Source organism: Argopecten irradians, chromosome 5 (genome assembly GCF_041381155.1).
Source record: "Argopecten irradians isolate NY chromosome 5, Ai_NY, whole genome shotgun sequence".
Lineage (NCBI taxonomy): Eukaryota > Metazoa > Mollusca > Bivalvia > Pectinida > Pectinidae > Argopecten > Argopecten irradians.
The window spans coordinates 3,863,958-4,002,575 of record NC_091138.1 but is presented as its reverse complement, the minus strand read 5'-3'; the positions used below and the strand labels follow the sequence as shown (position 1 = coordinate 4,002,575).

General features: G+C 38.8%; 2 protein-coding genes across 7 annotated transcripts; one reads left to right on the top strand and one right to left on the bottom strand.

Moving 5' to 3' along the window:
* Positions 1-23,574: 23,574 nt before the first annotated feature.
* On the top strand, positions 23,575-119,210 carry LOC138322678 (pro-neuregulin-2, membrane-bound isoform-like). Of its 6 annotated transcripts, XM_069266703.1 has the most exons (14): positions 23,575-24,128; positions 68,794-68,956; positions 69,270-69,379; positions 78,710-78,766; positions 88,821-88,929; positions 97,984-98,066; positions 104,312-104,414; positions 104,708-104,888; positions 112,396-116,527; positions 117,040-117,288; positions 117,326-117,428; positions 117,480-118,043; positions 118,296-118,352; positions 118,400-119,210. In XM_069266703.1, exons 1-9 carry the CDS (start codon positions 23,690-23,692, stop codon positions 113,308-113,310), a joined length of 2,160 nt encoding a protein of 719 aa, XP_069122804.1. In that variant the 5' UTR covers positions 23,575-23,689; the 3' UTR covers positions 113,311-116,527; positions 117,040-117,288; positions 117,326-117,428; positions 117,480-118,043; positions 118,296-118,352; positions 118,400-119,210. The 6 variants fall into 6 exon arrangements, with proteins under 6 accessions (XP_069122804.1, XP_069122806.1, XP_069122805.1 ...); XM_069266705.1 differs by lacking the exon at positions 97,984-98,066 and adding an exon at positions 99,321-99,388 and having other exon boundaries at positions 118,296-119,210; XM_069266704.1 differs by having other exon boundaries at positions 117,532-118,043; positions 118,296-119,210.
* Positions 116,251-118,987, bottom strand: LOC138324206 (mucin-2-like). Its single transcript, XM_069269287.1, has 3 exons — positions 118,951-118,987; positions 118,098-118,689; positions 116,251-118,012 (listed from the first exon to the last, which is right to left on the bottom strand). The coding sequence occupies exons 1-3, from the start codon at positions 118,985-118,987 to the stop codon at positions 116,251-116,253; spliced, it is 2,391 nt and encodes a 796-aa protein (XP_069125388.1).
* Positions 119,211-138,618: the final 19,408 nt, after the last annotated feature.

Below are 138,618 nucleotides of genomic sequence, written 5' to 3'. Positions count from 1 at the left end.
GGACATCGTAGATAAACGACAGTAGAGGCAGAGATATTGTAGATAAACAACAGTAGGGGCAGGGATATTGTAGATAAACAACAGTAGGGGCAGGGACATCGTAGATAAACAACAGTAAGGGCAGGGATATTGTAGATAAACAACAGTAGGGGCAGGGATATTGTAGATAAACAACAGTAGGGGCAGGGACATCGTAGATAAATAACAGTAGGGAGAAGGGATATTGTAGATAAACAGCAGTAGGGGCAGGGACATTGTAGATAAACAACAGTAGGGACAGGGACATTGTAGATAAACAACACCATGGACAGGGACAATGTAGATAAACAATAGTAGGGACAGGGACATTGAAGATAAACAACAGTAGGGGCAGGGATATTGTAGATAAACAACAGTAGGGGCAAGGACATTGTAGATAAACAACAGTAGGGACAGGGACATTGAAGATAAACAACAGTAGGGGCAGGGATATTGTAGATAAACAACAATAGGGACAGGGATATTGTAGATAAATAACACCATGGACAGTGACAATGTAGATAAACAACAGTAGGGACAGGGATATTGTAGATAAACAACAGTAGGGATAGGGATATTGTAGATAAACAACAGTAGGGGCAGGGACATTGTAGATAAACAACAGTAGGGGCAGGGACATTGTAGATAAACAACAGTAGGGGCAGGGACATTGCAGATAAACCACAGTAGGGACAGGGACATTAAAGATAAACAACAGTAGGGCAGGGACATTAAAGATAAACAACAGTAGGGACAGGGACATTGTAGATAAACAACAGTAGGGACAGGGATATTGAAGATAAACAACAGTAGGGGCAGGGATATTGAAGATAAACAACAGTAGGGACAGGGATATTGAAGATAAACAACAGTAGGGGCAGGGATATTGTAGATAAACAGCAGTAGGGGCAGGGACATTGTAGATAAACAACAGTAGGGGCAGGGACATTGTAGATAAACAACAGTAGGGGCAGGGACATTGTAGATAAACAACAGTAGGGGCAGGGACATTGCAGATAAACCACAGTAGGGACAGGGACATTAAAGATAAACAACAGTAGGGACAGGGACATTAAAGATAAACAACAGTAGGGACAGGGACATTGTAGATAAACAACAGTAGGGACAGGGATATTGAAGATAAACAACAGTAGGGGCAGGGATATTGAAGATAAACAACAGTAGGGACAGGGATATTGAAGATAAACAACAGTAGGGGCAGGGATATTGTAGATAAACAGCAGTAGGGGCAGGGACATTGTAGATAAACAACAGTAGGGACAGGGACATTGAAGATACTACAGTGTGGACAGGTCGAGTAATAATGTACCAACAGAGCTTCACCTGACACGAACACATGTTGAGTAGAGAGTACACCTGAGTCATGTTATTTTGACTAAATATCTAATTTTCATTACTAAAAAGTTCAGTGATGTATAGGGTTAAAACATAACTGCACACTATGGAAACAGAGCCTTACAAGAGAATGTCCATTATAGGTCCTTATTACAGAAATATAAGGGAACGCCTTGTATTCAATTCTTTGGAAGATAACAAGTCTAACATTGCGCAGTATCGAACACTGAAATGTTGTCCAGAAAACTTAATTTAATGTGACAATTAGTTACCTGGAGTTTACTTATTGATGTTTCACTGACGGAGTGAAACGAAGGGAAGTAACTCTGATAGATAAGAATGCCTAACTGTACAGAAATGACACATTGGAGCTCTATCCCTGGACTTTACCCTCATACATGACCGACCCCCGGACTTGACCCTCGGACTCGATCCTCGGACTCGACCCTCGGACCCTACCCATGGTCCCCGACACCGGACTGCATCCACGTCTCCCATATAACATCTCAATGTTACAGACCTATTTTTGTGAACAGGTACCACAAAAGCTTGTTACTTATTTGTTTACATTTAAATACAGATTATTTGTCGCCAGACAAAACTATTCTTATCAAATGAAACAATAACGGTAACCAATAAATCTGTGACAGTCATTTCCTAAACAGTATGGTTTTACAACAATTTGTTTATTTTTTAAATGTCTCTTTATTTTGTTTAAAGAAGGGCGTCTTGTGTTATATTCCATTATATTTATAAAACTTTGAAGTTTGTGGTTAGTTGTGCGCATGTTTTCCGGTTCATATTTGGAGTTTTTGTGGTTGAATATGGCGTCGGAAATTCAGCTGATTACCAGTGATAAGAGTTGTCATTCCTGAAATCATTGTTCACACCAGTGTTTCAAAGGTGTCATTTATCTAAAAGTGAACAATGGAATACACCTCTCTGTCTAAATGTCATTAATATTTCAGTCACTTTTAAAGTTCTTTTGAATAATCAAAAAACGGACAAATTCTTTAGATAACTTTAAAACTTATACGGTCCGCGCATTTAACAGATAAAATCAACCACAAACTACAACAGGCACACTTCTCAGCCAATTGTCCCCGCCCACAGTCCACCGTAAAAGTCATCGCTTACAAACTGTCCTAGTTATTGAACCCCGGATAAATACTGACGTAATTTTGACCAAACGTACAATGAACGCTTACGTAAATGTTGTGCATTTCGTGTATCTGTGGAAGTGATGCTTATAAGTGCTTTTCCGGCACCCTTCCTATAGTGTCCGGTCTTCTAGGTAAGACTGAAAATTTCGTGACTGATGGCCGGCTAAATACTAATATATCGGTGGTGTAGGACGTTCTGTAAACTATAGACTGGTGCTAACTTCTGTCCTCTACAAATGACTCCAGATTCAAGTGGTATTGCGTTATTTCGCAACTTTAAACTATTATAAATAAGATTCCCAAAACTTGTATCAATGTAGCCAAATTCTAGAATATAGCATATTCAACACGTGTAAACTCCCGTGGCATGTTCACTCTGCATCTAGGATGGCCTATAACTTGATCGGTCTCGCAACATTCCCCAAACATGGCCAAACTTTCTAAATGTCTTACAATTTAAAAACAGGACTACATTACCGGGGTTGGAAATGTCGCATCTTTGGTCAAAAAATTCTTATTTTTCAATCACGCTTTTAAACAGACATTGTTTGGGAAAAAATCGTTGCCATAGAAGTTACTACAACATCAGGAAGGACAAGGCCGATTGAGACAAGGTCAAGGTCAGAGAATAGTTTCGGTTAAGATTCTCGACAGTTGTGCGAGATCGGGTTAAGTTAATACCGAAGTTAGCGGTGTAAACCTGGTATGGATTGTCATAAAAAAGATAAAAGGAATAAAGCCAATTATCAAAGAAAGGTCATCATCGACGTCATTAAGGTCACCTACGCTGTAACTAACGGAATCATACCAAACTCTGGGGCATGGAAAGTAGTCACATCCTGTGGCTGTATCTATAAAAATGTCAATAAAACAACAAAAATCATTTGAAATTCAAAACACAGACTTACAAAGAATTCTAATTTATAACCCTAAAATACCAGAAACTGTTCCATAAAACCTGGGATCACAGGGACGTGGCACGAAAATTTTTAACCAATAGTATACATTTATATATTATAGTATCAAGGGTATGAACTCGGCGGTCGAGAAAAACGGACCTATTTTTTAAAAACCGTGATTATTTTAATAAATGGGTTCTATACAACACTGACGGATATCTTACCTTAAAGAGAAATAATTTATCTTTCCATTGAGTGCTTGATGAACAAAATTGGCCAAGTACTGACGAAGTTATGGCTTGATGAATCGCGAAATTTACGAAAAATATGCTAGGTAGACATTTCCCTGTCCGGTCGAAATGTCGTCTCGGCTCTAATGGGTACCTCATAAACCAAGCCAAAATCACAAAATCTACGCTTGTGGTGGTAAACAGTACCCATAACTGTGTTCATCCACAAATCTCCTTTGGAGGTGTCATGACCCGTACTTTGTAGAAACTCCATTTAAACATCGTATAGCTCACTTACTTTAACCGTCACCGCCATGTTCATTTTTCTTTCGAAACGCTTCTCGACTTTACATATCGTGACTACATTATGCAAATTATGTTATGTTGTGCTTGTCGCTAAACTCGAGAAGCGTTCCGAGAGAAAAAACGGACATGGCGGTGACGGTTGAAGTAAGTGAGCTACACGATGTTTAAATGGAGTTTCTACAAAGTAAGGGTCATGACACCTCCAAAGGAGATTGTGGATGAACACAGTTATGGGTACTGTTTACCACCACAAGCGTAGATTTTGTGATTTTGGCTTGGTTTATGAGGTACCCATTAGAGCCGAGACGACATTTCGACCGGACAGGGAAATGTCTACCTAGCATATTTTTCGTAAATTTCGCGATTCATCAAGCCATAACTTCGTCAGTACTTGGCCAATTTTGTTTATCAAGCACTCAATGGAAAGATAAATTATTTCTCTTTAAGGTAAGATATCCGTCAGTGTTGTATAGAACCCATTTATTAAAATAATCACGGTTTTAAAAAAATAGGTCCGTTTTTCTCGACCGCCGAGTTCATACCCTTGATACTATAATATATATATGTATACTATTGGTTAAAAATTTTCGTGCCACGTCCCTGTGCCTGGGATGGGCACAAATATAATCCCTATGTACGATGGGTTTCAAACCAATTGTTTAGTATAACCTTGTTGGTAAAATCTCGAATTTAACATCAATACACATATTTCACGTACAATTGGTGTAGTTACAGGACTAAAATCACGGAGTACATTAAAATTTTATAATATGGGCTATATTTCCTGTATTTATAACAAACACGGTTTATCTCAAACGGGTGTCGCCGACATCGCCCGATTTACAATTTTACAGCTCTCAGTGAGATCATATAACACAGTTATAATGTAACATTGACCGTTAGATAATAAGTTTCTTCTTAACGACAACATGACTCCGCCTATTAAATCCATTTTGGTGTATTATGATATTCCATCATCCATGTCACCTGTGCTCTTTACACCTACACCCCACTGACTAAACATGGCAGTGACTCGACTGATTGTAGAGGGCGGGACTAGCTGACTAACAGGTATGGGTATTCAGTTTCCTATTTATTGAAATATAACACGTCAATACAACTACTTTATAAAGAAATTGTTTTACATTTAAAATGAGAACTATTTTTTCTCCATTCAACATGGCTGGAAAATGATGTAGCTATTGAAATGTTGTAGCAAAACTTTCTTTCTGTTTGTTTATTTGTTTGATTAATTAACGTCCTATTAACAGGGTCATGTAAGGACGGCAGCCCATTTATGTGGTGTGATGCATGTATGAAGTTCGGGTGTGTGTTTTGGGAGACTGTGGTATATACGTGTTGTGTCTTCTTATATAGTGGAGCTGTTGTCCTAATTATAGTGCTATATCACTGACGCATACCGCCGAAACATCAAGTAGCACACCTCACCCGGTCACATTATATTAACAACGGGCGAACCAGTCGTCTTACTCCCTATATCTATGCTGAGCGCTAAGTAGGAGCAGAAACTACTACTTTTATAGAATTTGGTGTGTCTCGGCCAGGGGACAGAACCCAGAGCCGTCCTCACAGGGGCGAGCGCCTATCCGAAGGCCAAAGGTGAGGTGGTGTCAAGGGAGACGTTAGGAAGAACAAAGTAAGGTAGGAAGAAAGAAAAGATAATATCCTAAATTATGTCGCCTTTTACGATCATGCAATAGGGGCAACAGGTATAAATCGATATGCTTCATTGATAGAGCACTATAAAAAGGACACCAGTTCCACTTTACAAGCAGACAGAACACGGATATACTGCAGTCTCCCAAAACACGCACTTAGATAGACTGAGTATAAGCATGTGCTAGTTTAGACGGGCTGATTATAAGCATGTGCTAGTTTAGACAGTGCAATCATAAGCATGTGCTAGTTTAGACAGTGCAATTATAAGCATGTGCTAGTTTAGACGGCCTGATTATAAGTCCCTAAAGGTAGGGATCGTAAAAGGCAACTAAATTTAGGGTCTTATCTTTTCTTTCTTACTTTCTCTTCTTAACGTTTCCCTTGAAACCACCTCACTTTTGGCGTTTGGTTGAGCGCTCGCCCCTGTGAGGAAAGCTCTGCGTTCTAGTTTCTGCTCCGGCTTATCACTCAGCATATAGTGAATGGGATGACTGGTTCTCTCGTTGTCAGTATAATGTGACCGGGTGGGGTGTGTTACTTGGTGTCTTCGGTGGCATGCTTCAGTGTCACTATAGCACTATTAAAGGAACAAAAGATTCACTATACAAGAAGACACAACACGAATATAGCGCAGTTTCCCAAAACACACACCACGCACTTCAGTAGGCCGTCCTTATACATGCTGACACTGGCTGTGAATAGGACGTTAATTTAATCAAACGTGCTTCTTTTAAGCGGTTGGTTATAAGCATAAGCTAATTTAGACAATCTGATGATGAGCATGTGCTAGTTTAGACGGACTGATTATAAGCATGTGCTAGTTTAGACGGACTGATTATAAGCATGTGCTAGTTTAGACGGACTGATTATAAGCATGTGCTATTTTAGACAGTCTGATTATAAGCATGTGCTAGTTTAGACAGTGCAATTATAAGCATGTGCTAGTTTAGAAAGTGCAATTATAAGCATGTGCTAGTTTAGACAGTGCAATTATTAGCATGTGCTAGTTTAGACAGTCTGATGGTGAGCATGTGCTAGTTTAGACGTCCCGATTATAAGCAAGTGCTAATTTAGTCTGATGATGAGCATGTTCTAGTTTAGACTGTTTAATTATAAACATTAGTTAAGACAGTGAGTGTATGTAAGAACAATGCGTTTGTTGTCAGTGTTAAGATGCGTTAGATGTAGTTTACACAGTTGTGTCTTTCTCAGTTCGGTTATTCCGTACAACTGTATTTTAATGTTTAATTACTGGGGGATTAAATTTACTTTCAAATTATAAAATCAAAAATATTTTGCAACCATTTTGGTTATTATACGTGTTCCGTGTCAGACATGTAATTTCTCGATTGATCCCGGTTAGTTTGAGTTGTTAAAACTAGGCTATATATACTATAAATCACGGTATAACATAACTACATCAGATAGCTGTTCTCTAACCCGACCCAGCTTGGTCCTCTAAACACTGTCGTATTCACGGGGTTGGAAATCTTTTGATGAAAATTATTGTGCCAAATATTTGTATATCGAATTTTGCAGACGGGCATCATTTTAAATAAGTTACTTATTTTTTAACATCTGATAATTAGAAGTAGTTTAAGTAAATGAAGAAGAGTGTTAAGTTTCCAAGGCCGGCAGTAATGAGCAGAACAGAGCTGATTTAAGTTTATGTTTCGGGGAGCCTGAGTTCCCTGATCACCATTGATAACAATAAAGATGGCGGATCTTGACACCTGTTCCATGCTTTTTAGTCTAACTCTTCATTTAGTTTGGTTCCTGGTCTGTAGCCCAGCTCGTGCTGTTGTTCCATACATTTGCTCTTTGATTAAGCTACCTCATCCCAAATAAAGTTATCATGTTTCCGTTTTGCATACACATGCAAATTAAATCATATTTCTTATCTATGTCAGTACCGCCTTTAAAAATAAAATTCAAAGTATCTTTAGAAATATGAAATAATATTTAAAAACCAATAAATACAATTTGAACAGTTGAACTTAGCTTTATTTTTGTCAGACGAATTTAAGGGGCATACATATACATTATATAACAAAGGAAGACGGTATATAGATTTACAAACACACTGTAACTTTCATTTTTGTTGCTGATAACCTGAACACGTCAAATCTGCCAAATGATTTAGTAAACTTCAACAGGTTCTTTTTTCAAAATTCTTAGATTTTTCATTTCGAATTCACAGACTTTCCTTAGGAAACTGTTTTCCGATAGCTACAAAATAAACACAAGTATTGATACCATCTAATGACCCACAGCTTTGGCGCTGTATTCGTATTGGTCCGTCAGCAGAAGATCATAAGGACTGATTGGTTGTACGTGTGAAATGCTTCATCAGCCAATCAAATTACAGTTTCAGCTAGAAAGTGTCACCGTCCAAATGACGATTACGTGTCGGTTTGATTGGCTGTTATCGATGTGATGACACTTGGTACAGTTATGTAGGATGATCTTAAAGATGCTCCATCGCTGACAAAAGGTATTTTCTCACTATCAAAAACAGGAGCAGACGATTAAGTATTTTTCTTAAGTTACAAAAGTTACTTACTTTACACCGTTACCACCACTGAAAAGTTTGAGCTTTTAATTTGACTCCAAGTTAAAAATCTGAAAAATAATTAATTGCATCCCGAAAAAAATCCATGGCACTATATCCTATATGGAATGAAGTACTGATTGCGCATGCACAAAAGGCGAAATAAATAATTTTATATTATTTTTTGTGTTAATTAGACATATGCATACACAATTAAACACCAATTATTGTTCAAATGATGAATATCATTTATGCTCTGTCGGCGGTGGAGCATCTTTAATAAAAATAATCGACTTTTTGAAATTATCATTTTTTGAGAAAAGTTGTTTTTACACTGATGGAATTTACGGTGGCTGACTTGTGCCATTTCGTCTTTTCGTCTTTTCGCCCCGAAAAGACGAGAATTAAGAAACCTTAAATTTCGTCTTTTCGTCTTTTCATGACCCGTACTTTGTAGAAACTCCATTTAAACATCGTGTAGCTCACTAACTTTAACCGTCACCGCCATATTAATTTTTCTCTCGGAAGGCTTCTCGACTTTACATATCGTGACTACATTATGCAAATTATGAAATGTTGCGCTTGTGTGTAAACTCGAGAAGCGTTCCGAAGAACAAATGAACATGGCGGTGACGGTTAAAGTAAGTGAGCTACACGATGTTTAAATGGAGTTTCTACAAAGCACGGGTCATGACACCTCCAAAGGAGATTGTGGATGAACACAGTTACGGGTACTGTTTACCACCACAAGCGTAGATTTTGTGATTTTGGCTTGGTTCTTGAGGTGCCCATTAGAGCCGAGACGACATTTCGACCGGACAGGGAAATGTCTACCTAGCATATTTTTCGTAAATTTCTCGATTCATCAAGCCATAACTTCGTCAATACTTGGCCAATTTTGTTCATCAAGCACTCAATGGAAAGATAAATAATTTTTCTTTAAGGTAAGATATCCGTCAATGTTGTAAAGAACCCATTTATTGAAATAATCACGGTTTAAAAAAATAGGTCCGTTTTTCTCGACCGCCGAGTTCATACCCTTGATACTATAATATATTTATATAGCCTATGTATACTGTTAGTTAAAAACAAATCGTGCCAGGTCCCTGTGTTCCGGTCCGGTGTGGGTGGAAGTCATTTTGAAATCCGGTTTTATCTTATTATTGACTTAATTGTTCAATATGGAAGCATATAAGTAGTTTATGATAACAATCAATTTATTCAATTGATAGCATTACAAGGTTCTTCATCAATAGGCTAACTAAGATTAGAAGTTTTAAACAGAAGTCAACATGTATGTTTACAGCAGTTACGTAGATTTCTCACATGAGGCATGTGCCACATACCACTTACAGATTCATCATTCCGCAAATCGTGATTGATACATTTTTTCAGATTAATTAATATCTTATTTTTTGTGTTCTAATCGTCCTAATTAGCAATTACGCTTATCAAAACATTGCCGTGTATATGTTAGGCACATAATGAACTTAAGATGCTAAACATAGCATTTACAGGAGTTGCCTCCCCTACACAACTTGAGAAAAAAGTTGTCGGCGGGTAATATTTGAAAGCGTTTGAACCACGGATCAATTTGTTAACATAATAATTAATGAAAGACAATTCTTGAAGACTTTGAGTTAAAGGGAAGGACTTGTACCAAGAAATTGCTCAAATACAATTAATTATAACAGTCAATGTACTGTGTGTTATTTGTAAAGACATTTTGACTACATACATGACATGGTCTTTATCATAATTGTACATTAGAAATTACATAATAATCTCCGTCGTATATGAAAGATATTACAGAGTATATCTGTAGTTTGTAATTTTTCGGGGCGAAAAGACGAAAAGACGAAAATACGAAAAGACGAAATTTAAGGTTTGTTAATTTTCGGGGCGAAAAGACAAAAAGACGAAATTGAAGGTTTGTTACTTTTCGTCTTTTCGGGGCGAAAAGACGAGATTTTTGAAGGCGAAAAGACGAAAATTAAAGGCGCTAATAATATATTATTTTAGTTGTAGACTATCGCTATTTATCAGCTTCCTATACCTGTTAACTATGCTCTGTTTTTGAAGACACTGCGCAAGTTTGTAGCTACAATGCATTTTTACGCTATTTTCCGTCTTCGAAAATCAGAATTATTGCAAGAAAATGCAATGATCAAAATTACCGTCATGCAGAAATATCACTAATGACAGCAAACTCGGCACGTGTTTTGGACCAGTATAATTAGACCGTCGATGAGCAACAAGCACAGCCAGGCACATTGGTAATACTGCGAGGAATACATCATACTTATCACAAAGAATTGCCAATTATGTGAGATTTAGTTTAGATGTAGTCTCAGCTAGAGCATACATCAAAACGTCAAAACGGAAGAATTATTTCAAATTTATGACTTGCTTTGCGTGTTAAATCCTTTGTTATTTATACCACTAACTTTTGAAATCGTGTTACAATGAAAAAAATCTCGGATTGTGTTTTGAAATAAATACACCTTAAGTGCCACATAACAGACATAGCCCTAAGAAAAGACTTTCACTGACGTCACGCCCGCTGACACGAAAGAACAACGAAGATTAAGTAGTGAGCGGCGAAGCGTTGCCTGTAAATCGAGCAGCCCTTGGTGTATTTAATAAAATTGGTCTTGCCGATTGGTCGATCATAAAAAAGCGATAACGACCAATTGTTATGACGCAATCAACGCTGCGCTTGAGCTTAATGAACCGTGACAAATGCGCAGTGTAATTAATGATCGGTATTTACTGTTTGGCCATGCGGGGGTGTCCACGGTCAGATGACCTAACAAATAAACAAAACGACGGTAACCTTAAGAACATCATACCATATTAAAGTTTTAGCGACTAGCCGTTTTAACAATCCGCATGGTTGAGATTATGTAAGTTGCTTTAACGATATCTCGTTTTACAGGTTGGTTTTTAGAAATAGTTCACTCGCGATTTGAAGATTTACAATATATTCCTAAAGTTACGTTTACACTTCAGCGTTAGTTTTACACAAACTTATGATATGGTGGTCATTGATTTAACATAAAAAAACCCAATTGTACCGCGTTACACTAGACATTCGACAATGTCTGTGATTCCATCCAATAAAATAGAGAATTTTATTAAGAAAGAAAACAGAAAATGACTCTTATCATTGACATTCTATCACATACTGACAAGTTGGTAGGAGAGACGTGTGACTTGGCCTCTGTAGGTGGTACATGACTTACCGGACAGTTACTGTCTGGTATTTCCCAACAGTTTTTCAGCAAGTCTTGGTCTACTGATAACTTCGGTATAACCGGAAGTAGACTAACTTCATATGCCAGAATCGTGGTTAATTGGGAGCCACGTGCTTTCTTTATTCTGATTCGTGGGGAACAACTTACATCGATTTAGATATAATTTTATAAAAGAAATGTGAAAGTAATTTTAAAGCAGTGCGATATTTAAAAAAATATATGGAATGACCAGAAATTCGAATATATTACTATTTGAACATCTAGCTCAATTGTCATAAAAGATGATTAACTTATAATTAATCACATGATTAGAGAAATTTTCATTTCTCATTTGCTGAAAAAAATCAGTTACTATATCTTTTCGTAATTAGCAAATAGGTAAATAATTGAGTTCTTAAAGATTTTGGTAAGTTAGCATCACAAGCAATTATTTTATTTGATAATTAACATTAAACTGTTGTTAGCTTAATCACTCTTTGAACAACTGGACCCTGGATAATTCACTAAAACACACAGATAGCGGGTTAAAAACAGCTCCTACGAGTACTTAATCAAGGAAAAGTGGTTGTTCTGATTAAAAAAAAATACAAAAATAAATGTGACGTAGAAATGCCGATAAAAATACACAGAAGTAACTGAAAAGCCGGCTACTCGCCGGTCTATGATTAGCATGTCCGCCCGGCGTTAATTGGCGAAACAAGTAGCAACGAAGTCACTCTAATAATGTATATTTCTTAGTGTTTCCGAATAACGGCATCGGGTCACATCATATTTTCGGAATTATATTTATCCTAAATATAACCTAATTACAGTTAAAACACAGCTTTTACACTATTTTGACTCCACATATTATGTATAACAAGCATTTGTTAACAGTCGTTCCTATTAGGATATCTCCTCTGGTTTATTTCGGGAGAAGACCACAAGATAGCGATCAATTTAGAATATATATCATGTAGGCACTGTTTACAAAAACCTATATACACATTGTCTGAGTCGTGACGTAAGAAAGCTGGCATCAACTTATTAATGTTAAGAAATATTGATTTCCTATATAAAGGTAATTCATTCTTGGATTTCTAACTGAGATTTTGATCCGGCCACCACGCAAAGCACTTCCGCGGTGTCAATGTCAATACCCGGGTAACACCACAAGTTTTCACCTTCTTACTATGAAATGTCGTGATTGAGTTAAATTGTGAAGATTAAACATAAAATGATTGTCTCTCACATTGTGTGGCTATGTATTTTTTTTTTTTTTTTTACACATTTGGAACCATGGGTTTTGAAGGAAAGTCATTAAACGTGTCCAGGGCGTTAGATGGCGCAGTGTTTGGAGCAATCGCAACATCTCGAAGATAAATGTCGGGAATTTCTGAGAGATATCACGATTGCGATTGGGGGTTCGAGATGTGAATGAAAGACATATAGAAGTTTGACCTACGTTTATAAATGACACTGTCTTTTGCGATTGGAGGAGAGGCTCGACCTGGCGTTAGACGGCGCTGTGTTTGGTTATTGAAGGTGAGGCTTGACCTGACGTTAGACGGCGCTGTGTTTGGTTATTGAAGGTGAGGCTTGACCTGACGTTAGATGGCGCTGTGTTTGGTTATTGAAGGTGAGGCTTGACCTGACGTTAGATGGCGCTGTGTTTGGTTATTGAAGGTGAGGCTTGACCTGACGTTAGATGGCGCTGTGTTTGGTTATTGAAGGTGAGGCTTGACCTGACGTTAGATGGCGCTGTGTTTGGTTATTGAAGGTGAGGCTTGACCTGACGTTAGACGGCGCTGTGTTTGGTTATTGAAGGTGAGGCTTGACCTGACGTTAGATGGCGCTGTGTTTGGTTATTGAAGGTGAGGCTTGACCTGACGTTAGATGGCGCTGTGTTTGGTTATCGAAGGTGAGGTTTGACCTGACGTTAGATGGCGCTGTGTTTGGTTATTGAAGGTGAGGCTTGACCTGACGTTAGACGGCGCTGTGTTTGGTTATTGAAGGTGAGGCTTGACCTGACGTTAGACGGCGCTGTGTTTGGTTATTGAAGGTGAGGCTTGACCTGACGTTAGACGGCGCTGTGTTTGGTTATTGAAGGTGAGGCTTGACCTGACGTTAGATGGCGCTGTGTTTGGTTATTGAAGGTGAGGCTTGACCTGACGTTAGATGGCGTTGTGTTTGGTTATTAAAGGTGAGGCTTGACCTGACGTTAGATGGCGCTAGGTTGGGTGATTGAAGGTGAGGCTTGACCTGACGTTAGATGGCGCTGTGTTTGGTTATTGAAGGTGAGGCTTGACCTGACGTTAGATGGCGCTGTGTTTGGTTATTGAAGGTGAGGCTTGACCTGACGTTAGATGGCGCTGTGTTTGGTTATTGAAGGTGAGGCTTGACCTGACGTTAGATGGCGCTGTGTTTGGTTATTGAAGGTGATGCTTGACCTGACGTTAGATGGCGCTGTGTTTGGTTATTGAAGATGAGGCTTGACCTGACGTTAGATGGCGTTGTGTTTGGTTATTAAAGATGAGGCTTGACCTGACGTTAGATGGCGCTGTGTTTGGTTATTAAAGATGAGGCTTGACCTGACGTTAGATGGCGCTGTGTTTGGTTATTGAAGGTGAGGCTTGACCTGACGTTAGATGGCGCTGTGTTTGGTTATTGAAGATGAGGCTTGACCTGACGTTAGATGGCGCTGTGTTTGGTTATTAAAGATGAGGCTTGACCTGACGTTAGATGGCGCTGTGTTTGGTTATTAAGATGAGGCTTGACCTGACGTTAGATGGCGTGTTTTGGTTATAGGTGCGTAGAGGCGTGTGTTTGGTTATTGAAGTGAGGCTTGACCTGACGTTAGACGGCGCTGTGTTTGGTTATTAAGTGAGGCTTGACCTGACGTTAGACGGCGCTGTGTTTGGTTATTGAAGTGAGGCTTGACCGACTTAGGCTGTTAGATGGGGTGTTTGTTTGGTTATTGAAGATGAGGCTGACCTGACGTTAGATGCGCTGTGTTTGGGTTTAAGTGAGGTTGACCTGACGTTAGATGGCGCTAGGTTGGGTGATTAACGGTGAAGGTTGACCTGACGTTAGATGGCGTGTTGTAAGTGAGGGACGTTAGATGGCGCTGTGTTTGGTTATTAAAGATGAGGCTTGACCTGACGTTAGATGGCGCTGTGTTTGGTTATTGAAGATGAGGCTTGACCTGACGTTAGATGGCGCTGTGTTTGGTTATTGAAGATGAGGCTTGACCTGACGTTAGATGGCGCTGTGTTTGGTTATTAAAGATGAGGCTTGACCTGACGTTAGATGGCGTTGTGTTTGGTTATTAAAGATGAGGCTTGACCTGACGTTAGATGGCGCTGTGTTTGGTTATTAAAGATGAGGCTTGACCTGACGTTAGATGGCGCTGTGTTTGGTTATTAAAGATGAGGCTTGACCTGACGTTAGATGGCGCTAGGTTGGGTGATTAACGGTGAAGGTTGACCTGACGTTGTTGCCATTTATTCCCGGACATGAACAAATAAAGGACGCCTTCGAAGTGTCGCACAACCATTTGCGATATGAACAGAACTTTGGTTCACACGACAGTATTGTTAGGGCCTTCTATATACGGAACGCCAATTCTACTTTTAGCATTCTTGTTACATAAAGCCTCTTGTAACGAGGTATTAATGGAAAAAAAATCACGCATCTCTCTTCAGAATCTGGCGCTGTGTCGGGATTAAATGTTACAGTTATCGGCCACTGGCCATGTTAGTTTATCTCTGTTCAGCTGAAGAGCAAACAATGCGTATAACTTTACTGAAACCGCTTCAACAGTTTCTTTCATATTGAATTGAACAACTGCATTGCATGCATATTGCAAGTTATCATCGCCAATATTGGCTATTTAGAAGCTTATCTCGTGTGTAAGCTTGTGTCTCTCAGTGTAGGCCACATCAGACGGGGCTTAACAGATAACACATCTAAAATTAAAAAAAAAACGCACTAAGTTCACATTACCCAAGAAATGTAAAGAAAAAATGTAAAGATTTTTGTTGAGTTAGGGTGCCTGTTTTAACACTGCAGATTAGATCAGCGATGAATACGTACATACAGATACATTGGATGTTGTGGCCCTTCTACAACGGCGGATCATAAAATATGCCTACCTCAAAATGGCGGGATATTCCTAAATAAAACGATAAACAAAACCCACAGACACGGTGAAAATATTCCAACGCGGCATGGATAACGGGATGTCCGACCAAGATTGCAGGATACGAAACCTGTTGAAATGTCCCGGTTGTTTTACTGGCATATAACATAGACCTGGTCTTCATGGCTATAATGTTTGTTTGTTGTGTGGCCTTCACACGTGGTTGTGACAATTCCCTGTGTTCACCTAGGGAGAGACATAATATTGATCACGGAATGAAAAACGATAGTCATAACTTATCAGGATTGGGCACAAGTTACAATATAACAAATATATAAACGATAATTTTATAAAGATAACCTGATGTTGGTCATACATTATAATACATAAATCACGTAAAAGATACCACAATTAGAAAAGTTAATAAGAAAACAAAACCAGCTATAGTAAAGACAGGAAAACTGGAATAAAGATGACAGACCGTTTAATGATTAATTATCGAAATGATGTAACCATGGTCATCCAGGACTGGTCTGATCATTTTCGGTTTTCAACGTTTTGAGGATGCTCTCAGAACAGGAAAACCAGATATACATGTATCTTTTCTTATTCAACTATAAACTATAACATTAAAAAAGAAATGATAGGATTTTCACAGGTGAAGCCACAAACACATGCGGGGCTATTTCCTATACACTAAAGTGAACAACGGAGTTATATATTCCTTTATCGACACACAGATAAACCAGCATGATTTAAACGGAATGGTGCCAGCGAGCAAAATCAAAATATTCAAAAACATTTGCATGTGGCGAAGAAGGTACATGGCTATACTAATGTCATCTTCTTAAAACAAGTGCTTTACCATATCTAAACACTTTAAATTATAAAAAGGAGCAGACTTTTAAAAACTGTGCGAAAAAGATTTTATTTAAATGTTAAATTGTTAGCTTGACATCGTAAGGCAAGATGGAAAGAAAACTGTAACCAAAATTAAACTAAAAGCATTTTTACAGAAGTGTAAAACCATGATTAACTGATTAAATGTTGATCACCAGTAATCTAATCCTTCCCTCACTGACGTTTCAGTCTAAATGTCACTGTGGTGAAAAAATACAATGTAAGGAGTGAATTAATGAACGATTGTCTGCTATGATATAAAGTCTATTGTAAAACACCTGTAGATTATATTTTCTTAATTGTCGAAATCAGTCTTGGTTCGATACAAATTACATGATGTAGCTGAAATGACCAATGACTTTCTAATATCACTTGTCAATGCTTCTATGTACTAGTCTTCCGGTATGAACTAGTACTTCCGGTATAATCTATAGATTTTGGTATTACATGTTATTATGTAGTACCTTATAATTAAATGGTCATGTGTTGTTCTATTGGCAGCAAGTCGGCCAGTTCTACTTCCGGCAGAATTTGATATGTACAGAACAATAACCTATATTTAAATCAAGGTTTCAGGAACAGATCTGTTCGTACAATTTACACCGAAATCGACACGTATACTGTTGCACTCACATAAACTTTTTGATAACTTTACCAAAACCACACACTTGTTTAAAAATAAATTCACCCTTCCTTACAAATTAAAAAGAAGTGAAAGTGGGAAAACATATTGTACTAAGTTGCAGGTAATTAGCAGCATTATCAAGAAAACAAGCCCCGTGTGTGTGTGTGTCTGTCACGGAGAGCTAATATCGCCCCTGTGTTGTGATATACTAGGCGGCTAGCCTCCGGCGTTCTATCTCTCAGCTCAGTCAGCTTGTTGTAAGTGATGACACGATCCCATCGCTTCTATCACTTGGTCGATCATCCTTGTAAGTTGTATCAATGACTTATATCAACAAACAAGCATACCAATGTTTGGATTCGTTGTGGTCCGTGTCCGGAGGCTGATCTGTGATTACAACAAAGATGGAGGTTAAGCTTGCATTTGTCCTGACCAAGAAATGGTAGCAGGCCCTACCGTTTTATGTCTATGCCAGATGGAAGGAAAGGAGAAGTTCGACCCACATCAAAGGATACTCGGCTAACGACCCCATCATTTTATCCCCTCCTTAGATTTTGTCCCAACTCGGCGGCATCACAAGTGTAAGGGATGCGACCACTAACTGTACCGAGACCTTTATCTTTTCTCGTGTAAAACGAGACATTCACGGGTTTTCTGCATATTCGGCAAAATTGATATCAATATCTCAAGAATAAGGAGAAAATGTAGAAAAGATATTGCTCGCTCAATTAAGACTTGTGCGCTGACATATACACGCACGTGTATGCAAGTGCGTGAAGTATATAAATAACCTTGGCCTTTGATGAGCGAAAGGGCAAATCATGTAAAATGTACTTATCTTTTTTATGATGGGCTTGACTTATGAAGAGATTAAAATGTATAGAGGGTGAGATTGTCTCAAACATACCCATTTGTTGAACAAGGTTATGACCGGTCTTTTAGCGTACCTTGTTCGTATGAAGTTTGAGGTAGATCGAGAATAATAAAGTTAAAATTATTTCAAAGTTATGATATTATGTAGTATAAGAAACTTTAAAACGATGCTTAAGAACCAAATTACATTGGGCAATGAATCAACACCTCTTAACGATTAACTTTATATGATTTACAACAATGGTAAAAAGAAACATTGTTTAAACCTATGTTAATTACAATGGTGGGATGCGTGACCTAGTATTGTATTCCATATCAATTTAAGCCAATCATGGAATCGAACCCGGACGACCTGATTAAAGACAGTTTCCTGGACACTCTGACACCATTTTTCTGTCGTCGCAGTATTCTTTCTTCTAACAATGACTTGCCAAGTCCTATTCCACGTGTTCAGACTGCCACAGGATCTGTTGAAGGACCGAACGGCCCTATACCCGGTGTACAATGTACGAGTGATACATCTACGTACAATATTTGACAATTGTTATATATGATGGTATCTATATCCGGTGTACGAGAAATACAGAGTGGCGATATGTATAATATCATGCCACCATGTTCTGCGTATCATGCTTGACACTTGTTATACAGTATGGTACCGTATGTGGCCCTAAATGACATAAGTTGTCGATATAGAGCCGTAAAACTCAAACAAAGTATGGTACTTATATCCGGTGTAGGAATGATATTTTGGTGTTGATACATGGCCGTACTTTGGTCTGCGTACCCGGACACCTGTTCTACAGTCGAGTGCTCTATCGGAGACAGGACCCGGGGATTTATTTTAGCGGAATTTCGAGTCTAATTTCAATTTTCTCATCTTATCTATACCATGCATACACGATCTGAACACTTAAAAAATATATTAGAATCCTCGCTTCAATAATTTTGGGCGCGATTAACCATTCATGTAATCATTAATGCTACACAATAATTAACTCCTTTTAGCGGCGTCGTATCGGTAATAAACTATTACTTTAATTCTGTCAAAGTATTTTGTCTAAATTCAAAATATCTATAACAGTTTTCTCGTTGTTAATCATGGTTCAGATCATGTGATATATGTATCTATGACGTCTACAAATATGTACAAAACTTATATGTGTCTGTATATCATATATTATAACATCCCGTCTACATACATTACATCCCGTTTGTATTACATCAATAGTGTAAAACTTTATATCAAATTTGCATACAATACATAAAATATATCATGTCCGCATACTGACAATCGCCAAGAGAATATAAGCTCACGTCTGCATACTTATATCATGTCGTGCTTGTGTACGGTACATGTATATATTACGTCATGCAAAATGGTTCTTATATCATACAATGTTTATAACTGCATCATGTTTAATTTAATTTTTGGTTAGTATCATATCTGTTAATATCATATTTTACACCTGATCTGTTTTCATAATATTTGTTTGATGATCAAATCTGTTTAATGATAGGCAAATTGTTTCATAAAAAAATACTTGCAAAGGTATCTGTAAAACGATAAAAGTTACTTATTATAAAATAAATGATTTGGTCAGTACCATATGATCAAATATAATGTTTACATCAAATAATATCAAATCGGATTACATCACATCGATGTAACGATAGGGATGTTTTATGGCCGATTTATTTAGATCTTTATTCTTACTCCGTTCCTTAGTTTCCTCGAACAGTCACGTTCCGCTGACGAGCATGCAGAGTCCATATTCATATCTGGAGCCATATTTTAACATTTCCAGTCATGCATTAAAGGCGCTGTTTATACACTGTACTATACAAAAGACAAAAATAATGGGATATCTTTCGATATCTTGCATAACTTTAAAAATAATTTTACAAGTAAGCGGAATACAGATTTGCTTGAATAACAAACTAGGTTGTGATTTGTAAATTCATGTAGTATGTCTTTAGTCAAAATATCTCCTTTATATGAGACTAAAATAGTTTGATATAGACGTACGACAATTGAATACAATGCTACTGCGTCATGTATTGGTACTATTGAACTGATGACTGGCGATGAGTGTTCTCAAGGAGTGGGTACAGTTCTGATTACTGAACTTGGCAGCGTCTTTGAAGGAATTAATCAGTCCAATTGTTTTAAATTTGACGTTGGTTTGTTTATGTATTTTTAGTGAGAAGTTTATCGCGAGTGGGTGAATCACGAGATAACATTAACCAAATGTCACTGTCGGCTGTATCCCTTCTAGACCTGATGCCCCTTTTCTGTTTGACGGGGCCCTCCCCCGACGCCCCTCCTAAAACCCACTAGGCCAATCCGACTCTCATCCATAGCTCCCCTCACCAATTAACCTGAACTAATGATAATCTACAAACAGCCTTGACTCATAGCGTAGCTCCCCTCTCAAACATGTGGTACTTCAACGTACGTGCGTAAAAGTGAATGTTTCACTTCTGTAAACTAACATGTTTATAAGTACTTAATATTTCTATGATGAAATGTCTAATAAACCTGTTCACTGAAAAATTAAACAACGGTGCAGTTACGCAACGATAGTTGCTGTTGTATATGATAGTGGCTGTTATGATATTGGCTGTTGTATATGATATTGGCTGTTGTATATGATATTTCTTTCACTTTCGAAAATTTCAATAACAAAACATTATACATAGCTTAAACAGTGTTTTTCGTATATTTTTGATAAACAACGAGAGTGAAAAGAAAACCATGTACAACAAACATGGATTTGTGAATTATTTCTTCCACAATAAATCACTGATATATTGCGAAGATGGGTCGGCTTTGTCAATCATATGGCAGTTTGTTTTTCAGCTGTTCACCAGCAAATATGTGAAAGTGTATAAACACCAATCGATGTGTCTCTCATTAGTATGCTTTTCTGAAGCATCGGAAAAAAATGAAGAATTTGTTCATTAACTCAAAATCAATAAGTTTATAGACTTTATGTTGAAAAAATTAGTCGTTCTATGAATTTTGCCCAAAATGTAACACTCGTTTAACTCAACATCGGAGAACCCCGTGTATTATATGACGTAAAGACTTTGTCTGACAGAACTCTAGAACTGCCATTGTTTATTGACGCCATTGGTGTACCATTGTTAACTTACTTACCCGGCCTACTATACCTTTCTAAAGACGACACCATTATCTGTCTTAAAGTAACTTAGTATACCTGCTAACCAATAGAAGTTCTAAGACGGATCCAAAACAACGCAAAAGATGACATACAATTTACTGTAGCTGCTCTAGTTAATTACGTTTGTGTTCAGATCGGCCGTATGTCTCTTAGAACTTCTATTGTAGGTTCACCAATAATGATGTCAATGACATCGGCAACTCTATCTAGTATTCTGTCGGACGTAACGTCTGTCTAGTATTCTGTCGTAAGTAACGTCTATCTAGTATTCTGTCGTAAGTAACGTCTATCTAGTATTCTGTCGGACGTAACGTCTATCTAGTATTCTGTCGGACGTAACGTCTATCTAGTATTCTGTCGGACGTAACGTCTGTCTAGTATTCTGTAGGACGTAACGTCTAACTAGTATTTTGTCGGACGTAGCGCCTATCTAGAATTCTGTCGGACGTAACGTCTACCTGGTATTCTGTCGGACGTAACGTCTGTCTAGTATTCTGTCGGACGTAACGTCTATCTAGTATTCTGTCGGACGTAACGTCTATCTAGTATTCTGTCGGACGTAACGTCTGTCTAGTATTCTGTCGGACGTCACGTCTGTCTGGTATTCTGTCGGACGTAACGTCTAAAAAAAATCTAGTATTCTGTCGGACGTAACGTCTATCTAGTATTCTGTCGGACGTAACGTCTATCTAGTATTCTGTCGGACGTAACGTCTGTCTAGTATTCTGTCGGACGTAACGTCTATCTAGTATTCTGTCGGACGTAACGTCTATCTAGTATTCTGTCGGACGTAACGTCTATCTATTATTCTGTCGGACGTAATGTCTGTCTAGTATTCTGTCGGACGTAGCGTCTCTCTAGTATTCTGTCGGACGTAACGTCTATCTAGTATTCTGTCGGACGTAACGTCTGTCTAGTATTCTGTCGGACGTAGCGTCTATCTAGTATTCTGTCGGACGTAACGTCTGTCTAGTATTCTGTCGGACGTAGGAATAAGTTCTCGATCGCACTTGTGCGCGGTGACAAATAGAGAAAACGAAATGACTTCCAAAAATTAAGTAACAACGCACAACCATTATTGTTTGTGTTCACTTTAATTATACAGATCGTCAGTCATAAGTAATTACGAACAATAAGACAAGGCCATTGAGATTAAGAATATTTCTATTTATTTCTATTCATAAATTGAAGAAAGATAATTCCGTGAGCCTCAGAAAGTTACATTCCCAATTCTTGTCGGTTTGTTATGTGCAGATAACACCTTTTCTTTATTTTCCCGTTAATTACATCGCTGAAATGAATGAATTTTTTTTTATAGTTTTAATAGCTTTTACCCAGCGTGACTGGAATAAGTGGCCGTAAACACACCGTCACCGAGATGATACAGGGTGTTCTATAAACGCAATCGGTGTGAAACGTCCCGAAAAATATTCTCAGTGATTCATTCGCAAAGAAATCTCCCATATATGATGTTAATCTATTCCAATGCACATTATATATTAATCCCTAAGATAGATTAAAGTTTCTACATAAAATAGTAGATCTGTGAGTCTAAGTACGGCATTATCTTCACTGAGAGCGGAATTACAATTCAAAGATAATAGTATTGTCACCGTGTTGGAATCTATGTTAACAGGGTTAGTGTCCATATTTCAGTAAAAAAACGGATCTATAATCCAGGTACCGGTGTGTAAACGTTGACAGTATATACAGGTATAACAAATTTCGGGCTTTATTCCAACAAAAGAAACTGCCGATATATTAAAGAGTTCATAATGGACAGGATTACTCTTCTTCATCGTCGTGTCTAATGTAGTTTGATTGAGTTAAAAAGCTCGTGGAAATATTTCCGATAAAAAACTGACCGCCGATGAACAGATGCTAGAAGTTGGATACGATTAGCGTCGATATAAACATGTCCACTGATTCAGAAAATATACGTTCGGTGCGTTAACTTTTACCGCCATCAATCATTGATTCATTAAGTTTTTATAATACCCTATTATTAACAATGACTTAATCATCAAGGAAAAAATCGCATTGAATCATAAAATAAAAATGTGCGTTATCGCGCGAATTATCTATATTTTACAATCCACATTGTCTAGATTTCATGGAGTCATAGAGCTAACTTGTTATGACAACGGCACTGTCAATATAGGCCTCCCGTTTCTGCCTTTGGCGATGTGCATGTTGTGGTCAATTATATTCTTTGTATAACGGCAAAGATTGGCTAAAACAGAGAACAAACAATTCCTCCCACAAAATCACACAGCAAACAAACCGAACACACGAATTTCAATTTTAGAGAGATGGGAATAGCGTTAGTAGCTACAGGCCTGATATTGGCTGTTGTGTGTGACGTCACACATTAACTTATCAGAGCGTGTACATAGGGGTTCCCCAACGATATAGCTGGCAGTACAAGCTAGGTCATAGGTACACTGCACACACGCAACATGTGAGCTTTAATATAGAACTCAGGTAAAACGAGGTATCGTCTGAAGCCGAGACGGACACAAAATGAAGTTATTTCGACTTCGATTTATAATTCTTGGACTTTTACTGTGTGTTTTCCACGTGTGGTGTAGAACTTGTGGTACCGATTTGACGGACCCCGCGTCCAGTGCTTACCTGGCGGGGGTAGTGGTGGAGGGTCAGGTGGCGCAGACCCTACCCCCGGACCAGAGTGACCGATTTAATGTCACTATTAGGATAAGGAATGTATATAAGGGTTTGCCTAGTAGTAAAAAGAGGAGGTTAGTGACCGTGGGGAAGTTTGGGCCAGAAAGTGACAAGGAAAATTGTATTTTTACCAGTGTACATAGGGGATCTACCCGGTTTGTGTTTTTTCTAAAGGAATCTGAACAAAATTACTATACTTTGTCAGCATTTCCAGTGAAATTTACTAAGAAAATTGGACGACAAATTCGGAAAATTTTATGTAAAAGGGGATCTTGTGGTAAGTACTGTATGTTTGTGTAATTGTTTACTTGTTGTGTATATGTGCTTTAACTTTGTAATTATAACCATACAATACACGTAGTGTGTACCCATTCTTGAGCGGCGAGAGAATATATATCGACCTATAGAAAATGTGTTAGGAATGTACACATGGTATAGTAAGACACCACACAGTTTAGCCAATGGCACGATGACATTTAATTTTAATGCTTGAATGCCACCGATATGACTGAGATTATCAATGAACAAAAACGTACACACGCCCAGAGACGTAAAATATATTTTACGTGTGCATAAACGGACTTACTGAAATATTGATCTTCATGGACCACGACGGAGCCACGTGTTGCAAAACAAATGTTAGTCCTGTCAAAATCGGGTCATTTTTTACCTGTGTCAGATATATGCATAACACACCTTTAATGTGGAGATGTAGCTTAAAGTAAGATTTAGTTAAGGTCTCTCTCATTTACAAACTGGGTTCAGGAGTCGCCAGCTTAGAAAGTGCCGTTAGAGGCCTGGGGAGTCTCCGTGGGGCTGGTATTCGTGTAAAACATGTTTATTTTACCTGTGTTTACGTAATTCACGTAAGTGGGACTAAACAATATAATAGGTAACGGCTAAACAGGTAATCCGTCTTACCGTGTACTTATAACCACAGGTGAATGACAAGGGTGAACAGTCCTCATGTGGATTATCACATTTCTCACTCATTAGTATGAATGGAAGCTTAAACTTGTGCTTTTTCTGATCAGTACCTCAAATTGAATATCTCCATCAAACTTCAAATGGTTTCATAAGTTTGATATTAGAAGCAGTTTTGTTTTACACTTAAAACCATGAATACCAGTGGGAAAATAAACAAAATATTGGTGGTTTTTTCATTGAAACTTTTTTGAATGAAATAATAATAAAAAAACCCATAATTGAATATGATATTTAAATTCTAAAATAATGCAGTTGTTCTTAAAATTTGTTGGAAAATATGAAATGATATTAATAGCAAAGTGGAAATAAAGCTTCATGTTAAAGAAAAAACAAAAAAACTAAGACTATTTTGATTTTAAAAATATATGCACTTTTTCTTTTAAAACCCACCTACAACTATTTCACCATAAAATATTTATAGTAAATACTACTAAAAGTTTTAAGTAGAAATAAAAACAATAAAAAAAAGTATGGCTCTTAAAAAAAATTGCAGTTGTTACAGTCGTTGATGTACATGTATGTTACAACATGAAATTTGAATTCTTTCTTCCTGAAAAAATGATCTTTTTGCAGCCAACACATTTTGTTGAAAATATTCAGACAATATTTATTTATGATGGTATCAGTGCTCTGAAGCATTTTTTTTTAATTTGAATTGCATCTTAGTTTTAGATATATCAACCACCTTATCAAAGAAGATCAATCAATATATTGCCATAAACTGCCAGTCAAAATTCACTCCGTCAGTAAGTAATGGTCGTTAACAGGTGATTTTAGATTAGTGGAATTCTGTAATATTCTGTACATTTGCTGAATGTTTTAGTAAGGAAGAGGCAGTTAGAATATTCACCATGTATAAATGAAAAAAGTAGATAGATCTTAATTATTAGTGTGTTGTCTGCAGAAAACTATAAAAAGTCGAACAATTCCAAATTCAGCCCTGGACCATCCAAACAAGGATGTTAGGGGAAGATTTAGGGGCTTCATATAGAGTTCATTACAGAGACCTAATCCAAGTTTCCTCTGTCCCTTACACTGACATCAGACATTCTGACAGATGAATGTCTATATGTGTGACATGTTACTGTCTGAATATGTTGCATGGCCTGGCCAAAAGAAACTGGACAATATGCACAGAGAGCAAGTTAAGGTGTTCACACTGTCAGTCAGGGTTTTCACGGACAGTTACAGACAAGCCATCAATATGTTGTATATCCATCATCATTAATGATTATTAATTAATTTGGGCTGTGTGGAGCCCAGGTAAGGAATGATGGACAGACTGCCTGATGATTGGTGACTTTAATGGACTAGTTAATCTACAATAATTTCTCTATAGGTACCAGGTCACACAAGGTTTACACACAGGCCTAATGTGTTTACTCTTAATTATCTAACAGAACAAATCATTTGTACTTTGGGGTTATATTGATCTGTCTGTGTATATCCTGTAGCTTTATAATGCATTAGAAAATATTGATGTTCAGCCAAGGTCAGAGGTAATGTATTGTAAACTGTTCTTTGTCATGGGAGATGTATTTTGTGATTGAGTTTGTGTAGGGAAATCAACACATTATACAATATAATAAATCATACATAATATAGTGTACCAACTTTCATTATGCTTTATAATCCAGTGTAATACAAACTTTAATTACGCTTTATAATCCAGTGTAATAGAAACTTACATTATACTGTTGTTATATAATCCAGTGTAATACAAACTTACATTATACTGTTATATAATCCAGTGTAATACAAACTTACATTATACTGTTATATAATCCAGTGTAATACAAACTTACATTATACTATTATATAATCCAGTGTAATACAAACTTACATTATATTGTTATATAATCCAGTGTAATACAAACTTACATTATACTGTTATATAATCCAGTGTAATACAAACTTACATTATACTGTTATATAATCCAGTGTAATAGAAACTTACATTATACTGTTATATAATCCAGTGTAATACAAACTTACATTATACTGTTATATAATCCAGTGTAATACAAACTTACATTATACTGTTATATAATCCAGTGTAATACAAACTTACATTGTACTGTTATATAATCCAGTGTAATACAAACTTACATTATACTGTTATATAATCCAGTGTAATACAAACTTTCATTACACTGTTATATAATCCAGTGTAATACAAACTTACATTATACTGTTATATAATCCAGTGTAATACAAACTTTCATTACACTGTTATATAATCCAGTGTAATACAAACTTTCATTACACTGTTATATAATCCAGTGTAATACAAACTTACATTGTACTGTTATATAATCCAGTGTAATACAAACTTACATTGTACTGTTATATAATCCAGTGTAATACAAACTTTTCATACTGTTATATAATCCAGTGTAATACAAACTTACATTATACTGTTATATAATCCAGTGTAATAGAAACTTACATTGTACTGTTATATAATCCAGTGTAATACAAACTTTCATTATACTGTTATATAATCCAGTGTATACAAACTTACATTGTACTGTTATATAATCCAGTGTAATACAAACTTTCATTACACTGTTATATAATCCAGTGTAATACAAACTTACATTATACTGTTATATAATCCAGTGTAATACAAACTTACATTGTACTGTTATATAATCCAGTGTAATACAAACTTACATTATACTGTTGTTATATAATCCAGTGTAATACAAACTTTTATTATACTGTTATATAATCCAGTGTAATACAAACTTACATTATACTGTTATATAATCCAGTGTAATACAAACTTACATTGTACTGTTATATAATCCAGTGTAATACAAACTTACATTATACTGTTATATAATCCAGTGTAATAGAAACTTACATTGTACTGTTATATAATCCAGTGTAATACAAACTTACATTATACTGTTATATAATCCAGTGTAATACATACTTTCATTATACTGTTATATAATCCAGTGTAATACAAAGTTACATTATACTGTTATATAATCCAGTGTAATACAAACTTTTCATACTGTTATATAATCCAGTGTAATACAAACTTACATTATACTGTTATATAATCCAGTGTAATACAAACTTACATTATACTGTTATATAATCCAGTGTAATACAAACTTACATTATACTGTTATATAATCCAGTGTAATACAAACTTACATTATACTGTTATATAATCCAGTGTAATAGAAACTTACATTATACTGTTATATAATCCAGTGTAATAGAAACTTACATTATACTGTTGTTATATAATCCAGTGTAATAGAAACTTACATAATACTGTTGTTATATAATCCAGTGTAATACAAACTTACATTATACTGTTATATAATCCAGTGTAATAGAAACTTACATTATACTGTTGTTATATAATCCAGTGTAATACAAACTTACATTATACTGTTATATAATCCAGTGTAATACAAACTTACATTATACTGTTATATAATCCAGTGTAATACAAACTTTCATTATATTATACTGTTATATAATCCAGTGTAATACAAACTTTAATTACGCTTTATAATCCAGTGTAATACAAACTTTCATTATACTGTTATATAATCCAGTGTAATAGAAACTTACATTATACTGTTGTTATATAATCCAGTGTAATACAAACTTACATTATACTGTTATATAATCCAGTGTAATAGAAACTTACATTATACTGTTGTTATATAATCCAGTGTAATACAAACTTTCATTACGCTTTATAATCCAGTGTAATACAAACTTACATTATACTGTTATATAATCCAGTGTAATACAAACTTACATTATACTGTTATATAATCCAGTGTAATACAAACTTACATTGTACTGTTATATAATCCAGTGTAATACAAACTTACATTGTACTGTTATATAATCCAGTGTAATACAAACTTACATTATACTGTTGTTATATAATCCAGTGTAATACAAACTTTTATTATACTGTTATATAATCCAGTGTAATACAAACTTACATTATACTGTTATATAATCCAGTGTAATACAAACTTACATTGTACTGTTATATAATCCAGTGTAATACAAACTTACATTATACTGTTGTTATATAATCCAGTGTAATACAAACTTTCATTACTGTTTTATAATCCAGTGTAATACAAACTTTCATTATACTGTTATATAATCCGGTGTAATACTAACTTTCATTATACATGGGAAGAGATTATCAACACCTCCCAAAATATACTGGTAGCTAGGAGGAAGACAAAATCTGTACATATAGACATATTATAATACCATTTTAGATTTAGGAAAAATGTTAAGTGTTTTGTTATGACTGTTGTACAGGTGAAACAGACGTGTGTGTTTAGTGCACTGTAACACCTTATAAAGATATGTAAAAAGCAGCATACCTGTAAGTCACATTACATGACCTGAGGTCAAATAATTTAGTGGTCTGAACAGTTTAAGTGAATTTGTATATAAATAACTGTAAGTCTGTAATTCCTACTATTAATTTTACAAGTGAGATTATTAAAAGCACCTTTTTTAGTATTAATAATCTGGCTGTACCAAGACATTTATATAGCATTTGGTATGGGATGATGTACATGTTTTTTCCTCTCTAATAATTGTCATACGTTGATTGAGTACAGTTCAAACCCAATGTGGACAACTGCCTCTGGTTTTGCTAGTAATTATGTAAACTGCAAGGATGAATTATAACTTTGTAAGGACCAGTAATTTTTAGACAGTACCGGTAACTTTTTGGAACAGCCGGTCCATATAAGGACCAACAGAAAAAAATCCTTAAGGGAGAACACTGATAACTAAACGGGCGAATGGCTTGTGGAAAATGTAGATTTTAGAGACATTTCTATCATATTTGCATTTGGACTTTTTTTTGTAAATCTACAAGACATTTAGGACAAACCTCTTGGGTGGTTCCCCATAGTGCTCATCATTTTGAGAGAGGGTCTCTGTACTGTAGAATCCATCATTTCTGTTATAATTCATGGGGGTTCCCCACTTCTCTCATCATCTAATATTTCATTTTACTAAATGTGTTTTGTTTGTGTCTGCATGCCATATATATCTAGGATTGCTACCCCCCTGGGTGTGATTTAAAGAGAAGGTCTTTGGTGTTGGTCATGGTATGATATTGATGGCTATATGCTCAGGAGCTCTGTCAAGATGTCTCTCTCAGCTCCATGGTCTGCCCTTTCCTGACCAGTGTCTCATGAATATTAGATAGAAATTTAAATAGTAGTTTACAGGGTTTTCTTCAATTAGAAAGAAGGGGACATAACTTGATAGTGACTATTGGTTACATGCCATATGCAACTTCACAATTGTTTTAGAAAAATTGGTATTTTCAGTATTTTGCCATCCTCTTAATTTGGTATGAAAGTTGACAGTCTTTTGATGTAGTTATCATCAAGTACTAATGGATATATATATACATTGTAATGTGTTTATTTAAGGGTCAAATTTATCTTTGCACATTGATGATTACATGAGGGTAAGAGGATAGTTTGGCAGTAGGCTGAGGTGAGGATGGGGGCAGGGTCTGGGTGGAAGCCCTGATCAGTAGGCTGAGGTGAGGATGAGGGCAGGGTTTGGGTGGAAGTCGATCAGAGGCTGAGGTGAGATGGGGCAGGGTGGGGGGCAGGTGAGGTCTGGGTGGAAGCCCTGATCAGTAGGCTGAGGTGAGGATGGGGGCAGAGTCTGGGTGAAAGTCCTGATCAGTAGGCTGAGGTGAGGGATGGGGGCAGAGTCTGGGTGAAAGTCCTGATCAGTAGGCTGAGGTGAGGATGGGGGCAGGGTCTGGGTGGAGCTCCTGATCAGTAGGCTGAGGTGAGGATGGGGGCAGGGTCTGGGTGGAAGCCCTGATCAGTAGGCTGAGGTGAGGATGGGGGCAGGGTCTGGGTGGAGCCCCTGATCAGTAGGCTGAGGTGAGGATGGGGACAGGGTCTGGATGGAAGCCCTGATCAGTAGGCTGAGGTGAGGATGGGGACAGGGTCTGGGTGGAAGTCCTGATCAGTAGGCTGAGGTGAGGATGGGGACAGGGTCTGGGTGGAAGCCCTGATAAGTAGGCTGAGGTGAGGATGGGGGCAGGGTCTGGGTGGAGCCCCTGATCAGTAGGCTGAGGTGAGGATGGGGGCAGAGTCTGGGTGGAAGTCCTGATCAGTAGGCTGAGGTGAGGATGGGGGCAGGTCTGGGTGGAGCCCCTGATCAGTAGGCTGAGGTGAGGATGGGGGCAGGGTCTGGGTGGAAGCCCTGATCAGTAGGCTGAGGTGAGGATGGGGGCAGGGTCTGGGTGGAAGCCCTGATCAGTAGGCTGAGGTGCAGATTGGGGCAGGGTCTGGGTGAGCCCCTGGTCAGTAGGCTGAGGTGAGGATGGGGGCAGGTCTGGGGGGAGCCCCTGATCAGTAGGCTGAGGTGAGGATGGGGGCAGGGTCTGGGTGGAAGCCCTGATCAGTCGGCTGAGGTGCAGATTGGGACAGGGTCTGGGGTGTCCCCCTAGTTACTGTGTGTGGTAAGTCTGAGGAGGGCTGTATACACAGAGATGTGGGGGCTGCGTAGGCGAGCGAGGTTATCCAAACCTAAGATATAAAAGTGATCCTGATTGAGCATGTTAAAGTATTATAAAAGGACATGTGAAAGATAAAAATGAAATTCTGACAATATGCCAGGCAAAATTAAATTTTTTTCTCACATTAATTAAATTTTGTGGGGGTGTACATATAATGGAAATGGTTTTGTACCGGTAACCACAATAGTGTACTAGAGAGTTCTCAAGGCTTTAATAAAAACAGAATTGTTTTGAAGTTGAAAAATTGTTTAAGATCTTGAGTGAAGGATTTCATTATCATTTTCTCAAAAAATCCACAGAGAGTTGAAATGACATGGTGGGGAGATCAACACTGAGTGTACTTTATAAAACATGTTTGTATTTACTATACAAAGCGATCAAGATTGGAACAAACCACTGATTAAGTGAGAGATAATTAATTTGATATCAGTCTTTTATGATAAAAGTATGTCAAGGAAATCGTGACAGGAATATAAAGCCAATTAGAATCCTAGATCTGTATCCATTGGTTAGAACAGCTCACTTCCTCAGTGTTTTCCTTAGTCTGTTACAATAATTTAACACAAGACAAAATATTTAAGCAGAGTTATTATTGAGGCTGTTGTAAATTAGCCGATCTAAAATTCCAGGTGGGTCTGTCATGTCTACTCGTGAATAGAGATATGGGTGTCAGAGATACCCTGGAGATGCGGGTGTCAGAGATACCCGTGAATAGAGATGTGGGTGTCAGAGATACCCGTAATCAATAACTCCCACCTCCACCCAGCTCCATACAAACTGATGAATGGGCTGGAAAATGTTAGCTGTTTCATTCTACCCACATCTATATGGATTAACCTATCAAATGAACACTTTTTCTTTACTCCACCAACACAAATTGGTATATTGATTCCCATAAGCCTATCAGTTTGGTTGGAATGTCGGCGTGAATTCTACATATTATGTCACATCAATGCTGATGGAGTTTTATTGTGAAAATAATCCCAACTGGCTGTGAATGTGATTTGTGGCAGGTGCCTTATTTATTGTTTTCCCCGACATTTTTCCAAATGATTTATTGTTGTATGGTATGGTGAATTGGAAATAGGGGTAATGTATTGATTGTGTTTTTGTGTTTCACTGATGTTCAACAAGTGACAGGCCTAATGGTGTTTTAATGCTGTCTAATAACTGATAGGTAACACTGGAACTATCACAATGATTTTAATATACCACAAATCAGTAGTGGGCGTCTAGATCCAGGTTCTTATGAAACTTACAATGCTTTTGTGATGATTTGTGCTGTGTTTCCATTGGTTACTGTTGGTGTTGTGTATTCTTTGGTTACTGTTGGTGCTGTGTATCCACTGGTTACTGACGGTGTTGTGTATCCATTGGTTACTGTTAGTGCTGTGTATCCATTGGTTACTGTTGGTGCTGTGTATCCATTGGTTACTGTTGGTGCTGTGTATCCATTGGTTACTGATGGTGCTGTGTACCCATTGGTTACTGTTGGTGCTGTGTATCCATTGGTTACTGTTGGTGCTGTGTATCCATTGGTTATTGATGGTGCTATGTATTCTTTGGTTACTGTTGGTGCTGTGTATCCATTGGTTACTGTTGGTGTTGTGTATCCATTGGTTACTGTTGGTGTTGTGTATCCATTGGTTACTGTTGGTGCTGTGTATCCATTGGTTACTGTTGGTGCTGTGTATCCATTGGTTATTGATGGTGCTGTGTATCCTTTGGTTACTGTTGGTGCTGTGTATCCATTGGTTACTATTGGTGTTGTGTATCCATTGGTTACTGTTGGTGCTGTGTATCCATTGGTTACTGATGGTGCTGTGTATCCATTGGTTACTGATGGTGCTGTGTATCCATTGGTTACTGATGGTGCTGTGTATCCATTGGTTACTGATGGTGCTGTGTATCCATTGGTTACTGTTGGTGCTGTGTATCCATTGGTTACTGTTGGTGCTGTGTATCCATTGGTTACTGATGGTGCTGTGTATCCATTGGTTACTGATGGTGCTGTGTATCCATTGGTTACTGATGGTGCTGTGTATCCATTGGTTACTGATGGTGCTGTGTATCCATTGGTTACTGATAATATGTGGTGCTGGTTTTTTTTTAAGTTGCTGTCTGTATCCACCAATGTTGGTGGTGCTGTGTTTCCATAGGTTACCAATGGTGCTACATGATTTAATCGTTAGTGGTACTTCTGAAATCCAATACCACAGTGAATAGCTGGACATTTAATGTTAGGGAAATATCAATACTATCCTCGGCTGGTCCTTTTCATCCTTATACAGTCATGGTGGTCATTCTATTCATTTATAGTCAATATGGATCTTTGATATAGTACGATAGAAGTGATTTGATTGTGTGGAACTGCTGAGCAGCAAAGTCTGTTTTAGTCATCACAGCACACACCAGTAAGTCAGCTAGGAAACTTAAAATATAATCTAAGTTGTCTAAGAGCAAGAATTATCTTACAGTTAATGCACATACTTTATCTCATATTGTCATACAAGTTCATTGTGTCTTACTGAAAACCTAAAGCAGAACAGGCTTCCAGCACAAATCATTTTTACAGTTATAATACATTGGTTTACAGTTATAATATTGGTTTACAGTTATAATACATTGGTTTACAGTTATAATACATTGGATTACAGATATAATACATTGGTTTACAGTTTTAATACATTGGTTTACAGTTATAATACATTGGTTTACAGTTATAATACATTGGTTTACAGTTATAATACATTGGTTTACAGTTATAATACATTGGTTTACAGTTATAACATTGGTTTACAGTTATAATACATTGGTTTACAGTTATAATACATTGGTTTACAGTTATAATACATTGGTTTACAGTTATAATACATTGGTTTACAGTTATAATACATTGGTTTACAGATATAATACACTGGTTTACAGTTATAATATTGGTTTACAGTTATAATATTGGTTTACAGATATAATACATTGGTTTACAGTTATGATACATTGGTTTACAGTTATGATACATTGGTTTACAGTTATGATACATTGGTTTACAGTTATAATACATTGGTTTACAGTTATAATACATTGGTTTACAGTTATAACATTGGTTTACAGTTATAATACATTGGTTTACAGATATAATACATTGGTTTACAGTTATAATACATTGGTTTACAGATATAATACATTGGTTTACAGTTATGATACATTGGTTTACAGTTATAATACATTGGTTTACAGTTATAATACATTGGTTTACAGTTATAATACATTGGTTTACAGTTATAATACATTGGTTTACAGTTATGATACATTGGTTTACAGTTATGATATTGGTTTACAGTTATAATACATTGGTTTACAGTTATAACATTGGTTTACAGTTATAATACATTGGTTTACAGTTATATAATACATTGGTTTATATTTATGATACATTGGTTTACAGTTATGATACATTGGTTTACAGTTATAATACATTGGTTTACAGTTATAATACATTGGTTTACAGTTATAATACATTGGTTTACAGATATAATACATTGGTTTACAGTTATAATACATTGGTTTACAGATATAATACATTGGTTTACAGTTTTAATACATTGGTTTACAGTTATAATACCTTGGTTTACAGTTATAACATTGGTTTACAGTTATAATACATTGGTTTACAGTTATGATATTGGTTTACAGTTATAATACCTTGGTTTACAGTTATAACATTGGTTTACAGATATAATACATTGGTTTACAGTTATAATACATTGGTTTACATTACAGTTATGATACATTGGTTTACAGTTATAACATTGGTTTACAGTTATGATACATTGGTTTACAGTTATGATACATTGGTTTACAGTTATAATACCTTGGTTTACAGTTATAACATTGGTTTACAGTTATAATACATTGGTTTACAGTTATAATACATTGGTTTACAGTTATAATACATTGGTTTACAGTTATAACATTGGTTTACAGTTATAATACATTGGTTTACAGATATAATACATTGGTTTACAGTTATGATACATTGGTTTACAGTTATGATACATTGGTTTACAGTTATAATACATTGGTTTACAGTTATGATACATTGGTTTACAGTTATAATACATTGGTTTACAGTTATAATACATTGGTTTACAGTTATAATACATTGGTTTACAGTTATAATACATTGGTTTACAGTTATAATACATTGGTTTACAGTTATAATACATTGGTTTACAGTAATAATACCTTGGTTTACAGTTATAACATTGGTTTACAGTTATAATACATTGGTTTATAGTTATAATACATTGGTTTACAGTTATAATACATTGGTTTACAGTTATAATACATTGGTTTACAGTTATAATACATTGGTTTACAGTTATAATACATTGGTTTACAGTTATAATACATTGGTTTACAGTTATAATACATTGGTTTACAGTTATAATACATTGGTTTACAGTTATAATACATTGGTTTACAGTTATAATACATTGGTTTACAGTTATAATATTGGTTTACAGTTATAATACATTGGTTTACAGTTATAATACATTGGTTTACAGTTATAACATTGGTTTACAGTTATAATACATTGGTTTACAGTTATAATACATTGGTTTATAGTTATAATACATTGGTTTATAGTTATAATATTGGTTTACAGTTATTATACATTGGTTTACAGTTATAACATTGGTTTACAGTTATAACATTGGTTTACAGTTATAATACATTGGTTTACAGTTATAATACATTGGTTTACAGTTATAATATTGGTTTACAGTTATAATACATTGGTTTACAGTTATAATATTGGTTTACAGTTATAATACATTGGTTTACAGTTATAACATTGGTTTACAGTTATAATACATTGGTTTACAGATATAATACATTGGTTTACAGTTATAACATTGGTTTACAGATATAATACATTGGTTTACAGTTATAACATTGGTTTACAGTTATAATACATTGGTTTATAGTTATAATACATTGGTTTACAGTTATAATACATTGGTTTACAGTTATAATACATTGGTTTACAGTTATAATACATTGGTTTACAGTTATAATACATTGGTTTACAGATATAATACATTGGTTTACAGTTATAATACATTGGTTTACAGTTATAATACATTGGTTTACAGATATAATACATTGGTTTACAGTTATAACATTGGTTTACAGTTATAATATTGGTTTACAGTTATAATACATTGGTTTATAGTTATAATACATTGGTTTACAGTTATAATACATTGGTTTACAGTTATAACATTGGTTTACAGTTATAACATTGGTTTACAGATATAATACATTGGTTTACAGTTATAATACATTGGATTACAGTTATAATACATTGGTTTACAGATATAATACATTGGTTTACAGTTATAATACATTGGTTTATAGTTATAATACATTGGTTTACAGTTATAATACCTTGGTTTACAGTTATAACATTGGTTTACAGTTATAATATTGGTTTACAGTTATGACATTGGTTTACAGATATAATACATTGGTTTACAGTTATAACATTGGTTTACAGTTATAATACATTGGTTTACAGATATAATACATTGGTTTACAGTTATAATACATTGGTTTACAGTTTTAACATTGGTTTACAGTTATAATACATTGGTTTACAGATATAATACATTGGTTTACAGATATAATACATTGGTTTACAGTTATAATACATTGGTTTACAGTTATAATACATTGGTTTACAGTTATAATACATAGGTGTACAGTTATAATACCTTGGTTTACAGTTATAATACATTGTTTACAGTTATAATACATTGGTTTACAGGTATAATACCTTGGTTTACAGTTATAATACATTGGTTTACAGTTATAATACATTGTTTACAGATATAATACATTGGTTTACAGTTATAATACATTGGTTTACAGATATAATACATTGGTTTACAGTTATAATACATTGGTTTACAGTTATAATACATTGGTTTACAGTTATAATACATTGGTTTACAGTTATAATACATTGGTTTACAGATATAATACATTGGTTTACAGTTATTATACATTGTTTACAGATATAATACATTGGTTTACAGTTATAATACATTGTTTACAGATATAATACATTGGTTTACAGTTATAATACATTGATTTACAGTTATTATACATTGGTTTACAGATATAATACCTTGGTTTGCAGTTATAATACATTGGTTTACAGTTATAACATTGGTTTACAGTTATAATACATTGGTTTACAGATATAATACATTGGTTTACAGTTATAATACATTGGTTTACAGTTATAATACCTTGGTTTACAGTTATAACATTGGTTTACAGTTATAATACATTGGTTTACAGTTATAATACATTGGTTTACAGTTATAATACATAGGTGTACAGTTATAATACCTTGGTTTACAGTTATAACATTGGTTTACAGTTATAACATTGGTTTACAGTTATAATATTGGTTTACAGTTATAATACATTGGTTTACAGATATAATACATTGGTTTACAGTTATAATACATTGGTTTACAGTTATAATACCTTGGTTTACAGTTATAATACATTGGTTTACAGTTATAATACCTTGGTTTACAGTTATAACATTGGTTTACAGTTATAACATTGGTTTACAGATAAAATACATTGGTGTACAGTTATAACATTGGTTTTTCAGATATAATACATTTTACTACAACAGATATAGATTAATATCACAATAGTAATTACCTTACAGCACACATTCCACTTATAACTTTATCGTGTATCTTAATATCTTACACTGTGTGTAGTTTTATTATACTGCACTTTATCTTACTCTGTATCTAAGCTCCATCTAACTGCATGTATTGATCAACTTGGTCTGAATTAATATTTTATCTTATTTGTCAGCTCTTTAGTAGCTTGAGCTTCCATATTACTTTGACGGGGAATTTTCTTAAGATGTCTTTGATTTGTCTAAAGATAACCCTACCATGTTGGTATCATATAGAAAGTGTGTTAGTGTCCCTGTATACAACAGGTCTACCAGTCACACTCCTACCTTGTGTTCCTGTATACTACAGGTCTACCAGTCACACTCCTACCTAGTGTCCCTGTATACTACAGGTCTACCAGTCACACTCCTACCTTGTGTTCCTGTATACAACAGGTCTACCAGTCACACTCCTACCTTGTGTTCCTGTATACTACAGGTCTACCAGTCACACTCCTACCTTGTGTTCCTGTATACAACAGGTCTACCAGTCACACTCCTACCTAGTGTCCCTGTATACTACAGGTCTACCAGTCACACTCCTACCTAGTGTCCCTGTATACTACAGGTCTACCAGTCACACTCCTACCTTGTGTTCCTGTATACTACAGGTCTACCAGTCACACTCCTACCTTGTGTTCCTGTATACAACAGGTCTACCAGTCACACTCCTACCTAGTGTCCCTGTATACAACAGGTCTACCAGTCACACTCCTACCTTGTGTTCCTGTATACAACAGGTCTACCAGTCACACTCCTACCTAGTGTCCCTGTATACTACAGGTCTACCAGTCACACTCCTACCTAGTGTCCCTGTATACTACAGGTCTACCAGTCACACTCCTACCTTGTGTTCCTGTATACTACAGGTCTACCAGTCACACTCCTACCTAGTGTCCCTGTATACAACAGATCTACCAGTCACACTCCTACCTAGTGTCCCTGTATACTACAGGTCTACCAGTCACACTCCTACCTAGTGTCCCTGTATACTACAGGTCTACCAGTCACACTCCTACCTAGTGTCCCTGTATACAACAGGTCTACCAGTCACACTCCTACCTAGTGTCCCTGTATACTACAGGTCTACCAGTCACACTCCTACCTTGTGTTCCTGTATACTACAGGTCTACCAGTCACACTCCTACCTTGTGTTCCTGTATACAACAGGTCTACCAGTCACACTCCTACCTAGTGTCCCTGTATACTACAGGTCTACCAGTCACACTCCTACCTTGTGTTCCTGTATACAACAGGTCTACCAGTCACACTCCTACTTTGTGTTCCTGTATACTACAGGTCTACCAGTCACACTCCTACCTAGTGTCCCTGTATACTACAGGTCTACCAGTCACACTCCTACCTAGTGTCCCTGTATACAACAGGTCTACCAGTCACACTCCTACCTAGTGTCCCTGTATACTACAGGTCTACCAGTCACACTCCTACCTAGTGTCCCTGTATACTACAGGTCTACCAGTCACACTCCTACCTAGTGTCCCTGTATACAACAGGTCTACCAGTCACACTCCTACCTAGTGTCCCTGTATACTACAGGTCTACCAGTCACACTCCTACCTTGTGTTCCTGTATACAACAGGTCTACCAGTCACACTCCTACTTTGTGTTCCTGTATACAACAGGTCTACCAGTCACACTCCTACCTAGTGTCCCTGTATACTACAGGTCTACCAGTCACACTCCTACCTAGTGTCCCTGTATACTACAGGTCTACCAGTCACACTCCTACCTTGTGTTCCTGTATACAACAGGTCTACCAGTCACACTCCTACCTAGTGTCCCTGTATACTACAGGTCTACCAGTCACACTCCTACCTAGTGTCCCTGTATACAACAGGTCTACCAGTCACACTCCTACCTAGTGTCCCTGTATACAACAGGTCTACCAGTCACACTCCTACCTAGTGTCCCTGTATACTACAGGTCTACCAGTCACACTCCTACCTAGTGTCCCTGTATACTACAGGTCTACCAGTCACACTCCTACCTAGTGTCCCTGTATACTACAGGTCTACCAGTCACACTCCTACCTTGTGTTCCTGTATACAACAGGTCTACCAGTCACACTCCTACCTTGAGTTCCTGTATACTACAGGTCTACCAGTCACACTCCTACCTTGTGTTCCTGTATACAACAGGTCTACCAGTCACACTCCCACCTTGTGTTCCTGTATACAACAGGTCTACCAGTCACACTTCTACCTAGTGTCCCTGTATACTACAGGTCTACCAGTCACACTCCTACCTTGTGTTCCTGTATACAACAGGTCTACCAGTCACACTCCTACCTTGTGTTCCTGTATACAACAGGTCTACCAGTCACACTCCTACCTTGTGTTCCTGTATACTACAGGTCTACCAGTCACACTCCTACCTAGTGTCCCTGTATACTACAGGTCTACCAGTCACACTCCTACCTAGTGTCCCTGTATACTACAGGTCTACCAGTCACACTCCTACCTAGTGTTCCTGTATACTACAGGTCTACCAGTCACACTCCTACCTAGTGTCCCTGTATACAACAGGTCTACCAGTCACACTTCTACCTTGTGTTCCTGTATACAACAGGTCTACCAGTCACACTCCTACCTAGTGTCCCTGTATACTACAGGTCTACCAGTCACACTCCTACCTAGTGTCCCTGTATACTACAGGTCTACCAGTCACACTCCTACCTAGTGTCCCTGTATACTACAGGTCTACCAGTCACACTCCTACCTAGTGTCCCTGTATACTACAGGTCTACCAGTCACACTCCTACCTAGTGTCCCTGTATACTACAGGTCTACCAGTCACACTCCTACCTAGTGTCCCTGTATACTACAGGTCTACCAGTCACACTCCTACCTTGTGTTCCTGTATACTACAGGTCTACCAGTCACACTCCTACCTAGTGTCCCTGTATACTACAGGTCTACCAGTCACACTCCTACCTAGTGTCCCTGTATACTACAGGTCTACCAGTCACACTCCTACCTTGTGTTCCTGTATACTACAGGTCTACCAGTCACACTCCTACCTAGTGTCCCTGTATACAACAGGTCTACCAGTCACACTCCTACCTAGTGTCCCTGTATACTACAGGTCTACCAGTCACACTCCTACCTAGTGTCCCTGTATACTACAGGTCTACCAGTCACACACCTTCCTAGTGTCCCTGTATACTACAGGTCTACCAGTCACACTCCTACTTAGTGTCCCTGTATACAACAGGTCTACCAGTCACACTCCTACCTAGTGTCCCTGTATACTACAGGTCTACCAGTCACACACCTTCCTAGTGTCCCTGTATACTACAGGTCTACCAGTCACACTCCTACCTAGTGTCCCTGTATACAACAGGTCTACCAGTCACACTCCTACCTAGTGTCCCTGTATACTACAGGTCTACCAGTCACACTCCTACCTTGTGTTCCTGTATACTACAGGTCTACCAGTCACACTCCTACCTAGTGTTCCTGTATACTACAGGTCTACCAGTCACACTCCTACCTAGTGTCCCTGTATACTACAGGTCTACCAGTCACACTCCTACCTAGTGTCCCTGTATACTACAGGTCTACCAGTCACACTCTTACCTAGTGTCCCTGTATACTACAGGTCTACCAGTCACACACCTTCCTAGTGTCCCTGTATACTACAGGTCTACCAGTCACACACCCTACCTAGTGTCCCTGTATACTACAGGTCTACCAGTCACACTCCTACCTTGTGTTCCTGTATACTACAGGTCTACCAGTCACACTCCTACCTAGTGTCCCTGTATACTACAGGTCTACCAGTCACACACCTTCCTAGTGTCCCTGTATACTACAGGTCTACCAGTCACACTCCTACCTAGTGTCCCTGTATACAACAGGTCTACCAGTCACACTCCTACCTAGTGTCCCTGTATACTACAGGTCTACCAGTCACACTCCTACCTAGTGTCCCTGTATACTACAGGTCTACCAGTCACACTCCTACCTAGTGTCCCTGTATACTACAGGTCTACCAGTCACACTCCTACCTAGTGTCCCTGTATACTACAGGTCTACCAGTCACACTCCTACCTAGTGTCCCTGTATACTACAGGTCTACCAGTCACACTCCTACCTAGTGTCCCTGTATACTACAGGTCTACCAGTCACACTCCTACCTAGTGTCCCTGTATACAACAGGTCTACCAGTCACACTCCTACCTAGTGTCCCTGTATACTACAGGTCTACCAGTCACACTCCTACCTAGTGTCCCTGTATACTACAGGTCTACCAGTCACACTCCTACCTAGTGTCCCTGTATACTACAGGTCTACCAGTCACACTCCTACCTAGTGTCCCTGTATACTACAGGTCTACCAGTCACACTCCTACCTAGTGTCCCTGTATACTACAGGTCTACCAGTCACACTCCTACCTAGTGTCCCTGTATACTACAGGTCTACCAGTCACACTCCTACCTAGTGTCCCTGTATACTACAGGTCTACCAGTCACACTCCTACCTAGTGTCCCTGTATACTACAGGTCTACCAGTCACACTCCTACCTAGTGTCCCTGTATACTACAGGTCTACCAGTCACACTCCTACCTAGTGTCCCTGTATACTACAGGTCTACCAGTCACACTCTAACTATACCTACCTATACCAATCTATACCTACATCGATTGATAGGTAGATTAATCACTGTATTATGGATACACAACAGGTATTGCTGTGATTTAAGTAGGCAATACAGCATTAATTATTCACTCCAATTCTAAGAAATAGAGAAAGTTAGGTTCACCTAGGGCATTCTGTCTCTATCTTCTACAATAGATTAATCTGAGTTAATCATCAGTTTCATAATAATGGTACTGTTTGGACAGGTGTTTAGTGTGGTAGCTGGTGGCTATCTTACAGAACTGAAACTCATGCCAGATTTATTGTATGTCATCCTCAGCTACAACAATGGGGGTTAGCCATGGGTTTGCACCCGGCTACAATAATGGGGTTAGCTATGGGCTTGAACCTGGCTACAATAACAGAGGTTAGCCATGGGTTTGCACACAGCTAAAATAACAGGGGTTAGCCATGGGTTTGCACCCGGCTACAATAACAGGGGTTAGCCATGGGTTTGCACCCTGCTACAATAATGGGGGTTAGCCAAGGGTTTTCACCCGGCTACAATAACAGAGGTTAGCCATGGGTTTTCACACGGCTCCAATAACAGGGGTTAGCCATGGGTTTGCACACGGCTACAATAACAGGGGTTAGCCATGAGTTTGCACACGGCTACAATAACAGGGGTTAGCCATGAGTTTGCACACGGCTACAATAACAGGAGTTAGCCATGGGTTTTCACCCGGCTACAATAACAGGGGTTAACTATGGGTTTGCACCCGGCTACAATAACAGGGGTTAGCCATGGGTTCGCACACGGCTACAATAACAGGGGTTAGCCATGGGTTTGCACCCGGCTACAATAACAGGGGTTAGCCATGGGTTTGCACATGGCTACAATAACAGGGGTTAGCCATGGGTTTGCCCCCGGCTACAATAACGGGGGTTAGCCATGGGTTTGCAGGAGGTTTGTATGTTTTCTGAAACTAAGAAATGGTTTGGTCTGTACTCTCATGGCTGTAATGTAGCCATCAGCTTCTACACCAAGTCTTTAAATAACCTTGGAACATGTCTAGGGAAATTACCATACAAATGGAAAGAATTCAGTAGACTTTGAGACCTGATATAGTGTAATTGTAACAACAGAGAGTTTGGTTGGTCTAGCTCAGTGATTAACCCCCACACATTAGTACGCACCTGCACAAACTACTTGAGGTGTGTGTTAGTAAATAAATCTCAGCCAACATAACGACAAGCTGTTTGAATTCCTAACATCAAAATTAATGTTAATAGTTTATAGTAGAGTTTCTCCTCAATGCCAGGTAGAAATTCTATTGTTTATATAATCGCTGATATTATTTATTCTTTTCACATTTGTTGTTTCTATAAATACCAGGATCAAAAAGAAGCCTAGGAAATATTCCAAGATTTCTAGCACGAGAAAGAAATGGGAAATCTGCAAGATAGTAATATCAATTTACGTGATGATGCATGTATGGTGCATGTAGTCAGGTGTACAGGGGGACTGGAGGGGATCATGGCTCGGTATTAATGGATTGGCAATGTGTTTTGATTTCTACAAATCCACCTCTGTCTACAGGTGTGTGATGGTGCTGAACGAGAATCACTTCTGTGCCAGTATGGTCTCAAGTCTTCATGTTTATTCAGGTCAAAGAGCCAAGAGTTTTCCCTAGCTGTCCTGTCATCAAAAGCTAGAATAGAATAAATCTACCCCAGGACAAACATATCTCTTATGAGCAGCTGTCAGATACACCTAACTGACCTTCATATTACCTAACACCTGACTGACCTTCAAATTACCTAACTCCTGACTGACCTTCATATTGCCTTACTCTTGGTTGACCTTCCTTCTGTTGCCTAACTGACCTGAATGTCACCTTCCTCTATTGCCCAACTCCTACCTGACCTTATTAATGCCTGACTACTGGCTTACCATTTGATTGGCACCTGTTAGCTTACCTGTTGCTCTCACACCTGTTAGCTTACCATCCTACCTGTTGCTCTTACACCTGTTGGCTTACAGGCTTACCATGTTGCTCTCACACCTGTGACCTAATAATCGTACTGGGACGTGCTGTGTAGACATATTACCAGGGGTGTGTTTCAGTTCCTCTTGATTGAAGTTAATGAAAAAATGATACTTACCAAAAGATTAGATGATTCAAACTGTTTTTTGTGAGTATTGGACAGGTATAAGGAGAGAGCACGGGGAGGTAGACGGGGAGGTATACAGCCTCAGTGACTAAAGCCTGTAGTGTAGTCCATCCCACCTCAGTCTGCCAAACTATCCCAGAGAGCACTAGCAGGGATCCGCCAACATAATATATATATATATACACCATAGAAAACAAAGTCACCGAAATATTAGGTTCGTTTAGAATTCAAGCACAAGTGAGTTTTATGATTTAACAGATGGGTTGGATTACAGAAAATATTAATTTGTTACGGAATAGTTTCTTTAATCATTTACAATTGTAATTATTTTTGTGACCTTAGGTATTGGTTATGTAGTTTGTAATTGATTAAATTCTGCCTTCTATAGGTTTTGTGACCTTAGGTATTGGTTATGTAGTTTGTAATTAAATTCTGCCTTCTATAGGTTTTGTGACCTTAGGTATTGGTTATGTAGTTTGTAATTAAATTCTGCCTTCTACAGGTTTTGTGACCTTAGGTATTGGTTATGTAGTTTGTAATTCTGCCTTCTATAGGTTTTGTGACCTAAGGTTTTGGTTATGCAGTTTGTAATTAAATTCTGCCTTCTATAGGTTTTGTGACCTTAGGTATTGGTTATGTAGTTTGTATTTCTGCCTTCTATAGGTTTTGTGACCTTAGGTATTGGTTATGTAGTTTGTAATTCTGCCTTCTATAGGTTTTGTGACCTTAGGTATTGGTTATGTAGTTTGTAATTCTGCCTTCTATAGGTTTTGTGACCTTAGGTATTGGTTATGTAGTTTGTAATTCTGCCTTCTATAGGTTTTGTGACCTTAGGTATTGGTTATGTAGTTTGTTTGTAATTCTGCCTTCTATAGGTTTTGTGACCTTAGGTTTTGGTTATGTAGTTTGTAATTCTGCCTTCTATAGGTTTTGTGACCTTAGGTATTGGTTATGTAGTTTGTAATTCTGCCTTCTATAGGTTTTGTGACCTTAGGTTTTGGTTTATGTAGTTTGTAATTCTGCCTTCTATAGGTTTTGTGACCTTAGGTATTGGTTATGTAGTTTGTAATTCTGCCTTCTATAGGTTTTGTGACCTTAGGTATTGGTTATGTAGTTTGTAATTCTGCCTTCTATAGGTTTTGTGACCTTAGGTTTTGGTTATGTAGTTTGTAATTCTGCCTTCTATAGGTTTTGTGACCTTAGGTATTGGTTATGTAGTTTGTAATTCTGCCTTCTATAGGTTTTGTGACCTTAGGTTTTGGTTATGTAGTTTGTAATTCTGCCTTCTATAGGTTTTGTGACCTTAGGTATTGGTTATGTAGTTTGTAATTCTGCCTTCTATAGGTTTTGTGACCTTAGGTTTTGGTTATGTAGTTTGTAATTCTGCCTTCTATAGGTTTTGTGACCTTAGGTTTTGGTTATGTAGTTTGTAATTCTGCCTTCTATAGGTTTTGTGACCTTAGGTATTGGTTATGTAGTTTGTAATTCTGCCTTCTATAGGTTTTGTGACCTTAGGTATTGGTTATGTAGTTTGTAATTCTGCCTTCTATAGGTTTTGTGACCTTAGGTTTTGGTTATGTAGTTTGTAATTATGCCTTCTATAGGTTTTGTGACCTTAGGTTTTGGTTATGTAGTTTGTAATTCTGCCTTCTATAGGTTTTGTGACCCTAGGTTTTGGTTATGTAGTTTGTAATTCTGCCTTCTATAGGTTTTGTGACCTTAGGTATTGGTTATGTAGTTTGTAATTCTGCCTTCTACAGGTTTTGTGACCTTAGGTATTGGTTATGTAGTTTGTAATTCTGCCTTCTATAGGTTTTGTGACCTTAGGTTTTGGTTATGTAGTTTGTAATTCTGCCTTCTATAGGTTTTGTGACCTTAGGTATTGGTTATGTAGTTTGTAATTCTGCCTTCTATAGGTTTTGTGACCTTAGGTATTGGTTATGTAGTTTGTAATTCTGCCTTCTATAGGTTTTGTGACCTTAGGTATTGGTTATGTAGTTTGTAATTCTGCCTTCTATAGGTTTTGTGACCTTAGGTATTGGTTATGTAGTTTGTAATTCTGCCTTCTATAGGTTTTGTGACCTTAGGTATTGGTTATGTAGTTTGTAATTCTGCCTTCTATAGGTTTTGTGACCTTAGGTATTGGTTATGTAGTTTGTAATTCTGCCTTCTATAGGTTTTGTGACCTTAGGTATTGGTTATGTAGTTTGTAATTCTGCCTTCTACAGGTTTTGTGACCTTAGGTATTGGTTATGTAGTTTGTAATTCTGCCTTCTATAGGTTTTGTGACCTTAGGTTTTGGTTATGTAGTTTGTAATTCTGCCTTCTATAGGTTTTGTGACCTTAGGTATTGGTTATGTAGTTTGTAATTCTGCCTTCTATAGGTTTTGTGACCTTAGGTATTGGTTATGTAGTTTGTAATTCTGCCTTCTACAGGTTTTGTGACCTTAGGTATTGGTTATGTAGTTTGTAATTCTGCCTTCTATAGGTTTTGTGACCTTAGGTATTGGTTATGTAGTTTGTAATTCTGCCTTCTACAGGTTTTGTGACCTTAGGTATTGGTTATGTAGTTTGTAATTCTGCCTTCTATAGGTTTTGTGACCTTAGGTATTGGTTATGTAGTTTGTAATTCTGCCTTCTATAGGTTTTGTGACCTTAGGTATTGGTTATGTAGTTTGTAATTCTGCCTTCTATAGGTTTTGTGACCTTAGGTATTGGTTATGTAGTTTGTAATTCTGCCTTCTATAGGTTTTGGATAAGACATGAACATCTGAGCAGTGACTGTTTGTGGTTTTGTCCTCATGAGCAACATGTTTATTGTAGGCCAACTAAAGAAAATTTGCTGCTTATTATTTATTATAATTATTAGATGTGTCTTTGATGTAAAACAGAAGCCTTGGTGGCCAAGTTGGTAAGATGTAAACCAAAGACTATGGTGGCCGAGTGGTAGTCTGTAAAAACTGACTGTGACCTCTAGCTCGCTCGGAGTCTGTAAAAACTGACTGTAACCTCTAGCTCGCTCGGAGTCTGTAAAAACTGATTGTAACCTCTAGCTTGCTCGGAGTCTGTAAAAACTGACTGTAACGTTTAGCTCGCTCGGAGTCTGTAAAAACTGACTGTAACCTCTAGGTTGCTCGGAGTCTGTAAAAACTGACTGTAACCTCTAGCTCGCTGGGAGTCTGTAAAAACTGACTGTAACCTCTAGCTCGCTTGGAGTCTGTAAAAACTGACTGTAACCTCTAGCTCGCTCTGAGTCTGTAAAAACTTACTGTATATAACCTTTGGCTCGCTCGCTTGGAGTCTGTAAAAACTGACTGTAACCTCTAGCTGGCTCACTAGGAGTCTGTAAAAACTGACTGTAAACTCTAGCTTGCTCCGAGTCTGTAAAAACTGACTGTAACCTCTAGCTCGCTTGGAGTCTGTAAAAACTGACTGTAACCTCTAGCTCGCTCAGAGTCTGTAAAAACTTACTGTATATAACCTCTGGATCGCTCGCTTGGAGTCTGTTAAAACTGACTGTAACCTCTAGCTGGCTCACTAGGAGTCTGTAAAAACTGACTGTAACCTCTAGCTTGCTCCAAGACTGTAAAAACTGACTTTAACCTCTAGCTAGCTCGCTTGGAGTCTGTAAAAACTTACTGTAACCTCTAGCTAGCTCGCTCGGAGTCTGTAAAAACTGACTGTAACCACTAGCTCGCTCGGAGTCTGTAAAAACTGACTGTAACCTCTAGCTCGCTCGAAGTCTGTAAAAACTGACTGTAACCTCTAGCTTGCTCGGAGTCTGTAAAAACTGACTGTAACCTCTAGCTCGCTTGGAGTCTGTAAAAACTGACTGTAACCTCTAGCTCGCTCGGAGTTTGTAAAAATTTACTGCAACCTCTAGCTCGCTCTGAGTCTGTAAAAACTGACTGTAACCTCTAGCTCGCTCCGAGTCTTAAAAAAACTGACTGTAACCTCTAGCTCGCTCGGAGTCTGTAAAAACTGACTGTAACCTCTAGCTTGCTCTGAGTCTGTAAAAACTTACTGTAACCTCTAGCTCGCTCGGAGTCTGTAAAAACTGACTTTAACCTCTAGCTAGCTCACTTCTTATCTGTTAGAAACTCACAGCAATTACCAAGTTCTGACTGTTGTAAGGTTAGAAACTCACAGCAATTACCAAGTTCTGACTGTTGTCAGGTTAGAAACTCGCAGCAATTACCAAGTTCTGACTGTTGTAAGGTTAGAAACTCACAGCAATTACCAAGTTCTGACTGTTGTAAGGTTAGAAACTCACAGCAATTACCAAGTTCTGACTGTTGTAAGGTTAGAAACTCACAGCAATTACCAAGTTCTGACTGTTGTAAGGTTAGAAACTCACAGCAATTACCAAGTTCTGACTGTTGTCAGGTTAGAAACTCACAGCAATTACCAAGTTCTGACTGTTGTCAGGTTAGAAACTCACAGCAATTACCAAGTTCTGACTGTTGTCAGGTTAGAAACTCACAGCAATTACCAAGTTCTGACTGTTGTAAGGTTAGAAACTCACAGCAATTACCAAGTTCTGACTGTTGTCAGGTTAGAAACTCACAGCAATTACCAAGTTCTGACTGTTGTCAGGTTAGAAACTCACAGCAATTACCAAGTTCTGACTGTTGTCAGGTTAGAAACTCACAGCAATTACCAAGTTCTGACTGTTGTTAGGTTAGAAACTCACAGCAATTACCAAGTTCTGACTGTTGTCAGGTTAGAAACTCACAGCAATTACCAAGTTCTGACTGTTGTCAGGTTAGAAACTCACAGCAATTACCAAGTTCTGACTGTTGTCAGGTTAGAAACTCACAGCAATTACCAAGTTCTGACTGTTGTCAGGTTAGAAACTCACAGCAATTACCAAGTTCTGACTGTTGTAAGTTGGTGATCTTCCTCAAGATGCTTTGTTTTTCTTAGAACAAAAAAAAAAAAAAACCTAAACCCGAAATTTTCACAGTTGAGATAAAGTTTTGTAGAATGGTTCTCAAAATAGCTCCTTTGTTAAGATGTGAAACTATGATTAATGTCTTCATCAAGAAATACCAGGGCAATGTTCTGATGGAAGGAAGATTTTAGTTGTGAGATGGGGGTCAGGGGTCAGAACTGGGGTGTTTCAGGTGCTAGGGACAGGTGTATCTGTGCTCCCCCTCCCCATCACAATAGATTGGAGGGGCCAGTTGAGTTCACCGCTGGGGGTTAATATGTTGTAAGGTAATCTTCATCAATGGTTCGTTGCTGCTGTTGGAAGGAACCCATCAGGAACTTGTCTATAATATTAAGTATGGCTAGCAGGTGCTATACAAACATATACATGTTATGTTGCAATCCAGACGTTTTTGTACATACAACACTGTTATGTACAGATTTCTAGCGCTCCTTGCACCAAGTACACACATAAAGATTAACATCGCTACCTGTTATGTCTATATCAGCTAGTCAGTGTAGAACTTCAGTCAACTGGTCCAATACAGAGCCTGGTACAGCAGCTGACAGAGACATTCACACAACACCTCTATACATATCACTGATAGGAAATCCCCTCCCCCAGGGCCGGATTGCTTTACGAGGTGTACAGTTGGATTTGTTAACTGTTGTGAGGATGAAGGTGACTGAGATGTCTGTCTTCTCACTATCACAGTGGTGATACTATCACAGTAGCTAACATCCCCACCTCATCCTCACAAGGGCAACTACAATCTGATGACCAATGAGAATATCTCTCTATACTGAGGCTGCAGACAATATATGGGTGGGCATTATTAGAACGGGCACAATCTGTATCAGTTGTATGCATGACGACCTGTCTGATTGGCTATAACAGAATCACCTTTAGTGAGATAGTGGTGGAGGGGGAAGTCTGGTCATCCTTACGGTAGGGAGGAGGGAAGGGGCCCTGGGAGAGGAGGAGAGGTCATCCTTACTATTGGGAGGGGTAAGGGGCCTTGGGAGAGGGGGGAGGGGTCATCCTTACTAAAGGAATGGGGAATGGGCCCTGGGAGAAAGGGAGAGGTCATCCTTACTATAGGGAGTGGGGAAGGGGCCCTGGGAGAGGGGGAGAGGTCATCCTACTATAGGGAGAGGGGGAGAGGTCATCCTTACTATTGGGAGAGGTAAGGGGCCCTGGGAGAGGTCATCCTTACTATAGGGAGGGAGAAAGGGGCCCTGGGAGAGGGAGGGAGAGGTCATCCTTACTATAGGGAGTGGGGAAGGGGCCCTGGGAGAGGGGGGAGAGGTCATCCTACTATAGGGAGAGGGGGGAGGTCATCCTTACTATTGGGAGGGGTAAGGGGCCCTGGGAGAGTGGGAGAGGTCATCCTTACTATAGGGAGGGAGGAAGGGGCCTGGGAGAGGGGGGAAAGGTCATCCTATTATAGGGAGGGGGAATGGGCCCTGGGAGAGGGGGGAAAGGTCATCCTTACTATAGGGAGTGGGGAAGGGGCCCGGGGAGAGGGGGGAGAGGTCATCCTACTGTAGGGAGAGGGGGAGAGGTCATCCTTACTTAAAGGAGGGGTGGGGAGGGGGAAATAGCCTCTTACAACTTACATGTAGGGGAGGGCAGGGTGGAAGAGATGGAATTTTGCTACCCCTAACATTACCAGTGGAGGTGAGTTTTTGGTATTTATAGTAATTTAGTAATTTATGTTAAGGGAGGATTAGAGAGGTGTAAGGGAGTGGTATGGGTCTGGGGTATTATCCCTAATATGATGGGATGAGGGGGCTAAAGATGTTGGGGAGGGGTAGGAATGTAAAGTCGGATTACTATACACCTTATCTATTATGACCACCTGTCAGATAAACCAACAGAATCCCATGTTGCCTCATTACAAAGTTATGCTGCAAAGGCAATTCTAAAACAAGGTAGCAGTCAGGTTTCAAATCCAAGTTTCTGTTTTTATAGTACTTTCAATTTACGGTTGAGACTTATCATTAGGAAGGGGGAATGCTAAATGGGGAATGGACATGTTCTGGTTTGAGGTTGTCCAAATAGTTTTCGTGTCTGTTATATGAATGTTCTGAGTAAGATCATTAAACTGTAGTGAACATTTTGGCAAGTGGTGAAGGATATGGAAAATCAGTTTGGGTGTCTCCTATGCTTTTACTGGCTATAATTACTGATAGATTATAGAGAGCCACACACACACAGATAATTAGGGAGTCTGACTCATCCCTACCATGTCATGTCTGTGGTTACTCTAGTGGCTGATGTGGTTTCTGTTGTGGTTCCACCTCTCAGTGTGGCTCCTGTGCTAGCTCCTTATTTAGTGGTGTTTGTGGTTCATTTCTTGTTCCTGTAATGGCCCATTTGTGTGTCCTGTAATAAGTTCTATACTCTAGGTTTTCTGCTATTTCTTCTATTACTGATTCCTATGGATGGTTTCTATCGACTGTGGCTCTTTTTTTGGCTGACTAGGCGCTCTAGCACACCAGGTACCCTATTAGCCCCAGTGCTTTCTGTTATATCAACTAAAAGTCATTGTCTTTTGTGAAACCTTTAAGTAAATACTTACAGACATAACCTGTCATTGTCCAGTTCGGACTGAGTGACCCTCAACGGGCTTGACTGGCTTAGTGCTTAAGTAGACTTAGTGTGTACTGGTGATACGTATGGAGTACTGGTCTATTGTTGAGCACTCTGACCATCCTATACCAAAAAAAACGGGTGTGGAATTGGATACAAAATATGACTCAGAATTCAACTTCTTAAATAAATACATGACAGTGTTCTGGTTATTTGTTTTGTGAAACATTCATGGTCAGAAGTAATCAAGTATAAGATTGTCTATCTAGGTGGTCAAACACTTTGGTGGTCATCTTTGACCCCAAATTTCTATTTGTGAATTAGCTTAGTCAGTTCTAATTTAACTGAGGCGGGCACCATTGTAGAAAAACAAGGAAAATACTACACTTTCCTGTAGTGCTTTAAATAGGAATCAAACTCCGCTTTCCTGCTTAACTGATTGAATGAAAGAAGCAATTGCTCCATCTTCTGAGAGAAAAGACCATATTTAACACTTTCCATACCGACCCACTTCATTTTACATATTCTTCATTATTTAAATATTGTAGGGCTGAGGGAAGGGGTTTACTCTTTCTCACACTCAATGTATGAAAATCTTTGTGTGCAGTTGTTTAGTTAGACCTCTATGACCTTGAGGGTCATTAGATATTGACCTTGGATATGTCTGTTCTGTCAATGATGTGTGCAGCGGTATGTTCTTCTTGCATTGGTCTGTTACAGACCTGCATGTATTACACCAATTCTGTACTCTGCTATTTTGCAAAAATGATCCATAAGTTCTTTTCAAGCAGCAGGCAGATTTTTAGAAAAATCTATAAAATGTCAAACTTGATTGAGCTGTTGTATGTATATGTTTAAGGCAGGATGGCTCAAAGCCTTACAGACAATGGATGTCGGCCAGTACTGAGGCTCGAGTCACACGATTAATCCAGACCACTGTTTTAAATCTGGAATATTGATATTTCTAACAAGGAATCGTAAATATTCAGAAAATGGGCCCCGGGAGGCACGGGACTAGTTAGACCTGATAGCCAAAGTGGAATATTGATCAAGGGAACGCGGTAAGTTAAGGACCCTTGATTTTGACACCCGTCCATGGTTAGTAACTATCAAAGGACCAGTTGGACTAAGGGAGACATTCTCTACTGCTATGGATGATGACGCCTGATATGGACACAAAGACAGACATGAGGAGATACCCTTGGTTTGGTAATTAGATTTGGAATATCTGTTAAGGTTTACATTTTAAGGCTGAGAACAGGTAGATATCTGAACAGGTGTGTTGATTAATTAATGTAATTTAGATAAACAGGTAATTGGAAACTATTAGTCAGAAAGGACACCCACTTTCTATGTTTCTTTGTTTTAATTGAGAGTAAATGAATACAGAACTTATTCTATTGTTCAACTACTCTTATACATTCTGTATGTAATTTTCTGTATTATAAGTACATATTGCTATGATTCTTCACAATGATTTCCTTTTTGGTGTTCTGTAAGTGCTAAATATTTAGCTGAGTTACAACCTTGTTGATTACCACTTGTCAGCACATTACCTCGAGTATATTGATGGACAAGGGTCTGCTTCCTCTCCTGGCCTCTTTCCAGAGGATATATAGTATTATCTACTTTATATGTTATATATTGATGTATTGGGAATTATAGGCTAGTTTCAGTGATTTTCGGTTTGTACAACTCTTTGATAAAAGTTTGAAAAAATGTCAGAACTAACGACAGTGACATGTAGGGAATCAGAGAGTTGTTGCAATGGAGCTTGTGGCATATCAAAGTTGCTGAGTGTATCAGACAGGTTATTTTTGGAATATTTGTTTGATGAGGAAAACAAGGTGGATAGGATTAAAATCTAGAATGTTCAGAAGTATAGATTAGTGATCCCAAATCATGATAAGCTGCTCCAATAAGGTTTTGGTTTCTGTCTGCTATATGGATGGTGTAAGCTGAATACCGTGCTGTGCTCGTATCCCACAGGGGCTCTTGTACTTTGAAAACTCTGATGGATTGAGAAATTACATTTTCTAACCAGCAAAACAACAAATTTGGCATAGGTATGATTTCCTAATAAACACCGACCCTAAGATTGCAGACTTGGCAGTTGTGTGGTTTAGAAATTGATTTCACAGAGCCTCAGTGACTCGGCTTTAAAACAGTTCCACCAAGCTGCTCAGTCACTTCACCACAAACTGATCAATACACAATCCTTATTTCAAACTTTCAAACATACAATAATTTGATTTTCCAAATTTCCACTCCCAATCCTGTAAAATGGGTCTGGTTGTTGTCTCTGATGTGGTGGAGGCTGATGTGCTTTTTAAACCTGATGTATTTCTGCTCAATGACAAGAGCTGAAGAAGATTTTACCATTCTCATCAGAATTTTAGTGGCTGCCCTTTGAAGCAATGATGTCATATAATCACAGAAAGCCTGATGTCTGAGCAGCTGTGAGAGAAGCAAGACCACAATAAGTTGGAGACTTTGTTGTCTAAGAGTAGGTATTACAGGGGTTAGGTGGCTGTCATCTATCAACTTAAAGTGATATGGGCTGTCAGCCACAACATCAAGCCTCCTGTCAGTTCCTAATTAAATTTATTAGTGGTCTCATCCCTACTATATCAGTGTGAAATGGGGCTCTTTTTAAAAGATGATATTTTTACCATTTAAGCCTGGTGCTTATTTCTCGACTGTTTTTGGATTGGCTTCTGAATGACTGTTAACTGATAGGGTAGCCTTGTTACTGGCAGTGAAGTGTCTGTGGTGGCCATATTGTTTCAACTTGTTAAAGCCACCACTACAGTGACTTTGCCAAATTTCTGTTATCTCAGAAAAATGATATAATATCCATAAAATGTCTGAAAAAGATTTTAACATAAATCATTATGCTTCTTAAGAGTATTTTTACAGTTGGCACAGAATAAAAGGCAGTTAAACAATCTAAGTAATTAAAACTACAAAAATCAGTATTGTACACAAACATTGTATCCCAATAAAAGATAGATATCAGATTTAATTAAATTTCAGAAAATAATTATTTGATATATACTTTGGAGTTGCTATGAGGGATAAGATCTGGTTTAGCAGAACTCTTTCATTGATGTTCTATCATAATGTGCTATGTTATAATTTTAAGTGATAATCATAGATAGGCTACCCTTAGACCAAACTCTCAAAAGTGATACTTTGGGGAGGGGGCTAACCACTACAGATTCTGGATACTGGGGAGGGGGCTAACCACTATAGATTCTGGATACTGGGGGGGGGGGGGGGGCTGCTTTTCGCTACAGATGTTGGAAGGTGATTTCTTGTTTTAACAGGTGGTCTTGTAATCTGTGCTGGCTGTATATGGCTGCTACTACAGCAGTTTACATCAGCTCAATGTAGATATTACCCTTGTCTGGTCTGTTACCGTGGTAACTTATCTGAGAAGTGTTGAGGTGTCTTTTATAAAGCATGACAGCACAATGAATGTTGATTCTCACCATGAGGTGTATAGAGTTAATTTCAATGAAAACTGTTTAAATAAAGGATGAATTTTCTAGAGGCACTGGAGACAAAGTCTTACATGACCTCTTTACTGTGCATACCTCATCTTTTGAACTTTGCACATTTGTCATTAAATTTCACCTGTCTGTGATCATGATCAAATAACTTTTCATCTTCCTTCTGCAAAACCATGGCAATAAATGAAATTTTGTTAAAACATAGCCATAATGTATTCAGCCATTGGTAAAACAAATGTTGTTATCCAAAATAAACGGGATACCTGTGAAATTGAACGTTTGTGTACAGGTAACTATATAGGGCTGTGTGACGGGTAACTGAGGGGTATCAATAGTGTCAGTATACACTCTGACATTTTATCTGTGACAATAGGATGGGTAACTGAGGGGTATCAATAGTGTCAGTATACACTCTGACATTTTATCTGTGACAATAGGATGGGTAACTGAGGGGTATCAATAGTGTCAGTATACACTCTGACATTTTATCTGTGACAATAGGATGGGTAACTGAGGGGTATCAATAGTGTCAGTATACACTCTGACATTTTATCAGTGACAATAGGATGGGTAACTGAGGGGTATCAATAGTGTCAGTATACACTCTGACATTTTATCTGTGACAATAGGATGGGTAACTGAGGGGTATCAATAGTGTCAGTATACACTCTGACATTTTATCAGTGACAATAGGATGGGTAACTGAGGGGTATCAATAGTGTCAGTATACACTCTGACATTTTATCAGTGACATAGGATGGGTAACTGAGGGGTATCAATAGTGTCAGTATACACTCTGACATTTTATCAGTGACAATAGGATGGGTAACTGAGGGGTATCAATAGTGTCAGTATACACTCTGACATTTTATCTGTGACAATAGGATGGGTAACTGAGGGGTATCAATAGTGTCAGTATACACTCTGACATTTTATCAGTGACAATAGGATGGGTAACTACTAGGGTGATACTATCTATTGGGAGTGAGTTAGTCAAACTTTCAGTAGAAAACTTGGCTTGTCGTTCCTGATTTGCTGTGTAACTGATACTGATAATCAAACTAAATAATGACAAGGTCTTATATCCTACTAGGAGCTTAGCTTCTTACTTAAAAGAGAACAAGTAAAAAATGTCTGCGTGCCAAAACATCTCAGAGACAACATTAGTCAAATGTTTTACTCTCGGATATCTGTTTCAGTTTTTGTGTAAAAATACCTGAAGGGTATTTAAACAAAAGGATTTGGCACATTTCGAAGTTTACACAGACAGGGTGACCAGCATATAAAAGGAAGACTGACAATTATAATATCTAAAACATTATAGCAGACAGGCAAGCAAGCAGTTGGTATTAAGACTTAAACTTCTCTATACAGAAAGGATTAAATATCTCTTATGGAATTTGTACAGGAACTTCTGCAAATCTGGTGAATTTTCTGAGTTTGGGAGTTAGGTGACTGAAATGGAGGGTGAGAAGGGACAAGGTAGGCTTTTTATGTTGAACAATCACAGTAGGTATATAAAAAAGTATGTAATTGTTTGATGCACTGAGAATTGTTTGTCAACAACACTGACCTCTAAGTAATGTGTTAGGGAAGGTGATTCCGCTAACACTTAACCTGCTCAAGTGGTTTGAACTGTGGGGAGCTAATGTTATGGGACAGTTACTACAATTGGGGACAGTTACATTAATTACGTAGGATATAGGCAATCTTGTCTCTTTTTTTTAACTAAAACTGAAAAAGGTCCTGTAGGTGAATTTGTAGTGATTTATTGAATATTAATCCTACATAGATATCTCCTTTTCCTTGGAGTCCACTTTTCTAATCCCCTCTAAAATCACTAATTATCTACATACACCTTCTCACTAACATAAATGAACTCCCCCACCCTTTCTCCTAGCCACATACTAATACAATGAATATTTACCTCTCCGTCTAAACTCTCAGGAAAGGACCCCCTACACCTCTTAGTATTTATTAACATTTATAGCTCCTCCCTCTCTCCTTGTATAATGCACTGTCGTCTGATCTAGTAAATTAAGGGTAAAGTATATTGTTGATAAGTCCAGGGAATTAATGGATAGATGTTTCTCTTTGACAGATAAATAACACATATTGCCTGTAGGGTTATCAGTTACACGAGAGAAACTGTTGGTTAACATTTTAGAAAAATATCTTTTAAACAAATTACGTCGGTAGTTGGCATGGTGTGCCTTTTGAGGGAATCGGGACCAAAGTTGGGGAACTCATTTCATGTAAATGTGTCGAATGACTGACATACTGGGCTAAATGAGCCCGCCTTTAATCTGTTGGTTCAGCAGATCATGAGAAATCTTTAATGTCTCATGGATGTTTTCATTTGTCAATTATTCAAAATCAGGTTCTCAGTTTGTTTAATGAGTCTTTAGCACTGTTTTAATTTCATTAATCTAAAAAAAGGGGACTTTAGAACCTGATATAGGCCCGTCTTTACGATTGGTAATTCAGCTATTTGAAGAGAAACTGAGAAATTATAATGGATCTTTTCGGCTTAGAAAAATATTTTGACTTTAATTTGATTGTCCAGTTTTTAAATACAGAAAAGTTATATAGTTAAGTGGCTGTTGGACATTTGAAGTTGTGCAAAAGTAGGGCAGATATCTACCTTTAGTTACTTATATATTTATCTCTGTGTTATTATTAGATTATTGAAATGTGTAGTTTTAACAGTCAATCGTCGTATTACGTATGACGGTTATATGAACTTGCATGTTAATCCTAAGATAGTTGATACAGTTTGCTTCACTGGGTAAAACGTGTGCACTTGAGCAAGACTAATTAGTGGTGAGCATTAGGAGTTAGTACTGGGACTATAGTGGGAAAGAAGCTGACACAGGATTACACAAATCTGACGATAATGGCATCAAAATCAAGGTCATCAAAACAAAGGGGTAAATTTTACAATTCAAAATGTCTGCTTTAATAATTAAGTTTAAAATCTTTTACAGGTTGAAAGTTCTCAGATACATGCAGCTGCATTAAATATTTTCATTTCCTTGAAAAATAATGAAATTGCAAAACTCAGTATTAATTCATTTAAATTTTAATAATTGTTTAAATGAGTAAAATAAGTTTTACAGAAACATAATCAATTAATGCTAGCTAGAAGACATTGATATCTTAAGACAGCTAGGTAGACTTGTTTCTTGTGAAGTTTTAACTATAAATTGAGGTAGTGTATGTTTGAAAACTTGAGTGATCTGATCCTGTATGGAGAGGTGCTATATACTTAACACTACCATTGTGATTTGACAGGAGATGCCGAGTCGGATTGTGATACCTCATCACAAAAAACAACATTCTTTGAATATATTAGCATTCTTAATTTGTATAAAAATAGATCTGCTGAAATGTTTTGTCTGAATTGCATCTTACAAATGATTATATGGCTTAAAAATATTAAGTATTCTAGCTAGGTTTATTCCATGATGAGAAGAGCTAGATTTCCATTTGGTTGTAGAGAAGTGGTCATTTCTCACTGAATCTTTCATTTACTATCAATTTTGTGAATGTAGGACAGAATGTTTGATAATGATAGTTTCCTATAAATGTTATCTCATAATAACAAACATGTATTTTACTGATAATGTAAAATAATTAAAAAAAAAGAAAAAAAGGAAAAATCAATCAAAATTATTAATTTGTTTACTAGTTATTTTCCATTGTTTAAATTTACATTTATATCGATACAAATAATTTGAATAGCATATAAAAAGGAATTAGTACTTCATAAAAATTAGTTTGAATTTTGTATACGAATCTGATTAAGTATGTTAATACAATTACCTATTGTGTTAAGAACTAACTACACTGCTTTAGTTATCAGTGTATATACTGTAAAAGAATAAAATAAAATAAATTATCCATGTTAATAACTACAATATGATGAATCTTACATATATATATGTATATGTTATTAAATATTTACCAAAACCTTTATAATTATGCGTAATAGATGTGGAAAAGCTGAACACATTTATTTGCAGTTTATCTTATTGAGCATAAAAAACTTATTTACATCCAATAAGAATTATTTGGGAGGGACCCATTAAATGTTCCAGTGGAAAGATAAGATGTAAATCTTAAATTCACTAGTGTATACAGTATAAATGGTGATGTAAATGTGCAGTTAAATAATGTCTGATATGGTGTACAGATTTATAAATCAAAATTATGAAACATTTATTGTATTATGAATATTTAGAGTTATTTTGACACAGCTTACATTAATAGCATAAATGCTTGGTTAGTGACTACATGTGAAGATTGATGCTTGGTTAGTGACAACATTTCAAGTTTGATGCTTGGTTAGTGACGACATGTAAAGTTTGATGCTTGGTTAGTGACGACATGTAAAGTTTGATGCTTGGTTAGTGACGACATTTAAAGTTTGATGCTTGGTTAGTGACGACATGTAAAGTTTGATACTTGGTTGACGACAATATGTAAAGTTTGATGCTTGGTTAGTGACGACATGTAAAGTTTGATGCTTGGTTAGTGACGACATGTAAAGTTTTATGCTTGGTTGGCGACAATATGTAAAAGTTGATACTTGGTTAGTGACGACATGTAAAGTTTGATGCTTGGTTAGTGACGACATGTAAAGTTTGATGCTTGGTCGGTGACGACATGTAAAGTTTGATGCTTGGTTGACGACAATATGTAAAGTTTGATGCTTGGTTAGTGACGACATGTAAAGTTTGATACTTGGTTAGTGACGACATGTAAATTTTGATACTTGGTTAGTGACGACATGTAAAGTTTGATGCTTGGTTGGCGACATTATGTAAAGTTTGATGCTTGGTTAGTGACGACATGTAAAGTTTGATGCTTGGTTAGTGACGACATGTAAAGTTTGATGCTTGGTTAGTGACGACAATATGTAAAAGTTGATACTTGGTTAGTGACGACATGTAAAGTTTGATGCTTGGTTAATGACGACATGTAAAGTTTGATGCTTGGTTAGTGACGACAATATGTAAAAGTTGATACTTGGTTAGTGACGACATGTAAAGTTTGATGCTTGGTTAGTGACGACATGTAAAGTTTGATGCTTGGTCGGTGACGACATGTAAAGTTTGATGCTTGGTTGACGACATGTAAAGTTTGATGCTTGGTTAGTGACGACATGTAAAGTTTGATACTTGGTTAGTGACGACATGTAAAGTTTGATACTTGGTTAGTGACGACATGTAAAGTTTGATACTTGGTTAGTGACGACATGTAAAGTTTGATGCTTGGTTGGCGACAATATGTAAAGTTTGATGCTTGGTTAGTGACGACATGTAAAGTTTGATGCTTGGTTAGTGACGACATGTAAAGTTTGATGCTTGGTTAGTGACGACATGTAAAGTTTGATGCTTGGTTAGTGACGACAATATGTAAAGTTTGATGCTTGGTTAGTGACGACATGTAAAGTTTGATGCTTGGTTGACGACAATATGTAAAGTTTGATACTTGGTCGGTGACGACATGTAAAGTTTGATGCTTGGTTAGTGACGACATGTAAAGTTTGATGATTGGTTGACCACAATATGTAAAGTTTGATGCTTGGTTAGTGACGACATGTAAAGTTTGATACTTGGTTGACGACAATATGTAAAGTTTGATGCTTGGTTAGTGACGACATGTAAAGTTTGATGCTTGTTAGTGACGACATGTAAAGTTTTATGCTTGGTTGGCGACAATATGTAAAGTTTGATACTTGGTTGACGACAATATGTAAAGTTTGATGCTTGGTTAGTGACGACATGTAAAGTTTGATGCTTGGTTAGTGACGACATGTAAAGTTTGATGCTTGGTTAGTGACGATGTGTAAAGTTTGATACTTGGTTAGTGACGACATGTTAAGTTTGATACTTGGTTGACGACAATATGTAAAGTTTGATGCTTGGTTAGTGACGACATGTAAAGTTTGATGCTTGGTTAGTGACGACATGTAAAGTTTGATGCTTGGTTAGTGACGACATGTAAAGTTTGATACTTGGTTGACGACAATATGTAAAGTTTGATGCTTGGTTAGTGACGACATGTAAAGTTTGATGCTTGGTTAGTGACAACATGTAAAGTTTTATGCTTGGTTGGCGACAATATGTAAAGTTTGATGCTTGGTTAGTGACGACATGTAAAGTTTGATACTTGGTTGGTGACAACATGCAAAGTTTGATGCTTGGTTAGTGACGACATGTAAAGTTTGATGCTTGGTTAGTGACAACATGTAAAGTTTGATGCTTGGTTAGTGACGACATGTAAAGTTTGATGCTTGGTTAGTGACGACATGTAAAGTTTGATACTTGGTTGGTGACAACATGCAAAGTTTGATACTTGGTTAGTGACGACATGTAAAGTTTGATGCTTGGTCGGTGACAAAATGTAAAGTTTGATGCTTGATTGGTGACGATGTGTAAAGTTTGATGCTTTGTCGGTGACAACATGTTAAGTTTGATGCTTGATTGGTGACGATATATAAAGTTTGATGCTTGATCGTTGACAACATGTTAAGTTTGATGCTTGGTCGGTGACAACATGTTAAGTTTGATGCTTGTTCGGTGACAACATGTTAAGTTTGATGCTTGGTTAGTGACAACATTTCAAGTTTGATGCTTGGTTAGTGACGACATGTAAAGTTTGATGCTTGGTTAGTGACAACATTTCAAGTTTGATGCTTGGTTAGTGACAACATGTAAAGTTTGATGCTTGTTTAGTGACGACATGTAAAGTTTGATGCTTGGTTAGTGACGACATGTAAAGTTTGATGCTTGGTTAGTGACGACATGTAAAGTTTGATGCTTGGTTAGTGACGACATGTAAAGTTTGATACTTGGTTGACGACAATATGTAAAGTTTGATTCTTGGTTAGTGACGACATGTAAAGTTTGATGCTTGGTTAGTGACGACATGTAAAGTTTTATGCTTGGTTGGCGACAATATGTAAAGTTTGATACTTGGTTAGTGACGACATGTTAAGTTTGATGCTTGGTTAGTGACGACATGTAAAGTTTGATGCTTGGTTAGTGACAACATGTAAAGTTTGATGCTTGGTTAGTGACGACATGTAAAGTTTGATGCTTGGTTGGTGACAACATGTAAAGTTTTATGCTTGGTCGGTGACAACATGTAAAGTTTGATGCTTGGTTAGTGACGACATGTAAAGTTTTATGCTTGGTTGGCGACAATATGTAAAGTTTGATACTTGGTTAGTGACGACATGTTAAGTTTGATGCTTGGTTAGTGACGACATGTAAATGTTAAGTTTGATGCTTGGTTAGTGACGACATGTAAAGTTTGATGCTTGGTTAGTGACAACATGTAAAGTTTGATGCTTGGTTAGTGACGACATGTAAAGTTTGATGCTTGGTTGGTGACAACATGTAAAGTTTTATGCTTGGTCGGTGACAACATGTAAAGTTTGATGCTTGGTTAGTGACGACATGTAAAGTTTGATGCTTGGTTAGTGACGACATGTAAAGTTTGATGCTTGGTTAGTGACAACATGTAAAGTTTGATGCTTGGTTAGTGACGACATGTAAAGTTTGATACTTGGTTGGTGACAACATGCAAAGTTTGATACTTGGTTAGTGACGACATGTAAAGTTTGATGCTTGGTCGGTGACAAAATGTAAAGTTTGATGCTTGATTGGTGACGATGTGTAAAGTTTGATGCTTTGTCGGTGACAACATGTTAAGTTTGATGCTTGATCGTTGACAACATGTTAAGTTTGATGCTTGGTCGGTGACAACATGTTAAGTTTGATGCTTGTTCGGTGACAACATGTTAAGTTTGATGCTTGGTTAGTGACAACATTTCAAGTTTGATGCTTGGTTAGTGACGACATGTAAAGTTTGATGCTTGGTTAGTGACAACATTTCAAGTTTGATACTTGGTTGACGACAATATGTAAAGTTTGATGCTTGGTTAGTGACGACATGTAAAGTTTGATGCTTGGTTAGTGACGACATGTAAAGTTTTATGCTTGGTTGGCGACAATATGTAAAGTTTGATACTTGGTTAGTGACGACATTTAAAGTTTGATGCTTGGTTAGTGACAACATGTAAAGTTTGATGCTTGGTTGGTGACAACATGTAAAGTTTGATGCTTGGTTAGTGACAACATGTTAAGTTTGATGCTTGGTTAGTGACGACATGTAAAGTTTGATGCTTGGTTAGTGACAACATGTAAAGTTTGATGCTTGGTTAGTGACAACATGTAAAGTTTGATGCTTGGTTAGTGACGACATGTAAAGTTTGATGCTTGGTTAGTGACGACATGTAAAGTTTGATGCTTGGTTGGAGACAATATGTAAAGTTTGATGCTTGGTTAGTGACGACATGTAAAGTTTGATGCTTGGTTAGTGACGACATGTAAAGTTTGATGCTTGGTTAGTGACGACATGTAAAGTTTGATGCTTGGTTGGTGACGACATGTAAAGTTTGATACTTGGTTAGTGATGACATGTAAAGTTTGATGCTTGGTTAGTGACGACATGTTAAGTTTGATACTTGGTTAGTGACGACATGTAAAGTTTGATTTGGTTAGTGACGACATGTAAAGTTTGATACTTGGTCGGTGACAACATGTTAAGTTTGATGCTTGATAGTTGACAACATGTTAAGTTTGATGCTTGATTGGTGACAATATATAAAGTTTGATGCTTGATCGTTGACAACATGTTACGTTTGATGCTTGGTCGGTGACAACATGTTAAGTTTGATGCTTGTTCGGTGACAACATGTTAAGTTTGATGCTTGTTCGGTGACAACATGTTAAGTTTGATGCTTGTTCGGTGATACCTGACTGAGCGTGTAGACATGTAGGAGTGTTGTTATGCCATATTTATATTGATGTGGTGTTGGGAAGTGTAATGATCACAGTTTAAAACACCTGTACACATAGTCGGGACAGGTGGGTAAATATGACAGGTATTTGAGCCATCCCGGAGGTGGTGGTGGATGTAATTTATGGAGGTGTGGGGGAGGAATAGATAGATAAATCATTGTTAGCCAACAAACTAAAGTATAACTATAAACTGATTCTGCATGGTCAGACTGCATGTGAACCATGTCTCCTGTAGTGAGATGGGGTGTTAATACACAGACATTCTGTACCAGTAACAGGGACCAAAAACATCAGTCTGATAATTAGAGGAATTATAATCCCAAATCTGATGAATAGCTTTCCTGTGGTGTTATCTTTGTTGTTTTTATTGTATTTATTACATCATGACCATACACAGATGTAGTGCCTTAAGGCTTACGTTTTCGTCCTGTTCCTATTTTCCCTTTACAGCTGTTACTGTGACTAGCCCTCCACATCACTCTAGTGACCTGTAGGGTACTCTAACCATAAGTTCGGGTTGTTTTCTCATGAGCACCCCGATTTCCTCTGACTACAAATGTGTCCTAAAGTGATCCTTACTGAGGTGATAACCAAACCTTACGGCATTCCACCTAGTACAATGCTGAGCTGTCAGTATTTTAATGTGTGTGGGTGAAGTCTATAATCTTATTTGCATTTTTGATAATTTTATGAATGACAGTGTGCTGTATAAAGATATTTAGGGAAAGTCGACTCGTAGTGGATTCTATATGTAGGAACGACCTGATATACGGCCTCTCTAACTATTATGAATGTTTAGAATTAAAGAGACCTAGAGAGATAATAGTGGCCGGATTCTTTACCCCTGTCTCAGGTAGACAGCGTGATCACCTCCCCCGCATCACCCACACGCTCCCCACATTCCAGATACTTATTTGTCCTTGTATTGCACGGTTTGTTGGGTGGTACCGTTAAAAGAAAAATCTCGTACAGAAAAAGTAAATGGACTTTTTTTTAAATGAAAATTTTGAAATGTGTATAACTCTTAAAGGCCCTGCTAGTTCACAAAGTCTGGAATAATTTGTGTTTGTGAGGAAAAGGATTAGCTTCTATTTCGGTTGATAGCTTGTCACTGTATTGTTTTGATCTTTGGCCGCCATTTGTGAGCTGTCCTCGACAACCCCTCCTCTTTATAGACCTGGCATGGTATTTGTGATGATATACGTCACATTGCATTCCATCTACACTTCAAGTAAATGTTCACTTCCTTATATATTTAACTGATTAGCATGTGTCGACCATACACATGTTATATGGGTGTTAATGCAATGCATTAGCATGTGGATGTACATTTGTACTGATATATTAACCGAGCTATGTGGAATGCTTGGTTACATATAAGTAAATTATTAAGGAGTGGTAGACTTTATTGAGAAATCATTTTAACTCTTTTATTTATGATCCTGTGATTTCAATTTGTTAGAGATCTGGCAGCATTTATGGACTGTTAAAAGTGACGTGCAGATTTTTTATTGGGAAATCAGGTTTAAATTGAGCATTGTAATGGTTATAATTCAGAGACAAAGTTGAACACCTCCAGTAGATAGAGAATTGATAAGTTTTGTAGACAGTTGATTACATCAGGTAAAGTTCTAAATTTACTACAGAAAAACGAGGAAACCTGAGGATGCCAATACAAACAACCACAAAAATACCAATTAAGTTTGGAATCTGTACAGTTTAAGCCAAAACATAAAACTAGACAGATTTGATAAAAAAAAGAATATTATTTTAAGGTAAGGGGAGATAATGTAGTATTGGAATGAGACTGGTACAATTAGCAGCACTCAGTAACAAGGGTTCACACAAATTATGTTTATTGTAATGTGTTTTGTTTGTGATGATTACAAAGCCTTTGATGATATGACCTTTAAGTAACCTTGGTCTGAGTATCTCTAGTAACAAATGGCATGCTGGGTAAGGTTTAATTAAAGTTGGTGGCTGGGTGAGCTTAAATTTTGAAGTACTGAATGATTCCAATATGAAACCTTTTTTGTGTTTATTGTTATCCTGTTCATTGCAAATCTTAATGGTCTTAGCAGTTGAAAATGGAACCAAACAAGATCCACTTGAAAACCATCAATCACAGATGCACGAAACGGTTTAAGATTTGTCTTCGTAACATCATAAAACATTAAATTTGAAACTTTTTTGGAAGACAATGTTTTTGTATAGACAGTATTCAGATTTGAATGTTGGCATTTGGCGTTGACTGATTTTGAAGTGTTATACTGACAAGATGTATATGATGCTCTTAATTTGCTGACAGTCTGCTGTATTTACTGATATGCACAGCAATGGGACAAAGGTTATTCAAGAAAATCAAACACTGAAATTTGCAGCACAGCAAATTTTGACTTAATGTCATGTGTTTGAAGAGAGTTGGAGGGAAAGTGTAAACTGTGTGTAATGTTACGGTTGTCTAGGGAGCCAGTAACACTAATAACATGTCACACAGCCACGGAAACTGGCGAAATGGACCCAGTACTGTCTATTGTATCGATTCTAATTGTAGCTTGGTTTTTTATGGTTTTGGGAAAATTCCAAAGCAGTTCAGACGATATTCATAAGAGAAGTTTAATACTTGGTTTGTCATTCCTGCTCAGTAATAAATCGCGGCAATATTTCCATTTTTACGACTTCTTCTGTATTCTTTAACGAGCTTGCGATATAACTACAACTGAGGGGATTTGACCAGCGTCATTTATTTGGTGTCAATAATTTGAATATCACTAGCATATTGTCTCTTTGAAGAGAAATGTGGAAATTGTGGAATTTCACTACCAATATTCATATACCATCTGTAGACTAAAATATCAGTGGAGTTGTAATGCAAAACTATCAAATTCTGATGCTGAAACAGTACTGCTAAATTATTTATCATCACATGAAAAATTGTTTGAAAATGTGTTAAATGTTTTGTGAATTATGATGTCATGTGATCAGAAACCATCTATGTCTTTGTAAATTAACTGACAACAGTTAAAGTTATGATGGTCATTTATTGACAGATATTATACATGATGTATATCATTACTAGGCTTTTATCCCCTCTGGTAAACGTGGAGGAATCTTAAAACGTTTAAAGATGGCAGATGGCTATATCCTGTTGACAAAGATTTTTAAGAATCTTTTGAGGAAGGATTTTAAATCTGATCAAATAGCTCTAAATAGATAAACAATTATCATTTTACAAGAGACATAGAAAGAGGCTCTAGTATTATAGTGCAGCACACCGGACGAGAAATCATTATTGTAAAACAGATCCCTCTGACTCTCCCTGATAGCGGGGTATATCGGGAGTAGACAATATAGATATTTCTCATAATTAGAAGCGCCTTCCTTATTGATCACTGTATATCCACTGTTGTATTAACACAACTTTATATTTCCCATAATTCCACTTTCTTTGTATGTTATGTAATATATCGGACAAGGAGTATTATCTGCAGAAGACCGCATTGATGGCTGTATCAGTTGGTAAACAGTTTTCAGATCCTAGATCATTGTATAGATATTATGTAAATAGAATTAAGTCTATACACATCCTAATTACACCAACTTCAGAACAGATTCCCTTCTGTGTCCCTTCTCTTGGATTGGATGATGACATTGGGGGACATATAAAAAGAGTCTATTAGCTACTGGAGTCTCATACTTGTGAAAATTTCGCTTTAAAAGCTACTGTTAGCACTATTATTTTTGTATATCTCAATTGTATTGCATACTTTTCCTTAAACATTATTTTTTTCAGTTTAGTCAACAACTTAGATCATTAAGACTTTGATTAATTAGAGCATACAAAATGTTTTCTAATTAAACAGTAAATGTGTATAAACTCTCAATGTATTCACATTTTGATACAATTTCTTTTGCAGGAAAACCACCTACTCTTCGAAAAATTAAAGTACGGAAATATAAAACTGGAAGGCCAATATTATTACGATGTCGAATTCGGTCTTCCAAACCAGACGCTGTGTTTACATGGTTTAAAGATGGACAGGAGATACAATCTCGGCGGGTCCGAGTAAAATCATCAAAGTAAGTAGATATTGACAACAAAATGGTGGCTAGTGAAAACATGGTAACCAAATATAGGGGAACCATAGTTACCAAATATATAGGAGCCGTGGTTACCAAATATCGGGGAACCATGGTTATCAAATATATGGGAGCCATGGTTATCAATTGTAAAGGAACTAATATATTAATGTTATCAAATATAGGGGAACTATTATTATTTTGCTATTTTGTCACCATTATTACTTATTATAAGGACATGGTCAAGTAGTTTTGGTGTCAATAAAAAGTTTAATGTGTTTGTAAAATGTGTGTCCTTTTTGTTATAAAACAGGAGAGGTTCAAGATTAAAGATTAATAAGGCAAATCCTGGAGATGGGGGAACATATAGCTGCCGGGCCACAAATGTACTGGGATCTACAGAGGCACTGGCCAATGTTAAAGGTAAGCCGACTGCTTTAGTGTGGGGAGCCTGCTATTGTCTGCTGCTTGTTTAAGAGGAGAACAGGTAACCTTGGATCTGATTCCATTGTGAAAGCCTTGCATTATCTTGTACTTAGTGCTAGCTGTTTGGTGCAAAGCTCTCATTAGAAGTTACATATAAAATCACTAAACCATCTTTCATCTAGAGCTATACAGAATCTCTTTACCTATTTATACAGGTAGACATGGGTAACAACAGACTGATCTCAATCAGGGGTCTGTCTGGTTTTACTTGGTGTCTGTTAGGACAGTCTGTAAATCTGGTGGTAGGAGGTAAATCAATATGGCCAGATTCCCAGTATGGTGTAGCAGGTTGGAGACTGCTGTCGCCTCTCTTCCACAACTTGTGATTCTGCAGACCAGAGTAAATTGTCATTTGATATTGGTTGAGATTGTTGTTCAGGATGACATTTCAATGAGTTTTGTCAGACTTTATGCTAGTTGTTAGCCCCAAATTCAATTGTAGCATCAAATTGTTTTCTCAGAAAACAAACTTGATTTACACACAGTAATAGAGAACCTGTTTCCATGATGCTATTGTGGGAAAGAGATTGGATTTCTGTAGAGATAGGTACATGGGTCCTAGGACATTTGACCTCTTTACACTCCAATTAGATGTGCTTCTGACTTCAATGACCTATATTGAACAAGTCAATGTATTTGACCTCACTAGAGGTCAATAATCATATATGACCTCTCTTGACCTTAATATTTGACCTCTTTATACATGATTGCCCTAAATTCTGTCATTAGTGTTGTGATTTAGACGTCAGACTGAGAAGTGGATAGTGTACAGATAGGTTGTCTGTACTATACAGGTGTCTGTACTATACAGTGTTCTGGACTGGAGACCACAGATGGATCTATCAAACAACGAGATTTGGCAGGTTGTAGAAGACATTTGTGTATTGTTGTAGAGAGACAGTGGAAGGAATTGTCTCCTGCAAGTGACAAAACAATCAGTGATAATCATATCCTGATATAAGCTAGGATAAGGATATATGTGGCCCTTACATAGATTACAGTACTCAGGTGCTACTTCAAACTATCAATCAACTGTCATATATAAGACGTATATCAGAATTATGGTACTCAAAGTTATATTTGTATTGTTTTCTGAATTCTAATGAGGTTACCTGTTCACATATTCAAAGACATTTGAGGGACATCTGGCCATACAGGTGTGTAATACTGCTGAGTAAGAAATCTTTATCTCAACCAGTCTGTCTTCTCATCACACTTGCTGACAAACCTCTTCTGTCCTGTTAAATATAATCCTCAGGGTGACACGAGCTCAGAACTAAAAGTTTTATTATCAGGTTTAAGGAAAATTTCATTCTTTCTAATACCAGTATATAGACTATTCTACAGGGCTTATTATAATTAAAATTGATTTAGAAATGCTACTGCAAGTTTATAAATAAAACTATTTGTTCTTTGGTGTTTAACCAAAGGGATATAACTGCAATTTAAAGACAAGGGAGATAACTGCAATCTAAAGACAAGGGAGATAACTGTAATCCAAAGACAAGGGAGATAACTGTAATCCAAAGACAATGGAGATAAGTGTAATCCAAAGAAAAGGGAGACAACTGTAATCCAAAGGCAAGGGAGATATTGTCATCCAAAGATAAGGGAGATAACTTAATTCAAAGACAAAAATAATAACTGAATTCAAAGACATTTTAGGGACATTATTTAATCCAAGACAAGGAGATAACTGAATTCAAAGACAAGGGAGATAACTGTAATCTTAGGACAAGGGAGACAACTGTAATCCAAAGAAAAAAAGGGGGATAATTGCCACCCAAAGACAAAGGAGATGATTGAATTCAAAGACATTTGAGGGACATAGCTGTAATCCAAAGACAAGGGAGATAACTATAATTCATTGACAAGAGATAACTGTAATCCAAGGACAAGAGGGATAACTGCCTCTCAGAGACAAGGGAGATAACTATTATCGAAAGACATGCAAAAAACTGCCATCCAAAGACAGTTAACTGATAACTGTAATCTAAAGACAATGGATCATAGTAGAAAAAGGATAGTGTGTATATAAAAGCAATTCATCAAAAGACATCTGGTTAGAATCGGATGTAAAAAGTAACTACCAGAAAAGTACACAATAATTTTGTCAGTTTGAAACACTGGACATTGAGGCTTGTGTTGGTCTGAATGTAATTTTAATCCATTATAATCGGTAGGTTACCTGAGTGCGTTTTGAAAGTACATTATGGAATGAAACAGATGGTGTGTATATTAGTAGCCCTGTCAGATCGTGTTCCGGTGTTAGAACAATGAGCTTTACCCCATTATATGGCGTAAACAATGGTGTTAGAACAATGAGCTTTACCCCATTATGTGGCGTAAACAATGACAGGTTTTTAATCTTAATCAAAAGAAGCTTATACATCTGGTTAACACATTCCAAGGCTCAGAACATATTCACTAAAACACTCCAATGATTAAGATCAAGTGATGGAATTATTGAAATTTTTGAATTTCAAAAACCCAAATCTATTGGCAGACGGAGTGCCATACAAGCACCTATGAATAATGTTATAGATAAGGTATCAAATTATAAATTGGTGTCTAGGGGATGCTGTTTATTTGCAAACAACATTTTGGCCTGAATTCAAAAAACTGAAATATGCATTTATTACTGTTAGGAATTCTTATATTAAGCAATGTTCACAGAGTATAATGGACTTACAATGGACTGTCTTACCTTCCATCAGCTAATTGGACCTTTCTCTGGCCTTATTCAGTTTGTCCCTCCACCTGACCATTTTATTGCTAGTATCTTTTTTTTATTTTGCTATCTTTCACACTGTTACAGAAATCTGAACACTGATTTGTACGATATACCTGCAGTATACCCCGCTGGATCAATTAGTGCACTAGATATTGTCACAGGGCCATTAGACTGCTACCTGCATGGTGACCCTGTACCTGTTAATTAGATTTAATTAGGAAGGTTACAGGTGACAGATAATGCCTTATTGCACAGATTACAGGTAGTATGTACCATGCATAGACACACAGTGTAAATCTTTTAGTCTCCCGGGGTGTCTTAGATCTAGAAATTTATATTTTGGTATTTGTTGTTGGCAATTTTTTCCATCTGTTTGGGATTTTTGCTAGTTTTCAATAAATATCATAGATCCAATGTGTCCAGGGTGGGATGTTACTGTATACTGACCTTTGTGGCCCCCCTGGCTAGTGTAGACGGGGTATGGACAAGGCCTCTCTGTTACCTGTATTGACACAGACCGTGGTGGGAGGGATAGTGGGGAGGACATGTCCCTCGCCAGATCTATAACCGTCTTTGTCAGTTCCTACTGCTATTATATGGTCTACTTTCAATTTAGATATTACTGTACTTTTAATTTAAAACTCTGAGATTCTTTTAGCCATTAAAACCTATGTTAGATAGAATTCTGACTTTCCACCTGCAGGTTGGAGGTAAAAGGAATGTGATATCAGTACAGCAGTGTGGCTAGAAATCATCTATACTATCTATTTCATTATTAAAATGTGATAGAAAAGAATGGAGATATTTCCTAATTGTTTTGATAATGGGCATTTTTTAAACTTCTTAATTTTGAAAATGGGGAAATATTTCTACACAACATTTATTTAATTCTTATAAGAAATCAGTTTTGGAATTTGAAAAAAAAGAAATGGCTAGACATCTAGATAAGATTGGTAAAACAAATCAGCATTTTCTTACAGTCTGTGGTTTTTGGGAGGTAAAAATGGAATGTTGTTGATTGCAACAAATGCAGGTTTATTGTGGCACATTAACTCATCTCCTCCATTACGCTACTGCAGAGATATACAGGATCGGGATAACAGGATGAGGATAGCAGGATCGCTAACAGTTATGGCCACCAACCAAGCAGTAGTCTGTGTGATGATAGTGTTGATTCCTTATAGTCTGCCAAAAAGTCAAAAACATAACTACAGTACATCTATACAATATTAGCTAGTTATCAAGGTCAAGGTCTGAAAAACAAGTATTTGTTATCATCTTTATTTTTAAGTTACTATTATTCAAAAACCTCTGAAAGAATTAAAATGAAATTTTATGACAATGATCATGCTCCCTGTTAGTAGTTGGTGAGGTTGGTTATTGAGATTCTGTGAGAATAAGTAGGAAGGGCATGACCGATACTTCCTAGTGTAGAAGTACTGTAAAATTAAAATGAAAAGTCACTATTAAAACCTCAAACTCCTAAGAACCAATTTAATTTTAGCTCACAATTGATTGCTGTGAATTCAGTTCCTTTTTGATTTAAAAACTGATATCAGTGGTCGATACAGTTGGGTATGTATTCTTAAAACAGCGTTAAGATTCTTTTAGATAGGTATTACACAATGAAAAATATGGAATTGAAAAGTTTTTTTTTAAAAGTTCATTAAACTTGATAATCATGTGTATTTGGCCTGAGATTTCTATCATACCTGTATGGTATATGATCTATAAATGGCAGGTGATTTAAAGTACTATTGACCTTTCATGGGCATTCAATATGAATGAAGGCAGAGATACGGAAATCTCTGTTTAGGAATCGCCATGACCTTTTCACCTCTATGTAGGGAAATCAGAATAGGGAGGGGTATTTAATCCATAGTTCAATACAAGTTAGGATAAACGGTATTAACAAATGAGTTGTTTTGTGACGGAGCTATGGCGTAGGCAATATCTATAATAACAGCGATTTACATACTATCACTGTTAGATTTCTCTATGTGATAATCTCGTTCTGGAATCAGGAATTCTGGTAAAGACCTACTCAGATTTATTTATATAATATATAATATGTGGCTTACCGTGGTATATTGTACCCCTGTTTGACTGGGGTGTGTAAGTACTACACAGGTAGTATATACATATACAGCCAGAGGCCATACATGTGCCCAGATTGTAATGTGATCATTAATCTGTGTTTATTATGAATAAGAACATGACACAAGTCAATGTTGACAACCCTAAGACATCTAACGGGACGGAAGCCCCTCCCCCGGAGGAACAGATTCCCGTGATCATTCGATGTCACTATGAGACTCGGAGAATTAAACCTCTATCGCCAGGTTAGTGTATTGGTACGGGTCACAAAGTCAGTGGCCACCGTCACTTTAACTTACACTTGATAATCCTGGGAGACCCTTTCCTGTTCTTTGATTCTTCTTATCAAGCTAAAAATGTTATTGATCACTTAGCAACAGAACTGATGTTATTACCGCCAAGAATTAGAAATGATCATCAATATTATATATAACACAATATTATCAATAATTATTGTTGAACACAATCATGAACTGTGTATACATGTATAGATATGGTTATACAAACAATACACAATACACAGCTGGGTGGTGGTGGAGGGGTTGTGTTTGTTATAAAACCATGTGCACTTCTAAAAAGATAAGAAAACAATTCATTGGAATTAATTTTCAGTGAAAGAATAAGGATTAGAAATGTTGTGCACATGTATCATAATTTTTGATAATTGTAACTTTTAAAGATGCGTAATTTTAAAGGGGCACTACCTTTCCGAACTGGCTTTTAACTTTTAAAATGGGAATGCAAAACAAAATTGATAGTTTTATAGTCCCAAAAGTAATTAACTTACAGTTAAAACTACACACGCCTTCGCAATCTCAATGAATTAATTTAGATAAACTAAATGCTTATTTTCATAACGCGGGTCGTTTTATGTTTCCCGCCGTCATCCTAATTACCGTGCGTCGGTTGATTATCACTGCGCCAGACGGCAAAACAGCAGAATGGATCTTTACTGTTATCATAATTTATGTAGGGAATCTTCCATTTGGTTGGTGTTATAACATCCTCTTAGGCCATTGGTATATATTTTTATATATTATTATTATTGTTATTAAGAAAATTTTAATTTTTGTTTCCCAAAGGTAGTGAGCCTTTAAAGCAACTTTTCAATTCGTTTTCACCGGGCTGTAGCACTTGCCAGATTTCTATAATGTACTCTGGTTGCAGACATTGTGATAAGAATTGTTTATCTGTTGCCCTATCAATTAACTTTTCATCACCTGCATTACCTATTTACAATAATAACTGTTCCAGTTTAAAGGGCATTGTTTTTGTGTGTTGGGAGATGAAAGCTGGTGTACATTAATCTGTCATACTGACAATACGAGGGAAGTGGGACTGTTTACTTAGAATTATCTAGAATTATCGGGCTTTATTATTGAAACAGATCAGAAATAGTCTAATTAAAGTGTACCATGTATATAAATCTTTCTACAGACAGTGAAACAATGGTTGGCTCTATAAACCGTAAACGGCACCAAAGCTGTTATGGGAAAGTCCACAATTAATCCACCAGAGTATTTATGGAGAGAATAAAAAATTAATGTAAGCATGAGGCTTAATACATCAAAAACAAGCGGGAAGCTGAATGGATGAGGGGCTCTTTTGTCTGTAGCTCGAATTGGAAACAATAGGAAATCAGTGTTTGTAGCACGCCCCTCTCTGGTCTGTATCAGGAAATCAGGATAAATGAGGCAGAGCCAATAAGGGCCCAGTCGGCAGGAAGTCACTAATTAAGGTCCGGTACAGTTTGGTTGTACTGAAGGGCGGATTGGTACTGATGGTTGGAGGGGGTTAAGGTACTTTAGGGAGGGGGAGGGGATCGACTGCTTAAAGGTGAAAATGTGCTGCAGATATGGTGAGTGGGGAGGATGGATAGAATTTGGTCATCTGAGGTCACATAAGGTCAACTGCTCCATAAGTATGGTATTTTGTTTCCATTTTGGGAGGAAACAAACGAGAATTTCAGGGTTTTATATGACAGGGGCACCCAAGGGAGCTATGAGGGGGTCACTAAAGCAGGATGTGGTTTAGTCTGACTTGTCATATTTGGGGTCAAAAAGTGTAAAACAAAATGTGCTGCTCCCCGAATTAAAATGAGTTATGGATGTCAGTTGTACAAGTACAGTGACCTTTAAACCTGAAGCTAATGTTAGAGCCAATACATCCCTTCTTAACAGACAGGTATCAACGCCTGTTGGAAGGGGCTATACGACTGAAGACTTCTCTTGTGTGTTTTACAAATCAGGTACAACAAGATGATTTTCATCCTGCCCGGTAATCAGTAATCAAGTTTTGGCAGATAAACAAATCTTGCTATCCCTGTAAGTGACTGTAATATCGACAGAGGAACCAGAACCTTTCCCAGTCATAAAGTTTAGTGGAAATGATATCAACAGGCTAGAAAATCCAATATATGATATTCAGCATTATGAGGTTGTCTCCAGAGACCATTAGCCTGCCAGAGGCCCAACTTGTGCATCTCTAGCTTCCTACTTAATGTGCTAAAGCATAATGCTTCGACCAAATCATCATATGATTGATTTGGATCAGAATGTGGTGTTTGGGGCTTAGGGAAGGAAATGGGCACCATTTACCGTTACAACTGATTATAAACACTGCACCTACTCACTTCCTGACTTTTCCACCATTATCCTTCCATATGATTGTATTGTTTGTTTGTTACATAAACAGGACATTGTGTTAACAAACCATCATGTTCCATTATGAGAAGTTTGTTTTCTGCCAATTTCACACCACTGTCTGTGATGAGGATGGTGGCCTCACCAACAAACCAGAAGGTTGGACACAATGTCTTACAAATATTGCTGGTCTTCTGTAATAGATAGCCTCACTTTGGAGGTTTGTCTTCTGATGCTTATCAAAGGTGTAAAGTGATGTTTTACACACGATTTCTTAACCTCTGTCAAGTATGCGTGAAGGTTATCAGTTTAAGAATGCGTTTGTTGTCAGTTTAATGGCTGACATTGTAACCAGCTTTGTTGGTTCTAGTGACGGAAGGGGGTGTTCTGTGTTGGAGAATTCTTGTCTAGTTTTTACAGGTTAGACCTAGCTTTGTGAAAGGTCAATCTTTTCTTTCAAATCTACACAACTCATTAAGTTACTGGAAAGTGAAAAGAAGAAACAATCTGCACTTTTTCTTACATGGAAGAGCTTGTCCTGAGAGTATATGGGAGGGAGAGCTTGTCTAAAGTATAATGGAGAGCTTGACTAGAGTATATGGAAGAGATCATCTAAAGTATATGTGAGAGCTCATCTATATTGTATGGGAGAGCTCATCTAAAGTATATGGGAGAGCTTGTCTAAGTATATGGGAGAGCTTATTTGTCTAAATTATAATGGAGAGCTTGTCTAAAGTATATGGGAGAGCTCATCTAAAGTATATAGGAGAGCTCATCTAAAGTATATGGGAGAGCTTGTCTAAATTCTATGGGAGAGCTCATCTAAAGTGTATGGGAGATCTTATCTAAAGTATATGGTAGAGCTTATTTAAAGTATATGGGAGAGCTTATTTAAACTATATGGGAGAGTTCATCTAAAGTTTATGGGAGACGGGCATCTAAAGTATATGGGAAAGCTTGTCTTAAGTATATGACATTTGTAATATTTTGTGACAATATTAAATTACTTTCTAATGTAAGGAATGCAATATCGATGCTAGAGAATGAGATTTATACCAACTGTAGTGGGAATATTGACTGGTATAGACTGACCTTTCATTCTAAATTGTATATAGTGGTACATGTAATATTATATTAGTGGTCTAGACTTGTTGTCTAATTAGAATCACAACTGTTGTTCTCCAAGCTACAGTTACATTTCTACATCTGGATATTTTGTTGTCTTGTTGATTTTTACAAAACGAAAGCAAGAAAGCAGGTGAAAAAAAAGGGGAAGAAAAAGGTGGTTTTGATTTTGACAGTTGTATGATGAATTTTGCCAACACTTGTTGTAAGTGGTGGTGAAAGAGCCTATCACACACTGACTGGAATGTCTTATATCTATCTACCACAATCACTACACACTTAATCCTTCAACAGATCAAAGCTTCTCATAACTGATGATATGTTGATGATATCAGAAATTTTATCTTTTCCCAACCTACACCTATTGCTTTTTTCAGCACTTGAAATATTGTTTTCAATATTATTTGGGTAACTTTGTTACTTGTGAATCATTCAGACATATAAGAAAAATTAAAAGATAATAGAATGCTTTTAAAAAGCCAACATGAAATTCATACTTATGCTTCATTTTGTTTTGATTCTTTCTGTTTTGTTCAATCAGAGAATTTTCTTATTTCTCCATTTTCTTAATTTCTATATTACTCAGGTGTTATATAGATAAACTGCAGAACTGCCATTCTTCTTTTCGTTTCTTTTCTACAAGATTACTTTTGCTTTTGCTTTGTTTAGTTTTGCCGTCAAAACCAAAACCCCCAAGAAAAACAACAGGAGGTCCAACAACTGATGGTAAGTTTGATTTGCATCCTTTCCGCGCCTGACAGCCCTAATTGTTTAGTACGTTCTATACAAGGTGTTTGGAGCACTCATTACTTAAGGCACCTTACTAACATCTCTGATGTAATGTGTAATTCATAGTCATTAGAATATGTGAACTATTTAAGTCATCATATCTTAAAAGCTAGTATGACAACTGAAAGTCTTTCATACTTTAAAGTTCTTTACAAAACAATTAGTGTCTTGGTTACTAAAAAGTTTGCAAGACAATTTAGATTTGTTACTGAAGGCATGTACAACATTGGTAGATATCACTAAAACATTTGTTAAAATATAGTCTACATTATAAAAATGTTTGTAATACATATAGTCTAGGTTACTGAAAAGCTTGCAATACAACTATAATCTATGTTACTAAAAAGCTTGTAACAGTTTTATGAAATTACTTTTAGTGAAAAGTTTGTAAGACTACACTGTATTCAACTTTACTAACACAATGTACTTTTCACCTAACTGCTTGTCAGACACATAGCTATGCAACAAATAGTTTGTGCATGCAAATTATAATTAAATTATAAAAACGTTTTTGACAAAATCAGAAGACTTTAGAAAACATTAAGGGCAATAGTGATGGTGTTTGATTTTCACTTTGCTAGTCGCAGTTACGATATAGAATCTTGATAATTGCAGAATTAAAAATCCCCCTAATAAACTGTGGATACAGTAGGTTGTTAATATGTAATAAAATTTGAAATGTTTGTGTGATTTGCATTGATGGTTGTGATAAATATGTAGCCAGTTCCCATAACTTTACACTGTAACAGGTTCAGTAAAACCCAAGTTCCTGTGAATGTAAAAGCTTTTTAAATCTAAAAGCTTGCTAGCATATTTCATGAAGGAAGTCAAGTTTAAAAGGAAAATTCCAAAGACATTTGCTTGTTTGATGATAGGGTTCTTGATGTGTTTAACAAGAGTGTAAAGATTTACTTTCTTGCACTTAAGAACTTCATAAAAAATTATGTTGGTTACTTAACAAGACTTGAGAAAATACCTGTAAGGTGTGAGAAATATTGTGGCAAGTGACTGGTTGTGTACTTGTATGAGAAATGTTTGAAGTACTAGCTCTTCTGTTCTACCTAAACAAAACCAAAGTGGCCCTTTATTACTAGAGATGGAAACACCTGTTCTGTCAGGAACATCGTTAGATAATATTGTAAAGTTAGTAATTATCCTCGTTAATTGGTAGATCTTGGTACAGGACAGGTGTAACCTTGATTCCTGTGCCTACCTAGATAGCAACAGAGTTTAATGTGACGTCAAAACCTGATAATATAAGTTAGTTTTTGTTTGTACACTTCTTATAATGTATAGAAAAAAAAAGATCAACGTAAAAGTTTTTTAATATGTGTAAAGATTGCTGTACTTAGTCTATTTTTAAAGACGCCTTCTTTTTTCTGTCTAAATGTTTAAAAAGCACTGTTTTATGTTGGTAAGGTGTCGCGATATATACAGGATGTGTTTAAGCAACACATTAATGACCAAATGTAACCTGCAGTAATAATGTTTCTGAAAATAGACTCCCTTCTCCATAACATGTATGCATATGTATTTATCAGCTAGTTACACAAAAAAATCCTCATAAGTAATGAGGTCAGAAATAAAATCTGAAGAAGAAAACTCAAGATTTGTGGCATGCTCAAATTGTGATAAAAGATATGGTATATTTATCTAGAGTGTGAAATATAGGTCTGGTTAGGGTGTGATGTAGAACCGGGAGGAAATCTTGGGGAGGAGATGTCACCGTCCATCAGATTTCAACACTATAAATTGTACCAGTACGTCCCTCACCAAACCTGTGAGTGATAGAATCAAGGTTGTACAGTTATAACAGAGGTGTGCTTTATCTCTGTAAAATGTAAAGTTAGACCGTGTCCATATAAATCTAAAGCAAACTGTCAAAATAGCCCTGACAAACTGTTAGACAGTGTCCATATAAATCTAAAACAAACTGTCAAAATAGCCCTGACAAACTGTTAGACAGTGTCCATATAAATCTAAAACAAACTGTCAAAATAGCCCTGACAAACTGTTAGACAGTGTCCATATAAATCTAAAACAAACTGTCAAAATAGCCCTGACAAACTGTTAGACAGTGTCCATATAAATCTAAAACAAACTGTCAAAATAGCCCTGACAAACTGTTAGACAGTGTCCATATAAATCTAAAACAAACTGTCAAAATAGCCCTGACAAACTGTTAGACAGTGTCATAAATCTAAACAAACTGTCAAATAGCCCTGACAAACTGTTAGACAGTGCCATAATAAATCAAAACAAACTGTCAAAATAGCCTGACAAACTGTTACAAACTAAAACAAACTTCAAAATAGCTGACAAACTTACTAAACAGTAGCCTGACCTTAGCATGCCATATAAATCTAAAACAAACTGTCAAAATAGCCCTGACAAACTGTTAGACAGTGTCCATATAAATCTAAAACAAACTGTCAAAATAGCCCTGACAAACTGTTAGACAGTGTCCATATAAATCTAAAACAAACTGTCAAAATAGCCCTGACAAACTGTTAGACAGTGTCCATATAAATCTAAAACAAACTGTCAAAAATAGCCCTGACAAACTGTTAGACAGTGTCCATATAAATCTAAAACAAACTGTCAAAATAGCCCTGACAAACTGTTAGACAGTGTCCATATAAATCTAAAACAAACTGTCAAAATAGCCCTGACAAACTGTTAGACAGTGTCCATATAAATCTAAAACAAACTGTCAAAATAGCCCTGACAAACTGTTAGACAGTGTCCATATAAATCTAAAACAAACTGTCAAAATAGCCCTGACAAACTGTTTGACAGTGTCCATATAAATCTAAAACAAACTGTCAAAATAGCCCTGACAAACTTTTTGACAGTACAATAAACCTAAAACAAACTATCAAAATAGCCCCGACAAACTGTTAGACAGTGTCCATATAAATCTAAAACAAACTGTCAAAATAGCCCTGACAAACTTTTTGACAGTACAATAAACCTAAAACAAACTATCAAAATAGCCCTGACAAACTGTGTCCATATCAATCTAAAACTAATTTTTAATCTTCTAAATAGCAATATTTTAATCGAGGGAGAATGCTGGAATAGTTAAAATTTTAATACATTAATTACTGATAAAGGTTTATGGGTGTAGAAGATAAGGGAGATAATCCTGTATTGGAAGCTAGTGTTACTGGAAGAATGGTAAAATCTTAACAGATCTACAGAAATAAATAAACCCATGAGTGTGAACATTTTTTTCTGGGGAGGGGCACTTCCTCTGGAGACTGTGTTAAAATCATATTATAAATGGTATGCTATTTACATGCTGTGCAACTACGAATTACACAAAAAATTATAATTTAAATCCACTGAAAATGCAAAGAGATAGAAAATTTACGGATTTGTCGGTGCATACATTATTGGCTGTGCAATTTAGCAGTAGGGTTCCGGTAGGAACTAGGACCAAGATATCAAGGGTGGGCTCTAGGGAGCTAGAGAATGCTTCAAAATAACCACCAAAATGATTAGAATTATTTCTCAGAGTTAATTAAACTGATTTTAGGGGAACGTTAAGATACTCAGCTCAACAAGTCTGTGATGCGTCGTTTTGAAAATTATTTTTATATAAAAACCAAATTTAATTTTAAATATACTGTCTAGGTGCCATGTGAATTTATATCTATTAATAATTTGAAATATTAAATATCTTTTTTAAAAATAGAGTAAATGCTTGATATAGGTATATGTTAAACAGGTAGTTACATCTGCTGAGGTCACATTGTACTAGTATTCTATCTGAGGAACCAAACTGCAAATGTTGTATAATGATAAAGGTTTAAACTTGTTCTCAGATAAACACTTTTCGATGATGTTTCATGTTCATTTAAATTTATTTTTACTTGTAATTGTTATTACTGTTTTGTAACTACAATGCTTTGATGTGCCCCTAAATCAAATCAGGATTTTTATGATATCATAATTTGTCCTGGTAAATTTCTAGTAACATCTTTCCTCATTGATTTTTTCCTTATCATAAAATCTAAGCTTCCTTTACCCGAAGCATGTTTTTTCTAATTGCTATCTTTGCACCAATGTTCTATCAGCATAACCTTTGGGCACAGAATGAGTATGTAGGTCAGAGGGTTGTGAAAGGTTCCTTTCCTGTGGCGGTCCTAGGCACACTCTCTCCAGCAGGAACTTCAGTACTGGAACATATGGCTGTCAGGCAGACCTTGGACAGATATCTAGAGCAGGCGTCAACTGCTGCAGATTCCTAGACAAATCTTCATGTGCAGTTCTCATCTTATTCAAATAAGTTGGAATTGGTGAAATTAACTATGAAGGCAAAGGCGATCATATTTGGGAATTGGTTAATTGGTTCTTCAAAATTGAGAGATTTATGGGATTAGAAATATTGAATGTACAGTACCCCTGTACTTTGCTTTCATTCTAGATATGTCTGGGAACATTTTGATTCACTGCTGCTATAGACATCTGCTAATTACAAACTTGTTTTACACACCTACCAGTAATTAGTTGGTTGTGCTTAATGTTTGAATATCATTTGATAACAGAACTCTTAAGTTTAACCTTGACCCTTCACGACCCTGGGTTCATTATGAATCTTTTCTTATTATAACCTTGACTCTCTAATGTTAAAAAACCAAAAGGTTTATCTCCTAAATGAATCTTCTTCATTGACCTTGACCTCAAATTGTGTAATAACAGTTGATTGTATCTGTCATATCATACTCTCTGTCATTATCTATCTGTTCATGTACCAGTAATTCATGCCAACATATGTAATGGAAAGTTGTTAATGTGATGAAACATGGTAGAACAATTGTCAATTTGACCTAAAAGTGTAAAGAATGATGGGCAGACAGTAGGTGCTATGGAGTATTTGGGCCAAATGTTATTTGGGAGTAACTGTCAGGCCCTTGGCACATTCATCTTATTCAATAAGGTAGATAGTTGGAGTATGACATCATCTTGTGTATCATTAGTTAATTAATGAATTATTCACACTTGGTTCCTGAGGTCTTGTAAATTCCTGAGGGTTTGTTAATCAGCCCTAACTGGTCTCATGTCATTGCTACCTGATTAGCCCTGTCTCCTAATTGTGGAATGGCCCTGCTTCCCCTCTCTAATTTGGTTTTAACAGAGAATATAGGAACTTGCACAAATTTTCTCTACTAAATATTGTTGTTCATATAAACAGTGTTAGGCTTCATAGAGTTATTTTGCTGATGTTGCTTTTTCTAAGGTATAGCTTTATGTTTCACACCCAACTATCATCATACTGAGGTTTCTCACAGAGTGATAGGAGATACTATTATATAATACTATGTATGGCATTATGAAATTTATTAAAATATCTTTTTATTCGTTGGGCGGGGGATATACAAATGGGTTCCGTCCGTCCGTCCGTACAAATTGTTTCCGGAGCATAACTCTAAAACCAGTGGAGATATTTCCACGAAACTTCATACACACATTGGTCTTATGGTCTAGTAGTGCCTTTTGCTATTTTTAGGTTTTCATTTTTTGCCTTTTGCTATTTTTAGGTTTTCATTTTTTGCATTTTTTCCGTAACCATGGAAACATTGCTGAAAATATCATATTTTTGTACCAGGTTCGTTTCCGGAGCATAACTCTAAAACCAGAAGAGATATTTCCAGGAAACTTCATAGACACATTGGTCTTATGGTCTAGTAGTGTCTTTTGCTATTTTAAGGTTTTCACTTTTAGTACTTTTTAGCTCACCTGGCCCGAAGGGCCGGTGAGCTAATGTCGTGGCGTCCGTCGTCCGTCCGTCGTCCGTCCGTCGTCCGTCCGTCCGTCTGTCCGTCAACATTTCCTTTAAATCGCTACTAGTCATAGAGTTCTGCATGGATTGTAACCAAATTTGGCCACAAACATCCTTGGGGGAGGGGGAACAGAACTTGTATAAATTTTGGCTCTGACATCCCGGGGGCAGGAGGGGCGGGGCCCAATAGGGGAAATATAGGTAAATCCTTTAAATCGCTACTTGTCATAGAGTTCTACATGGATTGTAACCAAATTTGGCCACAAACATCCTTGGGGGAAGGGGAACAGAACTTGTATAAATTTTGGCTCTGACCCCCCGGGGGCAGGAGGGGTGGGGCCCAATAGGGGAAATAGAGGTAAATCCTTTAATTCGCTACTAGTCATAGAGTTCTGCATGGAATGTAACCAAATTTGGCCAGAAATATCCTTGGGAGAATAAGAACTGAGTTTGTATAAATTTTGGCTCTGGTCCCCGGGGCAGGAGGGGCGGGGCCCAATAGGGGAATTATAGGTAAATTCTATAAATTGCTACTTAATCGTCCTAGAGTTTTGTATGGATTGTAACTAAATTTGGCCACAAACATCCTTGGGGGTAGGAGAACAGAACTTGTATAAATTTTGGCTCTGACCCTCAGGGGGCAGGAGGGGCGGGGCCCAATAGGGGAAATAGAGGTAAATTCTATCAATCGCTACTTGTCCTAGAGTTCTGCATGGATTGTAACCAAATTTGGCCACAAACATCCTTGGGGGAAGAGGAACAGAACTTGTATAAATTTTGGCTCTGATCCCCTGGGGGTAGGAGAGGTGGGGCCCAATAGGGGAAATTGAGGTAAATCCTTTAAATCGCTACTTGTCATAGAGTTCTACATGGATTGTAACCAAATTTGGCCAGAAACATCCTTTGTGGAAGGGGAACAGAACTTGTATAAATTTTGGCTCTGACCCCCAGGGGGCAGGAGGGGTGGGGCCCAATAGGGGATTTAGAGGTTAATATTAAAATTTCTTCAGAAAAGAAACAATGAACCTGTATTCAGAAAATTATTTGGCATTACAAACCAGGTGAGCGATACAGGCCCTCTGGGCCTCTTGTTTCTGTAACCATGGAAACATTGCTGAAAATGGCAGATTTTTGTGTAAGAATCGTTTCCGGAGCACAACTCTAAAACCAGCAGAGATCTTTCCATGAAACTTCATAGACACATTGTTCTTATGGTCTAGTAGTGCCTTTTGCTATTTTTAGGTATTCATTTTTTGCACTTTTTCCGTTACCATGGAAATATTGCTGAAAATATCATATTTTTGTACCAGGTTCGTTTCCGCAGCATAACTGGAAAACCGGTTGAGATATATGCAGGGAACTCCATAGGCACATTGGTCTTATGGTCTAGTAGTGCCTTTTGCTATTTTAAGGTTTTCACTTTTTTTACTTTTTTCTGTAACCATGGAAACATTGCTGAAAATGGCAGATTTTTGTGTAAGAATCGTTTCCGGAGCACAACTCTAAAACCAGCAGAGATATTTCCATGAAACTTCATAGACCCATTGTCCTTATGGTCTAGTATTGCCTTTTGCTATTTTTAGGTTTTCACTTTTTGTGCTTTTTTCTGTAACCATAGAAACATATCAAAAATCTGAAAATATCATATTTTTGTAGCAGGTTCATTTCCGGAGCATAACTCTAAAACCAGAAGAGATATTTTCCACGAAACTTCATAGACACTTTCTTTTTATGGTCTAGTAGTACCTTTTGCTATTTTTAGGTTTTCATTTTTTGCATTTTTTCCGTTACCATGGAAACATTGCTGAAAATATCATGGTAAATGGTAAATGTTACTTTGCAAAACTCAACCCATCTTTGTGTATATAGTCTAATATATATGTCAAGGCTGTACACCTGATTAAACAATTGCAGCCCCGCTTTACTTGAATTATACTCCACCTTTCTTTAGCTCAACTTCCTTTTTCCTGGTTTTTTTTCATACACATAAGTCTCCACAATCAAACTAACTTCAGCTTTGATATCTCCATTGGCAGGGAATCTGAATGACTATGTCCTTGTTGAATATTGTGTAAAAATTATTTTTAATTTATTGATATCTGGTAAATCATAGCTGGATCAACAGTTGACCACTACCCTGTGTATTGGTGGCTGGGCAGTTTATAGTTGACCACTATCCTGTGATGGTGGCTGGACAGTTGACCAGTACCCTTTATATTGGTAGCTTGACTGTTTATAGTTGACCGCTACCCTGTGATGGTGGCTGGACAGTTGACCACTATCCTGTATATTGGTGGCTGGGCAGTTTATAGTTGACCACTACCCTGTGATGGTGGCTGGACAGTTGACCACTACCCTATAATGGTGGCTGGATAGTTGACCACTTCCCTATGATGGTGGCTGGACAGTTGACCAATATCCCGTGTATTAGTGGTTTGACAGTTTATAGTTGACCAATACCCTGTGATGATGGCTGGACAGATGACCACTACCCTGTAATGGTGGCTGGACAGTTGACCACTACCCTGTGTATTGGTGGCTGGGCAATTTATAGTTGACCACTACCCTGTAATAGCTAGTGGCTGGACAGTTGACCGCTACCCTTTATAATGGTGGCTTGGCTGTTTATAGTTGACCACTATCCTGTGATGTTGGTTGGACAGTTGACCACTACCCTTCATAATGGTGGCTGCAGGGCTGCTTATAGTTGACCACTACCCTGTGATGGTGGCTAGACAGTTGACCACTACCCTGTATATTGGTGGCTGGACAGTTTATAATTGACCATTACCCTTTAATAGTAGCTGGACAGTTGACCACTACCCATTATAATGGTGGCTTGGCTGTTCATAGTTGACTACTACCCTGTGATGGTGGCTGGACAGTTGACCACTCCCCTGTATATTGGTGGCTGGGCTGTTTAAAATTGACCACTACCCTGTGATGGTGGCTGGACAGTTGACCACTAACCTGTCAGTATATTGACTAGACCTAGGGTGTAATGTAAAGATCTTTGAGGTAGAGAGATAAACACGGTCATCAATAAAATATGAATATGGGATTAGTAATGTACAATAGTACTTTGGGGATGTAACTCGGCCCTGTCTGCCCTGACCATCATCAGGCTGTACTGACCATCGTCCACTCCTGTTGAGACACTGCGTATTTACTAGCAATTAATAAAATCTCTATAGACTGGTGTATACCACAATGTCGTAAAGACATCCACAAAAAATCACTAAAGGCCATAAATTGACCTACAGATAATACTCTCTCCTTTTTCCCACAATAATGTGGCTCTTCCAACAATCAATCATTACCCCTGTATAATAGAGTCCCCTAATGGATGATGTTTTAAGTGAGGCCCTCCCACCAAGGATAGCAACAATAGCATGTTTTCGGCAGTGTCAGTCTACTTTGTCTCTATGTAGAGTTGTTTATGTAGTGGTGCAGTATTGAGTACATGTATTTATACGTGACTCTAGACATTCTCTTCTATTGTAGCATTGTAATGTGTGAATACATGCTTCTAGACAGGTTTTTGTTGCTTTAATGTCATAAGATTTAGCAATCTTTGTAAAATACTTCAGACAGAATCAATACTTGTCCTTATCTTAATTCAGAGTGATCTGCCCTTGGGGACGTTCTGGGTAGATCTGGCTTGTGGCTGCCGTGTGTATTTAATGTCTACTTATACAGAAAGGAGATCTACAGTAAATGAAACTATTAACATTATTCAGTAACGAACATTACTGGAAATATTTATCAGATAATCACATTCAACTCAATAAACTTCCGTTATGGCCACCCCTCCCTCTGTTTGACAGTTGCCACAACTCATTTATTAATGCACTTATTATTTTTGTTAGCTAAGCTACTTTTCATTATGAAGGTCATTGTTATTCTCGTTGATGGTAAATTGCCTTAGTGACGTTATAATTGGTACTGATATAGTCATTTGGTGGCTTCGATAGTATGTACAATCCTTAATTATTAATTAACGTCAGAAATTACACTAATTGTATTAGATCAATAAACATTGTAAATATTTGAAAGCTTATTCCCATCAATAACAATCATTGATGATTGGATACTGTAATGCGACATAATTTTTATGGCCCTAACCATTACACTAAAAAGTAAATTTTACAATAATGCTTTCACGAACTTTCAAAATGCCTGACTAAGTATTTTGTGTTACAGTTGTCAGCCATCCACCAGCATTTGTAGCATGTGGACCAGAAAAGGAGGGCTACTGTCTCAATGGGGGCGAGTGTCGAGTCATTGTGTCCATGAACGTCACCAAGTGCCAGTAAGTCCTACAACATTCAGTCATGTAAACTTTCGTCTTTTACCACCACAGAAGAACCATTAAAACTTCAATTTAATATCCCACTATTTCTACAGCTGTTTCTCAAACAAAAAATGACAGAAAAGTTCAACTCCAAAAATTAAAAATAGTAACAACACATGTTTTGTTATTATGGGTAGTATCCCTGTGCAATATTGATGTTGAACATCAAAAGTATAGATTAGCTCTGTCAGGTATCATCCTAAAGTGTTAATGTAGACATTACTGTGAGTATTGGCACTCACTCAAACAAAACACAAACTCATCATTTATTGAAAATGATCAGTTTACAAAAATTATGGAAAACATTGCATCCAGTGCATATATCAATTTCTATCTAAAACGTTTATGTTAACTTTGAAATTTTTGATTGAGGTGTAAGATGTCAGCAGAGTTGGCAAGTCCACAGGGAGAAGCTAGGGTATTAGAGGATGCAGGTGAAGAAGGGTAGGGGTACTGGACTGGTGTAGAAAGGTCAAATGGGGGTTCAGGAGAGGTGTTTAAAGGGAGAGGTACAGATATGGTATTCAGAAAAGTTAAAGAAAAGTAGAAAGCAGGGGTTGGTGTTGGGAGGGAGAGGTTAAAATGGAATATTGGAAAGGTACAGGAAAGTATAGGATGGGGTTAATGATGATATTGGGTTGAAATTTAACAGTTAACTTTCATAGTTGTCATGACTTGCCCCATGATAGAAAATTTATGGACTTTTACATTTACACATAGCAAGGTTTTGTACTAAAGTCATTTGAGGTAAAACAGTAGCTAAAGCTCTTAGATCTTGTCACAATGTCCAATAAGGCAGAAGCAAAATACAATATTACAAGATTATATTTGGTGAGGGGGTGATAAAAGTGCTTTAATGGAGAGAAGGAGTTAACAAGACTGAGGATATTTTGGTGAGGGGGGATAAACAGGAAAGGGTTTAATGGAGAGAAGGAGTTAACAAGACTGAGGATAGAGCTATGTGGTGCTAGGAGGGAGGTACAGGGGACAGGAAAGGGTTAATGGAGAGAAGGAGTTAACAAGACTGAGGATAGAACTATGTGGTGCTAGGAGGGAGGTACAGGGGACAGGAAAGGGTTAATGGAGAGAAGGAGTTAACAAGACTGAGGATAGAACTATGTGGTGCTAGGAGGGAGGTACAGGGGACAGGAAAGGGTTAATGGAGAGAAGGAGTTAACAAGACTGAGGATAGAACTATGTGGTGCTAGGAGGGAGGTACAGGGGACAGGAAAGGGTTAATGGAGAGAAGGAGTTAACAAGACTGAGGATAGAACTATGTGGTGCTAGGAGGGAGGTACAGGGGACAGGAAAGGGTTAATGGAGAGAAGGAGTTAACAAGACTGAGGATAGAACTATGTGGTGCTAGGAGGGAGGTACAGGGGACAGGAAAGGGTTAATGGAGAGAAGGAGTTAACAAGACTGAGGATAGAACTATGTGGTGCTAGGAGGGAGGTACAGGGGACAGGAAAGGGTTAATGGAGAGAAGGAGTTAACAAGACTGAGGATAGAACTATGTGGTGCTAGGAGGGAGGTACGGGGGACAGGAAAGGGTTAATGGAGAGAAGGAGTTAACAAGACTGAGGATAGAACTATGTGGTGGTAGGAGGGAGGTACGGGGGACAGGAAAGGGTTAATGGAGAGAAGGAGTTAACAAGACTGAGGATAGAACTATGTGGTGCTAGGAGGGAGGTACGGGGGACAGGAAAGGGTTAATGGAGAGAAGGAGTTAACAAGACTGAGGATAGAACTATGTGGTGCTAGGAGGGAGGTACAGGGGACAGGAAAGGGTTAATGGAGAGAAGGAGTTAACAAGACTGAGGATAGAACTATGTGGTGGTAGGAGGGAGGTACGGGGGACAGGAAAGGGTTAATGGAGAGAAGGAGTTAACAAGACTGAGGATAGAACTATGTGGTGGTAGGAGGGAGGTACGGGGGACAGGAAAGGGTTAATGGAGAGAAGGAGTTAACAAGACTGAGGATAGAACTATGTGGTGCTAGGAGGGAGGTACAGGGGACAGGAAAGGGTTAATGGAGAGAAGGAGTTAACAAGACTGAGGATAGAACTATGTGGTGCTAGGAGGGAGGTACGGGGGACAGGAAAGGGTTAATGGAGAGAAGGAGTTAACAAGACTGAGGATAGAACTATGTGGTGGTAGGAGGGAGGTACGGGGGACAGGAAAGGGTTAATGGAGAGAAGGAGTTAACAAGACTGAGGATAGAACTATGTGGTGCTAGGAGGGAGGTACGGGGGACAGGAAAGGGTTAATGGAGAGAAGGAGTTAACAAGACTGAGGATAGAACTATGTGGTGCTAGGAGGGAGGTACAGGGGACAGGAAAGGGTTAATGGAGAGAAGGAGTTAACAAGACTGAGGATAGAACTATGTGGTGGTAGGAGGGAGGTACAGGGGACAGGAAAGGGTTAATGGAGAGAAGGAGTTAACAAGACTGAGGATAGAACTATGTGGTGCTAGGAGGGAGGTACAGGGGACAGGAAAGGGTTAATGGAGAGAAGGAGTTAACAAGACTGAGGATAGAACTATGTGGTGCTAGGAGGGAGGTACGGGGGACAGGAAAGGGTTAATGGAGAGAAGGAGTTAACAAGACTGAGGATAGAACTATGTGGTGCTAGGAGGGAGGTACGGGGACAGGAAAGGGTTAATGGAGAGAAGGAGTTAAAAATGAGGATGACTATGTGGTGTAGGAGGAGTACAGGGACAGGAAAGGGTTAATGGAGAGAAGGAGTTAACAAGACTGAGGATAGAACTATGTGGTGCTAGGAGGGAGGTACGGGGGACAGGAAAGGGTTAATGGAGAGAAGGAGTTAACAAGACTGAGGATAGAACTATGTGGTGCTAGGAGGGAGGTACAGGGGACAGGAAAGGGTTAATGGAGAGAAGGAGTTAACAAGACTGAGGATAGAACTATGTGGTGCTAGGAGGGAGGTACGGGGGACCGTGAGGAAAGGGTTAATGGAGAGAAGGAGTTAACAAGACTGAGGATAGAACTATGTGGTGCTAGGAGGGAGGTACGGGGGACCGTGAGGAAAGGGTTAATGGAGAGAAGGAGTTAACAAGACTGAGGATAGAACTATGTGGTGGTAGGAGGGAGGTACAGGGGACAGGAAAGGGTTAATGGAGAGAAGGAGTTAACAAGACTGAGGATAGAACTATGTGGTGCTAGGAGGGAGGTACGGGGGACAGGAAAGGGTTAATGGAGAGAAGGAGTTAACAAGACTGAGGATAGAACTATGTGGTGCTAGGAGGGAGGTACGGGGGACAGGAAAGGGTTAATGGAGAGAAGGAGTTAACAAGACTGAGGATAGAACTATGTGGTGCTAGGAGGGAGGTACGGGGGACAGGAAAGGGTTAATGGAGAGAAGGAGTTAACAAGACTGAGGATAGAACTATGTGGTGCTAGGAGGGAGGTACAGGGGACAGGAAAGGGTTAATGGAGAGAAGGAGTTACAAGACTGAGGATAGAACTATGTGGTGCTAGGAGGGAGGTACAGGGGACAGGAAAGGGTTAATGGAGAGAAGGAGTTAACAAGACTGAGGATAGAACTATGTGGTGCTAGGAGGGAGGTACAGGGGACAGGAAAGGTTAATGGAGAGAAGGAGTTAACAAGACTGAGGATAGAACTATGTGGTGCTAGGAGGGAGGTACAGGGGACAGGAAAGGGTTAATGGAGAGAAGGAGTTAACAAGACTGAGGATAGAACTATGTGGTGCTAGGAGGGACGTACAGGGGACAGGAAAGGGTTAATGGAGAGAAGAGTTAAAGACTGAGGAGAACTATGTGGTGCTACGCACAAGGGACAGGAAAGGGTTATGGAGGGGACTGCCAAATCTTCAGTTAGACAGTGTCAGTTTCACACTGGTCCAAGGTTTTTAGAAGGAGTGCACAGTCTAACAGAGCTAATTTACATGAGGAGCCACAGCAGGATGTGGCTTTATAATACATTAAATTAGTGTAAAACAAACCATGCCAGTTTATTTCTGTCCTGTCATTTTTTAATGCTAAACATTTCAAATACATAGACACAAAAAATACAAAAAATGGATTATCTAGAGATTAAGTTTTAAATTTAATTTAAAATTTACTTAGATAAGCTTCGGTGCTGGAATTCTGTGGTGGCGAAAATGTCTAAATAATGCTTCAGAATCTTATTCTGCTAACTATTTTTACCCTCCGATTGGAAGCATGAGGTAAAAATAATTGTATATTTCTATAGCTTATTTATTCCTATAACTTTGTTTAAACAAGAATGTCTATAATTGTAGCCTGTTCTTGATTATACTTATCTGTTTTATCTGCCTTACCATACAGTCATGCACTTTCAAAAAATTCTAATTCACAAAAAAAAAAATTAAAAAATTAAAAGCCTATAGTGTAACCAAATTTTAACTTTAATGTTGACTTAATACATATATAAGGTTATTGTTTAACTTAATCATTACAATATATAAGGTTATTGTTTAACTTAATCATTACAATATATAGGTTATTGTTTAACTTAATCATTACAATTATTATTGTTTAACTTATCATTAATAGTTATTTTAATTAATCATTACAATATATAAGGTTATTGTTTAACTTAATCATTCAATATATAAGGTCATTAGTTATTGTTTAATTAATCATCAATTATGGTATTGTTTAAACTTAATCATTACAATATATAAGGTTATTGTTTAACTTAATCATTACAATATATAAGGTTATTGTTTAACTTAATCATTACAATATATAGGTTATTGTTTAACTTAATCATTACAATATATAAGGTTATTGTTTAACTTAATCATTACAATATATAATGTTATTGTTTAACTTAATCATTACAATATATAAGGTTATTGTTTAACTTAATCATTACAATATATAAGGTTATTGTTTAACATTACAATATATAAGGTTATTGTTTAACTTAATCATTACAATATATAAGGTTATTGTTTAACTTAATCATTACAATATATAAGGTTATTGTTTAACTTAATCATTACAATATATAAGGTTATTGTTTAACTTAATCATTACAATATATTATAAGGTTATTGTTTAACTTAATCATTACAATATATAAGGTTTTTGTTTAACTTAATCATAACAATATATAAGGTTATTGTTTAACTTAATCATTACAATATATAAGGTTATTGTTTAACTTAATCATTACAATATATAAGGTTATTGTTTAAACTTAATCATTACATATATAAAGGTTATTGTTTAACTTAATCATTACAATATATATAAGGTTATTGTTTAACTTAATCATATATAGTTATTTTAACAATATATATATAAGGTTATTGTTTAACTTAATCATTACAATATATAAGGTTATTGTTTAACTTAATCATAACAATATATAAGGTTATTGTTTAACTTAATCATTACAATATATAAGGTTATTGTTTAACTTAATCATACAATATAGGTTATTGTTTTAACTTAATCATTACAATATATATAGGTTATTGTTTAACTTAATCATTACAATATATAAGGTTATTGTTTAACTTAATCATTACAATATATAAGGTTATTGTTTAACTTAATCATAACAATATATAAGGTTATTGTTTGACTTAATCATAACAATATATAAGGTTATTGTTTGACTTAATCATAACAATATATAAGGTTATTGTTTAACTTAATCATTAACAATATATAAGGTTATTGTTTAACTTAATCATAACAATATATAAGGTTATTGTTTAACTTAATCATTACAAAATATATAAGGTTATTGTTTAAATTAATCATTACAATATATAAGGTTATTGTTTTAACTTAATCATAACAATATATAAGGTTATTGTTTAACTTAATCATTACAATATATAAGGTTATTGTTTAACTTAATCATTACAATATATAAGGTTATTGTTTAACTTAATCATAACAATATATAAGGTTATTGTTTGACTTAATCATTACAATATATAAGGTTATTGTTTAACTTAATCATTACAATATATAAGGTTATTGTTTAACTTAATCATTACAATATATAAGGTTATTGTTTAACTTAATCATAACAATATATAAGGTTATTGTTTAACTTAATCATAACAATATATAAGGTTATTGTTTAACTTAATCATAACAATATATAAGGTTATTGTTTAACTTAATCATAACAATATATAAGGTTATTGTTTAACTTAATCATAACAATATATAAGGTTATTGTTTAACTTAATCATTACAATATATAAGGTTATTGTTTAACTTAATCATAACAATATATAAGGTTATTGTTTAACTTAATCATTACAATATATAAGGTTATTGTTTAACTTAATCATTACAATATATAAGGTTATTGTTTAACTTAATCATTACAATATATAAGGTTATTGTTTAACTTAATCATTACAATATATAAGGTTATTGTTTAACTTAATCATAACAATATATAAGGTTATTGTTTAACTTAATCATTACAATATATAAGGTTATTGTTTAACTTAATCATTACAATATATAAGGTTATTGTTTAACTTAATCATAACAATATATAAGGTTATTGTTTAACTTAATCATTACAATATATAAGGTTATTGTTTAACTTAATCATAACAATATATAAGGTTATTGTTTAACTTAATCATTACAATATATAAGGTTATTGTTTAACTTAATCATAACAATATATAAGGTTATTGTTTAACTTAATCATTACAATATATAAGGTTATTGTTTAACTAAACTAACATTAATAAGGTTATTGTTTAACTTAATCATAACAATATAAGGTTATTGTTTAACTTAATCATAACAATATATAAGGTTTTTTAACTTAATCATAACAATATATAAGGTTATTGTTTAACTTAATCATAACAATATATAAGGTTATTGTTTAACTTAATCATAACAATATATAAGGTTATTGTTTAACTATAAACATATTGTTAACTTAATCATTACAAATATATAAGGTTATTGTTTAACTTAATCATACAATATATAAGGTTATTGTTTAACTTAATCATTACAATATATAAGGTTATTGTTTAACTTAATCATAACAATATATAAGGTTATTGTTTAACTTAATCATAACAATATATAAGGTTATTGTTTAACTTAATCATAACAATATATAAGGTTATTATTTAACTTAATCATAACAATATATAAGGTTATTGTTTGACTTAATCATAACAATATATAAGGTTATTATTTAACTTAATCATAACAATATATAAGGTTATTGTTTGACTTAATCATAACAATATATAAGGTTATTATTTAACTTAATCATAACAATATATAAGGTTATTGTTTAACTTAATCATAACAATATATAATGTTGTTAGTGACTTTAGATCTAGACACAACCTGTTTGAAGTGTTAATTTAAGGAATGACCCTTCTATATATAGATATGTCAGTGACTGACATGGTTCAGATGACAGGTTGTAAAAAGTAAAGATGTGAGATGTAACTTGCTGATAAAAGGTAATTAACATGAATTTTAATTACTAGTTAGGTGACATTCACACAAACAATTTCACTTAATTGTTTTGACGTAAGCAAACCTTGGTATTAGATGTATATAATGGTAAAGTACAGGTTCTCTCACTACACAATAGCCCTGACCTCCAAAATCAGCTTTGGTGGGGTAGTGGGAAATTCATTCTTTCAAATATTTATTTATAGACAATAGCATTATTTCTGTCTAGCTCTTGATGTTACTTTGCCACAGAGAGGGGGGTCCGATTACTTTTAAATGTGCTGTCATCGTAATACTGTGAATTGTAAAGTCCTCTAATGATAATGGTATAACAATACTGGTATATAATGTTTAGTAAGTAATGGGAGAATTGTAAATCAGAACATGGTTTATAGTATAATTATCTATACATATGTCTACTAGTGATATAACAAACCTGCTAACTCATGCTTTCTAATTAATAGTTCAGTGTAGTTATAGGCTGTGGTTTGTATTATGACCAGGTCACATAGGTTTAATTGTTATTGTTTTTGTTAACAGGTAAGTACATTGTTATGACAGACATACACAGAGGCATAGCCATTCTTATCTCTCATAGCACCAGATTTCAACACACCAAATAATACACATTTTTTTTATCTTTCCTCTTTTTTATACTAAAGTTCACTATTTTGAATTGTGCTTTGATTGATTTGGATTTGCTGTTGATGAAGGTTGATGTCATCTGCCTGAAAGTTGATGCTGTCTTCCTGAAGGTTGATGTTGTCTGCCTGAAGGTTAATGTCGTCTGCCTGAAGGTTGATGTCATCTGCCTGAAGGTTGATGCTGTCTGCCTGAAGGTTGATGCTGTCTGCCTGAAGGTTGATGCTGTCTTCCTGAAGGTTGATGTTGTCTGCCTGAAGGTTGATGTCGTCTTTCTGAAGGTTGATGTCGTCTGCCTGAAGGTTGATGTCATCTGCCTGAAAGTTGATGCTGTCTTCCTGGAAGTTGATGTCGTCTACCTGAAGGTTGATGTCATCTGCCTGAAAGTTGATGCTGTCTTCCTGAAGGTTGATGCCGTCTGCCTGAAGGTTGATGTCATTTGCCTGAAAGTTGATGCTGTCTTCCTGAAGGTTGATGTTGTCTTCCTGAAGATTGATGTCATCTGCCTGAAAGTTGATGCTGTCTTCCTGAAGGTTGATGTTGTCTGCCTGAAGATTGATGGCATCTGTCTGAAAGTTGATGCTGTCTTCCTGAAGGTTGATGTCGTCTGCCTGAAGGTTGATGTCATCTGTCTAAAAGTTGATGCTGTCTGCCTGAAGGTTGATGTCGTCTGCCTGAAGGTTGTTGTCATCTGCCTGAAGGTTGATGTCATCTGCCTGAAGGTTGATGATGTCTCCCTGAAGGTTGATGCTGTCTGCCTGAATGTTGATGTCATCTGCCTGAAAGTTGATGCTGTCTTCCTGAAGGTTGATGTTGTCTGCCTGAAGGTTGATGTCCGTTTACAAGTTGAATTTAAGACCATGTAACATGGGTGATGGTGTATTTATGTTTAGCTGCAGAGACCCTTATCGGGGCGCGCGATGTGAGGAGCGCATTCATCATCTACCAGATCTACCTATACTGGATGGAGGCAAGGGTAGGATCCCTGTCACATGTTCATGTCTGCATTCAAGTTCAATCAGCCTCACAGCATGTCATGTCAGGCTCCTAACATCCAAAACATTTGGCAAAATATTCCATATCTTTGTATTCTAAAGCTCAGATTCATTGATGTGGAATCATTTATCAAAATTATTTTTTTATGACCACATTTATTTTCGGAAACAAAATAGTACTGCATGCTGAATATATTTCTATGTAAGTGAGAGATTGACTGAAAATATATAATTTTATTGATAAGAGTTTTAGAAGACCATTTTTTATTATTATATAATTTACAATATAAGATTTTCATGTGAACTTCAAGCTATAATCAATGTAATGCATGATTTAAAAAAAAAACAAAAAAAACAACAACTTAAAAACTAAAGTTCATTATGCATGAAGTGATTATACAATTTAGACCGATTGTATTAAGTTGTTTGAGCTTATGTTACCAATGGTGACCAAGCATGCCAAGTTCGCACCAATTATATTATACATGGCCTCTTATATTAGGCTACAATAGTTATTGTTCTTGATTAAAATTTTGTTTTATTTTTTGAAAAATACTGAAAAAATGAAAAGCATGATGAAATATACTTTATTCCAAAAACAATACTAATAAAGTTAACCATCACCAGTTAATTTATCTTTATTTTTTGTTAGTTATTTTTTTTAGAATTTTTTATTTATTTTAGTTTTATTTAAAACATTCACAAATTCAGCATTCGATCAGAAAAGCATGAAGAAGGCCAATAAATAAACCATAAAGAGGACAGTTCTGATAAAAGCATGCTTTGAGAATCAACACGATTGAACTTGAATGTCACTGATTATTTTATGGCTGCCAGAGGAATGGAACCAACTACCGTCTGGTCAGGGCTACTAAACTCTGCTAACAAATCCCTGCACGTTTTCCTACACAGTACAATTCCAATAGAACCAGGGGTCATCGTCACACTTAAAGTCACTCAAGGTCATACACAAGTCAAATAAGGTCATTGAAAAACCAAGTCCTAATTTTTACGGTAATAAGATAAAATGAAGGTATGACAACATAGCAACCAAAGTTTGACGTGAGAGTGCGATCTCTGACCATTGACCTGTTGGAACTTGTACTGTGATTGGTCTGCTTGCAATCCTGCTGAGATGCTTGCACACAAGTCATCCAGTTGTTTCTTGTATATATGCCTTTTTCTTTGATTGGTTTAATCTCATGTCTTTCCTTTCTATCGGTTGCCTCTGCTAGGTGTCCACAAACACATCAGGGGATACGCTGCCAGTACAGACGCCCATTTGTATATCAAAAGTCCGAGGGTAGGTATCCATGGAAACATACCTTTGTCTCAGTCACCATGGCAACCACACCCAAACCCAACACAGTTTGTAAATAAAGACGCAAATTGGCACTCAACATTAAATATTTTTGAGTTACAATTTGAATCTATATTTTTTTCAAATAATTATAAGGATAAGTATTCAGATATAGAATTATTAAAAGAATGAATAGCAGCTGAGAAGAAAGTCAATAGTAGTGATGATCATACTGATGTTGATGGTGGATGTGTCTGTCATAGTGAGAGGGGTGGAAATGTTAGGAGAGACATGCAAGTTGATATCTCTATACCCAGGACCCAAGATGGGGGAAGATTGGGGAGTTTTTCCTTTGGCATTGTTTCATTTCTTTATCATATTGTCCATTATTACACATCCTTTCTGAGTGTTGTCATATAAGTTGATCCTGGTGTTTTCTGCCTAATTTCAAATTTTGGCAGACCTGTCCTTAATGAGCACAGACTCAGACCACACCTCATTCCTCCGAACCACTCCCCCTTTGGTTTGAGCCACGCCTTGTTTGCTGTGGGGGATATATGTATTGTACACAAACTGCTTCCTAGAAATTGTATAGAAGCTCAATATGTTACAGGTACAGGGTACTCGCACTAGATAGGAAATATAGTACTAGATCTCTCACCTGAACAATTTTAGTTTTGAATTGTTTCATGAATACATCAGTGAAGCCTTTTTAATTGCAGTACAAAGATCACATACATTGCTTTACAGTTCAATATTTGTTTTATTGTCAGTAACTGGAGGATTTGACTGACAATGTACATTGTATGTTTTAATATATTTCTGTTTCAAACAAAGTTGTGAATGTGAAGACATTCTTCTATTTCAGAAAATTTCCAAGTACAGGAAATGTCTCAATGTCTTTTCTCAAGGAATTTATGCTTTCTTGCACCAACAAATCCTAGCATATACTTGGATGACCATTGTCCTTCATGAAAAAGACAAAGTTTGTCTGGTGCCTCTAATATTCATGTTTATAATTTGACCTTATTTTGTTACCCTATCACTACACAATTTTTTTTTTTTGCATTTTAATTTATAACTTGACTAAAGAAGACAATATTTGGCTGAGCTGATGGGCTTATTTTGTAAAAAGTGATGATAACTAAAAGGTTATGGTTATATATGGGTGGTGGGTGTAATTCTGTCATTATCACCTAACTCAGATATCTGGCTGCTAAACTCGTCATCAGCCAATCAACTACTTTGTTTTTTGTGGAAGATTGAGGAAGCACTTGATTTTGACAATAATCAATGCAGACGTTTGTTAGAAGGATGCACTGCTGTAGAAGTTGGACGACTAGCCTTAATCCTGATAGGTTATATATTATATCCTAAGTGTTGAATATGACTACCAAGTTATATGTGTGTATAAAAAACAGTTACTTCTCCCACATTCCTACATTCCTGTAAACAGTAGAAGACCAAATGCCAATCCTATCAACAGTTGTTTTGTACGCATTACTCAAAGCAAATGTAGAAAACTTTGAAAATTACAGAATTTATATAATTTAATCCTAAAAATCTGCTTAATTTCACTAAAGGTTTAAAGATTAAATTGAACAAAGTATCATTGAAGATATTGGGTTTTAAGAAGTGAACTGAGAAAGATTCGAATAAAAAGCTGTTTCTAGAATTCTTTCTGAGAAGTATCTTTTCCAGTATAAAACTTCAGTCACCTGACTCCAGAGAAGTTGTGACATCTTGTTGAGCAGTGGTCAGAGTCTACACAGCATGGATCTGTTGACCTTATCTTCACTATCAGATTTAAACACTAAACTTCACTTGTGTATCAAGGAAATAACGAAAGGCACTGACCAATGGACTACTCCAAGTGTGGGTCAAGGCACTGACCAATGGACTACCCCAAATTTGGATCAAGGCACTGACCAATGAACTACTCCAAGTGTGGATCAAGGCACTGACCAAGGGACTACCCAAGTTTAGACCAAGATGACCACTGAACTATTGGCAACTATAGACCAAAGCAAATGGACTATATGACCCCTGTACATGGCTCAACAAGTTTTTGCCATTGAACTAGATTAGGTTTTGTGCCATTGGACTAGATTAGGTTTTGTGCCATTGGACTAGATTAGGTTTTGTGCCATTGGACTAGATTAGGTTTTGGACAAAGCACTGTCTAACTCTTTGTCTTCATGTTAACATAACAATTAGCTGCCAACAATATTTCTTTGAAAACAATTAGCATAAAATCTGGAATGTCGGACCCTCCAAGCATTGTTTATAGAGAAAACACTGCAAGCCTAGCCACAGAAACTGTAATTGTTTTGTCCTGCACCTGTCTGAGGCTGTTAAACGCTGATTATTTGCCTATCTGTTGTAAGTTGTTTTGGCTGCGAGATGCTCCACTGTTTAGGTTGATAACTATCATTTCAGTTAGAGTAATTAGCTATAAATTAAGGTCAGGGCACCAACCTGTACACATTGCCATCATGCCTAAAGGGAGATAACTCAAATTGTGAGCTGTGTAGTGGGTCAGAAAGCATTTATAGATATATTTTATGGCCAGATTTGGTTGTGTGTCAATAACTGGGCAGTTGTTGATTAGTGTGTGGGAGCTACTGTCAACAAAGCCAGACTCCAGGTCTCTTCAGGTAGCAAAAAGCTAACAATCTCTGTCAACAAGGCCATCTGGCTATTTCCAAGGTGGTCGGTAGGACAGTCACCAGACATCAGTAAATTCTGGTAAAACCTTGGTCAGCACATTGACTGTGATATCAATACAGATTTAAGGCACTATTTGAATGTTTATTACTGCTGTAAAGGTCAGGTAACGAGGTATTACGATTATTCAGGGAAAGTCTCGTTAAGGAAGCTGTATAAAGGTGTGTTTGATTAGAAAACAGAGGGAATGGTGATTCAGGTTATAAATGATGAGCTAGCAGACAAATCATACTTTTACTTTCTCAGTGTCTGAGCTTCAGCTGAGTAGGATACTATGTGTGTAGATTGCCTTACCTATGGGTTTGTGTTTACCTATAAGGTACATGTTATGGTCTGATGGCTTCAGTAAACATCCGGGTATCTGGTATCAGGTGTACATTTTACATATCATACCACCTGCCCCAAAGAATTCTCCAAGCCACATCAACTTATAGACTCCAGTAAAAAGAAAATATTACAAAACTGAAACTAGCATCACAAGAACCCAATGTCTGATCACTGGGATCCCTTGTACAGTGGACCTGTACTTACAGAGAACAACATCACCACATTGTCCAGGTTGTAATAGGAGAAAACCTGCTTTGCCAGATGGGACCTGCTTAACACAAACAGAACAATCGACTCATAAGGCTACATGATTGTACCATAACCAAGGTTACAAATCACTCATACTTTCTTTTTAATGAATTATCACAAAAATCGTCATCAGAAGTTCACTGTATTAGAAGTAATATAGATACATCTCTGTCACATTTCCTACTTATTGGAAAACTTTTCTTTAAAACGTGGTTATATGTTATATTTTTCTTTTTTGATTTTTTAATTTTGGTTAAGGGAATTGGTCAATTTTTTGTTTGTTTTATAGTAAAATGGGTTGATTAGATTTATGTTAGTTTTATCAGGTAATTGTTTGTCACACTGACTAACAGTAATGTGGACCTTTTATTCACTGGAGATCAAATTACACCTCATTGTGGAATATCATTCTATTGTCATGTTTCTAAGCAACAACCATTGTCTGCTTTAATTGTTTATAATTGTTGTGTTCTTGTATTTCACTGAGTGGCATCATCACTAAAGGATAAGGGGGCATGGCATGGGTGGGGAAGTTATGGGGGGATGGCAGGGGTGGGGGAGAAGTTATAGGGGGGATGGCAGGGGTGGGGAAGTTATGGGGGGATGGCAGGGGTGGGGATGAAGTTATATGGGGGATGGCAGGGGTGGGGAAGTTATGGGGGGATGGCAGGGGTGGGGAGAAGTTTTAGGGGGGATGGCAGGGGGCATGGCAGGGGAGGGGAGAAAGTTATAGGTGGGGGAATGGCAGGAGGGAGGGAGAAGTTATAGGGGGGGAATGGCAGGAGGGAGGGAGAAGTTATATGGGGGATGGCAGGGGGGAGGGAGAAGTTATAGGGGGGATGGCAGGGGGGAGGGAGAAGTTATAGGGGGGCATCACATTGAATGGTATCATCATGATCACTTGCATTGGAAGGGTAGAGGGAGGGGGCATGGGAGGGGTTGAGGGTGTGGCCGGGGTTCTAGATGTATCATTGTGTATATTGTATCATCAGTATTGTCATTATTGTTCAGTAGGGTATTAGACGCTTTCAGATCTTCTGCTTATGTTGTAATCGGAGACACTAATTAATGTGATTAATTCATTTTATTCTTAATCTTTTTTTTTCGTTACATACATGTAAACTTATATATCTGTATTTTAATTCTTGCTAGTAATGTTATACAGTGGTATTTAATGTAGGTGTAGTGTTATATTTCCTCTGGATTAGAAAATTATTTAATGTAACAGAGATTGATCTCTTTCTTCTTGAGGAGAAGTGTTGTAGAGATGTTTAATCATTAGAATCTATATATATGTGGTCATTGTAAACAGTATTATTAGTTATACAGTGTTTTAAGGGAGACAGATATACAGCTATCTCAGATAGAAACCAACAGGTGCTGTTATTAGCTGTGATGAGGATGAAACATTAACAGCACCCATGACGCTTTTTATTGAGAATTAGATAACAACAAAAAGATCTAAATTTTTTTAAATTGCTGCTTTTTTTGGAATGTTCTATTTTTGGTGTTTTAATTGACAAAAAAATTTGTTGCAAAGCGAAGATAGACTACTACTGTACAGGGGAAGGGAAGTAACTCTTATGAAATCAGTATCTTATGTTTTGTTTTATTTGTTTACAGGCCCACAGGCGCTTGAGAAGGACCGTACTATAACTATTATAGGGATTGTGATTGGCATATTGATTTTTGTATGCATTTGTATCGCCTCCTACTTCCTGGCAAAGTAAGTACTGATGTTCATTTCAATTCATTTCAAAATAGATTTTTTTTTTTCACTATTTTCATATTGAATATATATCACATTCATCAATTCAATTTGACAGAAAATTTTACTTTGAAAAGTGTGTCTAAAATGTGATGTTGTGATCTTGATTTTTTGATGTTTTTGATGGTTGGTTTTAGATGTATCTGAGCGTACATCATTGCTAACTCAATGCCATAAGACAAAGTTTTGGTTGAGATATAACGATATAAAGTCTATACTGTTACTCTATAATTTGTTCTTTGTTACTGAAGGAAACGGCGGGAACAGTTTCTACAGCGCCAGGAAGAAAAGAAGCGTAAAAATAGTAAGTTAGACAGCCAAGTATACATTCCCCCTAGTTACCGTCTCCTCAACTCCATGGACGATGTGGACGGAGGAACGGCTCCCAAGATCAAAACCATGCTGCCGTCACTTACGGAACACATACACACGGTAAGGACTATATTTAGTTATCAAATATCAATACATACATAGTGAAATCTCTACATAATGATTATCAATACATACAAAGTAAAATCTCTACATATTGATTATCAATACATACAAAGTGAAATCTCTACATATTGATTATCAATACATACAAAGTGAAAATCTCTACATATTGATTATCAATACATACAAAGTGAAATCTCTACATATTGATTATCAATACATACAAAGTGAAATCTCTACATATTGATTATCAATACATACAAAGTGAAATCTCTACATATTGATTATCAATACATACAAAGTGAAATCTCTACATATTGATTATCAATACATACAAAGTAAAATCTCTACATATTGATTATCAATACATACAAAGTGACATCTCTACATATTGATTATCAATAATATATAGTACATACAAAGTAAAATCTCTACATATTGATTATCAATACATACAAAGTGAAATCTCTACATAATGATTATCAATACATACAAAGTAAAATCTCTACATATTGATTATCAATACATACAAAGTAAAATCTCTACATATTGATTATCAATACATACAAAGTGAAATCTCTACATATTGATTATCAATACATACAAAGTAAAATCTCTACATATTGATTATCAATACATACAAAGTGAAATCTCTACATATTGATTATCAATACATACAAAGTAAAATCTCTACATATTGATTATCAATACATACAAAGTGAAATCTTCTACATATTGATTATCAATACATACAAAGTGAAATCTCTACATATTGATTATCAATACATACAAAGTAAAATCTCTACATATTGATTATCAATACATACAAAGTGAAATCTCTACATATTGATTATCAATACATACAAAGTGAAATCTCTACATATTGATTATCAATACATACAAAGTGAAATCTCTACATATTGATTATCAATACATACAAAGTAAAATCTCTACATATTGATTATCAATACATACAAAGTGAAATCTCTACATATTGATTATCAATACATACAAAGTAAAATCTCTACATATTGATTATCAATACATACAAAGTGAAATCTCTACATATTGATTATCAATACATAAATCTCTATATGATTATCATACATAAATAAAAATCTCTACATATTGATTATCAATACATACAAAGTGAAATCTCTACATATTGATTATCAATACATACAAAGTGAAATCTCTACATATGATCAATACATACAAGTACATATTGATTATCAATACATACAAAGTGAAATCTCTACATATTGATTATCAATACATACAAAGTGAAATCTCTACATATTGATTATCAATACAATACATACAATTAGTGAAATCTCTACATATTGATTATCAATACATACAAAGTGAAATCTCTACATATTGATTATCAATACATACAAAGTGAAATCTCTACATATTGATTAATATCAATACACATACAAAGTGTAAAATCTCTACATATTGATTATCAATACATACAAAGAAATCTCTACAATATTATCATACATACAAAGTAAAAATCTCTACATAATTGATTATCAATACATACAAAGTGAAATCTCTACATATTGATTATCAATACATACAAAGTGAAATCTCTACATATTGATTATCAATACATACAAAGTGAAATCTCTACATATTGATTATCAATACATACAAAGTGAAATCTCTACATATTGATTATCAATACATACAAAGTGAAATCTCTACATATTGATTATCAATACATACAAAGTGAAATCTCTACATATTGATTATCAATACATACAAAGTGAAATCTCTACATATTGATTATCAATACATACAAAGTGAAATCTCTACATATTGATTATCAATACATACAAAGTGAAATCTCTACATATTGATTATCAATACATACAAAGTGAAATCTCTACATATTGATTATCAATACATACAAAGTAAAATCTCTACATAATTGATTATCAATACATACAAAGTAAATCTCTACATATTGATTATCAATACATACAAAGTAAAATCTCTACATATTGATTATCAATACATACAAAGTAAAATCTCTACATATTGATTATCAATACATACAAAGTGAAATCTCTACATATTGATTATCAATACATACAAAGTAAAATCTCTACATATTGATTATCAATACATACATAAACTACAAAGTAAATCTCTACATATTGATTATCAATACATACAAAGTAAAATCTCTACATATTGATTATCAATACATACAAAGTAAAATCTCTACATATTGATTATCAATACATACAAAGTGAAATTCTATATTGATTATCTCTACAAAGTGAAATCTCTACATATTGATTATCAATACAATACAAAGTGAAATCTCTACATATTGATTATCAATACATACAAAGTGAAAATCTCTACATATTGATTATCAATACATACAAAGTGAAAATCTCTACATATTGATTATCAATACATACAAAGTGAAAATCTCTACATATTGATACATATCAATACATACAAAGTAAAATCTCTACATATTGATTATCAATACATACAAAGTAAAATCTCTACATATTGATTATCAATACATACAAAGTAAAATCTCTACATAATTGATTATCAATACATACAAAGTAAAATCTCTACATATTGATTATCAATACATACAAAGTAAAATCTCTACATATTGATTATCAATACATACAAAGTAAAATCTCTACATATTGATTAAATCAATACATACAAAGTGAAATCTCTACATATTGATTATCAATACATACAAAGTAAAATCTCTACATATTGATTATCAATACATACAAAGTGAAATCTCTACATAATTATTATTATCAATACATACAAAGTAAAATCTCTACATATTGATTATCAATACATACAAAGTGAAATCTCTACATATTGATTATCAATACATACAAAGTAAAATCTCTACATATTGATTATCAATACATACAAAGTGAAATCTCTACATATTGATTATCAATACATACAAAGTGAAATCTCTACATATTGATTATCAATACATACAAAGTGAAATCTCTACATATTGATTATCAATACATACTTAGTGAAATCTCTACATAATGATTATCAATACATACAAAGTAAAATCTCTACATATTGATTATCAATACATACTCAGTGAAATCTCTACATATTGATTATCAATACAAAGTGAAATCTCTACATAATGATTATCAATACATACAAAGTAAAATCTCTACATATTGATTATCAATACATACAAAGTGAAATCTCTACATATTGATTATCAATACATACAAAGTAAAATCTCTACATATTGATTATCAATACATACAAAGTGAAATCTCTACATATTGATTATCAATACATACAAAGTGAAATCTCTACATATTGATTATCAATACATACAAAGTAAAATCTCTACATATTGATTATCAATACATACAAAGTGAAATCTCTACATATTGATTATCAATACATACAAAGTGAAATCTCTACATATTGATTATCAATACATACAAAGTGAAATCTCTACATATTGATTATCAATACATACAAAGTGAAATCTCTACATATTGATTATCAATACATACAAAGTGAAATCTCTACATATTGATTATCAATACATACAAAGTGAAATCTCTACATATTGATTATCAATACATACAAAGTGAAATATCTCTACATATTGATCAATACATACAATCTCTACATATTGATTATCAATACATACAAAGTGAAATCTCTACATATTGATTATCAATACATACAAAGTGAAATCTCTACATATTGATTATCAATACATACAAAGTGAAATCTCTACATATTGATTATCAATACATACAAAGTGAAATCTCTACATATTGATTATCAATACATACAAAGTGAAATCTCTACATATTGATTATCAATACATACAAAGTAAAATCTCTACATATTGATTATCAATACATACAAAGTGAAATCTCTACATATTGATTATCAATACATACAAAGTAAAATCTCTACATATTGATTATCATACATCAAAGTGAAATCTCTACATACATAAATCTGATTATCATACATACAAAGTAAAATCTCTACATATTGATTATCAATACATACAAAGTGAAATCTCTACATAATGGATTATCAATACATACAAAGTGAAATCTCTACATATTGATTATCAATACATACAAAGTGAAATCTCTACATATTGATTATCAATACATACAAAGTAAAATCTCTACATATTGATTATCAATACATACAAAGTGAAATCTCTACATATTGATTATCAATACATACAAAGTAAAATCTCTACATATTGATTATCAATACATACAAAGTAATCTCTACATACAATACATGATATTTACATAATATATACAAGTAAATCTCTACATATTGATTTCTACAAGTAAATTCTATATATTGATTATCAATACATACAAAGTGAAATCTCTACATATTGATTATCAATACATACAAAGTAAAATCTCTACATATTGATTATCAATACATACAAAGTAAAATCTCTACATATTGATTTCAATACATACATAGAAACACATATGATTATCAAATCTTACATATTGATTATCAATACATACAAAGTGAAATCTCTACATATTGATTATCAATACATACAAAGTAAAATCTCTACATATTGATTATCAATACATACAAAGTGAAATCTCTACATATTGATTATCAATACATACAAGTAAAATCTCTACATATTGATTATCAATACATACAAGTGAAATCTCTACATACATTGATTGATTATCAATACATACAAAGTGAAATCTCTACATATTGATTATCAATACATACAAAGTAAAATCTCTACATATTGATTATCAATACATACAAAGTGAAATCTCTACATATTGATTACATCAATACATACAAAGTAAAATCTCTACATATTGATTATCAATACATACAAAGTAAAATCTCTACATATTGATTATCAATACATACAAAGTGAAATCTCTACATATTGATTATCAATACATACAAAGTGAAATCTCTACATATTGATTATCAATACATACAAAGTGAAATCTCTACATATTGATTATCAATACATACAAAGTGAAATCTCTACATATTGATTGTCAATACATACTTAGTGAAATCTCTACATATTGATTGTCAATACATACTTAGTGAAATCTCTACATAATGATTATCAATAATATATAGTACATACAAAGTAAAATCTCTACATATTGATTATCAATACATACCGTATTCGACCAAATAGGTGCCCATGTTCCTATAAGCGCCCCTCCCCATTTTTGAGGCCTTGATTTCAATTGCCCAGGCTTAAATAAAGACCAAAAATTGTACAGATTTGCAATAATTTTGTCTTAATTATTAGCACTTTTTCCTTTTTAAACACCCCGGGCGCTTATTGGGTCAAATATGGTACATAATGAAATCTCTACATAATATTTATCAATACATACAAAGTGAAATCTCTTCATAATGATTATCATTACATACATAGTGAAATCTCTACACAATGATTATGATAAGTTTATTGCGAACACAATGGCTTAATGAAATGAAATAAAAATATAATAGTTTTTATTAGGGCCGATGAGCTTATGTCATGGCGCGGCGTCCGTTGTCCGTCCGTCCGTCCGTCCGTCCGTCCGTCCGTCCGTCCGTCCGTCCGTCAACATTTCCTTTAAATCGCTACTAGTCAAAGAGTTCTGCACGGATTGTAACCAAATTTGGCCACAAACATCCTTGGGGGAGGGGAAACAGAACTTGTATAAATTTTGGCTCTGTCCCCACGGGCCAGGAGGGGCGGGGCCCAATAGGGGAAATAGGGGTAAATCCTATAAATCGCTACTTGTCCTAGAGTTCTGCATGGATTGTAACCAAATTTGACCACAAACATCCTTGGGGGAGGGGGAACAGAACTTGTATAAATTTTGGCTCTGGTCCCCCAGGGGCAGGAGGGGCGGGGCCCAATAGGGGAAATAGGGGTAAATCCTATAAATCGCTACTTGTCCTAGAGTTCTGCATGGATTGTAACCAAATTTGACCACAAACATCCTTGGGGGAAGGGGAACAGAACTTGTATAAATTTTGGCTCTGGTCCCCCGGGGGCAGGAGGGGCGGGGCCCAATAGGGGAAATAGAGGTAAATCCTTTAAATCGCTACTTGTCATAGAGTTCTGAATGGAATGTAACCAAATTTGGCCACAAAAATCCTTTGGGGAAGGGGAACAGAACTTGTATAAATTTTGACTCTGGTCTTCTGGGGGCAGGAGGGGCGGGGCCCAATAGGGGAAATAGAGGTAAATCCTTTAAATCGCTATTAGTCATAGAGTTCTAAATGGAATGTAAATAAATTTGGCCACAACCATCCTTGGGGGAAGGGGAACAGAACTTGTATAAATTTTGGCTCTGATCTCCCGGGGGCAGGAGGGGCGGGGCCCAATAGGGGAAATAGAGGTAAATCCTTTAAATCACTACTTGTCATAGAGTTCTGAATGGAATGTAACCAAATTTGGCCACAAACATCCTTGGGGGAAGGGGAACAGAACTTGTATAAATTTTGGCTCTGGTCCCCCGGGGGCAAGAGGGGCGGGGCCCAATAGGGGAAATAGAGGTAAATCCTTTAAATCGCTACTAGTCATAGAGTTCTAAATGGAATGTAACCAAATTTGGCCACAAACATCCTTGGGGGAAGGGGAACAGAACTTGTATAAATTTTGGCTCTGGTCCCCCGGGGGCAGGAGGGGCGGGGCCCAATAGGGGTAATAGAGGTAAATCCTTTAAATCGCTACTAGTCATAGAGTTCTGAATGGAATGTAACCAAATTTGGCCACAGACATCCTTTGGGGAAGGGGAACAGAACTTGTATAAATTTTGGCTCTGACCCCCCCGGGGGCAGGAGGGGCGGGGCCCAATAGGGGAAATAGAGGTAAATCCTTTAAATCGCTACTAGTCATAGAGTTCTGCATGGATTGTAACCAAATTTGGCCACAAACATCCTTGGGGGAAGGGGAACAGAACTTGTATAAATTTTGACTCTGGCCCCCCGAGGGCAGGACGGGTGGGGCCCAATAGGGGAAATAGAGGTAAATCCTATAAATCACTTCTTGTCCTAGAGTTTTGTTTGGTTTGTGACCAAATTTGGCCATAAACATCCTTGGAAGAAGGGGAACAGAACTTGTATAAATTTTGGCTCTGACCCCCTGGGGGCGGGAGGGGTGGGGCCCAATAGGGGATTTAGAGGTTAATATTAAAATTCCTTCAGAAAAGAAACAATGAACCTGTATTCAGAACATTACTTGGCATTACAAACCAGGTGAGCAATACAGGCCCTCTGGGGCTCTTGTTTATTTTTACAAGATAACAGAAAATAAAGATACTATTGTTGGAGTTATAACAGTCTTATCCGTTATCATGGAATGAAGTGAGGTGGCCGTTATTAAGATGTTGATAGCCAATAGAGATTACATGTTTCATTGTCAACAAACACTTTGGCATTTACACTATTATAAACTTTGTTTTTGATGTCCTTACAGGAAACACAAACAGATGAGACAAGCTTTATGCCTGTCAACCCCAACACAAACTTACGGATCCATAATAACCCTCTCAACAGATTATCACAACAACTAGCACCGTCCCCGTCAACCTCGCGTAATCGACTCTCCGCTGTGTCTGTTGATGGTAAATCAGGGCGTGATACTCCCCGAGATTCTCATTCGCCGCGATCATCTCGAAGTCAAAGCATCCCACAGGATGTGCAGCCTGGAACTTCAAAGGAGATGAAACCTAAGAATAAAATGGACCCCCCTCCGCCCTATAATGGTTGTGTACCTGTCATCCCCGTGCTGCGTATGGACTCAGTTGGTGGTGCCAGTAGTGAGGATGATGACCCCCAGAACACCGAGGCGTTGATCCCTCTCCACATCAGTGAGGGTGAGGACGATCGCTCATTAAACAGCCCAAGCTATAATACTACTCCTTTTGGAGAGAAAAAAATATTTAATAGTCATGGAAAAGCAGCTTCATCCCGTCAGACGGACATGAAGCAGCCGGCATCTTCTTGTCAAATGGATACAAAGGCGGAGATTCCTATTTATGTGAATGCTAACGGAGTTGGTTCTCAGTCGTCTCTAACCTCGACTGACTCCTCCACAACCGGTAGTGCTGATAGTGAGGTCAGCGCTGTGTATAACTATCCTCCGTACAATCCCAAAACCAAAGACTACCCTGACAGCATTTCCTGGAACGAGCGTGGCTCACCAGAACACGTGATCGCTGACAAGGACTGCCCTGTACTGCCTGTAGTCAAAAAACCTCAAATTAACTATGTAGATAAATCCTACTTGCCAGCCAAAAAGTTGCCTCGGGCTGGCTACCATGACATGCACATGGAGAAGAGGAACAAACTGAGGAATGTGATGGTGAGTGAACCGTCCGTACCAATCTGACAGTGACAAACTATTCACTCAATTTGAACCAAAGTTCACCAAAATCGCCAATACGAGCACAAAACTAAGTGATAACTCTATGAGTGACACTAATAGGGCCTAACAGGAGATGAGACCAGAAACAATTGTTCACCCCAGAACAGTCTCATAGGCCACAGACTGTGTGTCTGCTCCAGCTTAGATCTTAAGGCAGAAACTACAGGCAGAGGGCCACAAGACGTTCACAGCTCCAAGTCAGGAACTGTCATAGTAATTAGTTCTTGCATGTTCAGGACACTGATATAGTACATTTTTAATATTAATTTTGATCTTGCTTGCATTTGAAAGAAAAAATCAATGGAGTCATTACTTTTTTCTTTTTTTCGTATTTTCCGAACACATTGACTGTGTAGTTTGTCAATATTTGATAAGGGGAGGTAACTAGAATTTTCCGGCTGTACTTGTTTTGAATGTGCCTGTGCAGAAATAATCTGTATATATTGGATATAATTGTATTGTTAATAGTACAATATGCAGTGAACAAATTTCTTCCATTCCATGCATTTATGTGATTAAGATTGATGTAAACTTTTCTAGTATTGCACCTTGTCTACAGCAGACTGGTCGGGGTGTCTCAAAATGTTGGTGGTCCTTTTACTCCCGATTTGTGTAAGCATAATAGCTATTCATTATATGTAAAATTATGCAAATATTAGAAGTACACAAAGAGGAAGCTGAAATGATAGAAATTGTTATGACATACTTTAGTTAATCAGAAATTTAACATTGACACAAAATACATGATAGTTGACTGTTTAGGATTGGGGGATATAAACATAGAGACCAAAGAAGGATAAGGTTATATCTCTCTCGAGTGCTTGATACAATAACTGCCTTTTATTGCATTTATACAACCATCTATATATAGATACCTGTTTTTACACCTGTCTTTGAATGAATACCATACCTGTGCATAGTTCTGAAATGTTCACCTTTGACCTTTATTTCATGGTTGTGCTTTAATGATGTATATGAATGTTTTAGATGTAGGATATGGATAGCTAAATACATTACTATATGTAATAGTCAACCCAAAACTGGTAAGCCCACATATGTATGATTGTGAATCCCAAAACTGTTCCTGTATAAATGATGACAGCTCCATATCTATATAATGTGAACTCTGTATCTATATATATATATATAAATATGAACTCCATATCTATATATATATAAATGTGGACTTCATATCTATATAAATGTGAGCTTCATATCTATATAAATGTGAACTTCATATCTATATAAATGTGAGCTTCATATCTATATAAATGTGAAATTCATATCTATATAAATGTGAGCTTCATATCTATATAAATGTGAACTTCATATCTATATAAATGTGAGCTTCATATCTATATAAATGTGAAATTCATATCTATATAAATGTGAACTTTATATCTATATAAATGTGATATTTATATCTATCTGAACTTTACATCTATATAAATGTGAACCTCATATCTGTATAAAATGTTATAAATTTGAACCTCATATCTGTATAAATGTGAAGTCTGGATCAGTACCTACCCCTCTCCCGACCGTATTTATATAAATCTCATTCTAATTTTCTCTGGCCTCGCCACCTGTCTAAGACAGAGTGTTAGGGTTTGAACACTTAAACATGTGTATTAGCTGTACAACTGTCCACCCTATGTAATGTGCCATAGCCCCATTGGGACCAAAGCTATATAATAGTGTACAGTAGGATATCATTTATTGTAGGCCCTTTCTCTCTGGATCATAAAATGGCAAACATTCCTTTCAATCATGCATATGTATATAGTCCATTCAAACTATTTATTATGGATTTACTCTTTTTGTACACTTTCATAATACCAATGTATTTATAGGCTGCATGCTGAATTTGGTGATCAGTTGGTATATGTATTAACTTATAAAATGGTGATCAGAGTGAATTACATTGTACACTAGAACAGCTCTGGTAAAGCTGCCATGCAATTTATTGTTTATCTTTGTGATATATATCATGTTACCTATAATTATCTGTTAATTATATATGTACTTACAGTCAAGTAGGTTTCTTCTACTTATATAGTTATGTCTCTAGATTCTACTACCACTATACAAAAAGGCAATCGTTTCATAAACAATCGTTCAATGTTTACGGATTATGAATATTGGTTAGGAGAAACTTTGTAGGTTTATTACTGCAAGGTTACGGTGTTTTGTGTCTACTGCTATCAGTATTAGTAGATAATTTGTTACTTTGCATTTCAATTACTGATGATATATTTTTTATGTTTAATTTATATTTCATTGTTCTTAATTATTACTATTGAGTGCTTTCTGTACTTTAAATATTGGGACCTCAATTACAGTTAGTACTGATGTTAACGGTTTATGGTAGGATTGTAGCCAAAGAGAACAAACCATGCTGAAATACTTGGTTTCCTTTATCATTCATGTGCTATATTAGTTATTAGGTAAATGAGTTATTGGCGGAGTTTGTGGAGGGGTTGTTGATTTTTATTTTGATCACTAAATAGTTTTACAGTGAATGGTTACATAGTGTAGCGTCTAACACTGAGTAAGTTCTAGGATCTTACGTTTATTTCCGTCAATGCTTGACAAACACCATGTAGTCAAACGGTCCGGGACCTTTATATGCAAACTCTGTCCAATATTTGACAACAAATGAAGTTGTTATTAATATAATATTGATGTTAAATTATTGGAATGTCTGTGTTTTTGTCTTGTGAAGGAGTTTCCTGTATTGTCAGTGTTTGGACAGACTAGCCTACCATTGATATCAACCCAAATCCTCTGTGCTCAGCAACCAGTCATTTCAAAACAGCTATATATGCTTTGGTCATTGTCTTATTTAGCTTTTCTCTTTTATCAAGAAATCCAATATTTGTTTGTTTATCGATAATAAATTTATCAATATGAAGTTATTTGATCCAGTCTTGTTACAGTGTGATGGTATATAGGATGTGTTGTGTAGGAGGTGTTGTGTAGGATGGGTTGTGTAGGAGGTGTTGTATGGGAGGTGTTGTGTAGGAGGTGTTGTGTAGTAGATGTTGTGTAGGAGGTGTTGTGTAGGAGATGTTGTGTGGGAGGTGTTGTGTAGGAGGTGTTGTGTGGGAGGTGTTGTATAAGAGGTGTTGTATAAGAGGTGTTGTGTAGGAGGTGTTGTGTGGGAGATGTTGTGTAGGAGGTGTTGTGTAGAATGTGTTGTATGGGAGGTGTTGTGTAGTAGATGTTGTATAGGAGGTGTTGTATAGGAGGTGCTGTGTAGGAGATGTTGTATAGGAGGTGTATTATAGGAGGTGTTGTGTAGTAGGTGTTGTGTAGGAGGTGTTTGTGTAGGAGGTGTTGTGTAGGAGGTTTTGTGTAGGAGGTGTTGTATGGAGGTGTTGTGTAGGAGGTGTTGTGTGGGAGATGTTGTATAGGAGGTGTTGTGTAGAAGTGTTGTATGGGAGGTGTTGTGTAGTAGATGTTGTATAGGAGGTGTTGTATAGGAGGTGCTGTGTAGGAGATGTTGTATAGGAGGTGTATTATAGGAGGTGTTGTGTAGTAGGTGTTGTGTAGGAGGTGTTGTGTAGGAGATGTTGTGTGGGAGGTGTTGTGTAGGAGGTGTTGTGTGGGAGGTGTTGTATAAGAGGTGTTGTGTAGGAGGTGTTGTGTGGAGATGGTGTAGGAGGTTTGTGTAGGAGGTGTTTTGTAGAGGTTTTGTGTAGGAGGTGTTGTGTAGGAGGTTTTGTGTAGGAGGTGTTGTGTAGGAGATGTTGTATAGGATGTTTTGACTGTGATGGTATACAATGTGTTGTGTGGGAGATGTTGTATAGGAGGTGTTGACTGTGATGGTGTAGGATATGTTGTGTGGGAGGTTTGACTGTGATGGTATACAATGTGTTGTGTGGGAGATGTTGTATAGGAGGTTTTGACTGTGATGGTGTAGGATGTGTTATGTGGGAGGTTTGACTGTGATGGTGTAGGATGTGTTATGTGGGAGATGTTGTATAGGAGGTGTTGATTGTGATGGTGTAGGATATGTTGTGTGGGAGGTTTGACTGTGATGGTGTAGGATGTGTTATGTGGGAGATGTTGTATAGGAGGTGTTGACTGTGATGGTATACAATGTGTGTGTGGGAGATGTTGTATAGGAGGTTTTGACTGTGATGGTGTAGGATGTGTTATGTGGGAGATGTTGTATAGGAGGTGTTGATTGTGATGGTGTAGATTGTGTTGTGTAGGAGGTGTTGTGTAAGAGGTGTTGTGTAGGAGGTGTTGTGTAATAGATATTGTGTGGGATGTATTGACTGTGATGTTGTAGGAGGTGTTGTGTGGGATGTGTTGTGTAGGAGTTGTTTTGTAGGAGGTGTTGACTGTGATGGTGTAGGAGGTGTTGACTGTGATGGTGTAGGAGGTGTTGTCTGTGATGGTGTAGGAGGTGTTGACTGTGATGGTGTAGGAGGTGTTGACTGTGATGGTGTAGGAGGTGTTGACTGTGATGGTGTAGGAGGTGTTGTCTGTGCTGGTGTAGGAGGTGTTGTGTAGAAGTTTTGACTGTGATGGTGTAGGAGGTATTATGTAGGAGGTGTTGACTGTGATGGTGTAGGAGGTGTTGACTGTGATGGTGTAGGAGGTGTTGACTGTGATGGTGTAGGAGGTGTTGTGTAGGAGGTGTAGGAGGTGTTGACTGTGATGGTGTAGGAGGTGTTGTGTAGGAGGTGTTGTGTAGGTGTGTAGGATGTGTTGACTGTGATGGTGTAGGAGGTGTTGACTGTGATGGTGTAGGAGGTGTTGTCTGTGATGGTGTAGGAGGTGTTGACTGTGATGGTGTAGGAGGTGTTGACTGTGATGGTGTAGGAGGTGTTGACTGTGATGGTGTAGGAGGTGTTGACTGTGATGGTGTAGGAGGTGTTGACTGTGATGGTGTAGGAGGTGTTGACTGTGATGGTGTAGGAGGTGTTGTGTAGGAGGTGTAGGAGGCGTTGACTGTGATGATGTAGGAGGTGTTGACTGTGATGGTGTAGGAGGTGTGACTGTGATGGTGTAGGAGGTGTTGACTGTGATGGTGTAGGAGGTGTTGACTGTGATGATGTAGGAGGTGTTGACTGTGATGGTGTAGGAGGTGTTTGACTGTGATGGTGTAGGAGGTGTTGACTGTGATGGTGTAGGAGGTGTTGACTGTGATGGTGTAGGAGGTGTTGACTGTGATGGTGTAGGAGGTGTTGACTGTGATGGTGTAGGAGGTGTTGTCTGTGATGGTGTAGGAGGTGTTGACTGTGATGGTGTAGGAGGTGTTGACTGTGATGATGTAGGAGGTGTTGTGTAGAAGGTTTTGATTGATGGAGTGATCGTGTGTGGACAGTACTAATTAGTGTGTAGATGTTTTTGAGAGGCATCAGTGGATTTGTTTCAGTGGTATTAATGTGAAATAGTGACCGTCTCATTGTAAGGTACATGTTCAAAGATGGTGACAGAGACACAGCACACATCCTTTATTGAAATCTTTCTGTGGAGGTTGATACAAATGATTTGGGAACATTCCAGTTGAAGGTTGTGTCAGGTCGTTTCAAGTGTCACTTAGGTTTGAATATTTTCTTGTGCTTTAAAATGGAATTAAAAACTTACTTTTGTAACCAACTCTGAATTTAGAATTACCAAACATACTCCAACTTCCTGTGACAGGATTAGGTTGATTTAGTTCCCAGAATCCCCTTGTAGTGTGATTATTAGTGCGCCATTTTTTACCCAGACTCCCTTGCTGGGTTACTTACACTTGTATTTGTCTAGTTTACTGTTCCTTGTGCGTAGTTTACATGTTAGTTCAGTAATAGATGTCATGTATGTATTTTTATATAAAAAATGTCAATAAACATTGCAAAACACGACCAATATGTTTTTCTGTATTTTTTCTGAGGATGGGCTCTGAATCTAAGCTACTGAACAGCTGAACCAATGGTTCTTATCAACTGCCATTTTAAATTACTCATGGGTTCAAAATGTCAAGTATATCTACCAGAAAAACAAGATTGCTTATACTATTTGGCATCAAATTTTCACCCTTAAACAACTTCTTCTCAATACATAAATCTCCTGAAATTTAACCAATAACATATTGTGGCTTGAAGGCTTTCAAAGTCAAATGAATAATCTAAACCTTCATTCAAGGCCAATGACAAGATATTTGGTATAATCTGTGTTTTCAAATAAATGAACTCAAATTTCATTCAAGCCCACAATGTGGAAATCACTTGAAATTTTCAAATGATTATTTTCCCACTAAATAAAGACACCCAGAAAATGTACTACTGGACTGCAAAGCTAATCTAAAGAAGTTACCGTGGTTTTCATTCAAGGTGGTCTAAGAGTGATGCATAGTATGTGTGTTCTATATGTCGTTAACTTCTATCTTCACTTACATCAATGCCAGCAGGGGCAGCTTACTATTTAGCTGTAAGATAGACTGACAGTTTTCTATTTCTTTCTGTAACACCCCTCTGTATATTAATCAGGCCAGTAATCATTTTATAATGGATACCTTCTTAGTATCCATTTAAATAGCGACGTTGGATAACCAAAAAGAATTACTTCAATAGCCCCTATCATACTATTATGCCAGTCATGGCCCCTATCATACTATTATACCAGTCATGGCCCCTATCATACTGTTATACCAGTCATGCCCCTTATCATACTATTATGCCAGTCATGGCCCCTTTCATACTATTATACCAGTCATGGCCCCTATCATACTGTTATACCAGTCATGGCCCCTATCATATTAGTATACCAGTCATGGCCTCTATCATACTATTATACCAGTCATGGCCCCTATCATACTATTATACCAGTCATGGCCCCTATCATACTAGTATACCAGTCATGGCCCCTATCATACTAGTATACCAGTCATGGCCCCTATCATACTATTATACCAGTCATGGCCCCTATCATACTAGTATACCAGTCATGGCCCCTATCATACTGTTATACCAGTCATGGCCCCTATCATACTGTTATACCAGTCATGGCCCCTATCATACTATTATACCAGTCATGGCCCCTATCATACTATTATACCAGTCATGGCCCCTATCATACTATTATACCAGTCATGGCCCCTATCATACTGTTATACCAGTCATGGCCCCTATCATACTGTTATACCAGTCATGGCCCCTATCATACTGTTATACCAGTCATGGCCCCTATCATACTAGTATTACCAGTCATGGCCCCTATCATACTGTTATACCAGTCATGGCCCCTATCATACTGTTATACCAGTCATGGCCCCTATCATACTGTTATACCAGTCATGGCCCCTATCATACTATTATACCAGTCATGGCCCCTATCATACTGTTATACCAGTCATGGCCCCTATCATACTATATCCAGTCATGGCCCCTTCATACTATTATACCAGTCATGGCCCCTATCATACTGTTATACCAGTCATGGCCCCTATCATACTGTTATACCAGTCATGGCCCTATCATACTAGTATACCAGTCATGGCCCCTATCATACTGTTATACCAGTCATGGCCCCTATCATACTGTTATACCAGTCATGGCCCCTATCATACTATTATACCAGTCATGGCCCCTATCATACTGTTATACCAGTCATGGCCCCTATCATACTGTTATACCAGTCATGGCCCCTATCATACTGTTATACCAGTCATGGTCCCTATCATACTAGTATACCAGTCATGGCCCCTATCATACTGTTATACCAGTCATGGCCCCTATCATACTATTATACCAGTCATGGCCCCTATCATACTGTTATACCAGTCATGGCCCCTATCATACTGTTATACCAGTCATGCATGCCCCTATCATACTGTTATACCAGTGATGGCCCCTTTCATACTATTATACCAGTCATTGCCCCTATCATACTATTATACCAGTCATAGTCAGGAGACTGGTGAGGATGTTAGTCAGGAGACTGGTGAGGATGGTAGACAGCAGACAGGTGAGGATGGTAGACAGGAGACTGGTGAGGATGGTAGATAGGAGACTGGTGAGGATGGTAGACAGGAGACTGGTGAGGATGGTAGACAGGAGACTGGTGACGATGGTACACAGGAGACTGGCGAGGATGGTAGACAGGAGACTGGTTAGGATGGTAGACAGGTGACTGGTTAGGATGGTAGAAAGGCGACTGGTGAGTATGGTAGACAGGAGACTGGTGAGGATGGTAGACAGGAGACTGGTGAGGATGGTAGACAGGAGATTGGTGAGGATGGTAGACAGGAGACTGGTGAGGATGGTAGACAGGAGACTGGTGAGGATGGTAGACAGGAGACTGGTGAGGATGGTAGACAGGAGACTGGTGAGGATGGTAGACAGGAGAAATGGTGAGGATGGTAGACAGGAGACTGGTAAGGATGGTAGACAGGTGAATGGTAGACAGGAGACTGGTGAGGATGGTAGACAGGAGACTGGTGAGGATGGTAGACAGGAGACTGGTGATGATGGTAGACAGGAGACTGGTGAGGATGGTAGACAGGAGACTGGTGAGGATGGTAGACAGGAGACTGGTGAGGATGGTAGACAGGAGACTGGTGAGGATGTAGACAGAGACTGTGAGGATGGTAGACAGGAGACTGGTGAGGATGGTAGACAGGAGACTGTGAGGATGGTAGACAGGAGACTGGTGAGGATGGTAGACAGGAGACTGGTGAGGATGGTAGACAGGAGACTGGTGAGGATGGTAGACAGGAGACTGGTGAGGATGGTAGACAGGAGACTGGTGAGGATGGTAGACAGGAGACTGGTGAGGATGGTAGACAGGAGACTGGTGAGGATGGTAGACAGGAGACTGGTGAGGATGGTAGACAGGAGACTGGTGAGGATGGTAGACAGGAGACTGGTGAGGATGGTAGACAGGAGACTGGTGAGGATGGTAGACAGGAGACTGGTGAGGATGGTAGACAGGAGACTGGTGAGGATGGTAGACAGGAGACTGGTGAGGATGGTAGACAGGAGACTGGTGAGGATGGTAGACAGGAGACTGGTGAGGATGGTAGACAGGAGACTGGTGAGGATGGTAGACAGGAGAGACTGGTGAGGATGGTAGACAGGAGACTGGTGAGGATGGTAGACAGGAGACTGGTGAGGATGGTAGACAGGAGACTGGTGAGGATGGTAGACAGGAGACTGGTGAGGATGGTAGACAGGAGACTGGTGAGGATGGTAGACAGGAGACTGGTGAGGATGGTAGACAGGAGACTGGTGAGGATGGTAGACAGGAGACTGGTGAGGATGGTAGACAGGAGACTGGTGAGGATGGTAGACAGGAGACTGGTGAGGATGGTAGACAGGAGACTGATGAGGATGGTAGACAGGAGACTGGTGAGGATGGTAGACAGGAGACTGGTGAGGATGGTAGACAGGAGACTGGTGAGGATGGTAGACAGGAGACTGGTGAGGATGGTAGACAGGAGACTGGTGAGGATGGTAGACAGGAGACTGGTGAGGATGGTAGACAGGAGACTGGTGAGGATGGTAGACAGGAGACTGGTGAGGATGGTAGACAGGAGACTGGTGAGGATGGTAGACAGGAGACTGGTGAGGATGGTAGACAGGAGACTGGTGAGGATGGTAGACAGGAGACTGGTGAGGATGGTAGACAGGAGACTGGTGAGGATGGTAGACAGGAGACTGGTGAGGATGGTAGACAGGAGACTGGTGAGGATGGTAGACAGGAGACTGGTGAGGATGGTAGACAGGAGACTGGTGAGGATGGTAGACAGGAGACTGGTGAGGATGGTAGACAGGAGACTGGTGAGGATGGTAGACAGGAGACTGGTGAGGATGGTAGACAGGAGACTGGTGAGGATGGTAGACAGGAGACTGGTGAGGATGGTAGACAGGAGACTGGTGAGGATGGTAGACAGGAGATTGGTGAGGATGGTAGACAGGAGACTGGTGAGGATGGTAGACAGGAGACTGGTGAGGATGGTAGACAGGAGACTGGTGAGGATGGTAGACAGGAGACTGGTGAGGATGGTAGACAGGAGACTGGTGAGGATGGTAGACAGGAGACTGGTGAGGATGGTAGACAGGAGACTGGTGAGGATGGTAGACAGGAGACTGGTGAGGATGGTAGACAGGAGACTGGTGAGGATGGTAGACAGGAGACTGGTGAGGATGGTAGACAGGAGACTGGTGAGGATGGTAGACAGGAGACTGGTGAGGATGGTAGACAGGAGACTGGTGAGGATGGTAGACAGGAGACTGGTGAGGATGGTAGACAGGAGACTGGTGAGGATGGTAGACAGGAGACTAGTGAGGATGGTAGACAGGAGACTGGTGAGGATGGTAGACAGGAGACTGGTGAGGATGGTAGACAGGAGACTGGTGAGGATGGTAGACAGGAGACTGGTGAGGATGGTAGACAGGAGACTGGTGAGGATGGTAGACAGGAGACTGGTGAGGATGGTAGACAGGAGACTGGTGAGGATGGTAGACAGGAGACTGGTGAGGATGGTAGACAGGAGAATGGTGAGGATGGTAGACAGGAGACTGGTGAGGATGGTAGACAGGAGACTGGTGAGGATGGTAGACAGGAGACTGGTGAGGATGGTAGACAGGAGACTGGTGAGGATGGTAGACAGGAGACTGGTGAGGATGGTAGACAGGAGACTGGTGAGGATGGTAGACAGGAGACTGGTGAGGATGGTAGACAGGAGACTGGTGAGGATGGTAGACAGGAGACTGGTGAGGATGGTAGACAGGAGACTGGTGAGGATGGTAGACAGGAGACTGATGAGGATGGTAGACAGGAGACTGGTGAGGATGGTAGACAGGAGACTGGTGAGGATGGTAGACAGGAGACTGGTGAGGATGGTAGACAGGAGACTGGTGAGGATGGTAGACAGGAGACTGGTGAGGATGGTAGACAGGAGACTGGTGAGGATGGTAGACAGGAGACTGGTGAGGATGGTAGACAGGAGACTGATGAGGATGGTAGACAGGAGACTGGTGAGGATGGTGGGCAGGAGAGAGACTGGTGAGGATGGTAGACAGGAGACTGGTGAGGATGGTAGACAGGAGACTGGTGAGGATGGTAGACAGGAGACTGGTGAGGATGGTAGACAGGAGACTGGTGAGGATGGTAGACAGGAGACTGGTGAGGATGGTAAACAGGAGACTGGTGAGGATGGTAGACAGGAGACTGGTGAGGATGGTAGACAGGAGACTGGTGAGGATGGTAGATAAGAGACTGGTGAGGATGGTAGACAGGAGACTGGTGAGGATGGTAGACAGGAGACTGGTGAGGATGGTAGACAGGAGACTGGTGAGGATGGTAGACAGGAGACTGGTGAGGATGGTAGACAGGAGACTGGTGAGGATGGTAGACAGGAGACTGGTGAGGATGGTAGACAGGAGACTGGTGAGGATGGTAGACAGGAGACTAGTGAGGATGGTAGACAAGGAGACTGGTGAGGATGGTAGACAGGAGACTGATGAGGATGGTAGACAGGAGACTGCTGAGGATGGTAGACATCAGACTGGTGAGGATGGTAGACAGGAGACTGCTGAGGATGGTAGACAGGAGACTGGTGAGGATGGTAGACAGGAGACTGGTGAGGATGGTAGACAGGAGACTGGTGAGGATGGTAGACAGGAGACTGGTGAGGATGGTAGACAGGAGACTGGTGAGGATGGTAGACAGGAGACTGGTGAGGATGGTAGACAGGAGACTGGTGAGGATGGTAGACAGGAGACTGGTGAGGATGGTAGACAGGAGACTGGTGAGGATGGTAGACAGGAGACTGGTGAGGATGGTAGACAGGAGACTGGTGAGGATGGTAGACAGGAGACTGGTGAGGATGGTAGACAGGAGACTGGTGAGGATGGTAGACAGGAGACTGGTGAGGATGGTAGACAGGAGACTGGTGAGGATGGTAGACAGGAGACTGGTGAGGATGGTAGACAGGAGACTGGTGAGGATGGTAGACAGGAGACTGGTGAGGATGGTAGACAGGAGACTGGTGAGGATGGTAGACAGGAGACTGGTGAGGATGGTAGACAGGAGACTGAGACGGGTGAGGATGGTAGACAGGAGACTGGTGAGGATGGTAGACAGGAGACTGGTGAGGATGGTAGACAGGAGACTGGTGAGGATGGTAGACAGGAGACTGGTGAGGATGGTAGACAGGAGACTGGTGAGGATGGTAGACAGGAGACTGGTGAGGATGGTAGACAGGAGACTGGTGAGGATGGTAGACAGGAGACTGGTGAGGATGGTAGACAGGAGACTGGTGAGGATAGTAGACAGTAGACTGATGAGGATGGTAGACAGGAGACTGCTGAGGATGGTAGACAGGAGACTGGTGAGGATAGACAGGAGACTGCTGAGGATGGTAGACAGGAGACTGGTGAGGATGGTAGACAGGAGACTGGTGAGGATGGTAGACAGGAGACTGCTGAGGATGGTAGACAGGAGACTGGTGAGGATGGTAGACAGGAGACTGGTGAGGATGGTAGACAGGAGACTGGTGAGGATGGTAGACAGGAGACTGGTGAGGATGGTAGACAGGAGACTGGTGAGGATGGTAGACAGGAGACTGGTGAGGATGGTAGACAGGAGACTGGTGAGGATGGTAGACAGGAGACTGGTGAGGATGGTAGACAGGAGACTGGTGAGGATGGTAGACAGGAGACTGGTGAGGATGGTAGACAGGAGACTGGTGAGGATGGTAGACAGGAGACTGGTGAGGATGGTAGACAGGAGACTGGTGAGGATGGTAGACTGGTGAGGATGGTAGACAGGAGACTGGTGAGGATGGTAGACAGGAGACTGGTGAGGATGGTAGACAGGAGACTGGTGAGGATGGTAGACAGGAGACTGGTGAGGATGGTAGACAGGAGACTGGTGAGGATGGTAGACAGGAGACTGGTGAGGATGGTAATACAGGAGACTGGTGAGGATGGTAGACAGGAGACTGGTGAGGATGGTAGACAGGAGACTGGTGAGGATGGTAGACAGGAGGAGACTGGTGAGGATGGTAGACAGGAGACTGGTGAGGATGGTAGACAGGAGACTGTTGAGGATGGTAGACAGGAGACTGGTGAGGATGGTAGACAGGAGACTGGTGAGGATGGTAGACAGGAGACTGGTGAGGATGGTAGACAGGAGACTGGTGAGGATGGTAGACAGGAGACTGGTGAGGATGGTAGACAGGAGACTGGTGAGGATGGTAGACAGGAGACTGGTGAGGATGGTAGACAGGAGACTGGTGAGGATGGTAGACAGGAGACTGGTGAGGATGGTAGACAGGAGACTGGTGAGGATGGTAGACAGGAGACTGGTGAGGATGGTAGACAGGAGACTGGTGAGGATGGTAGACAGGAGACTGGTGAGGATGGTAGACAGGAGACTGGTGAGGATGGTAGACAGGAGACTGGTGAGGATGGTAGACAGGAGACTGGTGAGGATGGTAGACAGGAGACTGGTGAGGATGGTAGACAGGAGACTGGTGAGGATGGTAGACAGGAGACTGGTGAGGATGGTAGACAGGAGACTGGTGAGGATGGTAGACAGGAGACTGGTGAGGATGGTAGACAGGAGACTGGTGAGGATGGTAGACAGGAGACTGGTGAGGATGGTAGACAGGAGACTGGTGAGGATGGTAGACAGGAGACTGGTGAGGATGGTAGACAGGAGACTGGTGAGGATGGTAGACAGGAGACTGGTGAGGATGGTAGACAGGAGACTGGTGAGGATGGTAGACAGGAGACTGGTGAGGATGGTAGACAGGAGACTGGTGAGGATGGTAGACAGGAGACTGGTGAGGATGGTAGACAGGAGACTGGTGAGGATGGTAGACAGGAGACTGGTGAGGATGGTAGACAGGAGACTGGTGAGGATGGTAGACAGGAGACTGGTGAGGATGGTAGACAGGAGACTGGTGAGGATGGTAGACAGGAGACTGGTGAGGATGGTAGACAGGAGACTGGTGAGGATGGTAGACAGGAGACTGGTGAGGATGGTAGACAGGAAACTGGTGAGGATGGTAGACATTGGTGTGAGGATGGTAGACAGGAGACTGGTGAGGATGGTAGACAGGAGACTGGTGAGGATGGTAGACAGGAGACTGGTGAGGATGGTAGACAGGAGACTGGTGAGGATGGTAGACAGGAGACTGGTGAGGATGGTAGACAGGAGACTGGTGAGGATGGTAGACAGGAGACTGGTGAGGATGGTAGACAGGAGACTGGTGAGGATGGTAGACAGGAGACTGGTGAGGATGGTAGACAGGAGACTGGTGAGGATGGTAGACAGGAGACTGGTGAGGATGGTAGACAGGAGACTGGTGAGGATGGTAGACAGGAGACTGGTGAGGATGGTAGACAGGAGACTGGTGAGGATGGTAGACAGGAGACTGGTGAGGATGGTAGACAGGAGACTGGTGAGGATGGTAGACAGGAGACTGGTGAGGATGGTAGACAGGAGACTGGTGGGGATGGTAGACAGGAGACTGGTGAGGATGGTAGAAAGAAGACTGGTGAGGATGGTAGACAGGAGACTGGTGATGATGGTAGACAGGAGACTGGTGAGGATGGTAGACAGGAGACTGGTGAGGATGGTAGACAGGAGACTGGTGAGGATGGTAGACAGGAGACTGGTGAGGATGGTAGACAGGAGACTGGTGAGGATGGTAGACAGGAGACTGGTGAGGATGGTAGACAGGAGACTGGTGAGGATGGTAGACAGGAGACTGGTGAGGATGGTAGACAGGAGACTGGTGAGGATGGTAGACAGGAGACTGGTGAGGATGGTAGACAGGAGACTGGTGAGGATGGTAGACAGGAGACTGGTGAGGATGGTAGACAGGAGACTGGTGAGGATGGTAGACAGGAGACTGGTGAGGATGGTAGACAGGAGACTGGTGAGGATGGTAGACAGGAGACTGGTGAGGATGGTAGACAGGAGACTGGTGAGGATGGTAGACAGGAGACTGGTGAGGATGGTAGACAGGAGACTGGTGAGGATGGTAGACAGGAGACTGGTGAGATGATGGTAGACAGGAGACTGGTGAGGATGGTAGACAGGAGACTGGTGAGGATGGTAGACAGGAGACTGGTGAGGATGGTAGACAGGAGACTGGTGAGGATGGTAGACAGGAGACTGGTGAGGATGGTAGACAGGAGACTGGTGAGGATGGTAGACAGGAGACTGGTGAGGATGGTAGACAGGAGACTGGTGAGGATGGTAGACAGGAGACTGGTGAGGATGGTAGACAGGAGACTGGTGAGGATGGTAGACAGGAGACTGGTGAGGATGGTAGACAGGAGACTGGTGAGGATGGTAGACAGGAGACTGGTGAGGATGGTAGACAGGAGACTGGTGAGGATGGTAGACAGGAGACTGGTGAGGATGGTAGACAGGAGACTGGTGAGGATGGTAGACAGGAGACTGGTGAGGATGGTAGACAGGAGACTGGTGAGGATGGTAGACAGGAGACTGGTGAGGATGGTAGACAGGAGACTGGTGAGGATGGTAGACAGGAGACTGGTGAGGATGGTAGACAGGAGACTGGTGAGGATGGTAGACAGGAGACTGGTGAGGATGGTAGACAGGAGACTGGTGAGGATGGTAGACAGGAGACTGGTGAGGATGGTAGACAGGAGACTGGTGAGGATGGTAGACAGGAGACTGGTGAGGATGGTAGACAGGAGACTGGTGAGGATGGTAGACAGGAGACTGGTGAGGATGGTAGACAGGAGACTGGTGAGGATGGTAGACAGGAGACTGGTGAGGATGGTAGACAGGAGACTGGTGAGGATGGTAGACAGGAGACTGGTGAGGATGGTAGACAGGAGACTGGTGAGGATGGTAGACAGGAGACTGGTGAGGATGGTAGACAGGAGAACTGGTGAGGATGGTAGACAGGAGACTGGTGAGGATGGTAGACAGGAGACTGGTGAGGATGGTAGACAGGAGACTGGTGAGGATGGTAGACAGGAGACTGGTGAGGATGGTAGACAGGAGACTGGTGAGGATGGTAGACAGGAGACTGGTGAGGATGGTAGACAGGAGACTGGTGAGGATGGTAGACAGGAGACTGGTGAGGATGGTAGACAGGAGACTGGTGAGGATGGTAGACAGGAGACTGGTGAGGATGGTAGACAGGAGACTGGTGAGGATGGTAGACAGGAGACTGGTGAGGATGGTAGACAGGAGACTGGTGAGGATGGTAGACAGGAGACTGGTGAGGATGGTAGACAGGAGACTGGTGAGGATGGTAGACAGGAGACTGGTGAGGATGGTAGACAGGAGACTGGTGAGGATGGTAGACAGGAGACTGGTGAGGATGGTAGACAGGAGACTGGTGAGGATGGTAGACAGGAGACTGGTGAGGATGGTAGACAGGAGACTGGTGAGGATGGTAGACAGGAGACTGGTGAGGATGGTAGACAGGAGACTGGTGAGGATGGTAGACAGGAGACTGGTGAGGATGGTAGACAGGAGACTGGTGAGGATGGTAGACAGGAGACTGGTGAGGATGGTAGACAGGAGACTGGTGAGGATGGTAGACAGGAGACTGGTGAGGATGGTAGACAGGAGACTGGTGAGGATGGTAGACAGGAGACTGGTGAGGATGGTAGACAGGAGACTGGTGAGGATGGTAGACAGGAGACTGGTGAGGATGGTAGACAGGAGACTGGTGAGGATGGTAGACAGGAGACTGGTGAGGATGGTAGACAGGAGACTGGTGAGGATGGTAGACAGGAGACTGGTGAGGATGGTAGACAGGAGACTGGTGAGGATGGTAGACAGGAGACTGGTGAGGATGGTAGACAGGAGACTGGTGAGGATGGTAGACAGGAGACTGGTGAGGATGGTAGACAGGAGACTGGTGAGGATGGTAGAAGGAGACTGGTGAGGATGGTAGTTAGGAGACTGGTGAGGATGGTAGACAGGAGACTGGTGAGGATGGTAGACAGGAGACTGGTGAGGATGGTAGACAGGAGACTGGTGAGGATGGTAGACAGGAGACTGGTGAGGATGGTAGACAGGAGACTGGTGAGGATGGTAGACAGGAGACTGGTGAGGATGGTAGACAGGAGACTGGTGAGGATGGTAGACAGGAGACTGGTGAGGATGGTAGACAGGAGACTGGTGAGGATGGTAGACAGGAGACTGGTGAGGATGGTAGACAGGAGACTGGTGAGGATGGTAGACAGGAGACTGGTGAGGATGGTAGACAGGAGACTGGTGAGGATGGTAGACAGGAGACTGGTGAGGATGGTAGAGAATGTGAGGATGAGACTGGAGACTGAGGATGGTAGACAGGAGACTGGTGAGGATGGTAGACAGGAGACTGGTGAGGATGGTAGACAGGAGACTGGTGAGGATGGTAGACAGGAGACTGGTGAGGATGGTAGACAGGAGACTGGTGAGGATGGTAGACAGGAGACTGGTGAGGATGGTAGACAGGAGACTGGTGAGGATGGTAGACAGGAGACTGGTGAGGATGGTAGACAGGAGACTGGTGAGGATGGTAGACAGGAGACTGGTGAGGATGGTAGACAGGACTGTGGGAGGACTGGGAGATGAGAGGATGGTAGACAGGAGACTGGTGAGGATGGTAGACAGGAGACTGGTGAGGATGGTAGACAGGAGACTGGTGAGGATGGTAGACAGGAGACTGGTGAGGATGGTAGACAGGAGACTGGTGAGGATGGTAGACAGGAGACTGGTGAGGATGGTAGACAGGAGAACTGGTGAGGATGGTAGACAGGAGACTGGTGAGGATGGTAGACAGGAGACTGGTGAGGATGGTAGACAGGAGACTGGTGAGGATGGTAGACAGGAGACTGGTGAGGATGGTAGACAGGAGACTGGTGAGGATGGTAGACAGGAGACTGGTGAGGATGGTAGACAGGAGACTGGTGAGGATGGTAGACAGGAGACTGGTGAGGATGGTAGACAGGAGACTGGTGAGGATGGTAGACAGGAGACTGGTGAGGATGGTAGACAGGAGACTGGTGAGGATGGTAGACAGGAGACTGGTGAGGATGGTAGACAGGAGACTGGTGAGGATGGTAGACAGGAGACTGGTGAGGATGGTAGACAGGAGACTGGTGAGGATGGTAGACAGGAGACTGGTGAGGATGGTAGACAGGAGACTGGTGAGGATGGTAGACAGGAGACTGGTGAGGATGGTAGACAGGAGACTGGTGAGGATGGTAGACAGGAGACTGGTGAGGATGGTAGACAGGAGACTGGTGAGGATGGTAGACAGGAGACTGGTGAGGATGGTAGACAGGAGACTGGTGAGGATGGTAGACAGGAGACTGGTGAGGATGGTAGACAGGAGACTGGTGAGGATGGTAGACAGGAGACTGGTGAGGATGGTAGACAGGAGACTGGTGAGGATGGTAGACAGGAGACTGGTGAGGATGGTAGACAGGAGAGACTGGTGAGATGAGGATGGTGAGTAGTAGACAGGAGACTGGTGAGGATGGTAGTCAGGAGACTGGTGAGGATGGTAGACAGGAGACTGGTGAGGATGGTAGACAGGAGACTGGTGAGGATGGTAGACAGGAGACTGGTGAGGATGGTAGACAGGAGACTGGTGAGGATGGTAGACAGGAGACTGGTGAGGATGGTAGACAGAGAGACTGGTGAGGATGGTAGACAGGAGACTGGTGAGGATGGTAGACAGGAGACTGGTGAGGATGGTAGAGAGACTGGTGAGGATGGTAGACAGGAGACTGGTGAGGATGGTAGACAGGAGACTGGTGAGGATGGTAGACAGGAGACTGGTGAGGATGGTAGACAGGAGACTGGTGAGGATGGTAGACAGGAGACTGGTGAGGATGGTAGACAGGAGACTGGTGAGGATGGTAGACAGGAGACTGGTGAGGATGGTAGACAGGAGACTGGTGAGGATGGTAGACAGAGACTGGTGAGGATGGTAGACAGGAGACTGGTGAGGATGGTAGACAGGAGACTGGTGAGGATGGTAGACAGGAGACTGGTGAGGATGGTAGACAGGAGACTGGTGAGGATGGTAGACAGGAGACTGGTGAGGATGGTAGACAGGAGACTGGTGAGGATGGTAGACAGGAGACTGGTGAGGATGGTAGACAGGAGACTGGTGAGGATGGTAGACAGGAGACTGGTGAGGATGGTAGACAGGAGACTGGTGAGGATGGTAGACAGGAGACTGGTGAGGATGGTAGACAGGAGACTGGTGAGGATGGTAGACAGGAGACTGGTGAGGATGGTAGACAGGAGACTGGTGAGGATGGTAGACAGGAGACTGGTGAGGATGGTAGACAGGAGACTGGTGAGGATGGTAGACAGGAGACTGGTGAGGATGGTAGACAGGAGACTGGTGAGGATGGTAGACAGGAGACTGGTGAGGATGGTAGACAGGAGACTGGTGAGGATGGTAGACAGGAGGAGACTGGTGAGGATGATAGACAGGAGACTGGTGAGGATGGTCGATAAGAGACTGTCAGGATGGTAGATAGGAGACTGGTCAGGATGGTAGACAGGAGACTGGTGAGGATGGTAGACAGGAGACTGGTGAGGATGGTAGACAGGAGACTGGTGAGGATGGTAGACAGGAGACTGGTGAGGATGGTAGACAGGAGACTGGTGAGGATGGTAGACAGGAGACTGGTGAGGATGGTAGACAGGAGACTGGTGAGGATGGTAGACAGGAGACTGGTGAGGATGGTAGACAGGAGACTGGTGAGGATGGTAGACAGGAGACTGGTGAGGATGGTAGACAGGAGACTGGTGAGGATGGTAGACAGGAGACTGGTGAGGATGGTAGACAGGAGACTGGTGAGGATGGTAGACAGGAGACTGGTGAGGATGGTAGACGAGATTGAGGATGGTAGACAGGAGACTGGTGAGGATGGTAGACAGGAGACTGGTGAGGATGGTAGACAGGAGACTGGTGAGGATGGTAGACAGGAGACTGGTGAGGATGGTAGACAGGAGACTGGTGAGGATGGTAGACAGGAGACTGGTGAGGATGGTAGACAGGAGACTGGTGAGGATGGTAGACAGGAGACTGGTGAGGATGGTAGACAGGAGACTGGTGAGGATGGTAGACAGGAGACTGGTGAGGATGGTAGACAGGAGACTGGTGAGGATGGTAGACAGGAGACTGGTGAGGATGGTAGACAGGAGACTGGTGAGGATGGTGAGACAGGAGACTGGTGAGGATGGTAGACAGGAGACTGGTGAGGATGGTAGACAGGAGACTGGTGAGGATGGTAGACAGGAGACTGGTGAGGATGGTAGACAGGAGACTGGTGAGGATGGTAGACAGGAGACTGGTGAGGATGGTAGACAGGAGACTGGTGAGGATGGTAGACAGGAGACTGGTGAGGATGGTAGACAGGAGACTGGTGAGGATGGTAGACAGGAGAGACTGGTGAGGATGGTAGACAGGAGACTGGTGAGGATGGTAGACAGGAGACTGGTGAGGATGGTAGACAGGAGACTGGTGAGGATGGTAGACAGGAGAATGGTGAGGATGGTAGACAGGAGACTGGTGAGGATGGTAGACAGGAAACTGGTGAGGATGGTAGACATTGGTGAGGATGGTAGACAGGAGACTGGTGAGGATGGTAGACAAGGAGACTGGTGATGATGGTAGACAGGAGACTGGTGAGGATGGTAGACAGGAGACTGGTGAGGATGGTAGATAAGAGACTGTGAGGATGGTAGATAGGAGACTGGTGAGGATGGTAGACAGGAGACTGGTGAGGATGGTAGACAGGAGACTGGTGAGGATGGTAGACAGGAGACTGGTGAGGATGGTAGACAGGAGACTGGTGAGGATGGTAGACAGGAGACTGGTGAGGATGGTAGACAGGAGACTGGTGAGGATGGTAGACAGGAGACTGGTGAGGATGGTAGACAGGAGACTGGTGAGGATGGTAGACAGGAGACTGGTGAGGATGGTAGACAGGAGACTGGTGAGGATGGTAGACAGGAGACTGGTGAGGATGGTCGATAAGAGACTGTCAGGATGGTAGATAGGAGACTGGTCGGGAGGATGGTAGACAGGAGACTGGTGAGGATGGTAGACAGGAGACTGGTGAGGATGGTAGACAGGAGACTGGTGAGGATGGTAGAAAGGAGACTGGTGAGGATGGTAGACAGGAGACTGGTGAGGATGGTAGACAGGAGACTGGTGAGGATGGTAGACAGGAGACTGGTGAGGATGGTAGACAGGAGACTGGTGAGGATGGTAGACAGGAGACTGGTGAGGATGGTAGACAGGAGACTGGTGAGGATGGTAGACAGGAGACTGGTGAGGATGGTAGACAGGAGACTGGTGAGGATGGTAGACAGGAGACTGGTGAGGATGGTAGACAGGAGACTGGTGAGGATGGTAGACAGGAGACTGGTGAGGATGGTAGACAGGAGACTGGTGAGGATGGTAGACAGGAGACTGGTGAGGATGGTAGACAGGAGACTGGTGAGGATGGTAGACAGGAGACTGGTGAGGATGGTAGACAGGAGACTGGTGAGGATGGTAGACAGGAGACTGGTGAGGATGGTAGACAGGAGACTGGTGAGGATGGTAGACAGGAGACTGGTGAGGATGGTAGAAGGAGACTGGTGAGGATGGTAGATTAGGAGACTGGTGAGGATGGTAGACAGGAGACTGGTGAGGATGGTAGACAGGAGACTGGTGAGGATGGTAGACAGGAGACTGGTGAGGATGGTAGACAGGAGACTGGTGAGGATGGTAGAAGGAGACTGGTGAGGATGGTAGACAGGAGACTGGTGAGGATGGTAGACAGGAGACTGGTGAGGATGGTAGACAGGAGACTGGTGAGGATGGTAGACAGGAGACTGGTGAGGATGGTAGACAGGAGACTGGTGAGGATGGTAGATAGGAGACTGGTGAGGATGGTAGATAGGAGACTGGTGAGGATGGTAGACAGGAGACTGGTGAGGATGGTAGACAGGAGACTGGTGAGGATGGTAGACAGGAGACTGGTGAGGATGGTAGACAGGAGACTGGTGAGGATGGTAGACAGGAGACTGGTGAGGATGGTAGACAGGAGACTGGTGAGGATGGTAGACAGGAGACTGGTGAGGATGGTAGACAGGAGACTGGTGAGGATGGTAGACAGGAGACTGGTGAGGATGGTAGACAGGAGACTGGTGAGGATGGTAGACAGGAGACTGGTGAGGATGGTAGACAGGAGACTGGTGAGGATGGTAGACAGGAGACTGGTGAGGATGGTAGACAGGAGACTGGTGAGGATGGTAGACAGGAGACTGGTGAGGATGGTAGACAGGAGACTGGTGAGGATGGTAGACAGGAGACTGGTGAGGATGGTAGACAGGAGACTGGTGAGGATGGTAGACAGGAGACTGGTGAGGATGGTAGAGAACAGGTGACTGGTGAGGATGGTAGACAGGAGACTGGTGAGGATGGTAGACAGGAGACTGGTGAGGATGGTAGACAGGAGACTGGTGAGGATGGTAGACAGGAGACTGGTGAGGATGGTAGACAGGAGACTGGTGAGGATGGTAGACAGGAGACTGGTGAGGATGGTAGACAGGAGACTGGTGAGGATGGTAGACAGGAGACTGGTGAGGATGGTAGACAGGAGACTGGTGAGGATGGTAGACAGGAGACTGGTGAGGATGGTAGACAGGAGACTGGTGAGGATGGTAGACAGGAGACTGGTGAGGATGGTAGACAGGAGACTGGTGAGGATGGTAGACAGGAGACTGGTGAGGATGGTAGACAGGAGACTGGTGAGGATGGTAGACAGGAGACTGGTGAGGATGGTAGACAGGAGACTGGTGAGGATGGTAGACAGGAGACTGGTGAGGATGGTAGACAGGAGACTGGTGAGGATGGTAGACAGGAGACTGGTGAGGATGGTAGACAGGAGACTGGTGAGGATGGTAGACAGGAGACTGGTGAGGATGGTAGACAGGAGACTGGTGAGGATGGTAGACAGGAGACTGGTGAGGATGGTAGACAGGAGACTGGTGAGGATGGTAGACAGGAGACTGGTGAGGATGGTAGACAGGAGACTGGTGAGGATGGTAGACAGGAGACTGGTGAGGATGGTAGACAGGAGACTGGTGAGGATGGTAGACAGGAGACTGGTGAGGATGGTAGAGACAGGTGGATGGTGAGGATGGTAGACAGGAGACTGGTGAGGATGGTAGACAGGAGACTGGTGAGGATGGTAGACAGGAGACTGGTGAGGATGGTAGACAGGAGACTGGTGAGGATGGTAGACAGGAGACTGGTGAGGATGGTAGACAGGAGACTGGTGAGGATGGTAGACAGGAGACTGGTGAGGATGGTAGACAGGAGACTGGTGAGGATGGTAGACAGGAGACTGGTGAGGATGGTAGACAGGAGACTGGTGAGGATGGTAGACAGGAGACTGGTGAGGATGGTAGACAGGAGACTGGTGAGGATGGTAGACAGGAGACTGGTGAGGATGGTAGACAGGAGACTGGTGAGGATGGTAGACAGGAGACTGGTGAGGATGGTAGACAGGAGACTGGTGAGGATGGTAGAAGGAGATGGTGAGGATGGTAGACAGGAGACTGGTGAGGATGGTAGACAGGAGACTGGTGAGGATGGTAGACAGGAGACTGGTGAGGATGGTAGACAGGAGACTGGTGAGGATGGTAGACAGGAGACTGGTGAGGATGGTAGACAGGAGACTGGTGAGGATGGTAGACAGGAGACTGGTGAGGATGGTAGACAGGAGACTGGTGAGGATGGTAGACAGGAGACTGGTGAGGATGGTAGACAGGAGAGACTGGTGAGGATGGTAGACAGGAGACTGGTGAGGATGGTAGACAGGAGACTGGTGAGGATGGTAGACAGGAGACTGGTGAGGATGGTAGACAGGAGACTGGTGAGGATGGTAGACAGGAGACTGGTGAGGATGGTAGACAGGAGACTGGTGAGGATGGTAGACAGGAGACTGGTGAGGATGGTAGACAGGAGACTGGTGAGGATGGTAGACAGGAGACTGGTGAGGATGGTAGACAGGAGACTGGTGAGGATGGTAGACAGGAGACTGGTGAGGATGGTAGACAGGAGACTGGTGAGGATGGTAGACAAGAGACTGGTGAGGATGGTAGAAAGGAGACTGGTGAGGATGGTAGTTAGGAGACTGGTGAGGATGGTAGACAGGAGACTGGTGAGGATGGTAGACAGGAGACTGGTGAGGATGGTAGACAGGAGACTGGTGAGGATGGTAGACAGGAGACTGGTGAGGATGGTAGACAGGAGACTGGTGAGGATGGTAGAAAGGAGACTGGTGAGGATGGTAGACAGGAGACTGGTGAGGATGGTAGACAGGAGACTGGTGAGGATGGTAGACAGGAGACTGGTGAGGATGGTAGACAGGAGACTGGTGAGGATGGTAGACAGGAGACTGGTGAGGATGGTAGACAGGAGACTGGTGAGGATGGTAGACAGGAGACTGGTGAGGATGGTAGACAGGAGACTGGTGAGGATGGTAGACAGGAGACTGGTGAGGATGGTAGACAAGAGACTGGTGAGGATGGTAGACAGGAGACTGGTGAGGATGGTAGACAGGAGACTGGTGAGGATGGTAGACAGGAGACTGGTGAGGATGGTAGACAGGAGACTGGTGAGGATGGTAGACAGGAGACTGGTGAGGATGGTAGACAGGAAGACTGATGAGGATGGTAGACAGGAGACTGGTGAGGATGGTAGAAAGGAGACTGGTGAGGATGGTAGACAGGAGACTGGTGAGGATGGTAGACAGGAGACTGGTGAGGATGGTAGACAGGAGACTGGTGAGGATGGTAGACAGGAGACTGGTGAGGATGGTAGACAGAAGACTGGTGAGGATGGTAGACAGGAGACTGGTGAGGATGGTAGACAGGAGACTGGTGAGGATGGTAGACAGGAGACTGGTGAGGATGGTAGACAGGAGACTGGTGAGGATGGTAGACAGGAGACTGGTGAGGATGGTAGACAAGAAGACTGGTGAGGATGGTAGACAGGAGACTGGTGAGGATGGTAGACAGGAGACTGGTGAGGATGGTAGACAGGAGACTGGTGAGGATGGTAGACAGGAGACTGGTGAGGATGGTAGACAGGAGACTGGTGAGGATGGTAGACAGGAGACTGGTGAGGATGGTAGACAGGAGACTGGTGAGGATGGTAGACAGGAGACTGGTGAGGATGGTAGACAGGAGACTGGTGAGGATGGTAGACAGGAGACTGGTGAGGATAGACAGGAGACTGCTGAGGATGGTAGACAG

Coding starts and splice junctions, on each gene's coding strand:
- LOC138322678 (XM_069266704.1), top strand. CDS start 23,690: ATGAAGTTATTTCGACTTCGATTTATAATTCTTGGACTTTTACTGTGT. Junction 98,067..104,311: donor TATACTGGATGGAGGCAAGG/GTAGGATCCCTG, acceptor ATTTGTTTACAG/GCCCACAGGCGCTTGAGAAG. Junction 104,415..104,707: donor GCCTCCTACTTCCTGGCAAA/GTAAGTACTGAT, acceptor TTGTTACTGAAG/GAAACGGCGGGAACAGTTTC.
- LOC138324206 (XM_069269287.1), bottom strand. CDS start 118,987: ATGTTTGGTAATTCTAAATTCAGAGTTGGTTACAAAA. Junction 118,690..118,950: donor ATTCAGAGTTGGTTACAAAA/GTAAGTTTTTAA, acceptor CACACTAATTAG/TACTGTCCACACACGATCAC. Junction 118,013..118,097: donor ACACCTCCTACACCATCACA/GTCAACACCTCC, acceptor ACACCATCACAG/TCAACACCTCCTACACCTCC.